Genomic DNA, 141380 nt, shown 5'->3' with positions numbered 1-141380 from the left:
TACTTATCATGTGACCTGTTAACCCGTTTGACCATTTTGCAAAAAAAGGCCTCATAACTGGACTTCAGCCGGTTAAATATGTTAGTTGTCAGCATTTTACTTAGCAAACAAAGAAAGCCAGCAATGTACTTTATTTACAGTAAGCAGCTCAGGTGGTGTTTCTTGTCTGAGTGTATCACTACTGCCTGAGTGAGCATAGAGTTGTTGTTTTTTTTCACGATTACCTTAAAAGACACAAAAAAGGGGAAACAAAATAAAAATGACCTTGCTTTGCCCTTGTGTGTGTTTTTATAAGATAATGCTGTGTTCAGTAAAGTTCAGCTTGCAAAATATTATATAACCAGGAAGTGAAACTAGTGATCGAGAACCTCTTTTGCGAGAGCATCCTGGGCCCACATAAGCACCGTTAACCTGGTACGGTTTTCTGAGGTAGGAGAAACCAGAGCAGCTGGGGAAAAACCCACAGAATCACGGGCAGAACATGAAAACTTCCCACGGGTTTAAACACATGACTCTGTACTCAGAGTGTAAACCACTGTGCCTCCCAGCTGCCAAATTAGGGGATCAGTTGACTGTTAATCAGTGAGCTTTTATCAGTTTTGACCAGCGAGTTTATTTTACAGTAAAGAGTAACAAGTGGAATGGCTGATAAAATTATTAAAATATTAATAATTAATAACAGTAAAAGCCTGCAAGACACACATATAATTATTTTATATTATTATTTCTTTTTTATTGTTAGTATTATTTTAAGCTCTGAGTAATATTTCATCAAACAGTTTCACTAAGCAGTGATTAAAAGTATTAATACTGTTTTATTTCTGCCTTAGCCTAATTTACATTGTAGTCATGACGACGGTTTCACCCTTTTCGTTCTGTCCCACCATTAATTTGGCTTTTCACTCAAACAACTTTTTTTTTCCAGATTAGCTCCCCCCATCACCCCACTCCAAATCTTCTTCTGTTAACTATTTTGTCCACCTCTTCTTTTTCTGTATGTTTAACTTCCTATTTTAAGTCAGTGACACTACACAGATAAATACTACGTCTAACATGGCAATCAATGGGCAGGCCTACGCCTACACTTTTCCTCGCCCCCTCCTTTTCAGTGTCTGTCCCACAGTTTCTCATTGGAAGATTAGCAAAGACACCTGATGCTTGTGCCATCTGCTCTCAGCGAAGTCAAAAAGGCACCAGGAGAAAAAGGACATGGGAGCCAACCTAGTTGCTTAAGCCTCACAGCCTTGTGTTAGTAAATGGGGAACAATGGGCTAATATTACCAGACAGTATGTTAGGACAGTGCGTACATTAGCAGCTAAAAGAGTACCAGTTTTATTCGAACGATATATCGATTATATTGTGTTACTGTAATCCCAGCTGCATTGATCTGTGGCAGTAGTGACTGCATTAAGTGCATCAGTTATCAGCTGCGACATAACCAGCCCGCACCAAGTGCAGTTTATCTATCAGTGTGGTCGTTTCTCACATTCCAAATCCCTTCGGTCAAAGCTTTTTTTAAGTTTGTTTTGTTCCAGTCTAGCTTTAAATTTAACTGCTTATAATAGTGACAGATCCTTTTTTTTTCTTTTGGAAGATGCATTGATTTAATGGATAGAATTGGAATCTGGAGAGAGTTTAATATCTCTCCAGAGATATTTTTAAATGCTTTGAATTGTATCAGTCATTCCCTTTTTTGTAGAGAGTTGAATGAACTTCCATTTTTAAATATAGTCTGAATGTGTGAGAACAAGTCAGAGCTGCTTGTTCCTCCCCTTTGCCTCATGTTTTTCCTGCGCTCTTTCTCTCTTTTTTTCTAGTAATGGCGTGAACGTGGAAGGTGCAACTCATAAGCAGGTGGTGGACCTGATCCGTGCTGGGGAGAAGGAGCTGGTTCTGGCTGTGCTGTCTGTTCCACCTCAGGAGGCTGACGGTTTGGAAGGAGGAGAGGAAGTCCAGCCCAACTACGACTACAGTGACAAGCAGGCCGTGCCCATTTCTATTCCCACATACAAGCACGTAGAACAGCACTCCGAGAGGTTTGTGGTAAGTGCTGATTTGACAGTTGACATGTTTCCGCCTGGGACTGGGCTTCTCTGGAAGGGTGGAGAGGGCGGCCATGAGTGTGTGTTTGCCTGATTTTTAAAATACTTTTGGACCTGTCCGTCTTCAGTTTTAAGTGGAATAACATGTTTGAGCTTAAGCGTTCGATCTAAAGACAGTTCTTAAAGATCTTTCAACCCATCTCACCTCAGGTGGTGGTCCGTCCTCCCGAGGCAGCTGTAGAGGCAACACTGTTACCTTAAATTCTTTCTTGAAAAAAAAAACATGTTTTTTTTAATGCTGTGGTAGAAAGAAAACTTTTAACCCTCTGATGCAATCATTCCCTTCTCTCGGTTTTCTCTAAAGTTGCTTCATGTTTGTTTTTATGCATCTAGGTATACAATGTGTATATGTCAGGGAGGCAGCTGTGTTCAAAACGCTATCGTGAGTTTGCCATCCTGCACCAGAACCTGAAAAGGGAATTCTCCAACTTCAACTTCCCAAAGCTTCCTGGTAAATGGCCCTTCTCCCTATCGGAACAGCAGCTGGATGCACGACGTAGAGGCTTGGAGGAATATCTCGAGCGAGGTAAGATGATTTAGACAGATCACTAGCTCTTCTGTCCCAGAAGAATTAAATGTATTTAAATATTGAATATGTAGTTAGGATGGAAAATACACCATGCACCCACTGTTATTAGTTTTCTAAATTACACAGTAAATCTAAACACTGGATTCATAGTGTTATTTAGCTGCCCTTTGTTTATTTCATTTACCTTGATTTAATATATTGCTCACCATTTTTCTTTTCCCTTCCTATTCGTCTCTAGTGTGCTCTGTGCGGGTGATTGGGGAGAGTGACATCATGCAGGAGTTTCTCTCGGAATCAGATGAGGTATGCATCTCATGCATTATTGTTGTAGCAATGCGACTTTTTATTCTGGGTGTTGAAATATTGCGACTTGAACTTTCTTTTCCTACCAAACTGTTACAACTTTTCTCCATGTGCACAACTTGTGACTTTCTGAATTGGCGCAGTGCTCAACAGTCCGTTTTTTTTTGTTTATTATATTATATTATCAGATATGATATCTTAGTTAGAGATTTAATTTCCGAAGATGTTATTGTTTGTATTCCATAATTATAGGAATTCAAACTCAAAAATGTGGGGGGGTGTCAGCATTAGATCTGACTCCAAGTCTCTTAAGCTGTATTTAAACTGTTCTGGCCCATTTTGAGAATCATTTAGTATCATTTAGCTTTCACTGGTTAAAGGGAGCTTAGTTGAGAGCTGTGTTGGCCGGTGACGCAGGCTGGAAATTGGTTACCTTGCTGGTGTTTTAAGGAAGTGCAGCAGCAAAACAAATACCAATGCACTGATGTAATCCCACATTTAAAGAACCGCAATTTGGGGGATTAAGACTTCTTGCAGATTGTAAGTCTTGTTTGGTTATGGCTTGTTGGTTTTTTGTTTGTGTTTTTTAATCCTCAAGTACTTGGTGGTAACTTAGAACAAACAAAGGCTTGCATATTCAAACAAGCACTTACAAACCCTCATTAATCCACTGGGGTAAACACAGCTCTACAGCTGTTCTCATTCTGTTTGGCTTCACTGTACAGAACTACAACGGCGTGTCAGATGTAGAACTGCGGATAGCCCTACCAGACAAGACCACCATCTCCGTCAGAGTCCGTAAGAACAGTACCACAGACCAGGTGTATCAGGTAAGATCACTCCCAGTTGTACAGCTATATTGTACAATATTTCCAGTGTTTTTTTTTCCCACAACTAACTGATGTTGTTTTGATCTTCTCTAGGCATTAGTGATGAAGGTTGGGATGGACAGTATTATGGCGAGCTACTTTGCTCTGTTTGAAGTTATCAACCACTCCTTTGGTAAGAGCTGCACGTGTGTTTGTTGCACTTCACATGGAAAGATGTCTGACCTTTTTTCACATTCTCTCCTGTTTAATTTGCACATCCTGTTTTGGGGGTTTATGACATGACCACTAAAAATAAATAAAACCCTCTGAATTTAAATCACTGGGCCTCTGGGTATATGAGTAATCATGGGCAGCAAGGGCAGGTATTTTGGTATAGGTTACTAGTATGTTTTGGGTTTTTTTTTTTTAAAGTGACAAACCAAGTTCATCACCCTTCTCCTTCTACCTGGTTTTTGTTGCAGTGCGGAAGCTAGCGCCTAACGAGTTTCCCCACAAGCTATATGTGCAGAACTACACGTCGGCCGTCCCGGGGACCTGCTTAGCACTCCGCAAATGGTTGTTCAGCTTCCAGGAGGAGGAGTTGCTCAGAGACAATCCGCTGGCTCTGCACTACTGCTTTCACCAGGTAATAACAGTAATTGAATTCCTCTTGCCGTGGATTTCGGGGAGCTGAACACAGTGATTTGATTCAGAGTTTATTCTTCTGAGCTGAAAATGCTTAAACATATTGAGGGAAAGTTGGTCAATTACACTGCTGATTTACACTAAACTGATCATTTACACATTGGCCTAACAAGCAAAAGATCCCTGGATCGGTCCTGACATGCAGGAAATTCTCTGGGCCAGACTTGAGCCTGGATTCCTGCTGCAGCCTTTATCATAAAGGTCACTTGCTCAACCAGGTGAGCTACTGTGGCACCTGCTAGCTGCTTTCTCACTTTGTGATGACTGAATTATTTCTAGCTTAGGAGTATTTTCTGATATAATTCTGGACACAGACTATAACAGAAACCTTTACCTATAACGTCACCCTAAGAAAAGAGCGCTCGGAGATATCATACTACTTCCGAGGCTGAAAAATTCCCTTCACAATATGTGTGAATAGAGTCTCTGTCTTTTTTCCTTTTCCCGAGGACATCAAGATGATCCCCAGGTTCTTCTTCTTTCAGCTCAATATGCGTTTATGGAGATACGATGTGAAATGTCCATTTTTTCTCTGTCTCACAATGTTATTAAAATGTCTGGATCCAGATCTGGGTCGACACCCAAAGTTAATAATTTCTCAGCTGGTCAAAGCCCCACCTCGGGTCAGTTTTCATGCAAATACATCCACAAAAATCTCCACAGTTTTTCAAGTAGAAGAGGTGAACTTGAGAAAAATACTCCTCATTTAAATTCACTAAAATTAGCTTCAGTACCCACCTACAGGCTGTCCACTGACCAGTAAAGGTCACTAGCTGAAGCATGATAAGCATGCAAAGTTCAGCAGTGACCCATTAAAGCGTGCCTCATGAAAAAGAATCACACCAGTGTGTGCGAACCTGCAATAACTCCATGACTTTTGTGGGGTTTGTCCAAGGGGGCAAAGTTGGGAACACAATGGTAACATATCACCCACTAAGCTGGTAAAGATTGTTATATCAGTGAAAAGCAGTTTTTTATACACACAGTTATGAAGTACACTTTCATTTATTTGTACTTGGCAAATATAACTCTAATATTCTCACGCTCTCAGAAGACAGCTGAGAGAGAGGCTGAACAGTTGGTGCACAGCTGCCTGCTGCAGCCAGAAATGACACTGTGAGACGAGAGTGAACCAAAGCATTAAAGTTATGGGCTAGAAGGCTGAAAGTCATTCAATAAAAAAAATATATAAATGCATCATGACTGCCTAAAAATGCACATACGTAATTTTTACGGTCATTGTTTGAATTTTCTCACACGAGGGAGAATGCCTTCATGATGAATGACTTTAATGGTATACATGTGTTTATATTTTATGACCTTAAATGATAAATGTTGTCTCCCCATCCCCTCTCCCTGTTCGTGTAGGCACTGGATGATGTGAAGAAGGGATTCATAAAAACAGAGGACAAATCCTACCAGCTGCAGAAACTGGCAGAGCAGCGCAAGATGGCCACGGTCAGTACCACAGACCAGTCTTTGTTCAGGAAGGGGATTGGAATAAGTACACTTTGTGCCTGCTGACCAGCGCTATCACCAAAACACTACCAAATAAAAATGGACAGTCTCAGAAGCCTTTCACACGTCAGAATTCTGCCCTCTGTGGTGTAAAGAGAGATAAAGGAATTGGGTTTATTTGAATATTTGTTGAACATTAACTGAAAGTGGCATGTGTGTAAATTTGGATGACATTCGCAGCTATGTTACTGCTTTCACGCAGCATTTCTGAGGCTTTGAATGTCAGCTTTAGAAGGAAAAAGGTTCATTTATTTGTTCATTCACGTGTCGACAAGCAATCTAATAGCTCCAAATGTTAGGAAGTATTCAGCATGGTTTTCTAAACTTAAAACGAAATAAAAAGCAAAAAAATTACATATACTTTACTTGGATCTACAGCCATGTTTGTATGACAGAGACACGGGGACGTGAGTGCAGTGTTATAGTGCATCCACATTGTGAGTCAGTCTTCACAGCTCAAACTGTAAGCTCTTCTGAGACCGTCAGCTCAAATGTGTTAACAATAAAAAAAACAGCATTGTCACATCAGTAACAAGATTTCTCATAAGTTAACTTCTTTCCTTAGTGTGTACTGTGGAGGAAAATAAAGTTGACTGTTACTTTTCCTCTATAATACCGTAGTACCTGAGTCTATTGCGGACATGCGAGGGCTACAACGAGGTGGTCTTCCCCACTGCTCTTGTGACTCCAGAAGGAAGGGCCACGTCATCACAGCGATCAGCATCAACCACTTCAAGTTGCATGCTTGCACTGAGGACGGCACGCTGGAGGTGAGCGTTTAAATAGATAATGTTTTATATTTTTAAGCTAAACGTCAATACAGTGCTCCCTCGCTTTTACGCGGTTCACCTTTTGCGGCCTCGATGTTTCGCAGATTTTTTTGGTGCAATTTTGCATGTTTTGTTTTTTTGTTTGTTTGGTTTTTTTTACAGCGCATTGTGTTCTGCGTCCTGATTGGCTCTAGAGCATTGTCAGTCAGTCTCGTGCTGTATCTCCTGCACAGTACAGAATGCGTTCAGCTTGTCAAATTTACATACATCTTCGATCGCTAGCAGTGTGACTCTGAAGTGCTGTACTGTATGTTTGTAAGTTTTCTCCCCAACAAACGCAACACTGTCGACGAAATGTTGTCACCTGCGAGTGCCTTTGGTTTCATTCTATAATACTGGACTTATTTTTCTACAAGGTTTGAACTTTGAAAGTGTTTAAACAAGAGATAGAAATGTGAACGTGTTCATGCCTGTCTGAGAAAAGTGTATAAAGTGTGTAGTGGGTTTTTTTTACAGCCTTAAAACATCTATAATTATTGTAAAAAATAAAGTTGGCTACTTCGCAGATTTCACTTATTGTGGGTTATTTTTAGAACGCAACTCCCACGATAAACGAGGGACAACTGTATCTTGTTTCTCTCTCTCAGAACCAGGTAATAGCTTTTGAGTGGGGGGAGATGCAGCGCTGGGACACGGACGAGGAGGGGATGGCTTTCTGCTTTGAGTATGCCAGAGGAGAAAAGAAACCTCGCTGGGTCAAGATCTTCACTCCGTATGTAAGTGTACACTCAAGTGTGCCATTCTCTGTTTTTTTTGTTGTGTTAGCAGCTTTTAGAGTGACACACCTTGATGGGAACAAACGCTTAATAAATAGGAAAATCCCAGATTTATTAATCAACCCACTTTCCTTCACGTGTAATAAAATCTTTAGTAATGAGAAGTAGGAAAAGTAAACGGAAACATGACTTTTACACAGTGACTCTCCTAATTGTGGTGTATTAGAAGCCTGGATAACAATAACGTCTACTTTTTCCTCCCAGTTCAACTACATGCACGAGTGCTTTGAGCGGATCTTTTGTGAGCTGAAGTGGAGGAAACAGGTAAGAACCACTCCTTTCCTCTTTCATTCTGGGAAGCATGCAACTCTATGCCAGCTTCGGTTTTCTAAACATAGCCTGTTCTTGTATTCTATTTAAATCCAGGAGCCTTTCTTTAGTCTTTTCTTTAGAATGATTAGTCTTATATTTCTGGTGTATTGATTTCTTTGCTCTCAGGTTGAGGAAGAAGCGTCCGATAAAGACAACAAAAACTGCAGCAACAACGGTAAGAGGCAAGCGTTTGTTTGTGCTCCTTTTTGCCCTCAATTTAAAGAGATAAACAGCATCACTGAAAGATTAGAGCCTCCAATTTGATCAGAGGCAAATCATAAAGAAATTTGCATTCAGATCTGGTACAGAGTTATGTTTTGATTGATGGCACACATCAGGCGGCATGAATTATGCAAAAAAACAAAGAAATCCAATATGACAGAAGTTAAAATGTCAAGGGCAGGGATAAGATTTAATGCATGCTTTTATTTTTGTGCATTATGGTAAAAGTTTACATGAAATGTAATGAAATATGGACAAGAGACCACAAAGGCAGGAGGATAACAGACAGCTGAGGCCTGAGAAAGCTGAGGACATTCAGATAAGAGGCGAGGCCTTCAGGATGCTGCACGGGGACTGTGCAGTAATTAATTCACAGCGTCTTCAAACTTCCTCCTATTCTGAATCGTCTTATCTATTTTGCAGAGTTTCTGCCTCCTCTGGAGACGCAGCAGAAGGGATGGCGCCACCTAGGGGGAGAGATTGCAACTTCCTAAAGCCAACACTTGTCATCACTTGAACTAAAACTGGTCCACTAGCATCATCACAGCCACCCCAGAGAGAGCCCATCGACAAACACAGTACTGAGTGACAGACTCGAGGCGAACCCTGCCCCAAAAACAAACTGGAAGTGACCGACTTGGGAAATTGGATTATTAACACTTGCCGAACCCAGGGACACACACACACACATATAGACACACACATGCAAACAGTAGGAAGAGCATCGAAAGAAGATAAACAAGAGCCAACTTTCATGTCACTTATTAGATCCTCCATAGTGTAACTGTTGTTTTCCTCCATGCGTCTGCCCCGTGATGTGAGGCAAGACATGAGAGAATTCTCACCACAGCGTGTGATTGGTCAGGGTCACCACAGCGCGAAGGGAGCGCCGCAGTGAAACGCCGCTTGTCGAGAGAGCTGACAGTCCAGAATTGAGGTTGCGACGTTCAGTTTTTCCAACAGGACCCATCCAGATCCCGCGGCGGTGACCTTGTCTGCTGAACTGAGCTGAGATGAAAATAATAATGGAGGGAAACAGGAAAAAAAAAGGAGTTCGGTGGTTCTTTCACGGTTGTGATAAAGGACGAAAGTAAAATCATCCTTTACGCCGATGCTGGACATTAACACAGAAGTTGTGTTTTTTGTCTGTGGAGTCCTCTGTTTCATCAAAAATCATAAACGGCACAAATGTAACTACATGAAACGGATGTTGAGAGAATGTGTTTGTAATTATTTGTATGTTTAACAATCTTACTTCTGATAAAATATAGATTAATATAAGAGCTGTAATAACTGGTTTCTTGAGATAACACAGTGGAACGCTAACTGAATTTCATTCGAGATGCTATAACTAATTTCCATTTTTCACCTTGACTACAGAGCAACATCTGTTGGCAGTCAGCCCGTTAATGTTAGTATGGCTATCCCCCCTCCAGAGTGTGTTTTGTTGTGGTGAATTTTGCAGGGCTTGGAAGCTGAGGAGAGGAGGCGTTCTCATTTTTAGCTCTGTGCAGGAGTAATTTCTAGAACAAAAGGTTGACGGGCCAAAGCATTTGTTTGTTTGTTTGTTTTAAATTTCACACCTTATATGTGGGCTGTCTTGTCGACAGATTGTGAAGGCGAACAGGGAGTTTTGATTGGAATGCCTGCAGTTACCTGAGCAGGCAGCAGGGAGCAGCAGAGCATACGTATGAGGAGTCTTCTCAGACTTTCCTAAAGACTGATGCCTCTGGCTCTGTAACTCACCCAAAAGTATCACTCCACTGCAATTTGTCCATTAACCAAGAGTCAGGAGGATAGATGGGGCGTGTGCATGTGTGCTGCAGAAAGTAGATGGTGCATAAGGTTGTGTGAGCCATCAGCATACATAGCAGTGCAGTCATCTGTCCCCCTCCTGCTGCACCTAAATGAATACAGTATTAGTTGTGTATGTGTTAATGTAATATAATATAATTTCGTGATTATTTTACAGTTCGGGTTTACTTGTGTTTCTCTTTATCTCTGTAAAAGTCAGATTTTACTCTTCTCTCACCTGAAATATGTAGAAAGCAGATTTACATGCTGACAAGAAAGAAAAACCACAGATTTTTTCCATGCATGTATTGATTTAAGTTTTGTTTAATCTTACCAAGGGCTACTAGTTCATCTTGGCATTGGGTGGGGAAAAAAGCCAAAAAAAATCCCTGAAACTGACACTAATTTTTAGAGCGCGGGTCCAAGTTTTCCTTTACGCTGAAGTTGAAATTAGTTGAAACAGTTCAAATTAGGTTTCGGCTATATAAATGTTCATTTTATGCCTAGGTTTTAGCCATATATTTGTTCTCAGTCGGTTACCTTGGGGCATGTTTGTGTGCTGTGCCAGAGTGTGTCCTCTGTGTTTATCATTGACATTGCTGATAAGCTTTTAGTCTCTGATTGGCCGCGTCTGATGAGCTGCCGGTGTCAGAGCCAGCAAATGAAGATGGGGGTTTTGTATCTGTACGACAGCAGAGACGCCAGACAGATGGAGACAAATGGGGAAGCGTCTCCTATTGTCTAGCAAACATTCCTTGCCGCTCACATGCTTTTTCAGCGGAGCGCACATACACGCACCCCCCCACCCCTAATGCCACCAATCCAGCTCCCTGCTACTCTAGCAAAACTGTTGCAGCCGCACAAAATATTTTAATTGCGGCCCAATTGTTGCTTCTGAGCACAGGCCTCAGTTATACAGGAGTTTATAGAAATACATACCTCAGTGTAGTATCATGTTTGTTTGTTCTTTGCAACACATCACAAGTAGCTGGAATAAGAGGGGGGAAAACTGCAATGCAGGATGGGCATTTTGACAGGCAGAGTAATAGGCAATTTAGAGATGGATGACATAAGAATCAAAGCTATTCAACCATGATGGGGTTTTTTTTATTTATTTGGGGGTGGGGGTATAAGCTAGATTGTGTTCTTGCGTGCAGGTTTGTCTGTCCTCTGCTTGTACTCTCTCCAGGTTGGTCTCCCGTCAGCGCAGGAGATGCGGTTGCCGTGGCAGCACCACGTTGTCTCCACACGCTCAGTGCAGCCTCTGTTCCTTTTATTCCTGTCAGCCAACTGACTCGGTCCTCCCAATAATGTATTCAAAGCGGTGTGTTTTTTACTGTTTGATGTTTGTTCTCTGTCCCCGTGGCTCGTGCTGCTGTGAATAGGCTTTTAGAAAGCTGCTGTTTTCCCTGTGGTTCTTTTTGTGTTTTTTGTTCAGTTGTTTTTTTTTTCCTTTTCTTTTCTCGCTGGTTCGGTTTGTCTTGTCTGCACCAGATGCCATCTTAAGCTCAGTCACAGGCAGGTGTGTGTACCCTGTGAGCTGATGTCCGTTTGAGACGTTTCTTCTGCGAGCTAAATGTCATAGAAAGCAGCGCGTAGGTGACAGCTAAGAGATGAAGGGAATGTTAAGAAGCGTGTCTTTGTACAGTCGATCTGTGTTACTTTCTGTTTGTCAGCGTATTTGCGGTGCCGGGGCCCACCTGGGCTTCAAAGTCAGTGATTTAATTATGAAGATGAGATAAAAAAAAATTCACACAGTACTTAAGCTTTTAACATCCAGCAGATCACCGGGGACCTGGTTGCGATTTATCTGCATGTTAAACGAGCACATTTCCAGAACCATTAACATTCAGATTAATCCTCATACGTCCATTTTTGTCCTCACGGTTCTCCCAATCTGCTTTTTTTCCCCCCATTTGGCTATGCTGTTGTCCCTGTTGTCCTAGCACTAGGTCACCAGCAACCGGGGTGGATTGTAAGAGGTTAACAGATGACGTGAATGCAAACGTGGTGATGGCAGAATAAAAAATGTCCATGCGTGGACTGCACACGAGGGCTCAGAAAGTTTGTCTTCGTCACTAACCAGCACTGAAACGCTCATCTACATGATACTGTTGCTATAGTAACACATCAGTTTTCTGAGTCTTGTGTGCCAAATCAGTGCTGATTTTCATAACATCTTTCAGTGGCAGATAATATATGAAGGCCTGTTTGTTTGAACACTGCAGCGTTTCGATTAATCTGTTTGAAATTTTGATTTATTTTTTGTTTTTTTGACACTGGGACTTTGTCTAGAGGTTATGTTGGTGTCGTCAGCAGCATTTTTCTGTAAACTTGATGTCTTTGGACCTCTGGAATGCACATCTGGGTCAGAGCACATTAGCTGTAGGCTTGTCTGTTTTTAGCTGATGTGTCCTCCCTATGACTAATCTGAAGGGTGGATGTAATTGGTGTTCAAAAAGTGCTCGCCTCCATGTGATTATTTCTATTCATTGCTTACAGAGACGGGGGCTTTCCCATTGCAAGCTGACACCGACGTTGATTACAAATCTAAGCCTTGTTGCTATCTCCAGCATAACCTGTAAATAGCTGTTTTAAAAAGTAAAAGAATATTCTTCTGACAAAAACAATAATAATGCACTCTTGTTTCTCCAACTCAGAACTTTTATTTATTTAAAAAAAAAGAAACTATAAAGATTGGGGAAATTATAGTGTACAATGTTAGAGCCACCAGTGATCTTTTTTTTTTTGTGCGTGTGTTTGTGTGTGTGCGCGTGTGTGAGTGTGTGTCGAGGAGGGGAACGTTTGTGAAACACACAGAGAAAAGGTGTAAGAGAAGCGGTGTCTCATTTACTAAATGTATAAAGACATCATTAACACCTGAGGCTTAAAAAAAAAAAAAAAAAAAAAGGAACAATGGAGAGTTTTATATCTAAAATTATCCAGGAAGGTTTACTAACCAGTGTAAGAAAAAGAGACAAGTTTTGAAAATGTTGTGTAGAGTAATAAATTGTAACAATATTTTAAATAAAGTTATATATTGGGAAAATATCCTATTGATCTGCTTTCTTTTACTCACCTCAAAACTTTTTTCATGGCACAGTTTCAGTAAAGCGCTGAAAACATTCCTGACATGATAGCATCACACAGTTGCTTCAGATTTGCAGTAGCCTGAGCTATTGCAAATCAAGATGCATCCATGCTTTAATGTGTGTACCTAATTCTGATCCTACCATCTAAATGTCACAGAAGAAATCAAGGTTCAGCACACCAGACAACATTTTTCTAATCTTCTATTAGCCATCTGCTTCATAGATGCTCTTCTGCGTACCTTGTTTGTATCAAGTGGTTATTAGAGTTCCCGTTGCTGTTCTACTAACTTGAAGCAGTCTGGACGATCTTCTGTGACGAGTGGCCTCAACAAGGCATTTTCACCCAGAGAACTGCCGCCGCTTACTGGATATTTTCTGTTTTTCTGATCATTCTCTGTAAATCCTGGAGATGTTGTGTGGGAAATCCCAGCAGACCAGCATTTTCTGAGGTACTGAGATCAGACTGTCTGGCACCAACAACCATGCCACATTCAGAGGCCTTTTATCACCTTTCTTACCCATTCTGATGATCCGTTTGGACTTCAGTAGATTGTCTTCACCATGTCTATATGCCTACATGCACATAGTGGATGCCACAAGACTGGCTGATGGGATTTATCATAAAGAGTAGTTGAACAGGTATGCCTAATAAAGTGGCTGGTGAGAGGATAAATTAGCTTCATGGAGTATTTTCACTTGCTGTTAAATGAAATGGCTCTCAGACCGTTTTAGCAGTGTACAGACTCTTCCTGTCTGGTAAGACCTCGCTAATGTGAAGACTGTCCACCTATAAAGACACCGCAGTGCTCATCTCAGACCGATTAACTTGTTGAGGAAAAATATGAGACCACTTGAGAGGCTTTAAATGTCTTCATATTTAGATTAGTCATAATATTATTCAGGACCACATCTATAAGCGTTTCTTTCCTGAGCTGCCCAGCATGCTGCTGTTTCAGGTACGTTTCATTCATGCCTTTTATTCATCTCTCAGGCTTACATTAACTGCCCCATTTGGAGGAATAAAACCTGTAATTTTTTTGGCGTGTGTGGGTGACATTTATGCAAATTTAGTTCAAACTGAGCCGCTGATTGTAAGTGGTAAGTTCAGAGCAAAACAGTTTGGCACAGAATGGCTGAGTTAAGGGGCTGAAGCTGATCTGACAGCAATTTTTGTCTTTATATGCTGCAGTGGTTACAAAGTGAAGGCAGGCTGTTCACGACGAGGAACAAATGTGACAGTTTGCTGGCAGGAAACATTTCAACAGCTAAGAAGGTCTCGGATGAATAGGAAGTGTAATGTCACAACTTTTTGGATTTATTTATAACTGTTGTGTGTTTGTCCTCATCTTAAAAACAACAACAAAAAAAAAAAAGCCACATTTGCCTCCAAATTAGCCTCAGGTTTGTAGGAACAGGAGAGGCCCTGTGCAGCATGTTACAAGTCCCAAGGCAGCCACTAACAAGTCCACAGGCACATTACTCTGGCAGAGAAACGAGCACAGTGACATTTTGATGGTCACATGCTGCTCAGATCTTAATGTTGTTCACTGTGCTCAACAGGAGCTGTCGAGGTCCGTTGGGAGGCAGGGGGAGACTTGAGGTGAGGCATTATTCAGACCAAAAAATACAAGGTCTCTTAATGCACCCCGTGGAACGGAGCCCATAAAATGTTGTGTGTATTGGCACTGCTGAGGTGAAAATACTCATCTCATTAGAGCCATCTCACGGGGGCGCTACGTGCTGACTGCAGGCTGCCACCCCTACTTTACCACCTGCCCTCACAACTTCATTTTTCTTATGTCCACCTCCCCAGTTGGTAATGCTCGTTATCTATCACATTTTAATGCTGGCCTGCCATTAATCCTAATTAAGAATATATGAACTGCTACTGGCAGTTTACACAGAATATTTAATACTTAAAAAGATGATTATCTGTAGCCAAAGTTACCAACTGTGCTTGTCATTTAGCTCCGTAGCCTCCGATTTCCTTCTTCTAATCTGAATAATTGTCTTTATTATAGGCTTCATCTGATAATTAATTAAGTGTTGGAACTGACTACTAGCAAGCAGTATTATGAGGTTTTTGAAGGTCAAAGTTTATTGAGAGTAATATGCGGTACCTGAAGTTAATGATGGTGAAGAAACTAGAATTCTCTAGTTTGACACTCAAAGGTAAAAACATGTGCTCAAAGACTGTATAAAAGTACAGCGTTCTCTGTTGATATTATTTCTGTTTTATGACTCTTTATATTGCTATGTTGTAGCACAAAGACATATACAGATAGTTATTTAGAATATTAAGAATTTTAAATGGAATAGAATTCAACTTTATTGTCATTGCACATGTCACAGGTACAAGGCAACGAAATGCAGTTTGCATGTTATAATGTACACGGTATGAAGGTATGTTATGAATATGCTATAACTATCAGTATGTACAGGCTGTAGTGAGTACAAGCTATGTACAAAATATAAATATGAAAAACTATACAGAAATATGAGATATACAGCTATACAGAAATGTGAACTATGCAAGTTATAAACAGTTGTAGAATTAAAAATTATCGTATTGTACAGAATGATTATTTATACAGAATTTTACAGTAGTGCAGTTAAGATAAGTGAGATATGTGGATGATTTCTACAGAGGCTATATAAAGTGCTAGTGGTTGTGAGTGGTGGTTCAGACCTTGTTATTATTGTGTGTATGAGGGTACAGTTGTCCATTGTGTGTAGGTGGCTGTGGGTGTTTGTATGTCCAGTCCATGTGTTTAATGTGAGTCAGATGTCAGGAGTCTGACAGCTGTGGCGAAGAAGCTGTTCCGGTACCTGGTGGTCTTAGTCCGGAGGCTCCTGTAGCGCCTCCCAGAGGGCAGGAGGGTGAGGAGTCCATGCAATGTGTGACTGGGGTCTTTGATGATTTTCCCAGTCCTTTTCAGACACTGCTTCCTGTAGATGTCCTTTATGGCAGGAAGTGGTGCTCTGGCGATGCGCTGGGCAGTTTTCACAACCCTCTGCAACGCCTTCCGGTCCGAGGCAGAGCAGTTCCTATACCAAACTGTTATACAGTTGGTCAGGATGCTCTCGATGGTGCAGCGAGTTCACCAGGATGTCTGAGGACAGGTGGTTCTTCCTCAGAGTCCTCAAGAAGAAGAGGCGCTGGTGAGCCTTCTTGACCAGCTTGGAGCAGTTGGTCGTCCAGATGAGATCCTCGGAGATGTGGACTCCCAGGAACTTAAAGCTGCTCACACGCTCCACAGCCGTCCCCTTAATGGAGATGGGTGGATGTGGGTCAGCATTCCTCCTGTAGTCCACGATGAGCTCCTTCGTCTTCTCAGTGTTAAGCAGCAGATTGTTTGTGTCGCACCACTCAGCCAGACAATCCACCTCCTCCCTGTAGGCGGCCTCATCGTTGTCATTGATGAGGCCAATCACCGTGGTGTCATCTGCAAACTTAATGATGGTGTTAGAACCATCAGCAGGTCTGCAGTCATAGGTGAAGAGGGAGTAGAGGAAAGGGCTCATCACACAGCCTTGTGGTACACCGGTGTTCATTGTGATTGTAGATGAGCAGCGGTTATCCAGCCGGACATGTTGGGGGCGGTTGGTCAGGAAGTCCAGTAACCATTTGCACACGAGGGAACTGATGCCCAGGTCTGTCAGTTTCCTGATGAGTTGTGAGGGGTGGATTGTGTTGAATGCTGAACGGAAGTCTATAAACAGCATTCTGGCGTATGTGTTGTTGTTGTCCAGGTGTGAGAGGACAGAGTGCAGTGCGATGGAGACTGCATCCTCTGTGCTCCTGTTCTGACAGTATGCAAATTGGTGGGGGTCCAGGGTGTTGAGCTCATTGAGGAAGGAGACATCAGAGGATGCGGGGTAGAGTTTGGTGGTCAGGGGACCACATGCATCAGGGGTTGGAGTTGGAGAAGTGTTCTTCTACCTTCTTTTTGTAATGGTGTTTGGCTTTTTTGATACCCTTCTTTAGATTAGCCCTGGCTGTACTGTAGGCGTGTGCATCTCCTAACCTAAAGGCAGTGTTGCGGGCCTTCAGGAGGAGACAAACATCCCGGTTCGTCCAAGGCTTCTGGTTGGGGTACATGGTGATCTGTTTCTGGGTGGTGACACTGTCTGTAGTTTTGGAGATGTAATCCAGTACAGATGAGGCGTACTGGTCCAGGTCTGTGTGGGTGAACGTATTCCAGTCTGTGTTTTTGAATCTGTCCTGGAGCACTGCGTCTGTCCCCTCTGGCCACACTCTAATTGTCCTCACAGCAGGTTTCACACGTTGGATGAGTGGTGAATACCAAGGTGTGAGGAACAGGGAGAGATGGTCCGATTGTCCAATGTAGGGGAGGGGTGTTGCTTTGTAGGCTCCAGCCAGGTTGGAATAAACATGGTCTAAAGTCTTGTCCCCTCTGGTGTGGCAGGAGACATATTGGTGGAATCTGGGGAGGACTGTCTTTAAGTTTGTGTGGTTGAAGTCGCCAGCAACAATAGAGATTGACAGACCACGTGACTTTCGCGCATATAATAATATATTGATATAAACAAATGCACGGCTGTATGTACTGGTCTTTAGCTTAACACAAACTCAAAAGAGTCTAGAACAATTTTGATATTTTTCACTATATATTTTACTCTGCCAGAGATGCTTTGCTTTATTCATGGTACATCTTTTGTGGACCTTCATTTCATCTACTGTGTGAAATAAGCAGTTTAGCTCCTCTCCGATTAAGCCAAGTTTCTTCTGATTGGCTGCCTGTCAAAAACAGAAGGTTTAAACTGCTGCTGGGTTTGGCATCTGTGTTTATAGCTATAAATGTTGTATGGTATAATTGTGTACAGTTGCTACTGTTTGTAGTGACGATAGGTTAACAAATGAGTCTCTGTGGAGTTTGCAGATGATGTTGTGATCTGTAGTGAGCAGGTGGAAATGAGCATGGAGAGGTGGAGGTATGCCCTGAAGACAAGAGTAAAAGTCAGGAGAAGCAAGACAGAATACATGATGCGTGAAGATGGAGACAGGTAAAGATGCGAGGGGTAGAGCTAGTGAAGGCCGATGAGGTCAAACGTAAGGCAACAGACTCGTGAGAGAGGAAGAGAGCGCAGGCAGGGTGGAGACGAGCATCAGCAAGAGTGAAAGTAAAGTTTTAAAAAATGGTAGTGAGACCTGTTACGATGTATGATTTGGAGACAGTGGCACTAACAAAACAAAAAACAAAAAACAAGGAGGCTGAGCTGGAGGTGGCAGAGTTGAAGATGCTAAGATTTTCATTGGTAGTGACCAGAATGGACAAGATTAGAAATGAGTACATCAGAAGGACAGCACAGGATGGAGACAAAATTGGAGAATCCAGGCTGAGATAGTTTGGACATGTGCAGGGGAGGGATAGTGGATATACTGGGAATATTGTGTTGAAAATGGAGCTGCAAGGCAGCAGGAAAAGACCACAGAGAAGATTAATGGATGTAGAGGGCTGGTTTCACACAAGACAAGAGGATGGAGCCAGATTGATCCACTGTGGGGACTCCTTAAGTGAGCAAGGGAGTCTCCTTTAAGTATATTTAATAAAAGGCTAGCAGTTGACCTTTAATAGTGCAGTATTTTTACACTGACCATTGATCCTCAAGTACAATATTACTGTATTGCTTCCACCACTGTTTACTGAAATTCACCAGTCAATAAGTAGTATAAACAGTCCAGAGTCAGACCAGAGTTGAGGGCTAAGATGGAGCTACAGCAACTGTTTGATCGATCAGATGTGGTGGTGGTGAGGAGGAGGAGGAGGAACAAGAAGGCCTGTCTGCCGAACAGTCGAGCCACTTTATCTGTCAGGTTGGAATAATGTCCTCAGACCCACAGAGTGGCTGCTTATCTTGTGGTCACACCTGAGGGAAAATGTGTTGAGTCCACTTAATGTCCACTTGTGTCGAAGTCGCAGTGAAACAGTGTGGGAGTCTTTTCAACGTGCCATTCTCAGTTTAACACAGAGCCATCTGAGAGGATCTTTATTCCTTGATTGATTCTTTCTGTGTCCTTTCTGGTGTATTTTTTTTTCAATGTGCGAAGCAAATAGCTTTTTTAATTTAAGTGTTCTCTTCTTATTTTGTAGTTTGACATTGTAAATAGTGTTATATAATAACGAAATGCATAATTAAAAGTAATTGGAGTATCAGGTCACTACACACTGCTTTGGGTTTGCAGTGAATTGCAGATTTTCCGGAGAGCAACAACTAAACATAAGACAAATCACACCATTATTACACTCACTCACATGTTTAGTTTACATGTCACAAAAAAAGGGCAATGCTTACAGTGGTCTTCTGAAGATTTAACTCAAAACTTAAATGCAGGATATTTTTAAACAGGAATCATGCATTGCAGGGGGGGTTTTCCCAAATGAGATTAAAAAGCCAGGAGCTGTTAAATAGGTGGGAAATCTAATCATATAACTTTAGGTAAGAATATTTCTGCTTCTGCTGCTTTAAGTTTAATTTCTTTTCTGTATTGGTTTCCAAACTTTATCAAAGTGAAATGTCACATCAAGGGAGAGCACACTAAAAAGGGTAACTGAAGAGATTAGTCTCAGTCCATTATTTCTGTTTAAAAGTGGAGTAAAAACTTCTAAGGATTCATGTCTTTGCCAGTGCTCTATGATCACTCAGTATATATTTGTTGGAAGGATTTGTATCTCCCGCTAGCCAATGAGCTTAGAATATAGCAGGCAACTAGCCAGTAATGTAAAGCGCAGTCAGCCACCCCTGCCTTATTTGTTAGGGGGTCCGTGTTCCTCGTACAGACACCTCGTGTCCACTTAACCTTGTGACCGCAGCAGCCCAGGCTGGTTAAACGGCAGTCTGTAAAGTGAGTGGATGTGGCTTGGCAGGATTAATCAAGTCTAACGACACATCTGTAGGTAGGCTCACTGGGAAGAGTGAGCATCAATCAAAGTCTGGAGCATCTCTCTCTCTCTCTCTGCTGCATCGACCAGTGCTTTGGGCCCTTGGTAATTAAAAGGCATTGATTGGCTTCAGCCGCAAGATGCTGGGATGCAGTCAAGCAGCACAGCGCAGTGGGATGCGCAGAAAGAACAGGTGTGGATGCTCATATGTGGGTGCATTTGCATGTGTTTACACATGTAATTAATGTGTTATAGCCACACAAATGTCAGTAGTTTTGTTGTAGTTTGCTTTTAGCTCACGCAATAGATGTCCTTATGCTTTAAGTCCTTTTTTTCTAGCTTAACTTGTTTTCTTTCTGTTTGATTTATAAACATTGCAGTAATTGCATCTTTTTAGCTTACATAAAGCTGGCTGCATGAGGCCGAATGTGCCTCTAGTGAGGTTTAGTTGACTCATCCATTTGATAAAATCTGAAGCCTGAGAGAAACCTTTAGGTCTGTGCGCCCTTATTAAATGAGAATCAGGAGAGAAAAAAACAAAAAGGGGGGGAAAAAAACACGATTGATTCTGTGCATATACCCGAACCCTGAGGCTCATCTTCCCCATGGACACACACAGTCCTCGCACACTCGCTCTTCTTTTATTCCATCTGAGTGAACACAGTAAATCTAAGTGCTGCCAGATTGCTAGCGCTGCACATTTTTCGACCCTCAAGTTGGCTCATCAAGCAGGGAGCCTTGCCTGGGCTGAATAAGGACCAGAATACTACTATAAATACACTCCCTGACTCTTTACTCCGTCTGACACACTGACTGAGTGACAGTGAAGGCCACACATAAACACACACTCAGAGTCCCCTTTGATGGGTTTATCGATGTGTTAAAATACATAGTGGTTTTTGTTTTTGTTTTTTGGTGCACTATCCTTTGAATTACTAGGATTTCTGCAAAATAATCCTTCAGATCCTCTCTTCTGAATTCAGTTTGATATTACATCCACTCCAGTTTGCTGCCTATAGAGGTTTCCCACATAATTACTAGAGAACAAACATATTTACAAGAGTCTAATATTGATGCACTAATAAGCCAAAAAAAAAAAAAAAGCTGGATTTAGCAGGCGTTAAAGGGTTTAGCAAAGAAGAAGTAAAAGCTGTTCAGCCTGTTCCTTCATTTGTCGTGTGGAGGGGGAGCACCGGCTGTTTAAACGATGCCTGTCTCACTCCATCGTTTGACCACAGCTTGACAATGATGATAATCCCGCCCATGGCGCCGAGTCTTAGTCTTCCTGCTGTGCTCATAGGACCGATTAACGCTTTGATCGAAAAGCCTCTGTTTAATGTCAGGATGGCAGATGAATCATTAACCTAGTGGAGTGGACTGATTCGAGGTCTAAATCCAGGCAGAAATTCAGTAACTTGTGATCTTATTTAGCAGATATTCCCTGTAGCTGTCCTGTAGCTGCTAATGAGACGTCTGAGGAGATGAGGGGGGATATTGGATCATTCCTCCCAAAAAAACAGTCTGATTTCATCAATATTTTGAGCATGTATTGACTGAACAGCAGTCTTCAGTTCAGGCCACAGCATCTCAATTGGGGTAAAGTAAAGAATTTGGCTTGCCTTTTCCAAAACATGAATTTGTGTATTTTGCAAACATTATGTTGTTGATTTATTTGTGTTCTCTCTGTGATTTTCTTTTTATTCCTAAGATGCTTCAATCCAGGACACATCCGGGTCAGGGGTGTCAAGCATAAGAACCAGAACCCAGAGGACATAAATTTGAGACTTTTAACTGTATTTTGATGTCATTTCAGAGTCGTGCTGGCAGATTTCATTCATTTTCTTCACATTCTGTTGAAATTGCACTTTTTTTCTGTATTAAGATATCTCAAGGATTACATGTCTAGTTAAACTTCTTAACACTGAGAGAAAGATGGTTTTCACTGCTCCAGCCCACAAGATCAAAGTGGGCTGATATCTGGCCCACAATCTAAAATGAGTTTGACATCTGTGATCTAGGTGGTCTTTCACAAACTTAACACAAGCAGCTTTTTCCTTTGGTATTCCTCAAAGTGGACACATGCACACAGGATTTAGCTGGGTTTCAGGACTTCTGCAGGTGCTTTGCTGTTATTCCTGGCTAAGAGGAGTGCACATGGTCCTGGCGTGATCTCTGCAGGATGCCCACTCTGAGCGACAACAGCAGCAGCTCACACTTTCCTCTGTTTGTTTTTAGAAATGCTTTTCGTAGCATTTTCCTGCTTTGTTCATCTGTACAATACCAAGGTCCTGTGAAAGTTGCTGTGATAGAGCATTGATTCACACGAACAGTCTTCCAGGAGTAGAGCAGACTTTGAAGGTAAAGTCAGTCCTTTTATTTTTTGCTTTGAGGTTATTTGACAGAAAACAGAATATTGTGCTCATAAATATACACTGATTAGCATGTAATTATGTTTTCCATGACCTGATGTGCTCTCTCAGATTTATAACTATTCTAGTAAACATAAAAAAGAGCAGGTTCTGTTTATGTGGAGCTGCCATGTTTTCCTGCCATCATGAATACGGTGGCCAAGGTGAACATCATAACATCTGCCTAACTGTGTTTTATGTATGTTGCTTGGGACCAGCCACATATGTAGTACACCAAAGGCAGAGGTGTGAAGGTCCTCCAGTCTACTGGTTTCCTTGCATATCTCTCACTCTCTCGCTCTCTGTCTGTTGTCACTAAACATACCTTGCTTTGTGGAGGTGTGTCTTCCACTGGTCCCAGCCTATCTGCACCTGGGCTAAATACCACACCTGCCAGGGATTTGGTCTTCAGCCAGTTTCCACTTAAAGCAGAGGAAGATATTCATTAACTGCCAGATTGTTGACTAAGCTACAGTCCCGGGAGGTTTTACAGCCTCGGCGTGTACACCAGCTGAGGTAAACAGCAGATTGACAGCCTACAGAGTTGTTTGTCCTATAGCGACCACCGTCGCTAGGAGGAGGGGTAAGAAAACAGGAATCAGTTGACTGTAATCTACTGACATCTAGTGGTGAGATTTTAAACACTGTGCCTTTAAAGATTGACAGCTTTGAAACACTTTTACTGGAATTCCTGACTGGAGATCTGGAGAGGTCGTTTGTAAAGAATTCAACTTTCAATTCCACACTGACAACGATTAGTGTCGATAAAGATATTATTATATTCCCTGTAAAGCACTTTGTAATAGATTCCTGTCTTAAAAAGTGCTATATAAATAGATTTTAGTGAGAAAGTGTTTGTCTTTAGTTATGAACCGTGTGTTGTTGATTTAAAACATCCCGGTAATTCCAAAGGGTTTACAAATCTTCTTTTTAAATATGTATATATTTTCCCTTGCGGTGTGATATAGTGCATGGCCTTTCACTAATGTCTGTGACTGAGCTATACTTGTCTGCGAGCCTATTTCCTCTGCCGCTGTCCTTCATAAATCCAATGAATTACCCAGTATCCCCCCTCTTTCCTCCATTAACCCTCCCCTACTGCCCACCTCCCTCTTCTCTCCCTCCTGAACGAGTGATCAATTAAGGCCCTGTCCAGCGCTCAGTGCACGTCAGCACTTTCTCTCCTCCTCTTATCCCCTCCCTGTCATTTTTCTCTTCTTTTTGGGTGTTGGGCCAGCCACCACCAACACGAAAGGATAGGGAGCAGAACAGACCAAAGGCAGTAGGAAAAACAAAAAGAGAGAATCTTTTATTTTCAGGATGAGAAATGCTCTGTACAGAGATGTGAGTGTTCAGGTGTCAGTATGTGCTCGAAGGAAAACATCCTTTCGTAAACCCTCTGGCAGGAAGTTTACCTTCTGCCTTGCTAGAGGACTTTGCTTTAAAGAGGAAGAGAGAGAAGACAAAAGATGAAGGCAAGTAGAGAGCAGTTATAAAGGACTTGTACAGCTGTCTCTACACTCTATCAGTTCACAGTGAGAAAATACATGTGCACAGACAGTGCTGGTCAGGAATGTAATGCAGTAAACATATTTTGTCCTAGAGGAGTAAAGTAGGAGATTTTTGTTTATTATCATCAAGTCCCATTAAAGCTAAAACAAATCTGCTGAAATTACTGCCTGTGTGGTCAAAGCTTCCTTTCCTTTGTGTCATAAAATTTTAAGGAACGCATTAATGAGCCACACTTCACACTGAGTGTCATGCTCCTCTGTTATGATGAACACGGGCTCTGTTGTATTTTATCAGGGTAAATCCCTCAGCCATTGTTCTGTTGCTGCAAAAACAGCATCAAATGTGCATCTGACGGTGTAAAACGCTTGCTAGAAAGTGCACTGCTTAGCTGTTTTTTCAAATTAAAAGAAGAAAAATAGCGTCAACCTTGGGATTTGTTGAAAAATACAGAGAAACTCTGCTTTTATCCTTCAGTGGGTTGTTTAGTATCTGAGGATATTCTCCCACACAGCAGTCAGGTAAACTGAATGAAAGTGATTTATGTCTGCTTACAGTTTAAAGGTATGGTTCAATAGTGAGCTTAGTGAGATCCAACACCTGCCACACAGTTGCAGGAAAACACAAGTTATCCACAGTTTAATGTTAAAACAGAGCTCTGTTGTCTGTTTAAGGCTCCGTATTTGGAAAGCCGCGCATATTTTGTACTTCTGCACGCCGGCAAAGTGGATTTTAAAGCAAACACTGAATATGTGATTAAAGTGCAGTTTTAATTCAAGTGTTGCTTGAATTTACTGTTTAGTAATTACAGCCTTTTTCATTTTCAGAGGCTCAAAATTAATTGGACTTACTAACATATTATTAAATATATATGGACTTATTTTTAAGCACTTGTATGAAAGTTTTTTGTAGTTACTGCCTGAAGTCTAGAACCCATGGATATCACCAAATGCTGGGCTTCCTCTCTTGAAATGAGTCTCACTTTCTTCAGTTTTGTATTTAATAAGTGAAAAGCATGCTTTTTTGGGCTGAGATCAGGTCACTGACTTGCTTTTGCAGTTTGCTTTGGGTCATTATCCATTTGCACTGTGAAGCGCTCGACTGAGTTTGGCAGAAAATGTGGTAGGCTTCAAATTATGAGCTGTTTTTCTCCTTCTTCCCATCATTCTGGTACAAATTCATCTTAGTGTTATCTGTTCAAAGATGGGGTTTTTTCTCTAGGATGTTGCAGACTCACATCCAGTCTAAAGATGTGGGAATATATATAAAAGTGGTTGTCACATTGTGATTGTTTGATTTTAAATCCTCTGTAGTGGTGTATAGATGCAAAACTATAACAGTTGTGTCTCGACCATCAAATGATGGACTTTGCTGTATTTGCATTACATCCTAATAGACAACCACTCATATTATCTCTTTCAAAAGCAACACACAGACTAGTTTGAACAATTTCCATTCATCCCTCCATCTTTTTTAACCACTTATCCAATTCTGATTTGTGTGGGAGTTTGAACATTTTTTAGTAGCTGTGCACTAGAATTGTACTCACATAGAAATTCACATTGAAATGCTCAGATAGTAGCATCAGTGAAACACTGGCAGACTCTGAGCTGTTGAAGGTGGGCTCTATCCTAGCTGTTTCAATGACTCATCCTTCCCTTATAATCTTTGTGCTCAAAATCCCCGCATCATTAAACTCCCATTATTTCAGTATAGCTTACTCCATAGTGAGGATCAAATTGAGATTTCAGACACTTATAAATTCTCCTTTCCCATCTCCGCTGTCACTGACTAAATGTAGGGTCACACGACTTTAGTATTTTTCACAATGTTACATTTCCATTCAGTTCTGGGACTTGTTAAGTGCACTCGTGTTGTGTTATATAACGTCAAGGGAACACTTTTAGATACATCCTGTACAAGTACAATGAAAGCACATTGGAAGCAAGTCTAACTTTGGCGAGACCGGAGAGGAGAAGCTACATTAATCTATAGATATTTGTAAACAGGAATAACTTTGCATTCTGCATACCTTCAAACTGTTTGCAGACACCCAAATATAAAGCATATATAAAAGGTAGATAAAGCTACAGAGTCTAAAAGGTGCAGTGTAAAAGAGTCTATGGGGAAAACAAATATCCTACTCACTTTATCTTTGATTTCAATAAACACTCTTGATAAGTTAATGATTGTGATTGCTACTTTCAATTCTTGGATAATACGATGTTTATTTAGTAAAATATGATCCCCTCACTGTCCTTAAAGGTAGATAAAGCAGGGTTTGTGTGCATTAGGGCGTGCCTGTCCTGTGACTGACAAGTTGCTACCCTACGAGCATGCAGTATCCCACAGTTTCTCAGTCGCATCCTCCCTCCTCATCGCTTCCAGTTTTAAATCATCAAGATGGCAAACAGCCAGCATGCTCAGCTCAGGCTCTGGACTGGGATGGGGACTTTGCTAACCATCGCTGACATCACGATTACTACATTAATCTTTTATATGCGTTCTGCAGAGACAATTCATTTGTTGTTTGACTGGACTTGCACTGTATGGACAAAAGCACTGGCACACTGCCTCTACAAGAGCTGCTCGGCCATGGAAACCCATGCTATGAAGCTCCCAGCGAACAGATATTGTGCTGATATTAACGTCAGGGGAGGTTTATCAGTCTCTGGAGAGGATTGGCAACTTTTACAGACTATGCACCTCAGCGTTCAACAACCCCGCTCTGTAACTTCATGTGTCAGAGTTGCTGTGTTTCCTTCCACTTCTACACTGCAATAATACAAATTACATCAGGAAGGGCATCCATATGGTGCTTATGAGGGTTCACATGCACTCCAACTTTAAAAAAAAAAAACAACCCACCAGCAAATAGGAAAAAGCACACGAAACCCAACAGAAGTGTGATGGAACAGCTGCGGATGTGACAGAAACCAAAATATGCGAACTGTACTGAGACACGTTTAAAGGAAGCAGAGGCTTCATCTGTGCTGTGATATACTAATGATATTCTCATCATTAGCTGTCAGGATGAGCTGTTTTTGGGGCTTTTTGTGAGCTTTTATTGCATTTTTTTTCTATTTCCGTTGTGTATTGGTCGCCTTTGCAGCATTTTACTATTTGCTGTTGTTGTTGTTTTTAATTTGCCTTGCAGTACATCCGGCAAACATGTAGAGCTACACGCTGCAGCGACCCTGTAGTGACAGGGTAGCAGCTGAAAGCAGCAATGCTACAGCTGATCTTTAAATATCAATATAAGCTTCACAAACTGAATATGAGTACCACGCTGTAATTCACTCGCTCACCCATTCACAAATGTTTTTGAATGCAGACGCACGGCTGAGTGCTTGCTGTCATACACCTGCAGCAATGGGACTAAAAGCATTTGGATTCAAAGATTAAGAGGTGTGCTCCATTACTTTTGTCCATATAAGTAGTTTGTGTGTTGGCATAAACCTTCAAAATGCCACTGCAGTGTATTTCCTGGAAAATATGATCCTATTAAATTCTCTTATCTCATTTTAGATCACTGAGGAGACTCTAAACCTTTCAATAGATCATACAGAAATTTGATGGGATGTTTTTTCACTGTAATACATATTTTTTATTTAGAATGCCCTCGCCCTATTTTTCTGCCTCTCGTGCCCTTTTAAAACCCTGACCTCCCCTCTGAGTTATTAAACCTTTTAATACGAAATCCAATGAGTTTCGCTGGACCTATTACGAGCTGCCAGATCCACTTAGATGACTGCCTCGTAAGTTATTATCAGTTCAGGTCTCCGCTGTGGTGCAGCTACCGGCCACTGCATCACTGATGACCAGTTAATTCAGTTTCCCAGTCATGATTAGCGCCGCACACTGTGCACACTGCTGGGGAGCTTTGATCTCTGCTGATTGTTGCAGATTGGCAATCGTCTCAAAGAGATAAGGCCTCCGAAATTTAAAGTGGCTCGCGAGCAGTGGAGGGACTTCATCTTTTAAAAGCTTATTAGTCTTGAAGATTATCCGAGGTCTTTCAATTTGACGGTCATTAGATGGGTGCGATTGAATAATAGATGAGATCCTCTTCTGTTCCTCTGTGCTTTCTTGCTCTTCGGTCCACTTTTGCGTATCCAGCAACAAGCCGCTTACTGCGCCTCACTGTGCCAGTGCCGTGGGAGAGGCAGTCTCGTTCCTTCACGACTGCTCTTTGTTGTCTGTCCTTGTAAAAGTCTCTGTCTCCTCTCCCCGCCCTCTCGTCCTCACATCACTCTAAATGATGCAGTATTTTCTCAACATGTGGGAGTCTGGGGCTGTCTTATCTCTTCAAGAAAATAAAACAGTAAAATGTCTGCCTCATTTATCTATCTGCCTCTCTCTTCTCCACCCTTATTCTTTCAATCTCTCTCTCTTGCTCTAAGAGCTTTCTTACTCCAGGTTGGATTACACTGATAATCCTCCCTTTCTTTATCCATTTCTGGCTCAGCGCTCACCCTAACTTTGGAGGAAAGTCTTTGAATTAACCAGAAGAATCCATTTCACCTTTTCAAGAATCTGATAAAGCACCCTGCTTGCCGTAATCTCATTTTACCTTCACTCTCCATCCCCTTCTTCATCTGTTTTCTTCTTTTATTTCAGTTCCAAAACAGAATGTACTGCAAAGAAAACCTTTTTTTTGTTTGTTTCCGATTGCTTTGCAATCACAAATCATAGAACCTACAGTCCACTGGAAATTGGGTTTCCTTGGATCGGGGCCCACTCCATCTTTTATCCCATATTTAGTTTCTTTCATCCTTTCCTTCACGCTTCTCCTCCTCTTTTTTTTTCTTTTTCTTTGTTTTCAGACAAAGTCTTTTGAAATAGCGTCCGCAAAGTTGGGAGCAGACATGAGGATTGAGATGGTGCATATGATGTTGAAAACACTAAATGCCACCAGACAGAGGCGGTCAATCACAGCGCCTGCAAATTTCCACTGCTCCGCCATGCTTTCGGTCTCATCTTGCTCCCGGAAGCGGTCCGCCATGTAACGCACCTCCTCCAGGATGGCCTGGAGCTGGGGGTCTCCCATCCCTACAGTGGAGCACCCTCCAAGACCTCCCGCCCCTCCTCCAAAGCCCCCACCACTGGAGACAGTGCTGGGACATCCTACAGTTTCCACATTAGGGGTAGGCGGTGGAGGGGAGCTGCAAAATTGTGACGGCAGGTGTGGAGGTGGGCTTCCCGCCACTCGCAGAGGCCCAGCTGAGATGTTGTTTCTCTGGATGCTCTCCGGGAGCACCGAGGGGTCGTCCATGCTCTGAAAACCCATATATAGAAGATTCCCGTTGTTGTTAGCACTCGTCTGAGCCTGGAGGTGGGGGTGCCCTGCATGAAGTGGCCCTGTTTGGAGGGGAGCCAGGTTCTGTGGGTGCAGCGGGTGGAGGGAGTCCGGAGGGTTAGGGATGCTTCCGCTCTGTGACCCCGAGGAGCAGCGGCGCAGGTGGGGGGCGCAAGGTGGCCGCTCTGGGTCGTCACTCTCACCCGGGCGCTTCATCCGCAGGAACCATGCGACCCACTGCAGCAAAACGAGCTGCACCTAGTAAGAGAGAGAGAGAGAGAGGGACACTGAGATATGTAGAGATGACAGCGGGGGCCTCGAGGGAGCACAGAGCATAAAGGCACTCAAAGAAGTAAAAGAAAACATAAGAAAGCAGCCACAAAGCACCAAAAGCAGCTACACATCCTGACCTGCACCTAACGCCAGTTAAGCTGGGCTAATAGGCAGTTATTTGTCTCTTTCAAACTGCAGCTGCACTTGTAGAAGTATAAGATCCTCACCAGGGTCGCCTGAGGAAAAGATTTTTTTTCTTTGACTGCCTTCCCCACAGAGAGGAAACTTAGAAAGGTAGGCATACATTCAAACTGTGGAAATATTGAGAGCAGTGCTCACATTGCTGTTTTATGACTCTAACAAGTTTGCTGTAATGTTTCATTGAACAGTGTTTAAATAAAGACCTTATTCAAATTTAAACCTTCGCTTCTGCTTTCCCAAAAAATACAAAAAAGACTCCAGGTCCCCTGAAAGTCATTCTGGCCCAGCAGAGTCCAGATGGGTGTCTGGCATCTAATGAGCAGCTAATGTCCAGATGACTGCTCAATTACACACGACAGAGTATGTTTACCAGCCAGGTAACCGTCTCTGTTGCTGCTAGCATTGACGAAGGTTTTTTTCAGAGGCTGTAATTATGAACTGTGCTGGTTCGATGCCCTCATCTGAACCACATCAATTAGCCTGTTAATTGGCCATTGGACTGTCTGAACGAGCCATTCATCAACAAAGCGTCCTTGAATTGTGTCGATACATCGAGCATCTGCGCTGTCATGCAGTAAAGCTGATGCACATGTATTGAAAACTGCAGGCCTGTCAGTTCATCTCTGCAGTCTACACATAAATCACCAGATAAATACATCTTAAGATGTTGGTTAATATTACATTACATGACATTTATTTTCATTTCACACCCTCTTTCAACATTTTTCACGTTTTAAAAAATTCACGTTATGACAAAACTTTTGTTAAAACAAAGCTTGATGAATTTTTTATTATTAAAAAGGCGAGGAAAATAAAAAAAAAAAGAAGAAGGAATGAGCCAAATCAAATCCTCCCACACATCCAGAGTGCTTTGAAATGCACTCCTGTTGAAGTCTGTGGTGAGGCATTTGATGAGCACACTCAGGCAGACTGACACTGCTGGATGAGTCACAGCCGAGGAAGTCGGAGAATAAAAAGCGAAAGAAAACTGGCAGAGGAGCACAGGTATAGAGCTAACAAATGGATGACATGTTATTGAAAATGCAGAGCAGAAGAATGATACCAAAGCTTGAACAGAGATTAACAAAATGATTAATTTGAATATATCTGCGTAAATTAGAAAGACCGATCTCTTATTAAAGCAGCGAAGCGTGTAAGTGATGATGTTTGTGGAGTTAGGCTCACCCATTTGGGCATTTTTCCTCCGGTCGGATCGTGATGATGATACTGCAGAACCACCACTGTGGCGATGACTGACATCCCAACGATGATCATTATGCTGGCAAAGTACTGACCTGGGAGGAGTGGGAGAGAGTAAAATATTTCATTTTTAAGTCGCACCGTAATTTCCTATACTGCCTCACTGAACTTCACAGTATCTGCTACAGCTTGTTATTTAGGAAACAGTCCGGCAATCGTTGTATAGAAGTAAAAGATCTACAAAATGATGGCTTAATGTCTGTTTTCAAGGACTCTAAGGTCAGCAAGATGAGGTATTTCACTGAAACACATTATGATGGGATTCTCAAGAAAAATGTGAATTTTTAAGGATGGTGTGTTCCTGTTTTTGTTAAGGTGGATGTCTTCATAACACAACTTCTGCCAAGTTTATACTCCTGGGGGAAAAATCATCAAACAGATTAAATCCACAGCAGATTCTCCTAATTAAAAAAACAAGCAGAAAGGAAAACACTAATGATTATGACTCTGCTTTTTTTTTCTTCTCTTACGTTTTTAATGACCAGGATTTGTGTCTTCAGGCAAAGATGGCCTTGCATCTGTGTCGGTTGCCGTCTAAGCTCGCTAAACATAATTTCCAGCAGCGTGCCCACAATCAATTTAGACTATTAAACTTTAAGGTGAGCAGGTGGCCACAGTAAATCCTGTGATTACAGTTTTTTTGGGGGGGAGCATTGTGCAGATTTTCTGGTCTCCTGTAGTGCAGTACTGTGCAAAAGTCCTGAGCAATCCCTCAATTCTCCATGTTTTGCAATGAAAATGGGAAATAGGTGCAAAAATTGATTAAAATGTGCAAAATGAAATCCATGGAAATAAAGTGTATAAGGCAATCTGTACAATTCAAACAGCTTGAAAGTCAGTGTTTGGTATGACCACCCTTATTCTTCTGTCTTAGGGAAGCTTTCTTGGTGTGTCTTTGAGTAGTCTTCATGAATAGTTCTCCAGGCTTCTTGAAGGACATTCAAAACTCCTCTTTGGATGTTGGCTGCCTTTTGTTCTGTTCTCTGTCAAAATGATCCCACACTGCTTCAATAATGTTGAGGTCCGGGCTCTGGATAGGTCAGTCCATGACTGATGGTGCTGCACTGTGAGTTTTTCTATCCAGGTGTGGTTTTACTGCTTTAGTGTGTTTAGGATCATTGTCATGCTGAAAGATGAAGTTGTTGTCAATCAGACACTTTCAAGATGGTATTGCATTATGGATCAAAACCTGACTGCACTTTTTGTGTATTCATAATTTTATCAATTTTGACAAGTTTTTGACAAGATCACTGTTGCCACTGATTTTCACTGCAGTTCCCCGTTTCCCTTCCCTAAGAATACCTTTTTTGACAGCCACTCTTCCACTCAGACTATTTCTGATGAGGGTCCAGCGAACAGTAGATGGATCAACCGAAGGGTCAGACACATTTCTCAGGTCCTCTTTCAGGTCTTTGCTGCATTTTTTCCTATTTCTTAAGGACACGGCTTTTGGATACTGTTCATCAGCTGTAGATACCTTTTTTAGGTCACTTCTTTTTTCCTCCACTTGTCAAGTTTCCTTAAATGTTTTAGAACACACTGCACATCATCCAGAGAAATGCCAAGTTTTCAGCTAACACCTCACTGAATATGACTTTTTGCAAAAATACTCTTTTATGTCTGCCAAACTGTGTTATCTTTGGCCCTGGTTTTAGATTGAAAGGTAATTAAATGGAAACAATGTATGTGTTTTTGCAACAGGCTGCTAATAAATTTTAAATGAAGTTTTCTGTTATGTATAAGAATAACACGGGTTTGTGTCTGGAGTTAGAAGCCTGTTACATGCTTGAATGAGACATAGGTTACTGTTAAATGGCTTAAAAAACACAAAGAATCCCATTCCTCTGAAAATTGTCAGGTAAAAGAGAGCCTGGCTCCTTGGAAGCAAATGTTAAATACATGAGAGGTGGATCGAGAAAAAAAAATCCTCTGTACATTGTAAAGTCATCTGTGAAAAACCTGGCTGTTGGACAGATGGTCCATTACTGTGGTTCAAATTTAAATATCTTCACTATGTGATGAATTGCCCTGAAATTTTGTGTGACATTTGCCAGATACGGTTAAGTGAGAACTACTGTCTCTGGTAGCTTTTCATGTAGTTTCAGGGTTCTGAGATTATCAGAACAGCAGCTGTTGGGAACATTTTGTGCAGCCTGCAATTGGGTAATGTTCCTTTCATCCATTCATAGTTCATGTTATACTCTTGCACTGCAGGAAGACCGTTGCAGACGACAGCATACTTCCTCCGTTTCAGCCTTGAAAGCAAAGTATAAAAGGCAGCATCACTCAGCTAATGAATTAAAACAACCTGTAAACCTGAAAGCATTACCAGTCCAGCATACAAAAACACCATCTGAATGGTCACAGGGACACTTGTGTATCCCCTCTGAATTGACACTAGGTCATTGAAACCTTGAGAAATCCTGATCTACAGTTAGGTCCCTAATTTGTTGGACACAGTATTTGTAATAACAGTTTTTTAAAAAGAAGGAATGCACTGGCCAACACCGAAATGTCTAACAGACCACAGAAGACAAGTTCACAACACCTAACAGTCACCAAGGCTTTCAGAGATGCTGATCTACAATCAGCAGAGCCTTCAAGATGAACTTGTCCTAAAAGATGGGAAGAGAAAAGTAAGGAGAAGGACAGACGCAGCTCATCAATCCAAATTTACCACATCAAACAAGGTAGAGGCAATCTTGTGGCATGGGCATGTACAGCTGCCAATTGAACTGGACTGCTAGTGCTTATTGACAATGTGACTCCTGATAGAAGCAGCAGGATGAATTGTGAAGTGTACAGGCCTGTACTCCCTGCTCAGAGTCAGCCTAAAGTGGATTGCACAGTGCAAATGGACAATGACTCAAACCAAACTACTAAAGCAACCCAAGAGTTTCTCAAGGAGAAGAAATGGGATTTTCTTCAAATGGTTGGTCACCTGATCTCAACCCAAGACAGCATGTTTAGGCCTGCAACTGAAGGTGGCTGCACTAAACGCCCAGCAGAGCATCTCATGGGAGGAATCACAACATCTGGTGATGTTCACAGGTTCTAGAGTTGAGTCTTGGATTTTACTCCAACAGTCCTGATATTTAAAACTATATTAGTCTGTCCGATTCCTCCTGAGCCTCTAAAAATGGGGAATTGTGTATAAAAATTACCGTAGTTCCTAAACAGTTCATTTAAATTTGTTGTAAAAACCCCAGAATCAAAGCCTCGAATTAAAGCCTGCACTTCAATCACATCTTAATTGTTTGGTTTAAAATCCACTGAGGTGACGCACAGAGGCGAAACTACAAAAAAAATGTGTCTTCGCCCAATGAATTATCAACCTAACTGTTTAATCAACATGTTCAGCATCCACAGGCTAACTATCAATTATAACAAACAAAAAACAAGCACAAAGTATCGATCGTGCCCATCAGATAGAAACTGCATGCAGTATCTCCAGTGAGTCAGACAGCCTGATTTAATGCTGTATGTTGTGATGGCAGCAGATTCTTTTTCCTATGAATATATCCATCTTTCACATACCTATGAGAGGGACGGAGTCAGATGTGGCTGGCATGATCTCTGCGACCAGCAACATGAAAACAGTGAGAGACAGCAGGATGGTGATACCTGCAGATAGAAAGAAAAATGATACATTTTGTTAGGCGATCGATCCAGCGGTTTGGTCTCCTCCCCTCAGTCGCTCTGTCTACTTCTGAGAAACTGCATTAGTCTGTTTGGTATTTTGATAAATAGTCACACTCAGGAAGAGATCGGGTTCGATTTATGTAAATGACCGGCTAACGCTCGTACAGTGAATCACTTTTTTGGCATTGTGCACCTCTAAAGCAAAAAAAAAAGCACTTCCGCATACACAGCACATAACCCTTTTTAAAGGTGTTCAAACACCACCGGTGTGCACGCGAACACACTCCTCACACCCTCCCGCAATTCCATCTTCATTTATCCACCGCCACGCAATCTGTCTCACGTCTCCAGCAGACGGAATTTAGGGAGTGCTTTGCTGGCATAACTGTCCCCATTCAGAGGCATTCAATTAAACTCCCAGGCCGAGAGATAAAATATGAATGCTCTTTAAGGATATTAGGTGAATTAAAAATGCGTCTTTTATGCCGCTTTTTCTCTTCACATATGACATTTATTCTTTTTAAAAGCATGCTCCTCTAACCCTAACGGCCCGGCCGCTCAGTGCACGCGTCTCCTCCATCAAGTGAAGTGACAGAGAATTTTTCTGGAAGCCAGTGTGTAAGCTCTCCCCCCAATCAATTCACTAGCTTTAATTACATCAATAGGTTAATTGTCCGTGTGTGTAAGGCTTGGCATCCCCCCCCCCACCTCCTCCTTTTATGGAGAAATGCTGCGTAATGCATCCTGCATCGGGGGTGAGGTTAGGCTTTGACAATGCTGTTGCCTCCCAAGCAGACATGAGTCAAAGAGCATTTAGATAGAAGGATTTATCCAATTATCAAGGTGAACTTAATGCAATATCAAGCTGCAATCTTCTATTTTCTTAAACAATTAGTCAAATAAATGGTGGAAAAAATTATGCAAAATTTCACAAAATTCAAAAGTGACACAAAAAAAATCTTGAACCAATCAAATTAGATTTAAACAAATGTAAAGCTGAGACTTTTTCTCTATTTTTACTTTATAAAACTTAATCGGTTTCCCAAACATACAGCCATAAATTTTCAACCACTTCCCTCTTCCATTAGTTGCCTAACAGCTTTAGCTCTATAAATGTCAGATAACGTGAAATCTGGACTATTTTAATGTCCTGAGGAGATGAACATTAGTCATCTCTAAACAGGTTGAAGCAGATATTAAAACATATTTGCAGCTGCTGCTTGATCACGGCAATGCTCTCTCTCTCTCTCTTCCAGCCCATTATTGTGCGATTTGGATGTCTCTCCCCTTCTCCTCCTCATCAGTCGTCCCTCTCTCTTTTGTGCTGTCCTCTCTCATCCTTTTCGAATTCTTCTCCTGTCGGTGTTATCTTTTTGCTTCCCTCCCACACCCATCGGTCTGTGTTCCTCCTCCTCGCATTTCTCATCTTTCTATTTTATCCTGTAATCCCTCTCCTCTCTCAGCTCCCCACCCCTCTCCCCTTTGTCTGTTTCATGGCTCCCCGTAGTCTCCAGTGCCACTCCTTCAATTCTTTTTTTTTTTCTTGAATTTATTCCGGGATGGCTTGCTTGTTGTGAGCTCAGTTTTTGGCAGCCTATAAACTACTTCAGTCAAACCCGGGAGCAAGTTGGAGATTTTTGCATATTTGACACGTTCTTTTTACAAAATATATACATTCGTTTCAAAAAGCCCGAACACTGTGTAAAACCTGCAAGTCGTTTCAATCATATAAGGGACATTTGGAAGTCTTACTGCATTTGCAGCAACATGCTTGGAGAAAGTTGAAAGCAGTGCAATGAAAAACTACAAAAAGTCATGGCCACATGTGCTGCTTTTGAGGCGCCATCTTTTTCATAGAAGACCCCTCGCTTCTTCCATGTATTACAGCAGCTTGGCTCTGTAGTGAGTTATGTGCTTGAAGTTTCTATTTTCCTTCAGGTCTTTACACCGTGTGCATCTTGCACTTGAAGCTTTCATTGTATGCATTCATGATTACCTGCTTTACAGTTCCCTGGAGGGGGGGGGGGGGAGGGGGGGGTTCATGTTTCTGTGAAGTCTTTTAAAACTAGTTTTTGATCCACTCACCCAATGAGATCTTCTCCCCGGAGTCAGCAGGCAGCACAAAAATGAGCAACGTCATAGAAGAGAGCAGCACACATGGGATGAGAAGGTTCAAGGCGTAGTAAAGCGTTCGCCGCCTTATTGTAATAACAAAAGTCACATCCGTGTAGGGCTCCTTACAGCAGTCATAGAAGACTTCATTCCGCTTTCCAGGAACTCCTGGAAGTAGGAGAGAAACTGGTTTAGTTGCTCATGCCTGAATAAAAGTGAATGCAATGCAAACATTTTTCCCTACTCACCTATTAGGTCCCATTCTCCGTTGGGCATGTAGCCTGAGATGTCAGCGTCGACCATCTGGAGGTCCAGCAGCCAGCCATCGTACGTCCAAGAGCCAAATTTCAGCTCACATTTCTGAATGTCAAAAGGAAACCAGCGAACATCCACATTGCATGTGCTCATAAAGATTCCTGAGAAAAGGACAAAAGCACAGGGGCTCCTCAATCAATTGACTAAATGACAACAATGAACCGCCGCTTCCTGAGGAGAGGTGACAAGGGAAAGATGTACAGCCGGACCATTTGTTTAGTGCAGGGAGTCTGTCCAGAATATCAAGTTCCTTGTTAGAGAATCATTCATTCACTTCAAGACCTCTTTTTTTTTTTAACTTTCTACAACTGTGTGAAAAATGTTACATCACAACCAAAGGTGCACACTGCAACAGCATTTTTATGAACACCCTGCAGGTCTACAGAGAGTTTTTAAATTTAGTTTGGAGGCTGAGGAAGTGAAAGCAAGGACTAGATTAGAAACAAGCTCCCGTCAAAGAGATGGCTATAAAAACAAAACTTGGCAGCTATATATATTGTCACTCACAGGTTTCAGATATTTTCTGCTGTGAACAAATGCTGCTTCTGCTCTCTGCCTGCACACACACACAGCTGTTAGCTAAGCCTCAGCTAGAGAAGAAAACATCAACGATGACACTGAAAAATGAGATTGTGCACAGTGCCATAATCAGATTCCCACTTCTATTATGCAGAAATAATAAATGCAACCGCTCCCATATGCACGGCATAAGTGACCAAGAAATCATAAAGACGCACTTCCACCCCCAAATGAAAAATTGCAATGATCCTCGCTGTGGTCGCTGGTGAGCTGCAGCTCTTAAAGTAATTACTGAAATAAAACGGTCTCACACACACACACACACAAGTGCAGAGAACCAAAATGCCAGTGAAGCCTTGCAGCTCTCAAAGACGTTCATTATGAGCCTGCCCACATGCAAATCAGCCTGTGGAAGTAAATGACAGCAGGGAAAGGGGGCTAACAGGTGGAAATCAGAGGTTCATCACCAAATGGAGTAGAAGGTATAGATTTTCTCTCTCCCTGCACTTCTTACTCACTAAAATCCAGCTCCTAACCTCAGGTTCCAACCTTTGCTTCTTGAGTGTGTCTTTTTAATTACTCCAGTTATGAGCTCCTAAGGCCCTAAAATCAAAACGTACACCGATCAAGTTAAAGCAGATCCACCTCTCTGTGCTTCAAAATAGATTTGAATAACAGAGAGGTGGATCTGCACACGCATATTTGCAGCCTGCCTCTCGAATATATCCAGTAACCTTGAAACAACACCTTCAAACAAGGCGCCAGAATCTTCTCTGCAGCTTGGAACAATCTGTCTCGCAGCGCGTACGGCTCCCAAAATAAAACTCCATCATTCTGAGCATTTCAAGGCCTAGAGACAAGATTACCTTGTTATAAATGTCATCCGGTCCAGATATGAGCTAAAGCCTGTTACACGACGTTTCCTGTTAGGCCATTAACACAACACAGCACCTTTACCTCTGCAGCAAGAGGAGTTATTCAGACGGCATGCAGCAGACATCTGGGATCCTCCACATCTGAATTATTTACTGTGTGTCAAGCTCCCCGCTCCATGCCTGACACCCACAAACTTGTTGCCTCTTATTTACTGACAATAACCAGCTGAACAACAGGAATTGTAGCCAGGCATGTGTCAGGGAGCTGATTTTTGTTTCTCATTCTTTTGATTTTTCTTACTTTTTCTCATTTACTAATAAAATACACACACCAAACCACTCCTTCACATATTTTTCCAAATCGTATCTTTGTATTCTTCCACTAATTGACCCTAGACAAAGAATTAAGCAGCTGTATTTACATTCAGCAGCAGCTCATGGGATGGCTTTTGGGGCTTGCAGTCTTCGACTTTTTATTCAAAAAGTCTTTTCAGGCCCTCCCAGTCGCTCTCTCCTCACCCCAAGAGATGGGATTCAGTCTCAGGCTTTGATAATCTGGTGTATAACGAAAAGACTGAGAAACTGCAAAGCAAAGGCCTGTGGAAACACGAGAGGGGAGTCTATACTTTTGTGGGCTTGCATTTGGGTTAAGGCAGGAAGCAGAGGAAGTGAGCGTCTCCTATTTATAGGTGTTACTCACGGAGCTGGGAATCCGTAACCAGTGACTAACTAGGGATGCTGTTTTACAGTGATAAAATATTAATGTCAAGTGTACAAACAGTAGGGAGACATGACTCGATTGTAGAATGAGATGCTGCCGTTGCACCTCGGGGAAATGTGGAGGGGATAAGGAGGGAGATGAGCGATGGGGAGAGCAGGAACGATGATTAAAATCTGAGAAATATGCGGAAAGCCTCACCTGGGGGAAGATACTTGGCAAAGCCGCTGGAGTTTACCAGAACATTGGTCTTAAAGGTGGAGTCAAAGTCATCATCTGCACTGAGGAAGGACAGGGGAAGAAGTGACACGACTTGTTGATGTGCGCGCGTACGAGGGGAGCGTTTAGGGGTTTATGCAGGGTTTACCTGTTGTAGAGGAGGATGTCTGGGGTCCAAATTTGATCTGTGGTAAAGCGAAGATTTTTCACTCCAGGATGTTCGCTCTGGTTCCACTGGAGATAGTGGTCGTACCAATTCTTCAACACACAAACACAGACATGCTGTCTGAGCCAACAACCTGCAGGCAAATCATTGCACACTAATATTGCACACAAATTGCCAAAAGTATTTGCTCATCTGCCTTTACGCACACGTGTATTTAAGTAACATCCAAATCTTAATCCATAGGGTTTAATATGATGTCAGCTTCAACTTTTCAGGAAAGGCTGTCGACAAGATTTAGGAGTGTGTTTGTGGGAATTCTTGACCATTCTTCCAGAAATGCATTTGTGATTCATCTCAAAGGTGTTCTGTCAGGTTGAGGTCAGGACTCAAGGCCAGTCAAGTTCTTCCACACCAAACTATCCATGTCTTCATGGAGTTTGCTTTGTGCACTGGTGCGCAGTGCTTTTGGAACAGGAAGCAGCTATTCCCAAACCCATTCCCTGAAGCTCTATGCACTGGTCTTGAGCTAATCTGAAGGCCACATGAAGTTCGGAGGTCTGTAGTGATTCACTTTTTGTAGAAGTACATTTTATACACCTCTGGCTGTGGAAGTGATTGGAACACCTGAATTCAGTGATTTGGATGGGTGATGAATACTTTTGGCAATGTTGTGTATTTCCAAAGCCCTCTACTGTTCATCAAAATAAAACAGAAGATAAAAGGAGGGCACTCTTCCATCTACTGTGTTATTCTGATAACAGTGTGCAGTTTCTTTTTAATTTCCTGCCGTTGAAATCGAAGGCGCTTGGAAAGAAGCCCGACTGGACCTCTTTAAGTTTCTTGAAGACGTTTTCACCTCTCATCCAAGATGCTTCTTCAGTTCTAAGACTGTCTTCAAGAAACTTAAAGAAGTCCAGTCGCTTTCCAAGCTCCTTGGATTGCCATGACCTGGATGACTGAGAACCAGCACAGATATTCCTGCTTTTGTCTTTTTTCTCCACCCTCATTAAATTCACTTCTGTTCAATCCTTTTTGCATTATAGTCTTCCCTCTCTCCTTTTTTGCTCATCTTATGTCTCTCTATGTTCATCAATCCTGTGTCTACATTTAGGTCCTCCACGCTGAAGTGATTACAATGATACATGGACTTCAGGGTGACCTTAATTTGCATGTTAAAGACTGAGAAAAATTGTTTTTGCCGCTGGAATACAATTAAAAAAAATTATCACCCCAAAATATTCAGAGTCTCTCAGGGGTCCTTACCATCTGCAGCCACATATTAGAGGTTAACACCTGGTTCTTCTCATCCTGCAAAACATTTACACCACTTAAATCATCATTTGCCATATAAACCACAAGGCAAGAGGTGTGAGCGCTGCTCTTAAACCATAAATCCACAAACAAATATCAAATATTTGAAAAAAAAATGGCGCATTATTAATACCACAGTTTCAGGCATAAACAAACTACATGCTCAATGCTTGTTTTTTTCAGTCTAATTTCCATTTTAATTGCAAACAAGCAAATGCTCAGTGTTCTCCATGAAAAACAAAATCTTAATCCAAGGATCTCAATTCATCCTTTTTAAAATGTTTTGTCTGATGTCAGAAATCAACAGCCCCCAAATGAGTCGGCGATGCCTACCACATCCATGATCTGTATCAAACTGAGGCTGAAGGAGACATTGAGAGGTAGGGAGTCGTTGGCCACTGGTCGCTCCATGTGGTTGTAGTCCTTCAGGAGGTTTTTCAGCAGAGTCCTCTGATGAGGGCCCTGCAATGATACTGAAAGGCAGAAGAAAGGGCTCATGTTTGAATCTGATATAATGCTCATGTGTGGAAGCAAGCGAGATTTGATGATTCTAATGTCTCTATGTTCACTTTTAGTGGGTCTGTAACCAGATTATAAAGTGTGTTTCTAAAATTCTAGGAAAAACTCCATTGAAAAGCACACTGGGGGGACAAATGTAAAAAAAAAACAGGCTGCTGATCAAATGAGAAGATTTAACCTTGAGGATTTCAGCCTCCTTATCTATAAATACATCTGGAAGAACATGACTGAAATGATAAGAAGACAGGAGGAAATGCATGAGGAGCAGGTTTAATGATGAAATTAGCAGAAATAGAAGTGATCACTTATCTGGGCTTTAAATGTAACACTGAGGAAGGGTCCAGCTCCTCAGTCAGAATAAAATATTTCAAATTAATGCTGAAAACGCGGAAGAAAAATCAGCAAAGAGAAGAAAGCTTCAGAGCAAGCGTGGAGAACATTAAGTAAACAGGAACTAATTAGAAATGTAGGAAAACCTTATCAGGGCATAACTGGCACTAATTAATGTGTAATTACGTTTGTTTGAGAAGCTCAGAGGTAATGCACATTAAAATGTTGAATTAAGATGTTGATAGAAGAAGTGAGAAAATATCACCCTGACCACAAATGTGCCATTTATTTGTGTGCATGTAGCTGTTTGTTTGTTTCCTCTCAGTATACCCATCATAACACACCCAAGGTTTAGCCAAGAACTTGTATTCTAATTTACTGTTTATACAACGCTTACATCCATCCATTTCCTTGGCTGATTATTCAACTAAGCGCCCTCCCTTAGTTGCAGCTCAGTCTTAGGGTCAACACAGACAACAAAACCCTCTCACGTCCACATTTGCAGATAATTAACCTAACAAGCATGTTTGAGGCCCACGCTGGCACAAGAAGAACATGCAAACTCTACCAAGTAGATTTGAACCAGGCTTCTAGCTGTGAGGTGACAGTGAAATATACATACAGGAAATAATTATCAAATTTTTATCAATCATGTGTCAGATTTTCAGTGTGGGAATTTCTTTTTTAAACTACAACTCTGAAACTCGTAGATGAAATGTTAAAAGCTAAAAAGAGAAATGTGTGTACACTCGACTTTATTGGGTACACCTGTTAAAGCAAATCAGCGAATCGCTGGCAGAATGGATAAGCATTGTGATTTAGGTGTCTGAGTCTGAGTATCGGAGGAGCTGCTGATCTGCTGGAATTTACACCACGCAACCATCTCTAGAGGTTACAGAGACTGGTCCGAAAAAGAGAAAATATCCAGTGAGCAGCAGTTCCCTGGGTCATGTTGATGTCAGAGACTGCTTCAAGCTGATAGGAAGACAACAGTAACTCAATACAACCAAACACTACAGCATATATACACAGACAACATGCTGGACCTGGAAAACGATGGGCCATTCACCACATCTCAGTCCAATAGAGCATCTTTGGGATGTGGTGGAATGAGAGGTTCAAGTCATACACGTGAAGCCGACAAATCTGCAGCATCAGTGGGATGCTATCATGTCAATATGATCAAAATACTAAAAGCATGAAAAGATTTGAGAACCTGCAGAAAAATACGTGGAAGATTTGGATCTTGCAGAAAGTCTGTGCATTTCATACTGATAAAGTTTTATATTTTCGAGGTAAATTGGTAAATTTATTTGCCGGGATGCGGTATGCTGTGCGTGAAATGGAAGGAACTGTTTGTTTAGTGAAAATGTCACTCGGCGTGCTGATACCCAAATAAACTGCTGTGAAAAGCAGATGCAGCCTGTACTCTGAACAGTATGGAGGAATTCTTTTTTATATATTACACTCTTATATAAGTTCGCTGCTGGGAATATGACAGGATTAAACCCTAGAGGTGCAGAGTACAAATTTACATGCACTTGTGGTGGCGTTTCCTTTCAAAGCTTGCCAAGTAATGAAAATTCCCTGAATGTTTTTTTCTTTAAAAATCCGTGTGCCCAAATACTGTCAGAAACCTTCGCTTCCTCGGTTTTCTTGTCTTTCATGTTTCCCAGCTTTTAGTCTTTGAAACCAAACAAACTGAACACTTTTTCACTGCTGGTACTTCTCCCTGTTGGTAAAGTTTGCCCGCTCTCCTCTCAGGTCTCTCAATCAATTGTCAGCCTTTATGTTCAGCTTTTACTTGTGCTGCTCGGAGCGCCGTCGGCTCGGCTGCAGCAACATGTCCACAACACGGAGAGGCAAGATGGAGATGGAAGAGCCAATTTATACGTCAATTCATTTGATCTCTGACAGGTTTTCCATGTGAGAGCCCCACACAGATTTGTGCAGAAAGAGCCAAGGCAAAAACTGCTTCCATTTTTCTATCTGGCATATCGCTGTGCTGACTAGATGTCAATCTGCCCATTACAACATCTCACGCAGAGGCATCCAACCCCGTTTCTCAGCTAAACTAACATCCAGAAAACATGAGCACAGTTAAGACGTAAACAAACAAAGCAAACAGGTGAGCAAGAGTCTCACTTTTCTTCTCCCGGAGTCTCTTTCCTACTTCCTGCTATTCTTATTCCACTGCATACTTTGTAAATCAAGCATCAGCAACGTGGACTCCAGCGCCCAAATTCCTCTAAAATGCTGCTGCAAACCGAGTGAAAGACAGACAGAGAGAGACATGCAGGCAGGCTCACCGTGGATCAAAGCAGAGAATCCAGAGAGGAGCAGAGCCACTGAGTGCCACATCCTGGTGGTGTGGAAGGGGTAAAAGAGAGGAGGCAGAAGAAGAGAAGCTTCAGATGTTGGAAAAAAGAGGAGGAGGAGGGAAAGGGAAAAGGGGGGGATACAGAGAGGAAAGAAAGGGAGGAAAGGAGCAGAGACTCAGGAAGCTGCTGGAAATCCTCCGGTCTGCATCCAGTCAGCATCAGAGGGAAGAAGTGCAAGCGTGTGCTGGAAGAAGGGGAGTCGAGAGAGGGCGAGTAAAAGGAGGAGGAGGAGATGCTGGTTGTGCTCTCGCTCCTCTCTCTCTCTCTCTGTCTCTCTGGGAGGTGGGACTAAAATGGAGAGAAGAAGAGAGAAAATGTCAGTGATGGGGTGAAAGGTTTGACGATAAAACAGTGAAGTGTGGGGACGGATGGGAGGAAGGAGAGAGTTTAATTGCCCTATCACTGTGGGCTGACCTTTTTAAAGACAATAGAAACTGATGAGGCACACGATTTTAAGTGCTCTTAACACTAAGGAGAAGGAGTTTAAGTGGGGAAAAAGGGGCTGATTGATGCAGCAGGGTGAAAAATGTTTGACATAGGCTCAACGCGTGCATAAATTCACGTGGCAAGCACCAAGGTTAACACATAACTGCTTATACTTCTCTCAGTAAACTGATAAAATGCACATTATGGTGATTTTTTTCCACTCTGTGTCAGTTTTTTCTGCACAAATTGCTCATACAGCCCCACATATCGCTAGATTGAACTTCTCCCTCACACTATAAAAGCTGAATCCTTCATAAATCCCTGGAATGTCATACATCCTTCCCTTGACAGTGTTCCCACTGTGACTATGTTTGCTTTGTGCCTGCTATACGTGTGCACCTGTCAAAACTATATTGCCGTTTGCTGCATATATAATAACACGGGCTGGTTATGGCTGTGATCACGCACTGCTGGGCTGGAAACTGTGTCTGCTGTGTGTGAGCTTCCCACACTCGTCGCTCGGTGAGCTTTGAATCCTGCGGGGCAGACAGACTCCGGTTTAATTGAGAAAGTGCTGGGCTCTGCAGGAGGGCAGCGGGAATGTGCATAGTTAAACCCTACTTCTCATTTGTCCTCATGAAATGCTGATGCAAGGGCAGAGGCAGCGAGAAACTGAAAGACTGAGAAAGAGGAGGGCGGGGTGGGGGCAAGAAAAGAGTTGGACTGTATAATAGATTACCCTATTACTTCTACTGCCCTTCGGAATTACCCCTTTCCCAGGCAGCCTGACACACACATCCAGAGCGCCTCCCGAGCTGCAGATTCATGCTCGGCTGCACACAGAGGAAGGAGAGTGGCCCTCGGAGGGGAGAAGAAGGATGGCCAAGTCACCGGCTAAAGCACGGCAAACTGCACCAAGCGTGGAGCGAGGCTACATGGTGTGCCCCAGCAATGTATCACCAGAGGAGGAGGAGAAGCATCCTGTTGCTCCTTCTGCATCCCTGCAAATATTACTGCTTAAATATGTGCATTATGTATTTTTGCGTTAACCTGGTGAAGAAAACACACACAAACACACACTCACCAGCACCGAGTGTGACACGGTGCCAAGAACAAAATCCATTAGCTTTCATAAAAATACAGATTGGAGGCATTGAAGCGTGGGTGACATCTGGCGGTGTGTTTTCCTACTGCACGCTGGCTTGCAGCTCGGCAGCTCTGCCTCTGAGTGTGTGCTGGGTGGAGAGAGAGGTGGTGGTGGTAATTAACAAGGAAGAAACTGGGCTAAATGGCACGAGAAGATGATGAGAGTCGGGGCCATAAAGAGAAGGCTAATTAGGAAACAATGCCAGCGAGTGAATAGAAACACAGAGCAGGATGTGAATTAAAGCCATATTAATGATTATGGCGGCTGGAATGAAGAGAACCAGGGTTATGGCCATCATGGGGTGCTCTTGGTCTCTCTCACTCTCTGAATATTTGCCTTTTAACTGTGCAGCTCCTGATTGTAAATGTAATGACACAGCAGCAGTGGTGAGATGGCCATTTCTTTGACCTGGCATGACTACTGTTTATCCCCCCCTCTGTGCTACATGCTGAATGGTGCCTCTGACAATGCAGCCATCAGCCTTAGTGGCTGCTGTGCTGTGGTGTTTTTAATTACTCTGCTGATTGGATTAGGCCCTTTCTTGCGCTGACACGTCCCCTTCACTTAATAGTGTGTTATCGACAAGAGCAGCACATACATCTATTTTCCTGTGAGGTCTGATTTGTCAGAGTGGCTTTTTTCTGGAGTTCTTTTCTAATGGACAATTTGATCCTGTCCCGGTAAGCCCTGCAGCTGCTGGACTCTAATCCTATAAAATGTTATGAAGTGATGTCTAAGAGTACTTCTTTCGGCTTAGTATTTCTATTACCTTTTATTTCTCACAATGAACCACAATGAAGTATCACAGCTGATGCAGCAAAATCAAAAATGTGATTGTAGCTTCATTTATGACATCTAGACTGGTTTAGTGGTTAGTGTATTTGCTTTACACAATACAAAGGAAAAGCAAGCTCAGTTAAGGATAAGGAAAAACTGGGGAACAAGGACTCGACATATTGTGGAGGTAAGATAAAAAACTAAAGAAGGAAGGAGGAAAAACTAAACCAACTAAGAATCAAATATATTTAATGATAAACAGAAGTTAGGATTCTAAAAAATACAAAACACTGGGTCCAACACTAAAGATCCATGACAGGAGGAGACACAAACACAGCCTCAGGCGGTCACGAGCTAGTCCAGTGCCAATCCCAAGCCTGGCACTAGACTAGCTTGGAAGAGCATTCAATGTAAAAATCTGTTCCACATCTCTCTTTGGGAGTCAGGGAGCAGCCTTGATTGAATATTAAGATGGAAGTTGCCCCGGGTGAAAAAAGGCGATGTCACCGAGTGGCTTAAATCTGCATTCTTTCTACTGAGCAGCAGGGGGCGACTCGTCTGCTTTAAAAAGAAATCAGATGCACAGAAGTCTGCGAGAAAAGGAGCCAGCTGATCACTTGATTTATAGTCTCAGTGGGCACTTTCCTTATGAGTTTAGGATGTCAGTGTCTAGTTTTAATCCTTATTTAATATAGCCTGATGTTCATTTAGTAAATTACTGTCCCATTTATTGTAAAATAGACGTCTGAGACACGTATGATTTATCGTTTATGATCTGGCGTCTTAATTACATCTACCTATCACTTGTCAGGTTTGGTTTAAAATCAATAAATATTGTGACAGAGCCAGATGACTTGAGTTAAATTTGCATTTAACTGATTCAAGCTCTTTAATTTTATTTGAGTGCACATATTTTCCAGTGATTCCATTAAAAAAAAGGGGGGGGGGGGGTAGATTTCACTTCTCTCTGACCTTATTTTGAAGTTGGAGAGAATGTGTGGCATTATCGGTGAGGTCCTAGATGATGTCTAGCAGCAGGGAGCAGCCCCAAGGAAATGACACCACCACTCACCTGAAGGACCCCCAACACAACACGCTGTTGTACAGCAGTATATAAAGTAGAGCGGCTGAAGCATCAACAAGCATACATTTAACAATTACTTGATTTATTAGTATTGTTTATTTCAGTTATGTTATTTATAGGACAAAAAAATAAAATTAACATTTTTCCTATATATAATGTTAGTTTTTTATATTCTGCGTATAAGTATTTACTTACTTTAGGACCGTTTGAAAGCACACTGGACCTATCCTTTAGCTTTACTCTTATTTTAAGTATTGCCATCATCAAACATGCCATGCTAAAATATATTTTTGTTCTAAAGAACTATGTTAGCTTTTTAAATTTGAACTAACTACCTCATTATCTTTTACACAGTATTTGGGGTTTAATCTAATATCAATGACCAATGAGTAATTTTAGCCTCCCCCCTAAAAATCATAAAACATATTTCAGATGGAAAATTGTGAGGCATGCATACACACATGTGGGCCATTCAAACTACTGAGTTTTGTAAGGAGAGTGCATTCTGAAAAACATATTTCAGATGGAAAAATTATGTTTATTATATTATGACATAGCCCAGTTAGCTCAGATGGTAGAGCATGAGACTCTTAATCTCAGAGTTGTGGGTTCAAGCCAGACGTTGGGTGATCTCTGATTACAAGGGCAGGCTTTGTACTTTCTCACTCGACAAAAGGTAAAACCCCAATTGGACAATGAAGGTGTTTTAATAATCAAATGGTTATTCAAACATGTGCAGTGCTTTTTAATTAGAGATCATTTCTCTGAATTTCAGGAGCCAGACCCAACCTCATGCAGGCAGTTGCCAACTGAAATTCACAGACCTCTACAGTCCTCATGGAAAAACAATAAACTAGCACAACATACCATAGAATGCCAAAATGCACATTTCCACCACTGGCAACCTGTGTCAACAAACTTCAGTACAATTATTGATCAATCAATGATGTTTGACTTTTCCAGGGTTACCAGCTCAGTTCTTAACTCTGGACAAAATTTCAATAAGGAGTCAAGTAGCAGAGGGCTTCCATTTCTTTGGCTAGTGACGCTACTAAAAAAACAGTTTAATAGCAAAACCATAGCACAGTAATATCGAAGCACCTAAAGTAGTATATGACTGAGTGAGTTGATTGGCACTTTTCAGTAAAACTAGAGGAAATATAAAAAACAAAATGACAACTGTGTAAGTTCTATTAATTTTAAATATCACAGCTCTATCACTCAGAGGTTTTTGGCTTGATATTTACATCATACAACATCTATCCTTTGTCAAAAACATCTTTTAAATATCTCCTTATTTTCTGGGTCATTTTTTCTGTAGATTGTGCTTCTTTTTAAAACATTTTACCTTTTACTGATCTCAATGGGGTTAGTATTTTTCTACTGTTCAGTACTGTTATTCTCAAGTTTCTAAAATAAATAATTGCCATGTAATATAATACAGGTTTGCCCAATATTATATGTTGTCCATTTAAATATACACTAACTGGACACTTTATTAGGTGCACCTCTGTAGTACTGGATTGGGCGTCCTTTTGCCCTTAAAACTTCTTTAATTCGTAGCACAGTTGCTGCAGATTTGTTTGCTGCACATCCAACATTTTAATCTTTTGTTCCATCACATCCTGAAGATGCTCTATTGGACTAAGATCTTGTGACTGTGGAGGACATTTAGTACAGTGAACTCACTCTCACATTCAAGAAACAAATTTGAGATGATTTGAGCTTTGTGAGATGTGTGTTATCACGATACAAGCAGACCGACCCGTCTGGCACCAAAAACCTTGCAACAGGTGTACCTAATAAAGTAATAAACGATAAACATATTGTGTTTTTGTTTTTACTTACTGTTAAATGAAATGACTCTTGGGCTGTGTATGGACTCGCTTAAGATTGCACTACTGGAAAGACTGTCCACCTATAAAGACATAAAGACACAGCAATGCTCATCTCAGACTGACTAACTTGCTAAAGGAAAAAGATTAGATCACTTGAGAGGCTTTAAATGTCTTCATATTTGGATTAGTCAAAAGATTATTCAGGATATATTAACCACATCTATAAGCGTTTCCTTCCTGAGCCGCCCAGCATGCTGCTGTTTCAGGTACGTTTCATTCATGCCTTTTATTCATCTCTCAGGCCATTAACTGGAGGACTAAAACCTGTAATTTTTTTGCGTGTGTGGGTGACATTTATGCAAATTCAGTCCAAACTGCACTGCTGATTGTAAGTGGTAAGTTCAGAGCAAAACAGTTTGGCACAGAATGACTGAGTTAAGGGGCTGAAGCTGATCTGACAGCAATTTTTTGTCTTTATATGCTGCAGTGGTTACAAAGTAAAGGAGGGCTGTTCACAACAGGGAACAAATGTGCAAACATATTCCAGTGTTTGCTGGCAGGAAACATTTCAACAGCTAAGAATACTCGGCTGAATAGTGAGTGTGATGTAATGCAACTTTTTGGATTATGGCTATTTGAGTTTCTGTTGCCTTCCTAACAGGTCGAAGCAGTCTGCCCATTCTCCTCTGACCTGGTCTGCTGCTCATCAGATAGTTTCTCTTTTTTGATAATTTTCTGTAAACCCTAGAGATGATTGTGAGGGAAAATCCCAGCATATCAGCAGTTTCTGAAATACTCAGACCCTCCCGTCTGGTGCTAACAAAAAAAAAAACATATCACATGTACTTGAATCACCTTTCTTCCCATTCTCATACACAGATTTAACTTCTGCATTTTGATGATGTCTAGTTGCCTAAATGCATTGACTTGCTGCCGTTTGATTAGCTGATATTTATTTTAAGCAGCAGTTTAACAAGTGAACCTAATAAAGTGGCTAGTATTAAAGTAAATGTCAGACTCTATAACCATAAACAAGATGTTTAACCTTGAGAATAAAACTGTATGACCAATGTGTGCATCTTAGGTTAACTAATGTTTCCCAACAGATGAGACTTAAGTAATTAATATCCTGTCCAGAAGATAAACTCCCACTCACTAAAAGATTCAGGCCACGATGCAGATTTGCCATTTACCATCCAGAGCAATTAATGCACTCCAAATTCCCCAGCTTGGTTTCACTTTCTTAACAACCAAAGGATGATTTGCAGGAGAAGCGACTAATTGAAGATGTGCTGGCTACTGGCCACACAGGCAAGAAGAATTGACATACTTAGCTACCAGCTAGAGCGGACAGGATTTATAAGCACTTGGCAGCAAGCTTGAATTAATTTGAAGCCTTGCAGATGTGCATATATCCTTTCAGCAGCTTGTTATTAAAACGACAACATAATTTGAGAACTTTTGTATTGTCTCCCGAACCAGTTTTGCTCTGTCTAATCCAACCAAACAGTCATATTTGGAGTCTTTTCCCCTCCAAGTGCGTCAGGTGCAGGCTGTATTCACCACAAACCATCTGCAAAGGCAGTTTAGTGCTGACAGTCATGCACCGGGGCTCAAGCAACCGGGAACTCACTGCCTGCAGAAAATCAAAACAAAGAAATCCAGGCAGCAGCATCTGTCTAAGTCTCTGGCTAAGAGTTAAGCAGAGTAGTTTTAGCAGCATTAATCTATTTTACATCTGGGCGGATGTATAATAAAGAAGTACATTTTCAGAATGGATGATCAGACCAGTGCTATATTGTCACTCCCCCTCTGCACCAACAGCAACACCGTTCTTGTGTTTCAGGCCGTCTTCAAATACATGTTGTCTTCAGATTAGATAATGCCGTTCTTTATCCTGCCACTATCCGGATGCGCTCCGCCCACACTTTGCTCCTTGGGTCTTTCCATTTGGAGGGAGGTCTATTATCTGCAGACCCATCTGTCACAAGGATTTAGATGACGCCGAATGTCATTGTTATGACTTTAATACTTAATACTTCACTGTGCTCTGTGCATATTGTTCGATTCAGAAGTGACATATTTGATATTTCATAAGCTCATAAGCAGCAGATCTGTGTCTCGCTTGATTAATCTTCAAATCTAATCTTCTGTCTGATTTCAAATTGACTGTTATTCCATTTTGAAGATTAGATTTATTCTGAAAAAAAAAAAGATTGCATAACACACTCCTTCCTTCACTATAATGATACCAATTAATGAAGTCTCATTTCTTATCAGACTTTTAAATAATTTCAGGCTTATTTCTGACACCAGGCCACCTATATTTAAGCAGCCTTTCTCGCTCCCTCTTACACACACACACAGACACACACACAAATATAGGGAGGATAAAGTCTGCCAATCCCAGCTAAAAAAAAACAAAAAACTCTGATGACAGATGACTCTCTCTTTGCCTTCGCTCCACACAACATCTGCAACTTAGAGACTTTGCGGTCATTAAGCCGCTCCAGCTTTGAGGAAGATGCCCTGACAGCGGACATTAACGCAGTGGGAAATGCGGACGAACACAGGAATAAAAGCCTGAAAATGTAATGGATATCCGTGGGTATATGTCGTCATATGCAGGAGCTCATAAACTTCACTTAAATTTATGGGAGGAGCTCCGTGATGCTGAGGCTGCTGATGGATTTCTGGGAAGTTCGTAGACTGCGTGAAGAGTGCGGACGTTTGGAATATTCTGATCCGAACAAACCACGGCTCACTGGTGTTCCAGCCTGAAATTTTTAATGATCTGAATATTGGATATTTACTTTAGGATCTCTGTGATTTAAGCACATGTGACCTTCAGGACCTTGAGATGCAACTCTGAAATACCAGGAGGGAAATAAACAGATTAAACTCCGACTTAAGGCCTTTTCATCCTTGCAGTGGATTGGCTACAGACTGGGAACACTGACCCGAAAGGTAAGAACAAAATATGTGAAAGGAAAACATTTGGAGCTTACACAACTAGTACATTTTGATTACTTTATGTTTTAAAAAAAATATCGTTTTGTTGCTTTTTTAGTTATTCTCTAGGATGATAATGTGAATACAACAATGTAAAAACCATAATAAAATTTCTTCACTAAGCTTCCCGTGACTGAAGCTTCTTTTCAAACCGCATTCAGTGGTTTCCCATGTTGTCTAACATCGTCATCTGTCTCTCTAACCCTCTTTCAAAGACTGTTTAGCCTTCTCATCATGGAGCATCCCCCTTCCATGACCTCCTCAATGGTAGATGGAGATGAGGTGGATGTCCAGCGCCCCATCCTGCCACTGAGGATGGTTCCTCAGCCCCAGGCATGTGCCCCGCTATGTGGGATTCACCACACGGTCCAAACAGCAGCTGAGCACCCCGTGTGGCTGGACAGAACCCAGGCCATGGCCACCACACCTTTATACAACGGCCACCTTTATGTCACGCCATCTCCTCGCTGCAACAAAAGGGGAGACAAATCCAAAGGGAAAGAGAAGAAAGGTGAGAAAAGGTCAGGGGGGAGTAGGCCAGGTCAAAAAGACCGAAACCACCAGTGCAAAGGCAAACTCTCAGGATGCCACAGACTGCAGGAAAAAGTCACATCTTTCACTGATGTGCCGATTGCTCGCTGTGGGTTACCCTTTGAGGGCCCCTGCAGGTCACCCCGAGAAATCAGGGATGTCGACGGTCAAGGTCAGCGCAAGTCTGGTAATGTTTCTGTGGAGATGCAAGACCGCCAGAGTCTTCCAGAGATAATAATCACCAGCAAGGACGACAACCCCCAGCAACACAACAAGGAGACCGAACATCGTCAGGATCCGTGTGAGGCAAAAGGCCTGCTGCCAGGAGCTGAGTGCCCCAGCACGAGCCCCACTTGCAGCCCTAAGACCAGCCCAAAGCACAAAAACGATGGCGATGGCGATGGCAATGGCAATGGCGACGGCGACGACGACCGGTACCGGAGGTCCCACAACATCGGCTGGCGGCTGGTTCGCAGGAGGGCACTGTTTCTGAGGAGGCAACGCCTGAACGACTGCGCCCTGGCGGTGGGGATATTCGGTGTTGTGGTGATGGTGATGGAGACGGAGCTCTCCTGGAGCATCTACAGCAAGGTCAGAGAGGAAGGGAGTGTGGGGGTGGGCGGGAACTCTAGCCTGTAAAAGATTTGTAAAAGTGTTATAGAAAACATGCACAGGAAGATCAAGCAACATAAGATTATGACTGTTGATATCTTTTCATAGCCTGAACTTCATAATGAAGGTCATCAGCTGACAGAGATGTGTTATTTGTGTGTGTCACCCACAGAGCTCCATCTACTCCCTGGCACTCAAGTCAGTCATCAGTTTTTCTACACTCATCCTGATTGGCCTCCTCATAGCATATCACTGGTGTGAGGTGCAGGTAACTTGTTCTTTACATTTGGAAATTTGCCTTTGCAACCAATCAGCAGCCTTTATAGTTCGTGATGCCTAAAATAATAAAACCAAATGGTGATTTTGACTCTCAGATTATTCATCTTAAGTATTTTTAGAAGTCTGACTCAGAGAAAAGACAGTAAATCTAATTTTATAGTTCGTTCTGTGCTGTGATCCACAAACTGTGCACAGTTCTTCACAGAAATCGCTTGCACACTAATGCACTCTTCTGATCCCCCTGGCAGCTCTACGTTCATGATATTGGTGCAGAGGATTGGCGGATTGCCATGACAACGGACCGTTTGGCTCTGATAGTCCTGGAGCTGGCAGCGGTGGCCATTCATCCTTATCCAGTGGGTCTGCAGGCCTACTTCCTGCAGGTCAAGACCCGCATGACACTGTCAGAGACAGAGCTGGAGATCGTCCTGGCTCTGCCCATGTTCCTGAGGCTCTACCTGCTCGGTCGGGCAATGATGCTGCACAGCCGCCTCTTCACAGACACGGCCTCACGTAGTATTGGGGCGCTGAACAAGGTGGGAAGTCACCTTTGGGCTCCCCCTGCAGAATCTGGCTTTGGGCTTATCTGGCTTGGATAGTACTGTGATGAGATCATAACACATAAATCGAAGAAAGGAGAGAAATTCTAGGCTTTGGAGCAGGATTTGTGGGATTTTAAGTCTATATTTTGGATAATGATTTGGGTCTGGGCTTCCTTTTATAAACATTTCATGCACATCTCTTTATGTCTTATGTCTAGGTGGGCCGAGAGGTCTGTAGAGGTGTGACACTTGAGGTGTGATTATCACAGTTTCGCAACAACGAACCCCTGTGGTTTCACATGTTGGCTATGTCCCTCTCTAGCTCTCCTTTACTTGTCTGCTTTTCTTTTCCACAGTTGATAATACCCACCTGCCTAATCCCTTCCCTTACTAATGCTATTTAAGAGTGATGAAAACAACCTCTGTCCCCTGCTTCTGCAATACCAAACCTACTATCCATGTGTCAAGCCAGATTGAGAACAAGTTTTCTTATCCCTCATGTCCTCTGTATTATATAATCATAATCTGAAAGGTGCTATCCCAAATAGTTTGATTAAGTAGGCCCCTAATGTCAAATTATGATGTAACGTATCCCGTTTGTGATCTTCAGATACACTTCAACACCCGGTTTGTGGGGAAAACACTGATGACCACCTACCCCGGGACCGTGCTGATGATTTTCAGTGTTTCTCTGTGGATTGTGGCGGCATGGGGCTTACATGTCTGCGAGAGGTATGTCAGGATATTTGTAGACTGGCTCCGGCTCTCTGGGATATCTAATGTTTCATTTTCGCCCGACTTCTGGCAGATAAAGAGTAGTAGTAAAATCTTCCCACTGGCAGCAGCAAATCCAATTTTCTTCCGCTGTTATCTGTGCAGGCTGCATGATATTGACAAGATTAAATATCAGCTAATCTAGATATGATGCTGCTAATTTTGAATATGATAGTGATCTTGAAGACGTGAGGACATTTCGCCTCTCGTACAAGAGGTGTCTGCAGTTCTGAGGTGCAAACCTCTGTAAGACACGCCACCATCATGTGAGCTATCGAGGTCAACTGAGGCAAGATGTGAGTGCGGAGGCAGAAAAGCCTGGGGGAGGGGTCTCAAGACTGCATTGTAGGTGGCTGATAGCTGGTGTCATTCACAGTGGGCCTCCTTTACTCTTCCCTCAAACCATCTGTCCAAAACGATCAGATCTGCACCCCATTAGACCTCTGCCTCTTTCTACAGACAAAAGCATGAAAGTGCTTTTGTCTGGTGACACTGGGAAAGTGCTATTCCCAGTGTCACCATTACCTTTACATGGAGGAAGATCCGGGCTCTTTCAGAGGGACAACCACAAGCTACTCACTGGTTCCGATATGTGGTTGGCAGCTGGATCAAAATTGAAACTTAAGAAGAAGAGGCTTTCACCGAACGCATCAACTCAGTGAACAGAAACATTAACTTCACCTGGGAGGATACCAAGGATGATAAGTTACCATTCCTGGACTATGCTGTGCTTATGAAGGTGGTTGGAAACCTCAATACAGACCATGACCTGCTCTTTGACTGCAACCACCTACATGGGGTGAGCCTACAACCCCTCCGAGGCAGCGTGGACAAAAAGGGGATGTACACACATAATGAAAGCTCTTAAACATGTGGTTATCCTAACCAGGCCTTCGTTAAATTGATGAAGATGGCAAGGAAAAAACCTCAGAAACCAACGCAGGAGAAACAGGATGACAGATGGAACAACATCACTGCCCCAGTGTACTTCAGACCAGGTAGTACGCCGGTGTGCATCTCAGCACTCAAACACAAACTGAACAGCGCAGTGTTTGCTGTACAGTGCATTGACGATTCCTGGGACCTCTACCTCTAAAGGAGGCCATCTACTGTGAATAACTATTGTTGATCAAAGGTGGTGGCTTATGACACCAGGTATCAGCCACCTAAAATCTTGACATCCCTTCTTGGGCAGTTCAAGCACTACTCACACCTTCCCTCATGTGACCGTTAACCTGATACTGTGACGTTTTACACCTTAACCCTGGCCTTTTTTCACACCTTAGCTCATGTGACAACACCCATGATTGGCTCAACCACCATCAGGACAACCACCAATAGGACACCTCCTAGTAGGATTGAAATATCTGGGACTCTCTATCAGTTATTTAGCACTGAAATACCCTCCAACATGAGAGTCTAAATGTCTTCATGAACCAAGAAGTCCAGTTGCCTTCTTTTCAAGCACTTAAGAATACCATAACATGCAGGATTGTGAACCCACGCAGACATAAGCCTTATGAAAAGTAGTATTTTTTTGTAAAATGCAACATAAACTCAGAGAGGTTCAAAAAATATATATACTAGTAATGTAAATCTAGGATAAAAAACAGGGGATTGTGCACAGATATCAGAGTGAGTAGATTGTTTTATTTCTGCAGACACCACAACTACAGGGACCTGAGTAGCAACTACATGGAGGCCCTGTGGATGGTCTCCGTCACCTTCTTGTCTATCGGGTATGGAGATGTGGTCCCCCACACTTACTGTGGACGCAGCATTTGCCTCCTCACCGGGATAATGGTGAGCCAGCGGGTGGATAGTTGTCTCTGTAATGAGCGAGCGCTGACTCTGAATGCAAATCTCAATCTGAACATTTAAACGTTTGTGACTCCTGCAGGGAGCCGGCTGCACAGTGTTGGTGGTGGCAGTGGTTGCCAGGAAGCTGGAGCTAACCAGGGCAGAGAAACATGTTCACAATTTCATGATGGACTCACACATCTCCAAGAGGGTGAATACTAGTATCTCCTTTTTTTAAAAATTGTTATTGATGATTAAACATGTCCAAAAGTAAGAGATATTATTCAAAGGCTTCACTTCTTTCCTGTTTGTACACCGTACCATGCAGGATTTGATATCAGATACCACATATTGACTTATTTTACTCAAAATCCGGGACTTTTCAAATGCCAGAAAACAAATCTGACTTAAAATCTTCAAAACGAGTGGCATCATCTTCCAATAAAATCAGTTTGCTTTGATTGGCATTATTTTTTTCCTGTTCTGTATGGATACTAAATGAATAAAGTTTTTTTTTTCAAAAAGCATTTTGGAAAATGGAGGAATTGGCTCACTCGAGACAATTTTTTCCTCATTTTCGATTTTAAAAATTTGCCCATGGTGCACTGGGATTCGTTCCAGCTTTTGTCAGCGTTTTTCAGCGTTTTTCAGCATGTGCCGTAAATAACAGCGCTCTTAAGATTTTGTGCATAAACATACAATAACTCTCCCCATGATTTTTCTTCTTTTCACCAGATAAAAATTGCTGCAGCGAATGTGCTGAGAGAGACTTGGCTTATCTACAAGCACACTAAGCTGTTAAAAGACCACAGCAAAGTCCGCATGCACCAGCGGAAGCTGCTCCTGGCCATCCACCAGTAAGGCACTTAACCCACACATAATAATAATAACCTCTTTATCAATCACTGCCTGAAATGATTGAATGCCGCTCATTTTAAATTCATTTTAAATTATGTGCCATTAAAAACTGAATAGATCTACTTTCCTCCTCCAGCCTTTCTCATTCTCTCTAATACAGTATTAGGTCCATAATTCCATGAATGGTTGGACACAGTTTCAAATCATAGATGTGATTGAAGACTTTAAGCTTTCATACAAGAGGTTTTACAAAAGTATCAAAATCTGTTTAGGAATCACAGTTGTTTTTATGCACCGTTCACCGAGGCTCAAAAAGTAACTGGACAGTTGACTGATAAGAAGCTTTATGGCCAGATGAAGCCTGTTCCCTCATTGTTCAGTGAGAATTAAAGCAAACATAATACCTGAAGTTGATTCAAAGTGCTGAACTTTGCAGCTTTTCATTGTAATTTTAAACATGAAGCCCAAAGAGATGTCAGTGCAAGTGAGGGAGGTCATTATTAGGCAAAAGAAAAATTAATCTAAGCAAAGAGACAGCAAAGACTTTAATCAACGACGTGTTGCATTGTGAAAAAGAAGGAAAGTGCTGGTCAGCTCAGCAGCACCAAAGGGCCTAACTGACCACGGCACTTGGGTGCATGATCACAAATTAATTTCCTTACAACAACACCTAACCGAGTTAAGAACACTCTGGAGAAGGCAGTCGCATCACTCTCAAAGTCTACAATCAAGAGACTATTTTACAAATGTAAATACAGAGGGTTTAGAACAAGGCGCAAACCACAGTTTTCAACAGGAAAACCAGATTAGACTCAGAAAACATCTAAAAGCAGCTGCACAGCTCTGAAACAATTCTTAGGACAGATGAAACCAAGACGAATCCAAAGCATACAGCGTGATCTGTCTGACAGGCTGGAGGAAGAGTTACAGCATGGGCATGTATGGCTGCCAGTGTAACCGGGTCACTGGTTACACTGATAATGTACAGATGAAGTGTGCAGAGATGTACTCTCTGCTCAGACTCAGCTAAATGCTGCAAAGCTGATCAGTCAGTGCCTTGCAGTGCAAATCGATAATGACCCAGAGGAAGCTCCAAAAGCAATTTTGCAGTTTCTCAAAGCAACGAAATGGGATATTCTTCAATGACCAAGCCAGTCACCTGATCTCTACCCAACAGAGGATGCTTTTCAGTTATTGCACGCAAAATCAAAGGCAGAGAGACTCACAAGCGACTTCCACCCAAGTATTAAAAACAATGTCTTGATGCATGCTCAAACATCCAGGTAAGTAAATCCCACAAGGTTGATTCTGTTCATCTGGACGTAGCGTCGATCAATGGTCATGACAATTTGCATATTAATGATCAGGGAACCGGCCTCACAGCCCATTGTTCATTCAGTGGGCTGTGTTTGGTCATTGTGCAAATGTGCTGTTTATAAGATGAGACTGAAGAAGTCACTTGGATGAGTGACAAAAGGTTTTTCCCACTGAAAACGTCCAGATGAACAGAGTCAACAATGTTTGATAAGTATGAAAGGTATTAAAAACAATGTTTTTATTTAAAACTTATAGTTGACCAATAATTCTTGGACTGAAAACGGACGACTGTGTACAAAATAGTTTGATTTTAAGCTAAAAATCTGCACTTCAGTCACACTTTATTTGGTTTTAAATACACTGTGGTGATGTACAAAGGCAAAACTATAAAACTGTGTCATTATCAAAAAATCCCTAACTGTAAAACAGATTTAGGATTTCTAATGAACCGCCCAGTTTGAATCGAGTCGTTTAAAGTCACGTCTTCTCCTACATAGTCATCTGAAGCAAATGACAAATTTAAGGTATGAATTCAATGAACCGTCATTTAAATTAGATGCCCAGCCTGTGTAAAAGATGGAAACAACCAAAATGAAATGAAAACCAAGGAGTGGTGCCATTTGTGTCCATATACATTGTCTCTGAAAGGCAGTTCAGCTTTGTCACTCAGGGATTTTCTGCCACACCTTATAAGAAGATATTTCTTCTAGATAAAACCCACTTGATTACTGCTGCAATTACAGTACATTTTAGCCTGCTATTGTTCCTTCAAGCCACAAGTTATGCTGACTTTTATATCAACCATTCCTTGCTAAATTTGGAAGATTTTCATTTGGTCCCGTTGCATAATCCAGAGAGATGCCTTTAAATTGTTTAATGGAGCTACTCTCTACCAAAGTCCTCATAAAATCTGTTGACGTCGTGTCGTGTTTATGGCTTGTTTCTCCGGTCATGTGTCTGACTGGCCCTTTAAATTACTGCTCGTCTTAAAATGAAAACGTAGCAATGTCATAAAACCAAGCAATTTTATCTCCAGGCTGCGGCAAGTGAAGATGGAGAAGAGAATTCTTGCTGACCAGGGGAACACACTTGTAGACCTTAACAAGGTATGAGAGGAAGTGCAGGCAACACCTGTGTCCTGCTAACACCCCAAAAAAGAAATAAAAGAATCTAATTGCTGATGCAATTTTCTTTTCTTTCCCCTAACTGCACACCGATTTATACGAAGATGCAGAACCTGATGTATGACGTGCTGTCGGAGGTGCAGGGCTGCAGGGGGGATCTGGACACACACATCCACACTCTGGAGAAGAGTGTGGAGGAGCTGAGGGAGGGCTTCAGGAGCCTGATGCCGCTCCTCTCCAGCACACTGTCCACACAGAATTCCTCCATCCGCCACCTGCTCAGGGAGAGAGAGGGGAAGACGGAGATTGCAAGCGTGAGCGGAGAAGACAGGTAGAGGGATGGCAGACGAAGGCTTATAAGGACGCTTGAGAAGAAGTTATCTGCCTTTACTGCAGCTTAAACAGACTTGAAGAGAAAGGGAAAAGAGATGTATAATTGTATTAAAATATATTTTCTGTAGCAGAAATAACTTTAAAATGTAGAAGTTAGTACTGTGGCAGCAATAAAAAATGGAAATTAAACCGTCTTTGCCCAATAAACTTAATTTGAATTTATTGCAGGAAGATTTTACTTATCAGATGTGGACTTCTGAAATATTTCACCTTCTTAGGTTGTCCATGATCAAAATAACCAGGAGATACTTTTAGCTCTACTAAATGCATAAACTAAGCCAGCTTTTATTCTGTAAATGCTGCATCTTTCTGATTGTGTAATAAAATGTGTATAACTTCCAGCACAGTTATCTATTGTAATAAAAATCCAACCGTAACCTGAAGTACTTTATCATAAAGGTGACAACACAACCTTTATTTTCCAGCTTAAAAAAACAAAACAACAATAACAACACACAAACCATTCCTTTAGCCAAAACAACATTTTATTTAGAGAGACAGGGTTGGAGGGTGGAGTTACAGCAACAAACCATCTGTCAACATTGACAGAGGAAATCCATCTGCTGTCCCGTTAAGCCTCCAGATCTCGTTTCCGATCAGGCCGCAGGGTCCGCCGCCGCTGCCGTCTCGAAGGCGAAAGACGCTGATATCAACCGGTCCATCCCCTCCTCTCCCCTTCAGCTCCGGGGAGGACAGCTAGTGCTGCTTCCTCCTAAATGAGCACCCTGCCAACAGAGACAATGACAGTCAGGCTACAGGATTAATGCAGAGCATAGCATGCTGCCATTGTGCTGCACAGCACCAATACTAGAGTCATTGCTTTCAGTCATGTGACTGATTAGGTCAGCTTTAATTTTCCCCATTCCCTGTACACTAATTCAACAAGCCACCCTGAAATCTGCACTCTCACTAGCTTTAAGGCGGTAAATAATCTGTTCTCAGCCTTCGAAAGGGGGGAGCCAGTGGTCTAGCTCAACCCTTCTGCAAACTGAGGTTGATCTGGCACCGGAATGAGACTGCAAGACCACGACAGAGGAAGTCCAGTCACTTAGCAGTGCGGCCAAAACGTCATAGTGATTTAGAAACACACAAAATTGTATCGGCATTTCCAGATTAATGACACCCACCTCTGTCAGTAAGAAACAAGACAACAGCATGATTTTTCATAAAGAGCAAAATCAGCTCCTGGATGTTGATGTCCTGCACTTTCTGAATGCTATTTGATGACATCTATAGTTCTGTAGCCTATCTGCTATTACAGGCTTTAAATGTCTGAAATTATTCCAGTCATGACTTTATTCCAGTTCGGAATAACACATAGCAGCATCACTTTGACAACGAATTTGGTATTACCAGTAAAACAGAGTCTGGATGTGTGACTAACCTCAGTCACTAAAAGCGTATTAAAGTTCTGGCACAGGGGAAAAATGGGTGACAGGACGAACACACCAGCCTGAGGCTCACGTTTTGTGTAATTTGTCTAGTGGCATGCCCATTAAAAATGCAAAAATCAACCCCATTCTAGATATTTCTGCCTCTACCACAAATCCCCCCCCAAAAATTAAATAATGCATGATACAGTCGGAGTTTATATCAGCAGGCCACTGAATGCCATCCAAGGACACCCCTGCTGTGGATGAACACTGCACACAGATGAATACTGACCCTCTGTGAGACGTGCTTTGCCTCCGGTGGGCTGACACAGGACTGTAGAGCAGCCCACACACAGCACGACTGTCTGAGCATGGCTGAACACCGTCGTGATCTTGTAGCATCCTGCAAAACAACCACAATGGTTGATAATCCAAAACTCAAACCCCCGCAAACGCTCACAGGTAAAACTCAAACCCCAGGTGACCTGTGCGTGTGTACAAAATGCGTACCTGGACATTTTACATCCATGAAGTAAGAGTTGGGACTCTGAACAAGACGCTTCTTCTTGTGCCTCCTCTTCTCCTCCTCAGGGGATGGGTGCAACAAGTCTTTTGCGAGCTACAATATTTAAGCAAAAGAGGAAATAAAAGAGGGTAAGCATTATTCAATTCATAGAGAGCAATTAGAGAAAATTAAATAACACCAAGCTATCAAATTTAAAAGAAAAGACCCTTTATCAGGGACATTTAGCTTTATTATTTAGCTTAAAAACGCTTCAGTTGCCATGTTTTGCTCGTGCTACGTGCACGTTCAGGCTCCACGATCGGCCTACATTTCTTGGATTAGGTAACCCAACGTGCGCATTTACATCGATCACGAATTGTTCCCCAAATAGTCAAACATCCCCGGTAAAATACGTCGATGGCCACTCTAAAAGACACAAAGCAAAGCGAAAATATAGCTCTGAATATTAGGTTTTCGAGGCTGTATCATCGGTCGTTAAACTGGCTCCATGTTTGCGGTGTGTGCGCAGCCATCTTGTATCACAATGCGCTCGCAAATGCGCCCAAATGGGAACATTTAGTCCCGCCAAACTCAGTCCAAAACCCGCCTAAATGTCTCAAACCGGCACCGATCGAACCGCTGGTCTCTCATGTACACGTTGAGCCGTGCGGTGACTCTCTGAAGGCCCGTTAACTTATAGAAATATCATTTCGATACTGCCTGTCTATACTCACTGGCATGTTGGCGAGGAAATAGCCGCTGCCGAAAAGGAGGCATTACCGGAAGCAAGAGGTTCATATTGGTAGCTCCTTTGAGCACGAGCCGGACGTGACGAATTTATCAGGATATGGCAGCCATTTTGGAGAGGTCGAAAACCCGCCTTGTTTAGTCTTTTCAGGCCTTTATTTATTTAAGATAAATCTTCTTTAACTTTTTAAGGCAAACGCATATAATATGTAATAATAAATATAATAATAACAATAATAAAAATAATCACTATTGATCATATGTAAAAAAAAAAATAAAAAATTAGCTTTTAACATAGTGTACAATTTTGTTATGGATATTCCCAAATCAAATAAAATATATTATAGATTTTCCAGGTATTAGACTGATTGAGTGTAAATTACGAACCTTTGTCAGTTTATGTTTTAATTTTCCTCGAGAGCCCCCTGGTGGCACCTCGGGGAATGACACCACTGATGTGCTCTGTCTTCTTCAGCATCAGAAGAGGCATAAATGTGAAGAACCATCCAAGGCAACGGTTGTCAAACTGTGGGATGCAGACACCAGAAAAATGAAAGCAAACTAATATGACTATATATTTAAGATGATGGGGAAAATAAAAAATATAGGAACACCTGGAGCAGATGTGGAAGGTAAAGTACAAAAAAGCATTAGAGCTGTAACTCCAAAATTGGAATTTTTACATTTATTTATTTATTTTTAGGGAAAATAATGAATAGTTTGATGATGGGACCGAAATGGAATATTAATTAATTAAAAGCCCAGCACAACAGGATAATGGATTACACAGTTTGATTCCAGGAGATACAAATCATATAAATCCCTCTAAGGTTACGTCCGGAAGATCATCCAGTGTAAGAATCTGCCAAATCACACGCATGGAGTGGCTGCTGTGGTGAGCCCTTGTAAATGAGGGCTAAAAGTAGCTTTTATTCAAGTAAATACTGGCACAACAATGCTGCACTCAAGCAGTCAGATGATAAAAAGTGTTTAGGTAAAACAGATTTATTTAGTTTAAGGTAAAAACTTGGATCTTTGTCTCTTGAGTCAAATGTCCTCTATTCTGAAGCCATAATGGTTCAGATCCTGGAGAAAAAAACATCAAGATCCAGGAGACAAACAGTCTGTAGCAGAACCATCTGTATTACTCAAAGACACTAGCATTTCCCAATGTCCACCTATCCATAACCAATTTAGAACCACCAATAAACCTAATGTGCATGTCACCTGAGTGATGGCTGGTAACTGTAAGGTGACTTAACTAAAACAATTAATCTACGCAGTTCTGATTGGCTGCCCTGTTCACTCATATTATTCTCTTTAATTAATTCTGACAAATAATTAAACAGCTGAAATTACTATTATACAATTATACACATATTTGTGTTGCTATAAGACAAAGTGAAGGCGCGTTCTGTCAGCCTCTCTACTCTCCCAGTCCCTCCTCTTCAGAGTTATTTTTTTTCATTGGATCTAAGGCAGCCATCATTTCCTTTATCTTCACGTAAAGCTCATTTTCTGGTGGGAAAATGTTTCTCTGTGAGAGAGAGAGAGAGAGATCAGAAATTATAGCAAATAAATGATGTTCACATTAATCAGCACTTATTTTTAGGTAAAATTGAATGAAATGGGAACAACTTGAACAACAAGTTGATAAAAAAATTAATAAAAAGCCAGAATGTAATAAAGCAAAACAGACTTTAATAAATGCTGAAACATAATATAATATAAATAATGTGATGACAGCGGCTGTGAACGATTTTAAAGTCATTTTTTTTGTCTAAATGCGGTTCATGGGAATTGTGCACAGACGCCCACACACAGAGGCGGAGGATCTTGGAGCCATATCAATAAAATTGAAATGTGAAAGCCTTTTTGCTTTGCTTTGTTTTTTATTTTAACATTTAGGAATAATGTCAAAAAATAAGTCCAATTTTTTGTGGCGATCAAAGAGGAGGTGCTATTTTTGGCATTCTGAGCATGAAGCGAGCGAATCAGAGGTTACATTCACCTTCAAATGCCAACTTTATTCCTGACATTTAAAGTTTATTCACAAAACACAAAGAAAAACGTCATCTTCTGATTTATTTGCAAAATTCAACTTTTATATTAAAATGTCACGTTTAGTCTCAAAAATTCCAAAAAGCAAAAGAAAAGAAAAAAAAAACTTCTTCTTTTTTTTAAACTTCATGTGGCTCTAATACTTTTCGCACAGTGTCAACTTGAGTGCCCTGTGAGTGCTACGTACCTGCAGACAGAGACGCAGCAGACCTCCACCCTCGCCCTCGCCCTGCGCTTGAAGTGATGCCAAAAAGTGAGGCAGCGACTTCTCTGTGATTCTGTTTCCTACACAAACACACACCAAAAGACTTTATTTCAGTCCTGATAATGCATGTCCACACTTGCAAGAAGTCAAAGACAAGTCCTGCCATCAAATCTAACAGTAGTTGTTTTTATCTCTTTTGATTATTTTAAATGTACAGCACTTTGGTCAACAGTTGTGGTTTTAAATGTGCTATATAAATAAATTTGACTTTGATTTTGTGCTTTGACTTTCCTGAGAAGCACAGATAAATGCACCACAGCTGCTGACCTGCCAGGTTGAGGGAGACAAGAGTCGTGTTTCCGGGCATGAAGACCTGTCCGTCCCTGGGATCCACCGACGGGTGCAGCAGGGGATTCGCTGAATCCACCAACTCTGCCTGCTCACGGAGAACTGTCAGATCAGCGCCATCATTGAGAATTATATTTTTGCTTCACAAAATGTTGCATCAAACAAACCTTATTCATGCTAGTATTTGATGTATCCTGCAGGGGAAAAAAACAAAACAAAACAAAGCGAAACCAGTGAAATTTTATACTGTGTTGCGCATCCACATGATGCTCCGCAAACAGAAAACGTTACCTCTTCTGCATGTTGCTTCTCTTTGCCCTCTGCCTTTCCACCTCTAGCCTGAGATGCTCTTGTATCAGTGGCTAGAAAAGATGTCAGGGATAAACGATTAACACAGCTGTCATCTCTCAGAGAACAGAACAAGTGTTTCAGGTGCGACAGGAGCAATTACTTTTCTTGTTTGGCTTTTGGTTGTCTTTGTTGGCGTCCGGTTTCTCGTCTTTTCTGGTTGCTTCCTGTAATAAGAATCAATAGCACAAGATTTGCAGCCCACACTAGTTTAAGAATTTGCCAAAAGTCAGTTTTCGCATGAAACCTTTTTTTCAGGAGTGCCTGTGGTCTCTCCTGTGCTGCCAGCTAATGTCTGGAGAGGCTCATCCTTCACTAAAGCCTGAAAAAAACCCAGATCAAAAATAAACCTGAAAGCGGTTTAACTACATGTGCTGTGAAAGCAGTGCTATTCAGAGCACTTAGTTATTAAAGTCAGTTCAGTGAATGACACTGCCACTCTTACAGCTTGCACTCTTTTCAGAAGCAGCTTCCTCCTCTCCACTATTTCCTCATGAGTTAAGGCAAACTCACGAAGTACCTGAAAAGGGGAGTAGCAAGCACTGGAGGCTTATTAAATTACATTACATAATGCAATAAGATGAATATGATTTAAGACATTTTAACTGCTAATTCAAATGCATTATCTGTCAGTTAAACTCTGTGATGTAAATTGATACCGCAGCCAGCTGAGCAGCTCCTGCATCTCCAACCTGATTGTTGCACAGCGAGAGAAAGAGCAAAGAACGATTCAGCCGCAGGCCCTGAGGCAAAACAGGACGGAGACAGAGACATCAGCTCAGCGGTCACACAGGGGACATACACCAGGGAATATGCCGTCAGTTCTGGGTTATACCTGAGCAATAAGTGCAGCACCTGCATCACATATACGGTTGAACGCCAGGTTGAGTGACAGGAGGTTTTTGTTGGCAGACCTGGCTGTCGAAAGCGCTGAACCAATCAGGCGTGCGCCTTCAACTCCTATCCGGTTATTTCTCAGAGACAAGTGAGTGAGGCTGGATCAAAGAAACACATGACATTAACTGCTCTTGTGTGCAGAATGGTGTGTAAATACAGGAAGAGGGTTTTCCAACATTGCGGTCGCTATTTATTAATTTGTTGTTTAAGAATTATAATACAGTGGGGCAAAAAAGTATTTAGTCAGCCACCGATTGTGCAAGTTCCACCACTTAAAATGATGACAGAGGTCAGTAATTTGCACCAGAGGTACACTTCAACTGTGAGAGACAGAATGTGAAAAAAAAAAAATCCATGAATTCACATGGTAGGATTTGTAAAGAATTTATTCGTAAATCAGGGTGGAAAATAAGTATTTGGTCAATAACAAAAATACAACTCAATACTTTGTAACATAACCTTTGTTGGCAATAACAGAGGTCAAACGTTTACTATAGGTCTTTACCAGGTTTGCACACACAGTAGCTGGTATTTTGGCCCATTCCTCCATGCAGATCTTCTCAAGAGCAGTGATGTTTTGGGGCTGTCGCCGAGCAACACGGACTTTCAACTCCCGCCACAGATTTTCTATGGGGTTGAGGTCTGGAGACTGGCTAAGCCACTCCAGGACTTTCAAATGCTTCTTACGGAGCCACTCCTTTGTTGCCCGGGCGGTGTGTTTTGGATCATTGTCATGTTGGAAGACCCAGCCTCGTTTCATCTTCAAAGTTCTCACTGATGGAAGGAGGTTTTGGCTCAAAATCTCACGATACTTGGCCCCATTCATTCTGTCCTTAACACGGATCAGTCGTCCTGTCCCCTTGGCAGAAAAACAGCCCCATAGCATGATGTTTCCACCCCCATGCTTCACAGTAGGTATGGTGTTCTTGGGATGCAACTCAGTATTCTTCTTCCTCCAAACACGACGAGTTGAGTTTATACCAAAAAGTTCTACTTTGGTTTCATCTGACCACATGACATTCTCCCAATCCTCTGCTGTATCATCCATGTGCTCTCTGGCAAACTTCAGACGGGCCTGGACATGCACTGGCTTCAGCAGCGGAACACGTCTGGCACTGCGGGATTTGATTCCCTGCCGTTGTAGTGTGTTACTGATGGTGACCTTTGTTACTTTGGTCCCAGCTCTCTGCAGGTCATTCACCAGGTCCCCCCGTGTGGTTCTGGGATCTTTGCTCACCGTTCTCATGATCATTTTGACCCCATGGGATGAGATCTTGCGTGGAGCCCCAGATCGAGGGAGATTATCAGTGGTCTTGTATGTCTTCCATTTTCTGATGATTGCGACCACAGTTGATTTTTTCACACCAAGCTGCTTGCCTATTGTAGATTCACTCTTCCCAGTCTGGTGCAGGTCTACAATTCTTTTCCTGGTGTCCTTCGAAAGCTCTTTGGTCTTGGCCATGGCGGAGTTTGGAGTCTGACTGGTTGAGGCTGTGGACAGGTGTCTTTTATACAGATGATGAGGTCAAACAGGTGCCATTCATACAGGTAACGAGTGGGGGACAGAAAAGCTTCTTACAGAAGACGTTACAGGTCTGTGAGAGCCAGGGATTTTCCTTGTTTGAGGTTACCAAATACTTATTTTCCACCCTGATTTACGAATAAATTCTTTACAAATCCTACCATGTGAATTCATGGATTTTTTTTTCACATTCTGTCTCTCACAGTTGAAGTGTACCTCTGGTGCAAATTACTGACCTCTGTCATCATTTTAAGTGGTGGAACTTGCACAATCGGTGGCTGACTAAATACTTTTTTGCCCCACTGTATGTTGAAAGTTTCATTTTTGTAGATGTTTTTTGTTAGCTACTTTGCATTATTTTTGGCTTATTTTCTTACTCACTTGTCAAAATTGCTTTAAAAAGATTTTTCTTTATTTTATTTTTGGGGGGGACTTTGTTGTCAGTTACAGTGAAAAAATGAGGACTCTATGCAGTTCTGTGAAAAAATAACGACACGTCACAATTCACTAGCTTATAGAAACACCATAAATGGCAACTCCAGAATATTTTGGTACACAGAGGACTTCATGGTCTACTCAATGACTGAGATGCCCATGTCCTGTGGCTGCAAAACAAGCCCAAATCATCACCTCTCCACCACCATGCCTGGTTTCTGCCAAAACCGCTGTGCATTACGCTCATGACTTTAAACTAGAGAGTGACACCAGTGCTTATGGTGCAGGTACAGTAAATTAGAGTGAGGTTTACAGAAGTGTTCACCATCCAGGCTGCTGTTTTTCAAAGAAATTCAAGAAACCCCAAATGATTTAGAGCACAACTGAGAAAGAAACCTTAGCGTTACTTTTGGGTATGCAACATTCTGAGGTGTACTTTGGTTCCAGCACCACCTCCGCTGATGATCACAATGACCACAATCCTCTGCTTATATCTCAAATGCTCAGTAACAATGATGCAGGTCCTTATTGCTGCAAGATTTCAACACCGAGTACACCATCTGAAGGAGACTGATAACACTGTGGCAGATGTCTTATCTCATATAGATCAGGCATTTCTTGTGGAGGAGAGTGATATAAGGTGGAGTCAATATGACCCAGCTCATAATTTTATATCACTTGTATTGTTTTCTCTCCTCTCTGCTGTTCAGTTTTTTTTCTCTGTGTTTTCAATTATTGCAAAGGTTAGAAGCGCCGACTTTAAATTATGACCTGACAAAGGGATTTCTAATTCTCGTGATGGATAAAGCGAGGTTTTGTGAAACATTTGAAGCAGTTTTTGTCAGAACTGTCAAAAACAATCTGACACCCATCTCCACAGTGACACCTACTGGCGGCTTTTGCTATTGTCACATCTTAATGCTATTCTGTTGCACTATTGTAAACAAAGCTCTATACTTTGGGGCAGTGTTTCAAAACATTTCCACTTCATAAGCTTGAATCAATCTCAAAACTTTTGTATTGAGCATCCCAACCAGTCTAAGCTGTGTGTTTTTGTGGAGAGTAGTGTTATATGAACAAGTGTTTTCCACTCTGTAATAGATAAATCTGTTTGGACTGTGGTAATGTGGCTAGCATTGTTGCATAGCAAGAAAGTCCTGGGTTAGAATCCACCATCTGGCCAGGCCTTTCTGTGTGGATTTTGCATGTTCTCCCTATGTGTAGGTTCTCTCTGGGTACTCCAACTTCGTCCCAGGGTTAGGTTAGAAGTGTGAATGGTTGTCTGTCTCTCTGTGTTACCCTGCGACAGACTACCCTTACTTGGGAGCAGGGGAGTCACATATTGTGTTTCACACTTTGGTGTTCTGTCCAAAAGACTTTGTTCCAGAAGCCTCATGGCTTGTTCAGACATAACTTTGCAAACCTAAGCTGTATGAAAGCATGAACGTTAACATTTAACATGCTAACTGAGGCCTGTAGAGTTTGAGATGTAGCTTTTGCGCTTCTGCATTTTCTCCATGCACTGCACGACCTGAACTTGGGATGAATCACGGTGCATCAGTGGCATTTTGATTATGAACCTGATTTTTAACAAATGGCTACTACAAACATGTTTACATGTGTGACTGTTACGCTACTTACACACTGTCCTCAGAGAGAAGAAGGTGGTAGCCCTGCTGTGGAAGAACATTGCCTTCCAGTGCCACAACCCTAAGTGAACACAAATCAGAGGGGCTGTTTCAGTAACTCTCAGTGCTAAAGCGAAATTTGTCTGCTATTCTACATAATTTCCTGGCATGAAGTCAAAACACATTTGGACCTGTTGTGATGTGGTGCAAAATGCTTGGGGGACAGTGGGTATCTGCTCACCTGAGGCTGGAGCACAGCGGTATTGTGTTCATGAGGGCGACTACCATGCGATCTGTCAGTCCCGCCTGCCAAAACCTGCACAACCGTGGACAAGATTACACCAACAAACAAGAACAAAACAGTGACAGCTGTAACCTCGTTCGCTGTAACAGGAGTGTGCCTCCCTGCAGCACCTCATTACTCACCCAAGGCTCTGAAGCTGGTTCATGGAGGGGAGCATCTTCTGTAGCGCTCGGAAAATCTGCTCATTCACTCTCCATCCTGTTCATTCATGACATATCCAGTCATTTTCTCACCACATGCTTCAAACAATAATATGAGCTCACTTCTCAATTAACAAGATCCAATGATGTCTTTCAAACTCTGACATTACACACAACATAGAATGATATGACTGCAGGTAACCAGTGATAACTACAGACTCAGAAACTCAAATTCTTTAAATGTTGAATTAATGCCAAGTACAGTTATAAACCCTCGCCTTCTTTTCCTCTTACCAGAAACCTTCATGCTCCTGGCTCTGTCTTTACTCTCCAGCTCCAGTGTTAGGCAGGGTTTTGAGCAGAAAAAAGCATCACTCGTCTGTAACTGGTAATCTTTAGGAGGAAATTTATTATTAGTAAGAGAGTCTGAGATCATATAAATTATATTCACTGTTTATACTGTAGGAATGAGCATCAAGGAGTAATTCAAAATAATGCTGACCACAATAATACTGCAACGGTTGGTAAAATATTTTACAATATCTGTGTGACTGAAATCTAAGAAATACAGACGACCTGGTGACTCTGTAACAACAAATTCCAGTGAAGCAGTCATGGTCATGCTTACTTCCATGTCTCTTTGTGTTTGTAGATGTGTAATGTTTAACCTCCTGAGACCCTGCACCTTTTGTCCTGCTCAACCTGCTCCATCTCCTGCATGCCAAACAAGATCTTGGGTCTCAAGAGGTTTTATTACTTTGTACAGAAACATTCCAAATGTTTAGATTACTGATGCCAATACATTCCCACTAATTGACACATTTTTATCATCAATGTGGGCTTTAAGTCTCTGCCTCTCCAGTAGTATATTTTTTTACGCTAGGTCTGTTAGCCATAGTTCACCTCAAAAAGCTACATGTTGGTAATGTGTGGAAAATACATTCAAATCAAAGCATATAGTATTCAAAAACATGAACACATTTCCATGATCCTTCTTGCTCTAATGTCACAATTATCACAGATTTTATTTAATTTTTTTGTTTTATTTTCTGTTTCTCTGTCAGTGTGATATTACTCAAAGCAGAACCATCTCTTGTTTACTGGGGTCACCTTCAGTTTGACTGGCTGGGAACTTGGCAATAACAGCTGGGATATCCTTCACGTTCAGTAGAGCACACAGCACAGGGAAGTCAGTCTCTGCATTTCCTGTGCACTGATATTCATCTGTAGGGCAATGGGGATAAGTGCAAATCTCAGCAATCACCACAACCACACTAAGTAGAAGAGCTTCATATTTATGCTTACCGAAGGTCTGAACAGGAAGTGTTTCATTTGGAGTCGGTCCTGTAAACAGAAAGGCCTAGAGTCTTGACATAGCATGACAAAATCCCCAGCAACTCACAAAGCAAACATCAAAAACTTTCACTTTGATTGCATGAAAAGTTTTCACTGTCAATCATATCTCTATATAATGTGTGTTGTTAGATTACCACAGACAGCTACACTGCAATCAGTGCTACTTGAGAGACTGCAGACAGGAAAACTTATGTTACTAAAACCTCATGATGAACAAACATGTTATTGTGTACTTGTTATGATTGCTTTGATTATGTGCTGCAGCTGTTTCAAAATAAACCTTCTAAAATGAGATCACATAACTTGAAGTCTTACTTTATTTATTTTAAGAACTTTTTTTTAATCATGTGCTCTATTTTTCAGGGGGAAAAAATAATCCTGTATTTACTAATTTGCTTTTTTTCAAAAAAGGTTTGCCATAATGAAAATAGGCTGACATGAGAAAGTAGTATATAAAGTACAGTTTTGGTCAGATGTTCACATACGCTACTCATGGGCATGAATGTCATTTTAACTTTGGACCTTTTAATAATTTCTTTGAACTTTTCTTTTTCCAGGGTGAAATCATTGTACACCACACATCTTTAATAGCTTTTCAAAAACAAGCACCGGCTCCACAAGTTTGAATTCATTTTGGATTTTCTCTAATCAACACAGGGTCAAAATATATACATACGCTCCCTTAAATCTTTTCATAAGTGGAGCTGAAGGGTCTACAATGTCTTTTAAATTTGAATACGACCAAGGTGTATTAACTTCTCGTTAGTGATCATGAATAAGTACAACTGATTGTTTCTCTTTGCCAGCATAAAAAGGACTCGTTTGACAGCACTCATTAGATTGACTAATGCTCAGAACAATGCGAATAGGTCTATGGAACTCAGTGAAGATCTAAGAAACAGAACTGATGATTTTCACAAGGTGGAAAGATCTCTTGGGGCCATTTCTATACAGCTGCAGATTCCAACACAGTTGTATTTAAGTAAGAATGTGATGTGTCACCACTTTGCCAAGAATGTTCAGGAATAACCCACAAACCACCTAGGTTCAAGTCTGCCGTGAACTGGAAAATGCTGGAACACCAGTGTCACTGTACACATGGAAGCCAGTTTCACATTGCAATCCATTGAGAGGATGCCAACGAAGAAACAAGCCCCTACTCTAAAAGCTGGGTCTGTGGCAGTAAATCAACCAAATTAAATGAACTGTACCACATATCCCAAGAAAAGTGGTTAAATATCCAGCCAGAATTATTCCAGAAGTTTGCAGATGGCTTAAAAAAACAGTATCTGGAGTATAAACTTGCTAAGAGACATTTAACCACATATTAGGCGGAGGTGCATTTTAGTGAACCTGTAGGTAAATCTTGACTCTATGTGGAAAAGAGAAAATCCTAAATAAGTTCTATCTTGTGCAACTTGTTTTGTTAAAATCATTAAAGATGTATGTTGTACAATCATTCCACCCTGGAAAAATAATAGTTCAAATAAATAATTATTTGAAGCCCTAACTTGCCATGAGATTCAAGCGCATGATATACAAACCTCTGACCCCAACCGTAATTTGAATGAGTATATAAAACAGGTATTTTCAAATAACGTTACATATCGAAATAAAAGTTAAATTCTAAGTTGTATAAATGCTTAAAGTAACAACATATTTTTTCAGATAATGTGGCAAAAATTTAAATTACAGCTACGGTTAAGTAGCAGTCCAAGTAAAAAGGCGCTGCCATTCTTCGATAAAAAACAAAAAAACAGGCTAACCTGCGCTTTTCCAGGCCTCGTCTTGAGCGCTGGTTTTATCTTTCGGGTCTTTCTTTCTAGACATGGTTGCGCCTGAAACCACAATTACAGTCACACAGCTAAAAGCGTTAAAGACGATATCGTTTCAGAGAGTTTAATAACGCCGTTGTGAGCCCGTTAGGGCGTTTTGGCCGTTACTATGGATACTCAAGTTGTATCGCGAGATTTAAGTTCTTGGTTCTTCAACCTTTGGTTCTTAGTGTACTGGAAAAGTATAATTCATAAATATTTGAGTGAAAATATTATAGTATGTATGGCCCTAAAGTCGGTAACAGCGATAACGAAAACGTTAACTCGTCTATTGTCAACTACTGTACTATCGCGAGAGCTGAGAGAAGGACTCGTTTACTTCTTGACAAGTCTGTCGTACTTGATACATGAGTTTGTGAGTTTTTGAGGTCCAGAAAACATACTTAAATTACATAAATAATCTGTCTCACATATGTAATTTTTTTCTCTTTAAAGTGGATCAGGAGTGCTGAGAGCGCCTTATATTAACCCACCACAAGGAAGACTTTTTCTTAAATATATAGGTAAATCTTCACCATGTCCTAGCACTATAGTTTTACATATTTGGTTAAATTTCCATAAATTTTCAAGCGCCTTACAGGATTATATCTACATTTTTACTCACTGACCTCACTGTATTCTCTATTTTCTATTTAATTTAGCTACTTTTGGATAATTTTGAGCTTATTAGGCCTTTTGGTTTTATTCAAGCCATTTTGGTAGGGTTTGTATTTAATGTTTTGGCTGAACAATAGTATCTATATTGGGTATTTATAATTCTTTTTGTAAATGTGTGTTTGTGAAGTATATGAGGGGTTTTCAAAGGAGACCACCATAAAGTATATTCACAATAATGTAGTGCTTTTATTAAAAAAACAAACAAACAAAAAAACAAAAACAAATATAAAACAAAAAGTAAAAACCAACAGCATTTTTCATGACTTAAGAATCATAATTACAAACTTTAAACGAGTGGAAGAAGTTTTTTTTCTTTTTTTTTGACAAACTGTACACATCACAAAATGTCCGCCAGTCTGCCATTTACAATGCTTGCATCTTATTTTGTGATTGTCTAAAAATAACTAAACAAATCGCACAAAAAACACACAAATACAAGTACAAGCATCATACAATGACTGCTATCACAAAACGGAACCATTTTCCTATTTGAAAGAAAAAAAAACAAAGCAAAAAAAACCCAAAATAACATAATATTGGGCTGACAGCTTTTTTTATTTATTTTTTAAAACTTTTTCTTTCTGTCACCGTTTAAAAATATCTTAACATTTTTATGTTGGTTTGTTTTTTTAGTGTTCAACACTTTGCAGCAAAAAACAAGGAGCGCAGTTCTCCTTCAAAAGTAATATTAACAATGTTCAGCGACAAAGAGGTCGCTGCCAAGTCACTGTCATGTCCCAATGCCTTCTGTGTCCGTTTGACATTCTTCTCGCTCATGCAGTACATAGGTGAATTTCATTTATAGGCAACGAAACTTCAGCTTACTTTTTTTAATGTCGTCAGGACAGTTGGTGGTGAGATTTCTTGGACATTAAAAAGAAAAAACAATACAAAAACAAAAATCTTTTTCCTCCGAGCTTAAGTGTCTTCAGTATAGTCATACAAACGGAAGAAATTATAATATTATTATTATAATAATCATAATACATTTAGGGCTGAGTCCTGTACAGTACAATAATAAACAAATCCATTTTCAAGATATTGCTTTTGGAGACACTCCTCAATGTAAAGTGTGTATATTTACATAACTTGGCACTGTACAACTTCCTGATCCCTCTCCTCTCTCTGTCAGTGTCTCATTCTCGTCACATCTCTGTCAGTTTAACGCACCGGGACATTGCAGACTGTCCCTTTTAAACAGAGGCATTTGGGGGAAGAAAACAAAAAAGGAATCTCATCAAATATCACAATTTCTTTCGAAAACATTCTCCATGGCAACCAGGAAACATAGTTTAAAGACAAAAAAAAAAAAAAACCCTCCCCGGGTTCCCAATATACAGTATACACCTCCCCCCCAGTCTCACAGAATATAAGAAAATATGACCATCACGATACATTTCATGTTAAGTATTGTTTTTTCCATAGTTTTCTTAAAACTGTTAATTGCCATCGAGCCCTTGATTTTTTTTTGATTTTTTTAAAAAGGTATATTTTCATGAAATTCTGGCAGAGTGCACACACAAAATAAAACGCGTATCCACGCGCACACACTCGCACACGCAAGGCAGTCGGAGAGCACGGCTGTGTAAGGCGTTACAGTTGGAGCCAGTGTTCCCCCCTCTTCCCACCCCACCCCTGACCCACCCTCCCCGCCTGATTTAGTTAAGCTGGTGAATTATGTTTTACTTCACACACACAAAAAAAAATTTAAAAAAAGAGGGGCGAAGCGGACTGCCTCACGAGACGATTAAAAAAAAAAAAAAAAAAAAAAAAAAAAAAAAAAAGACTTTTACTGACAAAAGCGCGCACGCTCCATCTTCCCAAACCCCCTCCCTTTACTCTAATAAAACAAACACACCACAGGCCTCTTCTGTTCCTAAATGAGTTACTACAGTATAACAGGAAAAAGATAATAGACTTGCTTCTTTTTTTTTTCTTCCAGACTGCATCATCCAATACTGTGAGAGTGTTAGTGTGTTTTCATTATAGATACATTACAGAGAGCTTCACAATATCCATGGTACCAAAAGTGCAGTTCACCACCCTTGTTCTCTCTTTCTCATGAGCAGCATCTGAGCACACCGCTCAACTTTACATTTCTCCTATGCCATTCCTACCCCCACCCCACAGCCCCTGGGCAGTTCTTCTCTCATCCCTTACATTTGTTTCATTGCAGCTAGGTTCCACTAGGGGGAACAATTCTCCAGCACTCATACCCCCCCCCCCCCCCCCCCCCCACACACACACACAGACTGAATCATTAATCCATCCCTCCCCCCCTATCCATCCTTATTCAGTACCACTTATTTCATTACAGATGCTTGCTAGTGGAATTCATCTACCCATGGTTTCAATGTTCGATGCATTTAAGTGCATGGGTTACAACTCCTATGTTTGTTTTATTTTTTTAATTTTTTTAAAAAGAAAGTTTTTGCATCATACTACTTAAATAAGCAAGAAGCCTGGGTCAGCTCTCTCTTTGTGCTCCTTGAGAGCTCCTGAAGTCAGTGCTTCCAAACACCATCCACCCCTCTCAGAGCTGAGACGACAGTCTTGGAAGAGGTAAACTGGAAGAGGCCCCCAGGGATGCATTGTGGTCCTTAATGGCTGGAAAACCAACAATGCTCATTTCCCTTCTTGCTGTCTCTCCATTTTCTGCCCCTTGCTCATGACAGTGAAAGGCAGTGTGCTTGACAGGCACGTAGAAACATTATTTTCTGCCTACAAAATCGCTGAATCCGAGCGCCCGCCGCCGCAGGCGCCGCCCTGCGCCTTCCTCAAGGAGATAAGTGACATCAATGGCTGGAGAAAGTTGGAAGGAGAGAGAAAATTAGCAGCTTGGACACAAATAGATGACACAGGGCGATCACATTAAAGATAAAAAAATTAAAAAATTTTTTTTTTAAAGTAAATCAGCCGCATGGAGGCAAGTTACTTTAAAGCAAAAATGCTTCAAGTATAATCTGTTAAACAGTTAATAAGCAATAAAAATTAAGTCTGATGTTGTTGTACACAGAAAATAATAATTCCCAGGGTCGCTTAAGGCAGCTCATTCATTTACCACTGGTAATGGATTACTAGTCTGTATCCACCAAATATGGCTTTGGTACCTTGGCTTAGACATCGATGGGATAGATACTGGCTTTAACATGTTAATCATTTGTTTGTAGTAAGGTAATGTTCTTAACTCAGGTAAGACCTCATACCACAGTATCAGTATTTATTGTATTTAGAGTTCTATTTATTGTGGTGCTTAGTTAATCTGTTTCTATTTGAGCTCTTTCTTTTGTGGAGTTTTTAAACATACTGGGGTTTTTCTTTTTGGGGGGGGGGGGGGGGGGGGGGGGGGGGCAGTAAAAAAATGGCCTTGGGGTGGATCAAACGCTGGCCTCTGCATTAGCCTTGCAGCATATGGATCACTTGCTAAACCCGGTAGGCTAAACTAGCAACCACTACAGGGTGTGTTTAATGTTTTGGCTACTGTAACAGGAATTTCCCTTTTTTTGGATAAATACTGTTTGTGTTATCTTATCAGAAACAAATTACATCTACAAGCCAAATAGTTGGGTTTCACAAGCATTACATAAATTCTTGAGAAAAACAAAAAAAATGTGCCTTTTCATAGTTCATGTACAACCCACCTGCCTGAGCTTAGTCCAAGTGGGAGAGAGGACAAACATGGCAGAGCAGAATGTACATTACTTCAAATTTACTGTAAAGCAACACGAAACTGCAAGAGCACAGACATTTGTGCTGATATGGCTGCTTATCATTATACTGTTAACTGCAATTAGATTACAATGTTTCTTTGGTAATGATACAATGTATCAAGTAGCGTAATTAATGACTTTATAAAAGATGGACGTAGTCACTGTGACATCATCAATCAGTTTGTTAAGTGATGTTATGAGGCCTGAGTATTTTCATCATATATCCATGTTAGTGTTTTAAAGTATGATGTAACGAGCCTGGGGTGGTTCTGAATGTAAAACTGGGTGCTCACTGGCTAACAACTTGTGACTGACAAATCATTAGGAAATGAGCATATCCTGGGCAATTCCCCATTGCGACTTAAATAAAAGCTTCTTTCAGCTTCTACTTTATTTGCAAGGGGTTGTCACAGCAGACAGATCCGATATATGATGTGTAAGGTTTTTTACACCGCAACAACCCTCTCATGGTCTTGAAGTGGGGATCTTTCACGTTAGGCTAAGATTAGTAAGTGAGATGAAGTGTTAAAAGGGAACTCCGGTATATTGTAACTTATTTTAACCCATTAATGTGGCCTCAAGTGTCATGCCAACTTTGCAACTTGTCCTCTCTTGTAAAGACTGGAGGAAATGTGAACAGCATTTATCTGGGCAACTATAATCACTAGTTTTGTCTTTGAGTCCGACCGACAGTAAACACAAAACTTGGATGTATTTCTGTATCACGGGTTATCAAATGTATTGTAGTGGGTAACGTGTAATAATCCAGCGCATGAAATGACGTTTTACTTACTTGCCAAATGGGAAGCTGAGAGTTCAGTCCGGCCAGTCTTGGTCTTTTGTTGATGAAACACCATCTCGGGGATGGCAATGTTTTCAAAGCTTTCAATTCATGAATTGTAATTCCACAGCTCGACACATTCAAAGGCCCCCTTCTTTGCAGCAGTCGGCATTAGCAGAGCAGTGAGGACAGGAACACCACCGGTTTCCCGAGGTAGGTTGCCTCTGCCACCATCTTCAGAGTACTGTCTTTCCTTCTTTACGTTTAAGCTCCTCATCCATCTGCTTACTCTGGGTAAAATCAATACTGACAAGCGAGCTGATACAGCCTCTCGCCCTCAAAATGGTCCATGGGGTAAATCCGCCATTGCATTTAACTGCCGACTCTCCTCAGAAGACAGTATAAACACAGTGTAAGTCAGCTACACACGTGTGATGATGAGTATGCCAGTGATTTGGTCAGTCGGCAAGTATCCCAGAATGAAGATTCCTAATGCGGTTAGTACAATGCCCGTTCCAGGCAACATTCGGTCAGACTGAAAAATGATTAAAATTAATTGATGTAAAAAAAAAAAAAAAAAAAAAAATTATCTTTTGTGCTAAACTGTAGGCAGTTCATGCTTGTCGCCCACATAAATGCTGTTCAGATTAAAAACTTTTACAAAAAGGTGATGATCGCAAAGTGAGCATGACCCTTCAAGCCACTACAGCCATATTAATGGTAAATTTGCCAGGTTGAGGTAAATGGGAATTCTCCTTGAAGCGTTGGTCTAAATTTTGATATTTTTAGGTGACATAAAATAGAACACAAATATGATCTCCTCTTCATCCTATGCTTCTTATGGACAGATTCTTGCCCCAACTTCAAGCTTATTCTTTCAGAAATAGTAGTAGTTTTAAAAAAAATGATCCAACACGTTCAAATGACGTGTCACAGCAAAGTGACCTTAAACTTTAACCCTCATTTATCTGTTGACCTACCCCCTTCCTTTGTTCCCAGTCCCTCACCGTTCTTGCTGGGTGTTCTGTGCAGCAGATCCAGCAGGATCTTGTTCAGTCGTTCCCGCTGGGCCTCCCTCCTGCCCAGAGCTGGGTGGTGTAGTGGTGATGAAGTCGAGGATGACGGAACTTCAAGCAACTCTCCAATCCTCTCGGCTGAACGTTCCTCCAGCCCCTTGCGCTCATCGGCTTCCTGTCCATCCTCCTCGTCCTCCTCTTCTCCTGTCTCCCTTTCCCGTTCTGGTCTTCTAGGCTTGGCAAGTGCGGAATCTTCTGAAGCCATGTCCATGTCGTCTTCCACTCCTCTTCCATCTTCTCCCTCAGGTGGGAAATCTTCACCCCGGTCGCAGGAAGAGGCATCGTCCTCACAGCCTCCAGCTTCTTTGGGTCGTTCGCTTTTCCAGGCTGATCGGCCGCCGTTCCTCTTATAGTTGTCAGGAACATAATGAGGCTGCAAGGAAGCCAAAAATGAAATTTAACATAAAGCACGTACGTTTCAAGTAGATAGGGTTTTAAAATGTAGAGATAAAAAAATAAAATACAAAAAAAAAAACCCACTTAGGGAAAGTCCACCCTGACTAACATCCAAGTTACCCTCCACGAGTACAAAATAAGAAGTAATTAAAACCTTGAGGCCAAAAGGTAAGTGCTGACAAGGATATCCCTTTTTGTATTTTTTTTTTTTTAAAGAAAGAAAAAAAAAGAAAATACAAGTTCTGGATTCTGTTAACTTGGTCTCATTTTTCAACACAAGCAAACTTGGCTGGAAGAGGCTTTCGATGCATCTGTTGCATGAGACTGGGATGTCTATATGATTGTGTGTTGAAGTCTCTGTACTGTATCAAGTTCTAAAATCATACAAATCTGACAGCTGTCATCATAACAAAAGCTAACACTACAACAAATATAAACTATTAGTCTGGTGCATACAACACTACATTAACTCTGTGTGAATGTGTTTTTTTTTAAATAATTTCTTGTGTGACCCAATTTTATAAGCTTTGATTGCTAAAACACAGAGAAAGAAAAAAAAAAAAGACCCCAGCTGAAACATGACTTCCATTCTCAACAAATTTTCTAGTGTTTGTAAATCAGTAACAGATCCCGGCTCAGCAGTCCTGTCGCTCTCACCGAGAAGTCTCTTTTGGGCGTGAGCCGCTTGGGGAAGTGGTTGAAGGCATATGGCTTGGTGCAGACCGGAAAACGGTTGCGATGGATCTTGTAGAACAGATGGGCCGACTTGTCCAAGCGGTAATCACAGATGTACACATCCTGCTCTTTCACACCCTTTGGCCGTCCTTTAAGAAGAATGCACACTGAATTAGCAGGGACGTGATGTATTTGAGCAGGAATAAGATATTCAAGTGAGCACATGCCTATGCATTTTCCTGTAGCGTATGTTTATCAAAACTTAATGGGAATATTAACCAAATTCCAACATGGTTCTAGCAGTTCAGCTAACATATTTGGGTTCATTTGTGCATTTTTACCTTTGCAGTAAGTATAAAGGTCGAGAACACAGCAGGTTCCCACCACCGCCTCCAGGGGGATGATCTCATAGAGTGGCATGCGGAATAATTCGTTCTGGTAGAATCGCCGCGATGGAGAATGGTGTGTCTCATGAGGACGGAAGTAGTGGTGGCCAAAGGCAAATCGCTCACCCCTTTAGAGTGTGAGTGGACAGTTTCATTAGAACAATAATGAAACACACACACACACACACACACACACACACACACAGAGTTATTCTCCCTGCCTGTTTAGGTAATAAACTTACTTTTCGTTCTTCCACAGCTTCTCAATTCGGAAGATGTCGAGTTTGTCTCGGTTGATGTGAGACAAGAGACGGTAAGACTGTCTGACAGGCTGACCCTCAGGTGAGCGTCTGCTGTCTCTCATCAGATACACACAGTCACCTGCACACAAACAAACACAGAGATCAGTTACTTATCTACAATAATATGTCTCACAAGAATCTGACCACTTAAGTCACCTAGAATATCAGACTCTCTCTGCTGCAGATCTCTTGTATGTCTAATGTTTGCAGAGAAGTTAGAGAAACTTTTTTAAGCAATCTTCCATTGATAAGTTGCAATAATACATTATGGCATTTGCAATAAAATAATTGACAAAAACAAACCTTAAAGAACAACTCAGCCTTAAGCTGAAATGAATGTTTCTGATTCAAAGTTTCAAGCCGTTTCACTTCTGACCACTCCTAACCGTTGAGGGGGATGTGGTTGGGTGTGGTCAGACGTGCACACTTTTGCATGTATAACCACATCAATCACGTCAGGTTACCCTCGAGTAACACAGCATGCAAATCATTGCATCAAAATGATACATTTCTCTGTGAGTACGGGGAGTTTTCCAGGCATGTGTGAGCTTATGATTGCTTTATGATTTAGATACCTTGGTGTAGCAGCAGGTCATCTCTAAGGAGACAGATGTAGTAGACAGAGCCAGCCTGGGCGTAGCTGGGCTGGGGTATCATGGGGACTTCCTGTAGTGAGGATAAGACACATCTGAGACACTTCTAGCCAAACAACAACAACAAAAAAAAACCCCAGACTTTAAGGAGTTCATCATCCACTGTGGTTTCGAAACAACAGACGCACCCTATCTACAGGCCGGGGATCGCACTGTTCACACAGATAGTGCTCCACCTCAGTTTCCAGTCGCATACAGTCAAAGTGCTGCCACACCTATGATGGGGAAAAAAATTAAATCACATAAATGCATAAGACAAAAAAGAAAAAAGAAGACTTTTCAAATCAGTTACTGTAAGTAATATTGAGTTACAGTTCGAATGAAATGCTCAAATAAAAAAAAAAAAGCCTCTGCGTTAGTGATTCACCACCTCGACTGTTTCTGAACCTCTGAACTTAAGCTCCTTCAGTATTTGTTATCCTCCCCATTTTCTGTATCTAAAAATAACAGACAACACACACAAAAGACTGCCTGCATCCTCTGCATGGAAAATCTCCTTGACAAAGTACTTCTCGGATAGGTGAAGTCTTTAGAGAGACGCTAAAATAGTTCTACACCATCAGCAAGTGAGATAAAAGAAGAGAGGTCAAAGTAAAGACTGTTTCTGATATTTTTTTACTTACCATACACTTTTCACATTGAATCATCAGGCCTTCATCCTTGTACATTCCACAGATGCAACGGATGACATCGTCATCCTTGTCGTGAGACCCGGGCCCTCCTGTGTGGTGGTGATGACCATGGTCACGGTCCAGCGAGTCTGAGCTGTCTGCCTCGCTGGCGGTCTCGCCCACAATCTCATCAATCTGAACTGCAGCTTCATTACGAGCACTGTAGTAGGCTTTCCGCAGCCGACAGACATCTCTGCCTATCGATGACTTCTTCCCATAATATTTCTGGTGGGAAAACGAGACAGTTGCTGAATCAATCCATTACTGGCAGAGCAAAAGGACAACAGGACCTCACAGACACCATAAAGTGATGATATATAAAGCCGAGGAATGCCCATTTGACCCCAGAATTACACGCTCATCATTCACTCGCACGGTTAAGACTTTGAGTTGTTCATCCTTGAAAGGCTACGGGCAATTTTCTGCAGGACAAAGGTCTCCGACACAGAAAGATTCATTCAAAACTGTCTTTGCAGCTGCCAAAATTTCACCGGCAAGCCTACACCCACATTCAACAGTAATTCACATTCCTCTCACACTTTTTCAGTCCGCCAGAAAGGGCCTTGGGGCGAGAGGGTGATTCTAATTTATACGTCCACTTCAAACTTCTCTGACTGGAAGAGTAAGCTTCCCTGAGAGCTTTTCAAGTGGCACTTGTTTAAACTGCTTAGCTATACAGATGTAAATCAAACAGCCTTGCAACATGTGCACACAGGATCAGCAGTCGCGAAGTTATGTTCCATTTGGGAGGTTTTTGTGTGCAAGACAGGAGAAAGAAAAGCAATGACTGAGTGGGAGGAAGAAAGTGTTGAAGCTGCACAATAACAGCGTTAAGTATCAATTTGACGAGGCCCTTTGATAATTGAGCTCTAAGAGTCTGGGATTACACAAGAGTCCACGGCATGGCCGTGTCACTCAAAGATTAAGACCGGATGCTCCAACAGCTGAATGCCTTCGTGCCACCAGCATGTTTGAGTTTCTAATGACTGCTAACAAACGGACTAACAGATCTATGACACTGATTAAGCAAGTAGTTTGCAATCAAACCAAAAATTTCAGAAAACTATCATTTTCATGGATGAGTGTATCCCTCAGGACATGTTATTAGACTACTAGCAGCATAAACTTGTCAATTTTCACAAGTTGAAATAGGAACACAATTTATTTCCAGCTGCTTCATAGACTCTTACTCTCTACATCTTCAGTGATTTTCAAGCTGATGTGCAGCTGTTCCAGTCACACAATGAAGTATATATATCAATAATATTAATAATGGATGAATCAGGAATCTTATTGTCTAGCAATATAAAAATTAAAGTTAAAAGATCAATAAAGGAAGTACTCATTGAGAGAGCTAGCAAGTAATTAAGAGAGAGCAGAGATGATAGAACAAACTAATGTGTTGGTATTTACATTTCACTGAGTTTCTAAATAAAAATATTCAGAAGGTCATCTAGGCATGGTTACATTGAGTGGCTAGTGAGTGTACCTCAATTTCTACCCGCATTTTTTAAAATCCTCATTGGATTAATCTACCTCTTTTTTTATGGCTCTAAAAATGCAAACTAAGGAATGCATCACATGAGTTCCTCAGTTTAGCTGCTTTACTTGAACAGCTTCTGATCATTACTAATTAATAAAATCCTAATTTCTTCTACTACAAACATGTGAACTGGTCCTTTGCCTACCTCAGCATTGCGAAATACTTTGAGCATGTCTGTGTCAAATGCTTCAACCGTCTTATAATGGCCCGTGAGGATTTGCTTCTCAATGGTGCTCAGGTCCAGCGGGTCAGACACCTTCTCATAGTACTGGCTGTTCCTGATGGCGCACAAAGATAAAAGAATTAGGCTCCAAATTTGGTTTGTCAGTAGCAGAGGTGGGTGGGAGGACAAAAAAAGGAAAGAGAACATTCAGTTCAAAACTTATTAAATCAGATTCAACCAAAACTCAAATTTCTATGAGCATACAGGGCAACAAATCCCAGATTATAACAGCTTTTTTTTTTTTACCATGTAGCTGAAGAAAAATAATAAGCTGCTATTGTTTTGACACCAGCTGATTACTATCAATACTGAACAAGCATCAACACACAGGCTGTCACGATTGTGTGTGGCGAGAGATAAAACTGTTACACTACGTGGGTGCTGTACACAGATAGACCAGATAACATAAGTAGGCGCTGTTTGGTAAACATGAAACAGCTGGTCGATATGCAGGTTTACACTCTTACCTCTTTCGAGATGGGAGGTTCACCAGCGGGGCAGCAAGTGTCTGACCAGCGGAGTCTGAGATTAAAAGAAAATAATAACATTCCTGTCATCATTTTTCAATCACAGATTCTTATCATTCAGTAAACAGTGGACAGCAACACCGAGGCATTGAAAGATTCCTTCAAGAAGCCTGATCAGACCCCAGATCAGGCTAGAGGTCATACTAATGAGAATATCAATGTGACCGGGTTCACTCACCCTTGTAGCTGGTTATCATGTCACAAATCTCCTTGAAGATGTGAGCAAGGCGAGCGGTGCGTGTTACTTCTGTGTTTTCCTCGGCTGCAGCTAGCCTTCGTGTGCGTACCGACCGTGACGTCTGCAGGGCTGAGAACTGCGTCAGGAACACGTCTGGACACAAGATATGACCATTTAGCATTAACGTCTAAAACTTCTGCCTATTTACAGTCTCTGAAATTTGTCTACATTTCAAAAATAAATGTCCGTATCCCCTTTATCGTACACTATTCTTTACATAGCTTAAATTACTTGCAACTGAATTTCTTAAGCTTGTACCTGACTTGATGTTGCCATCATCACGGATGACTCCTCCCCAGCGCGTATACATGGACAGGCTGCTGGCATCCCTCTCTCTCTCGCCCTCTCTTTTCAGCAGCTCCTGTTTCTCCCTCATCTTCTCCCAGTTTCTCAAGAGAAACACTCGATGCTTCAACACAAAGTTTCTGGAAATCAAAGGAGACCGTTTAAATGTGTTACCATCAACTCACACCTCATGAGTTGAGAAGTTTTTACTTTTAAATGACATATATTAGGGCTGGGCGATATGACCCAAAATTCATATCTCGATATATTTTACCTGGACGGCGATATAAGATATATATCTCGATATTTTTTTTTAAGCCATAAAGTAAGAACAAAAAGAGAGTTCTTAGTCAAAGCTGTGTCCCAGATGTCACACAGGCACTTTTATTAACATAGAGCATAGATGTACATAAAATTTACTCAAAAATAAATTATGAGCATTTATTAAATAATAATGCTCCATAAATAAAAGAAAACAATGTTGTTTTTGTGCATAACAAAAAGCTCACAATTGTGCAGTCAAAATGTAAACTAAAAGATGCAGAGCATAGTAACAAAGACAGATTTCACAGCTGCTCTGTTCCCAACTTCTACTGTGTGACTGACAGCATTGAGTTTGAAATCCTCTTCATAACCACGTCTCTTAACAGGTGCCATTTATGGTCCTTATACACAGTAGGGTAATATTACGTTGAAGCACAGTACGTATCACTCCACGAGGCTCCTCGGTAGCCGTAATGCTCTGACAATCCATCAACCGGTGCAGAACCGTAGCTTACCAAAGTCGTACTAAAACATTTTTTGACAGATTGCTGAGCGCTGTGTACCACATAAAATCGCTTCGCGGCCATCAAGCACAACCAGAATTCATACATAAGGCGCGCTGTCAACTTTTGAGAAAATGAAAGGATTTTAGGCTGTGCAGCGCCTCTGGGCTGCATGGCGTTAGCGTGGTTAGCTAGCTAACACGTTGACGGCGTCCAGCCCCACGCACGGGGCGATGCGCAGTAACTCGTTAACGGAGATTTGCCGTGTCCATCTTGTCGCTTCCTGCAGGTGAAGCGATGGGGGAGGAGGGGGAGTTGTGTTCAGTGAAGGAGGGGCGAGGCCGAGTAATGTTGCGTAAAGACAAAAGTGGACGAAAGAGAGGCAAACTTGCGGCTCCACAAGTATAGTTATAACGTAACATAGACTATATCGATATAAAGGATATTGTCACATCTTATATCTCGTATAAAAATATATCGATATTTTTTAAAAACTCGATATATCGCCCAGCTCTAACATATATATGTCTTGTGTATTAATAAACCACTCTATTAGGATGGAGAAGCAAGCATTATGTGCAATGGAAAAAGAAATTTAATAAAAATGTGTCACTGGCTTCCCAGGTGCCTATGAATTGAGGGGTTCAAGCAGATTCCTGTGTACAAGTCTTAAAGGAATTGTGATTATGTCCGAAACCCTTTCTGATTCTGATCACCGGTGATGGCTTTTTAAAACGAAAAAAAAAAGTTTCTGCTATTTTATCCCTGCTTGATTCATGTGACTGAAACAGGAAATCACTTTGGAAACTGTGTGGGTGGTTGACTTGATGCATGCTCAATTATTCAGGTAAGGAAATCCCAGAAAGTTAATTCTGCACATCTAGTTGTTGCATTTTCAGTGGGAGAAACATTTTGTCTCCTGGATGGTTTATTGTGTCCAGACTGATCATCAACAAGCAGTGGAAAAAAGTGGCTTTACAGTGGGCTCAACTGCTTAAATTCTCATTGTTACCATTTTTTCAGCAAAAATGCAGAAATTTAAAAGGTCATTGCACTCACAGATAAAGAAACATATTTGATTGATACTAGTATTACCACCTCAAAATATAAAACCTCTCACAAGCCTACAGGTCAGATTTATACTTTTAAGGATGCGTGGGAACCCAAACACAATTTATCAGTTGGCCCACTAGAGTTATGCTTCCTCTTCTTATCTTGTGTGTCCGTTTATGTTTTTACCTCTCTCTGTTGGACATGGGCTTCATCAGATGAGGGTAAAACTTGCTGCTGTCACTTGACTCTTCCTCCTGAAGATAACAAAAGTCCCATTAAACAATTCCTGTCTTCTCATCTTAAACAGTTTCTCATTCACACACATCGGTGACAACACCATTCAAGGTGCTCTTCAGTCTTTAGGAGCCACAGAGGGATTAAATGAGGGTTGGGGATAGAACTGCCATTATGATTAATGAGGAACCCACTATAACTTGCAGGTTACTCCTGATTTCATGAAAGTTCAGAAAACATTTTAGGTCACTAATGCAAAACTATACCCTTTAAGGTACTCCGAGTTACTTTTTTTAGAAATCCCGTGGCCCACTAAGAGCACCTCTGAGACAAAGAAGGATTTGTGCCCTACATAGATACTGCACCTGAAATCTACCAGGACAGTTAGATTTCTATTCAGTTAAAATATTAGTTTTCCCTCATTAAAATTTTTTAACACAAGATATTAAGCTGCTAGGGAATCCTTTTCTGTGTAATAGGGAAAAAAAGCCATTATCCAGTCTTAATTACAAGTGACCTGATCCCACCGCAAACTCTCACCACTTCCATCTATATGCATCACTCACTCGTTTCTTGAGCTGGTGTTTGGACTTCCTCTTCTCCTTGAGTCGACCGAGCCGCCGAGTCCCTCCTGATTTCCCAGGCAACCCATTAATACGCTGGCTCTTCCCTCCGATGATGCCCCGGCAGCCCTCTGAGCCACACTTGCAAACTTGCTGCAGAGAAAAGTGCAGTACAGTATGTGAGAAATATGCACAGGTGCAACAGAACGTCTGAAAATAAGCGTTCTTCCAAAACTGTTTCTAGTGCTTCACCTGCTCTTCTGTATTGAAGGAACGGAAGTTGTAGTCGTAGGTGAGCTCAGTGCCGCTGCTGATGTCTCTGCGAGCAAAGAGACCTATTCTGTACACCCCGTTCACTGACCTGCAAAAAATGAGTATATTACAATGAGTGAAGCTTTTATGAGGTTTTTAATACTTAAGGAAGCAAAGAAGCATGGTAAGTTTTAACCTGCCCACAGGCTCTGGAACAGCTTTTATAAAATAGCAGTTCGGTGATTTCATTTCAAAATCTGAGCTTACTGTAGTAACAACTGTCCCAAAAGGGCCTGTACAACAACTATAAGGATACTACATGAACTTCTATTTGCAGTGTTTTTGTGGTTTCACTGACCAGCAGCGTACAGCCTCAGGACAGTTCCTCTCGTGGACTCTTGAGGCTGAATCCAAAAGCAAACCAATCTCCATACACTCCCATGCTATATTGCTAAATTTACAGCATGGTGCAGTTTTTGCTGCTGCCACTTTGTTTCAATGTATTCACACTTCAAATTAAGAAATGTAATCAGGGACAGTAGCTCTTTGGCTAAAATTATTTTACAATTTTACAAATGTCATGAGTCAAGCTTGCTAGTTTCAGCTTAAAGTTTAGCACGCCACCATCACCAGTTCTAGTCTGTTCTGGCTCAGAAGAAACAGAATGGAGGTATTCAAAACAGTCCATCTTTTATATACAGTTAATGATATTCATAGGTCACTCCATTCTTTGCAACATAAGTGCTTTAACACATACACCTGAGGGAAAATCACAGGGAAAGTCCAAGTGCAAACCACACTGTTGTTGCTGTGAGGAAACGGTACTAAGTACTAAACCACACTTCCCAAAAGGTTAGGTAACAGGTATATGATTTCAGTTCATTATATAATTATACCCAAATGTGTATTTTTCAGGTTAATAGTGAACATTTTGACTTGATCACATGAAAAGATTCACTTTTTCAAGGGGTATAGTTCTAGACTAGAGATAAAAAAAAATCACTAACTACATCCAAAACATATTATATCCCTTTTACACAAGGATGTACAAACACAAATTTCTCCCTGAAGCAAAGCTTTAATTTTAAGTTAAAATGTAATGTCAGTCAATTACATCAAACCCAGTTTTAAAATTGGGACAAAAAGGGAATAGTCAGTGTGACAAATGTTCAACAAGTAATCCCTTTCTTCCTCTCTCCAAATGAAGCAGCGCTCCAGCTTTTCACTATTCTTGTAAGAATAAAACACACCATTCTGCTTGCCAGCCGCTTGATAATTTATTCCTTCTATAGGGGTAAAAAGCTGATTCAGCGCATTGTCTTCAGCCACTACAGCTGTATCTAAGGCCCGGCTGCATGTAATCTCTCTTCTGTGACAAGACGGATGACTCGTCAGGCTTTGTGCTGAAAATCCTCCATCCTTGTAGAGTCTTTTATTTCAGGAGTGCACGCAGGCACCTGCAGACCTGTGTCCTAGATTGTGAACTGGTCTACGTTGGAGGGCAGAGGGTACAACGTGATAGTAAACTCTATGATGTCATTAGCTTTCAACAATCAAATCCTCTAACGGAGTTGGCAGGTTCACTAAAAGAACTAAAGATAAACTAAGCAGGTTTCACTTAGAAAAGCGAGGCAAAGGGAGGCCTGCTCAGCCAGGTCTCCATGAGCTGTGGATTTAAACATGCTGTGCGAACAAGCCCTCAGGAAAAAAAGAGAATTGTTTTGGCAGGTGTAAGGGCTTTAAGCCATTAAGGTCTCTGAACACTGGAAGAAAAGGAGTGAGGTGATCTCATCAGATTACCACAACCACATTAATAAGGTTGGGTTTCAAGGTAGAGCCTTCTCATTTACAGAGCGGTGCACCTGCAACATGTGTGTCTTTTAGAGCTATTATGTACGATACCAAAAGAGAGGCAACAAATACTGCCTAGCATTCACTGTGACTACTTATCAAGGTCTGTTCAACTGGTTTAACTGTACAGCTGCATGAATATAATAGGCTTTTCCCCAATTTCTGCGTTATTTATTACATACTGTTACTATGGTGCCTGCACATATTCAACATGGCACATTTTCAAATAATGAGTTCTGTGTTTGCGGAGGTAATAACAGGCTTCAGACAGCATTAAATGCTGAGTTACTGGTATTTTTGTGAGGATGGATATCCTGTTCTCCAAACCTGCTGCTCCAACCTTTTTTGTTTGCCAGTAGCAGCAAACAAATGGTCTTAAAGGTAGAGTGACTTTAATGAGAGAAGAGTTAAATAGCTCATTTCAGACAGAGGAGCTGCACCAAGGCGAGGCACACAATAAATAAACATTATTTTGAGCTGCAACATCATTATACTGCACTGTTACCTATTATAACCCCTGGTCTATGATACCATGAGTGAAAAGTCAAGAATGTGGCCAGACTTTATGTAGCTGGCCTTGTCTCCAGTTGTCTAAATTCCATGGTACCATCTTTTGGGCCATTCCTAGTGTGTTATAGCTAGAGTCGGTTGCAGAGAAGACCATTTTAATAACACACAGACAGCCTATTTAGGTAATAGGCTTAACATGCCCCGACTTTCAAGAAAGCCACCGAAATACTGAAGTATATCAAGCTAGAAAACTTTGCAATGAGCTCCTGTGACACTGCTGTCACATCGAGCAGCATCACTTGTTTAACACTGTGCCCTAATATCCCCTGTGACTAAATCGACCTGACAATATCTGCCTCACATGGTAACCTATACCGATTTGGACTATTATAGACACATAGTGAGTATAAAAGCAGTACTCTATATCTGTATACCAAATGTGGTTCACACCAGGCCTCTATCCCATCCCTAGCAACTTGTGGCAACTGCTCGTGCTCAGAGCCAAAAAGGCTTAGCCAAATCTGTTCTTTGGTAAGCACCCAAAAGCACCACAAGGGCATTAGCAGGGAAACAGTTCACGGCTGCTGTGACACTCACCACTTCTGCATCTCACAGTTGGGTTCACAGCTGTGGTTTATGAAACGCGCCTCATTGCCCATTCTGTAGCTATCAATCACCATGCCACTATCCAGGTTCAGGCAGTAGTGGCCACTGTGGGAGAAGTACTGTTCCATCATGCGACTCCTAAAACATGGAAGGTAGGAATGTGTTGAAGATAAGAGAAAGAAATATACATCATCTAACACTAGTTTCATGAAGATGTCCATCTCACCTGAACTCCTGTTCGCTAACAACTTCACCCAAATACTCAATGATGAACTGTCCTGAGCGGAGAGACTCCTTGGTGCGGATGCCCCACCCTTTGCCCTCAGTGCGGAAACGCTCCAGACACTGGACCCACTCGTGTCTCTGGATATGCTGGTTGTCACAATGATCTCCACATGGACAGGTGCTGGGAGAACACTCAGCAAAGCTCATCCTGTGAAAAATAATTTTTAAAAAAAATTATGAAATAAGGCTGCCATTATAGGAACCTGGAAAGAAAAGCAACTGGACTTATGTAAGTTTCTTGAAGATGTTATTACCCATCATCCGAGAAGCTTCTTGATTACCATGACAACCCCCCCCCCCCCCCCCCATCCCCAAAACTCCAGACCTCTGAATCAGTCCACTCATTCTCAACTGTAAAATGTCCTATCCAATCAGAACCATGGACGAAACTAACACCTTTGCCAAGCTGTTACAAAACGCTGTTAACTGCTGCAGTGCCACAGGGATATTTTCAACAGCCAGTGCTTGCTTGTTTTCAGCACCCCTGAGGCATGGTTTCTGTACAACATCTGAAGCACATTACTGTTTTTACTCTGCTCTGCTGCATGCTAAAAACTCAATAGGTTTGCAACACTTAAGATGTCAGATTGAAGAGGATATACTGGTTACAAACAATAAAAAAAAAATCCCTTTCCTATGGAGATAGGTTTGACTGGAGAGAAAGACAGCCTGAAGATGGAGATGGAGTGCAATGGCTGGCATTCCTCTCTGATATCAGGCTACTTTTCTTCTGTCTTGACAACATGTTTTGCCCTCTATTCAAAATCACTTAATTCCTAAAACAAAGCGATGTAAAATAACATTTCTAAACAAGCACATGACTTCATCTGAATACTGAAAAGTAACATTAGACTTGTTGAAAACAGCAAATTATGACGGTGTATCTTTACCTATTCAGGCATTCATCCATGCAGCCTTTTTCAGTTGAGTCTTCGGGAAGTCTACAGTTGCATGTAGTTGTTTCATAACCAGAGAGAGGCTTCACATCCACATAAACATCTGTAAAACATAAAACTGAGTATTACCATATCATTCTTACAGTGTTTGACACACAAAGTTGAACTGTAGACACACATCTTTAATTCCTGTTTTTGTAACCGGTGAAGTAAATATCCTTATCTTATATATTTATAGGGAAACACCTGAGTTTAACAAAGCTACAAATTATATTTAAAAAAATTGAAATAAAAAAAAAAATCATTTCACTCACTTGATCTTATTTTTTTATAAAGGGGGACATCAGGCCTCTTGTGTAGCTGAAAGGAAGAAATAGAGCGGTAAATGCAAAAGTGGTCGAAACAAAAATACATACTAAGAACCTCAGAAAGATTGATCACCTGATCATGTTTCCACAACCATAGGATGTCGTAAGGCAACTGGAAGTCAATGCGTTTCTGTCTCAGGTACTTTCCTGGGGGGGTGGGGTGGGGGGATTTGGGAAGAGAGAAAAATCAGTCCGTTGTGTTTATGCTTCATCTTATCATAGCTGAAAACACAGGCCTGTGATAAACAGAGGAGAGTCCTGTTCCAAGAAACAGGTTTATCTGGATAATTTACTAGAGCCGTTTGAATCTTGGACACGGACTGAAGTAAAATGAGGTTTTCTAGGTTTTACTTTCCCTCTCTTGGCAAGTCTAACTGAGAAATTCAAATTTGTGAAACCTGCCAACGACTGACTTCTACACCATCAAACTTTACAGTTTCATTTAATGCATTTAATATGTCTTTTTTACTTGAGAAAAAGAAGCATTGTTCTTACTCCTAACTCAAAATCCTTTAATATTTTGGTGACCCATACAAATGGTTTATTTTGACTGAAATATGACTTTCAAAAGAAATGCCAAAATAATATTATAACAATTCATACACTTAAGTGGATAGAAGTTGCTGGCACCTGTACAAGTCTGAATGAATCATTAGACACATTGTGTATGCATTTAGATTAAACCCTCTTTACTTCATGGTAGGGTTTTTTAAATAAGGACATTTAACATAAAATGTGTGCCAAATCAAACATGCAGATCCATCTGCTGTGGTGACCACAATAAGGAAATAAGGAAGCACCTGAAAGTATAACCTCCTACTCCTTTACTAGAGACAGTACTGAACTGACACACAGCAGACCGCATATCACCCTGTAATATAAGGTCAGAGTGCGATGATCAGGCTCTCTTGGCAAGTCTAACTGAGAAATTCAAATTTGTGAAACCTGCCAACGACTGACTTCTGTATAAAGAAATTTAAGAAATGTGCTCAAAACTTCAACTAAATAAATAATTAAATCTACTTTCAGCTGTTCCCATATTCCCCAATTTGTCTCTTTTCTATTGTTTACTTGTTAGGTAAATGATTAAATGACTACACTATAAATAAATAACTTGGTTTTTAGTGTTTAAAAACTCCTCAGTTGCTTCTTAAATTTTTTTTTTGATGCTCATAAAATAAATCAATAGCAAAAATGTCAACTAATTAATTTTAAAACTCACCAACATGTATTGGAGCAGGAAACAATCCATACTCATGTTCCCCGGGTATATACTCTAGCTTCTCTTTCTTCAGCTGCAGAAGCTGACTACGGGGGCTGTAGAAGAGGAAAAGAAAAATGTGAAGGCATTTCACTGGCTGTGCAGAAAAACTGTATGACACTATGAAGTGTTGCTGTCTGAATTAAGGATTAGTAGGGAGAGGATTTGGATCTCTGCGCCCCTAAGACTCACTCTTCAGTTTTGTACACATCAGAATATAACCCCGCTTTCTGGAACTTCTTCTTCGGAGGTCGTGCTGGTCTTTTCTCTCGCTGGGTGGCTATGGGCATAGGTGGAGCTTGTTCCCTGGAGACAGGGCCTGGGCCCTCTGATGAGCAGTGGCCATCTGGCTTGGTTTCCACTGAGCTAAAGATAGAAACATGACTTGGTTTCTAGTGACAACTGGACTTAATAAATGTTATACATACCACCACTGAATCCTAATATTAGTACTCACTGTCATAGAGAAGAGTCTCTCAAGTCCAGTCTTGTTGAATATGCAATAGTGTATTATAATTTGCTTACCCATGAAGGCTCTGTAGCTCATCTTGGGTAAGCCAACTCCTTCCTGTCCCAGGTCTGGACCTTGCCACAAGGCTCCCTAGGTTTTCCTCTCTTTCAGGCAAGTGTCCCTCCATGTCTTCAGCCTCCCTGTCCTCTTCCACATCCTCCTCCTCTTCCTCATCCCCTTCTCTCTCCCAGTGCTTTCGCTTCTGACCTTTTCTGCGTTGCCCCTGGACTACCGACTCAATAGCATCAGTCACAGTATCACCCTCCCACCCTCTTCCCTCTGCTAACCGTTCCACCCCTTTCTCCCGGTGCCGGACTTGATTCAACTCTACCACAGGTGGAGGGGACGGTGGTGGGGAGGGTAACGGGTGTTTCCTAGGACGTCCAGGCCCCCTCTTCTTTACCATGTTGTTTCCTGTACGGGCCTGTCTCTGCAGCTTCTTGGCACGCAGGATTTTGTTGACATGGTGCAGACTGTATTTGGAGGGCTGTACCCGATGGGAGTTGTGAGACAGTGAGACATCCAGGCAACACTCCTGAGAGGGAGAGAGGCAGGATGAGGAGGTTGAGCTGTGGGAGTGAAACAGAGAAGACTGATGATGGTGCTGTTGGCGGTGGTGCAGGGATCCTTCAGGTTCTTCTGAGGTTGGGAGTGCAACACCCCTTGTCTGGATACCTGATGACCCTGAGGAGAGAAACAGAAAATGAATGGTCTAAATGAATCTTAAAAATGCTAAGTAGCAACAGGACAGTTGACACGTCAGCACTCAGGAAACAGTGATACTATGCTTATGCATGTCTTCTCTTGTTCCTTTAGGTCCTTTTCTATTCGCATACATGCTTCTAATCACACTTCATTCCTTTTTGATTTTTGTTAATCCAAGAGTAGCAGAAACACTCTGCTAAAATGCAGAAAAACTGCTGAAATCAGTACAACTTTTGGTCTCTTTGGTCATATTTCTTCTATAAGAAAACAAAAACAAGTACATAAAAAAAAACCTGCAGCACCTCTAAAGTGCGTAAATCATCCCCTAGATGTATTCCAACACTTCCAACATTATTCTTTACACAGATGAAGAAAAAAAAAACTATGTTTAAAGGACACTGTGCACTAACAACAAAACTTCAACCAGCCTTGAAGCATGGGGGAGGAGGTATCATAGTCTGGGACTGCTTTGCAATCCTTTAAAGGACAATGAATTAAAAATGAGTGAATTTTACGAGACAATGTCAGGGAAGCAGCCCATGCCCTTGAACCTTAGAAGACACTCTGGGTGATGAAACAAGACAAATGACCCAAATCCCATAATTAATAGCAGAATGGCTGAAAAATAAGAAAATACGGGTTTTGGAATGGTATGGAAATAGAAAGTGAGAGGCTAAAGAAACTGTGCTGCTATTTTCCCCCTCATTAATCTTGATCTTCTGCATCTTCTTAGAATACTTCCTTCCCTGGTCTGACCTTCGGAAACTATATTTCTAAGTTGTTTTTATTTTTTTCATTTCAGACAGACCCTAATGTTTTAAAACAGTCTACACCATCAAACTTTACAGTTTCATTTAATGCATTTAATATGTCTTTTTTACTTAAGAAAAAGAAGCATTATTCTTACTCCTAACTCAAAATCCTTTAATATTTTGGTGACCCATACAAATGGTTTATTTTGACTGAAATATGACTTTCAAAAGAAATGCCAAAATAATATTATAACAATTCATACACTTAAGTGGATAGAAGTTGCTGGCACCTGTACAAGTCTGAATGAATCATTAGACACATTGTGTATGCATTTAGATTAAACCCTCTTTACTTCATGGTAGGGTTTTTTTAAATAAGGACATTTAACATAAAATGTGTGCCAAATCAAACATGCAGATCCATCTGCTGTGGTGACCACAATAAGGAAATAAGGAAGCACCTGAAAGTATAACCTCCTACTCCTTTACTAGAGACAGTACTGAACTGACACACAGCAGACTGCATATCACCCTGTAATATAAGGTCAGAGTGCGATGATCAGTTAATTAGCCAATCACTGAACCATATTTTTAACAGTCCAATGTGCTGTGACACTCTTTGAATCTGCCCATCTCAACGGAAACCTCTTTCACATCTATTCACACACGTCCTTTTCCAAAACATCCCTTACACTCTTTTTGCTACACGTCACTATCTCTACACCCACTACCCTGTCATTGTATATTTGTCAACTTCTGTCATTCCCCACTTGCGTTGTGTGGCAACCCAGTCCCCACCCTTGGCCTCCCCTACCTTCACAGTTCTGTCTGTGACCGCTGGGTGACCCCATCTCCTGAGCTCTAATCCAGGATTACCCTGGCTTGGTTTGAACTGCATCATGCTGCCTCAACAAGGACCTTTCGGCTTCCCATATTACTCATAGACACACGCATAAACATTAGGTAATACTCACATACAGTCAGCCTACCAGTGCTCATACACACGTTACAGCTCGTTAAGAGCCTCACAGATGAAGCGAGATATCTACCACGGCACTGTGTCTTACATCAGCAACATTAAACCAGCCCAGGTGCTGAGTGTACCGATGGATAGGACTAGGCCCCACATTCTGAGCTTTTGAGGGAAAAGACTACTAAGTATAGCACGTTAACAAAATACTCCACCCTTCTAGCAAGATGAGCCCTGGCAGAAATGCTATATCTATAACTGTGGCTAACCACACACACAAAGGAGCTAGTTTAAGCAATTATGTATGCTTTTTTTGCCATGCTGGTAACCACTACTAAGAGCTACCAAATGTTAGAGCGTATGCACACAAGATGTCATTGTGTCTTTAAAGTGGGCTTGTTCACTAAAATAAATGACCCATCCAGCTTAGTATTTTTTTTCTTCCTAACACTGGAGAATTGTTAATTTTACAGTGTTGCTGTGAGGTATGGATTTGAGACCCCACTTGCTGTGCCATATGGCAATAGCTGCCCACATAAAGGAGTTAGTGCCGGATCTAAATGATTGGACACTGTGCCAGTTTTGCCAGAGCTGTCCAAAACTATAAAGCCCATCAGACAGCAGCCAATCACATTTAGACACAGAATACAAATGCATCAGAACTATTTTAGGAAACACGATTTTGGTGGAAAATTAACTCCTGCAACCTTTAACAATGTCACATTTAATTTGGGTCAAATGATTTTCTGTACAGAAAAGTTATCAAAGACACAAGCTTGAAAAGCTACACAGATCATAAAGGATTTAATGGATGAAATATCCAAGAGGAGGTGAAGGCAAACTGCTCCCTGCTGCTTTAAAATATTACGTTTTTAATAACCTATGCTACAAACATGCCAAGATTATTCAAGCAAGGTATTAAGCAATTATGTTTTTCTGCCACTTTGCATTTACTTTTTTTTTTTTGAAGCTCTGCCATAAAATTAATTTTACTATGGGGTACACTAGGAGCACATTTAATTGGAATGCCGTCCAATACACCATCACCACCTATGATCTACATAAAGGGGAAAAAAAGCAAAATAAACAACCACCTGAAATTCTCCTTTACTATAAATGTCAACTAAAGCTGACATTTGTTTAGTTTTTTTTTAAATTATTCCTAACCCAAACAACAGAGATTCCAAAAGTGCCTTACCCATCTCTCTCCTCTCTGCTGATGTTGAGTGTTCCTTCCTCATTGGCCGGTCCATGTGAGAGAAGCTGGAGCTCTCTGTAACTACATCAGTCTTTCTGCTCCTGCCTCCTTTCAGTGAAGTGCGGGTGATTGCTGAAGCAAACAGATTTGTACGCTTTGGAGAATCGTGGGTTTCTACATCCTCTGTGGGAGTGAGAGGCTCCTCATCCTCACTGTCCGAGCAGCCCGCTGGGTCTTCTGCCCGTCCGTCTGAGAAGGAACCCTGGCCAGGAGCCAATTGACTCCGTGACAGCTTTGAGTAGTCTGCTTCAGAGTTGCCTATCCTGAACCAGGACTCCGCTGAGTGGCCCTTTGAGCTGTTGCCCAATGCAAGCCTTGAAGGTCCTAGACAGGACATGGAGCTCTCTTTGCGCTTGTACCTTTCAGCAGATGAGGATGAGGAAGAAGAGGGGGAGTTAGCAGAGGTAGTGGCAGCTTGCTTGCTGGCACTGGTGCTGGAGGTGTCTCGTCCAAAGCGGCATCGCTGTAAAGCCTCTGCCATTCCCAAACCACTAACTCGCTCTCCTTTCCCAGATGTTCCACTGTCAGAAATCCCTGCACTAGCTCGGCTCCCTGATCCACCTCTTGCTGCTTCCTCCCTGTCATCCTCAGCACAGCGTTCTCTGTGTTTGTGTCTGTGTTTATGTTTGTGGTGCCAGTTGAAGGAGAGCTCAGAGGACATGGGTGGGTATAGGACAGGAGGCCGTCCTGCTCCCAGGTACTCCTGCCTTAGCAGCTTGTGTTTTTTCTTGTGAAACTTTGAGTGGTTCAGCAGGAGATGTGAAGGGTGGTGGTGATGTAAGAAAGATGTGGGGGGAGGTGGGAAAGATGGTGAGTGGTGAGTGTGATGTGATGGGGCCGTATGGGGTGACTGGTGGTGTGGGTGGGGATACAGCGCACTTGCTGGAGGATAACCTCTGTAATAGCCCAACCCCAGAGGTCCTGATGAGTAAGGAACATAGGAGGGGTGGTAGAAGCCTCCACTTGAAAGGGGGAATCCAAGTCCTGGTACAAATGGAACCTCAGACATAGACTCCCTCAGTTTGGGAGGCCGTCCACGTTTCTTCTTCATATCCGGTTTACGAACATAGTGCAACGGGTCACAGGAGTATGGTGGATGAGAGTAGAAGCTGCCAAAGTTAACCCTGAAGATTGTAGGCAGGAGGTCTCTGTGAACATAATGATGCGGAGGAGGGCCACCTGTGCCTCCTATGGCGCCAGCAGCCCTGCCACCCACCCCTTGCACTCTACTTGATCCCGCTGCTATGCCTATTCCGCTTCCGAGCCGGTGCCCTGTGGTGCGGTGAGTTATGCGTATTTCACTTAGTCGCACAACAATCTCGTCCAGCTCAGCGAGGAAGTCTGGGTCGAGCCGTCGGGAGCGTAGCTGTAAGTACTTCTTCTTGCGTTTCCTCTTCTGCCTCTTTAGCTTGTCATAGCCGGGGCAGCCATGGCTTCGGCGTTTGCATTTGTGCTTATGTTTCTCCTTGTGTCCCACTAAGGTTGTGGCGGGAGCTGCTGGGTGAGGTCTTCGGGGATCAGGCGATGACCTTGTCCCATGGGGTGATGGAGACGGTGAAGGATGTTCCATAAGTACATTGCTGTGTCGACGCCTGCCCCTCGAGTTAATGCCCATCCCTGGACCCATAGCTGAACCCATGACCCCTGGCATTAATAATCCACCGCCCATCCCAGGTGGGATGCCAATTGCACCCAAGCCACCTGCTCCTCCAGCTTTCTCACCACGGTCAGAGGTGCTGTTATTGTCTGTCCCTATACCACTGTCACTGGGCACCGTCTCCTCGCTGTGTGACTCACTCACTGGTGATGGCGTGGCTTCTTTTAGCTCACTCAGAGGGGCAGGGGAGGTGGGATGGAGTGGCCTGGGAGGGGAAAGCTTATGATAATGGTAGTGCTGCCTATAATGGTGATGGTGGTGATGATATCCACGGCAAGATGACTTTTTCTGGGAGGCTACTGGGACACCAGACGATGACATCGAGCCCATGATTGGGTTGCGAGGATTAGGAGCTGAAAAGGTTGGAGGAGGAAGCGAAAACGTGTTATGGCTATGATGGGAGTTGGAATAGTGAGAGTGACCTGCGAAGTGCACTGAGCCTGGCTCCACAAAGCTACCATCGCTGATGGGACTGTGGCCTCCACTTAACTGTGAGAGGGAGGGTGAGGAAAACACCTCTGAGGAGAGCTGGTGCTGCTGATGGGACTGTGACTGATGGGGATGAAGAGGGGAAGTGGTGTTTGGAGATATAAAGGTTTCTGAAGGTGACATTGTAGCTGAGACATTAGTTGCTGCTTTTGGTTTACGGCCTCTCCTTTTACCCATGTATATTGTGCCCTTTTTACTGACATTAATTTGAGGCCCTAGTTTTCCTCCAAAAGAAGCAGCTAGGGATGACAATGACTGCGTTGCAGCTTCTGCTGTTGCAGCCATGCTACTAGTGGTGCCTTTAGGGGTGTCTTCTGACCTTGGGCCTAAAAGGATTTGACTGAGAATACGCTTCCGCTTAACGCTTTTCATCTTATTGATCTTGCCAATAATAGTTTTCATGATAAGCTGCCCGTTTCCTTTGTTGCGGAATCTTTCCCCTGCTTCTGGAGCCAACGTGGGAGGCTGACCCTCCTGGGGTAAAGTAGGAGGAAGGCGCTTGGGGCGCCCACGTTTCCTAGGCATAGGTTTAGGAGGGTTTAAGTCTACCTCTGGGTGAAGAACAGGTGGGTCCTGTTCTTCTTTGGACTTCAACAAAGATGAAAAGACCTTAGAGGGTTGTAGCTTGTTAGGGGGATTCCCACGGGCCGGTGCATCAAGCCTTGGCATTTTAGACTTTGGCCTTCCTCTTTTTTTAGGCTGGGGTGGGAAGAGCTGTGACACTGAATTTTGTGACACAGGATTTGGTTTGACCTTATTTGGATTCGGGGGCCTGCCTACAGGTCTTTTAACTGGTGGCGTTGGAGTTTCCAGGCTTGAAGATAAAGGCATGGTGGTTTTGTTCTCAGTGAAGAGACTGTCCGGGCTTCTCTGACTTTGGGCCTTTAGCATAACACGTGTCCAGCGGGGTTTTCTTCCCCTGCGCTTTTTAAGGGGTTTGCTGTCCTGCTCTGCTGGAGAGTCTAGGGATGAATCAGGAGAGTCATCTCTGAGAGGCGTCTGTGGGCTTTCTTCATCATCATCATCATCGTCATCATCATCATCATCATCGTCGTCATCATCTGGCTCCAGTGGGGAAGGTGTCCTTTGTCTAATAGACTCAGGAGGACTGCTAGTCCAACTGGGTCGGTTACTATCCTGGTTGGGACTACGTTTACTTGGACTAGAACTTTTTCCCCTCTCAACTCGTACTGACTGGTTGCTTCCCCCTTTCTCTTTCCCTTCTGGCCTTCCAGTTGCTGCTGAAGGGGGGCACTTGGATAAGTCTCTGGGGATGTCCCTGTCTTGCTCTCGCTCACCTGCACTGCTTTCCTCTGCGAGGGCAGGAGACTCTCGTGCATGGTGTCCTTGTGAGGGAACAGGGGAGCCCAGGTGACTCACTGCACTCACCGTCCTCTGCTCCACCGATGATGATGAAGATGATGAAATTGGACACAATGAAGGTGACGTGGTATGGGGTAAGGAGTGAGCAGGGTGTAACGGTTGCTTAGAAATGCTACTGTTGCTGCTGTCACTGTTGCTTTCATTTGACAGAACTGTCAGGCGGTTATTGCCATAGGTGAATGCTGGGCTGTTGCTGCGACTACTGCTGTTGGTGCTGCTCATGCTGATACTGTTGTTTCCGTTGCTGCTAGCAGCTTTCCCAGTCCCATCCAAGTCCTCGTTCCTCAGCGGCGTCAGGGTGGTTGAATTTTCTAAAATACTGTCTTTGCTTCTAGACCCATATGGCCGACCAGGTGGTCTTGACACAGGAGGTGGAGGAGAAAGGTGAACCATTCTTGAATATGTGTTCCTATTGGCCAAAGCTCTGTCTCGTTGCTTGGCTGTAGGGGCCATAAAGCCTGAGCTCGGAAGAGGAGGGCTGGGATCAATCTTTGCAGGTTTGGCTGGCTTAGGGGTCTTGGATGGTGGACAAGTTGCTATTAGCTGAGCTAATTTTTCAGTGACGGTTGGCGCTCCCCAACTCTGAAGACCTTTGTCCTTATCTCTTTGACTGTCTGTGCTGTAGGTACATTGAGGAGGCTTAACACCTTCAAGGCTGGGTTCTTTCGTTAAAGATAATGGAGGAGATGGTGAAGATGTCCGGGGGTTGGGTTGCGGAGCTGGCGCTTTCTTCCCAGAGGAATGCGTTTTGCTGTCTGGTGGAGGGCGGTGAAGGTTAAGTGGTCTCTCAGATGTGGTGGTAGCTGCTTTTGTGTCTGACTTTGAATCAGACTTGCAATCCATCTTTGGTGGACCCTGGAAGTGTGTTAGGGAGAAAAGGCAAGGGATTAATGAGAATAATAGAGATGAATAACTATTATGGTAAAGAAATAACAAACACACCACCCAAATTTCTAAATTATATATATATAATTTTGAATGTGGTAAACAAGCAGCAGGGGCGCAAACTAGGACTGCTTGATTTGCAATTTGAAGAAGGTAATGTACAATATTAAAGTTAAATATTATCTTTCAGATATATACAGCACCAGGTACATTATAATTAAGATATAAGCAATCTTGCACAACATTAAGCAATATTTTAAAATAAAGCGTAAAAGAGAAACTGACACACATCATGACAACACACATGGGAAGTATCAGCAGCAAGTGAATGTTACACATTCATTGGTAAGATCTTTACTCCAACGGTGCTTCACAGGCATGGCCAGAGGGGGAAGTTACCCTCAGCTCAATAACACTTATTAGGGTCAGACTGAGGACAGAGAGGGAGAGTGAGAGAAAGGGGTCATGCGGGGATGGGGGTGGAGAGTACACAGCCAGGCAGAGGACAGACGACACAGACGGAGGGTGATTGAAGGGGCCAGTGAGTGATGAATAGAGGCAAGCCAACTGAGAACACAATGAAAACTAAAGTAAAATTTATGCTCTGCTCTTTACTAGCGTAATAACACTGTGATTACTAGAGTAGCTTTGCTGTAGACCAGTGGCTGACTAATAACATTTTAAGGAAGTAAGGTGAATGAAAATAATTATACTAGTTGTCATCACTGAATGTTTAATTTTGTTCAAAGTGGAAAATCACTGCTGAACCAAAATAAATAAAATCCACAGCATCTAGCCTCCATACCTTTTTTGCCGGAGCGTTCCCATTCATTTGGGAGGGTGTCAGGGTGGAAGTGCTAGCAGGAGGAGGAGCTAGAGGAGGTGGTGTGGGAGCTTTAGCAGTTGGGGCTGTTGAAGATGATGAGATGGGTGGTCTGTTTACACTGGGACTCTTTTCCCTCTCTTTTTCTCTGCCCTGTGAAGGACTCTGGCTCTGACTGCCCGCCCCGTCACCCGTGGCGCCTGCACGGTTTCCACGGGCATTACCTCCTCCACGACCCGTATGCCTCACAGTGGCTCTGAAAGCCGGTCGGCACACATAGTTCTCCAAGATCTTAGGAGGCTTCTTCATGCGTTTCGCCTGGAGGCCAATCTTCAGTTTGACATTGCCCTCGGACAGGCTGCTCTCTTTGATGGAGAAATGGGACTGGTCACCACCGGCACCACCGGCACCTCCTGGCCCACCTGTGCCTCCTGCACCAGCAGATGCGGTGGGGGTTCCCTCCTTCTCTCTGTCCCTTTTTTTTTCCTCCTCTTCTTCTTTCTTCCCACCCGCTCCCTCCTTCTCTCGCTCCCCTGTGGGAGCACCGGACAGGAGAGGGGGTGGAGTTGCAGTCCTCCCTTGAATCTTCTGATCCATTAGATTGTTTGGGGGGGTACAAGTTTATGGAGTTTAAGGAGTGGTTAATGTGGATACCAGGTAGAGTTTTTGTCTAGGGATGGGATAAGGGTGAAGGGGGGAAAGGGGGAGGGGGATAACGGTGAGGGTGAAGCTCTCCTTGCTTTGGGGGCTTCTCTCCCTTCCTCGGCTGTCCAGCCCTATTTCTCCGTCCTTCAACTGCAGGACCAGGGACAGGTAGAGGGGAGAGAAAGAAGAAAAGGGAGGGTAGAGAAGATAAAAATAAATTCCACATTAGTCACTGAAATAGAAAAACAGAAACACTGACAGTTTTAAACAGTCTTAAAATGAACGCTGGTGAAAGGCAGACAGAGAGCAACAATTTTATTATCTGTTTGGTTAGAGTGTCCTTCATCTCATCTCTGACACTTTTTATGGTGCGCTCATCCTCATAGATTATAACAATCTGTGACCTATTTACACAGCAAAGTCCCCTCTACCTCACCTCAGAAATGTAACCTTAGGAACAAGGACTTTGAATTGTCCACCTGCGATTTCCAAAGCAGATTTACTTTAGAGCAGTGGCTTCCAAACTGGGTGCCTAGAGACAGGTCCAGGTGTGGTTAGGGATTTTTTTTGTAAAGAAAAAAATTATTATTGCAGGATCATAGAAAGTGGTGAACGACAATTTTCAGTTTACTATGCCAGCGCACATCAAAAGGCCTTGACTGATGCTAAAGACAACAGCATTTGTCAGAAATGCCTGTGAAAGCCACCCGTCATACAGCTTTAACTAGACCAGGGATAGCAACAAGTCAACATAATGCCAAGCAAGCTCTAACCCAGAGATGGCAAGAACGCATCTATGACTGCATGCAAGTGTCTGTCACGGGCATGGATATAAATTAGAAGCCAGTAGAGTTTAGTCCAAAAGTAATAACATTGTAAAAATCAGGCCCAATAGTTCATTTGTCTGACAATACAATGAAAATAGTCACTCGTGCCATTCCAGATGGCATTAGAGGCTATTTTCTCCCTTGAAATTTTGTTTGGCTTGCTCTTTGGTGTTCCTTGGAGTCAGTAGTTGATCCCACAGCACTGCCACATCCTTCCGAGTGTTACGGAGTAAGATGCAGAATGAGCAATCCCTTAAGTGTTCTCATTAGCTGCAGTGAAAACGGGTGCTTGTGATAGTGGCAGCTCACAGCTCACACGCTAGCAGCAGAGAGCAGCATGCTTCTTAATTGTCCTCTTTGGGAGGACAGCCCAATTCAATGAAGTTGTCTACAGCTCCCCGCGGCCTCTGAGTGATTTAATGCGGATTTGCCCCCAAGCAGGTGCTTTCTCTGGGTGAAGTCATTTGGAGGCAATTCAGAACTGTGACCTCAGCACACTAGGTCTCTGGGACTAGACGAGAGGATCCAGCCGCCTTTTCCAGCCTGAGTGATCAAGCGTCAACATGCCGGCGGTTTTTCTGCATCCTACATTAGTGGAGAGCACTAAAGGAGGTACTTAATGGAGCCTCAGGAAAGTCATACAAGTCATCACATCAGTAAGGCATCACGGTAAGATGAGGGGGGGAAAGGAAAACGAAATCTTCCTTGCAATAGTCTTACACCATGTTTGTTTTGGATTATGACAGTGGAAAACAGTAGTAGAGATTTTTTTTAAACCACACAGTAAACACTGCAGAATTTTTGGATTCTTGCCTGCGGTTCCCCACATGGTCCTTTTAGTGTTTACTTCAATTACTCACTCCATTTTGCCTCAAAACTGCACACTCCCCCTCGCTACACATACCACACTGAAAATCACACCTCCCACTTTTCTTTAACACTCCATCAATCTTTGTGTTCTTTCCCCCGGTTTTCTTTAAGCTTTTCCATCCTCTTCCTCCTCAATTTCGCAAACTTGGAAAGCACTGAGAACAGCACACAAACTAAAGTCACTGTGTTCCCACTTTAATCAAAAACACATTTCACCCATCACCCACCCCACCAACTCCTTTTCCCTGTGTCCTTTTTACACACAGTGACAAATGTTCTCCTCTTTCTTTTATGCTCACGGTGATGGGAGCTGCTTCCGTCGCATAACAGCAGCAATGCTAAAAATAAGCCACTTTAGTACCCAACTCTGTGGACAGCTAGTGACACAAGTCGGCAGAAAAGCCTCCCAGAGAGTCAAAACATTCCCCTCACCTCTAACAAGCTAAGTCAGGTCATTTACTGGCATTCGCTCCCCTGCTGATAATCTGACACCAGGCCACATCGCTTTCTAATTTCTCATTGATCAGCCTTAACACTCAAGTGTATCATTTTCATGGCTAGCGCTGAGGTACTTTTTGTATATGTGAAGCAGTTAAACTGCACTACAGTCATTTCATTGCCATAGTCATACTGCAAAACAACTAAACAGCAACACTTGTGGTTTTGAAGGCTGATATTAGTCACGCCTGTCTGTCCTTTGCTTTTGTTTTCTGAGAAGACCAGTATGCAATGCTATGAACGCAAACAAATGCCAAAAGAAAAACGACAAGATTCAACAATCAATTTCACTCCAACAACCTAAGAAATAGCAGAGCAGGGAGGAACGTAGTAAACAACTCCCGCTCCCCCTCTCTCATTTCTTCCCCCCCTTTACTCCCTCCCTCCTTTCACTCCCTCCTCACTTTTGCACACGTTGTTCATAACTGCTTATTTCCCTTTGGCCATAGCAATAGTATCCCACCCACCCACCAACCAACCCACCCCCCTGCATCATTCACATGAGGGCTGGCGTCTGCCCTGAGAGCTCCCTGTCATTTTCAGAGCTCCACTGGTATTACTACAGGGCCGTGCTCAGAGGAGGGGGTGGAAGCAGGCAAATTCCTCTACTACTACAACCACCAGCACCACCACTGCCGCCGCTGCTTTGTATCATCCAGCAGCGGAAGTGCTATAGAATTGTAACAGACCGTTGCTTTAAAAAAAAGAAAGAAACGGGGACAATGATTAAACTCCCTGTTAACTCGCTGCGACAAAGCGGAACAGAGAGGCAGGTGTCAGTCACACCTGCACCGTGCAAACATCTCCCCCAGCAGCCCAGGGAAGTTCAACCAGAGGACTTCCAGTACAGCGCAAAAACATACGTGCACTTTAATTTAGAACAAGAAAAAACATGGCTTACCAGAGCATGAGTGAGCAAACCAAATAACGTTATCTGCTTTCGGTTTCCTGTGCAGTCAACACAGCCCCTCAAGGGACCAACTCATGAGTCTGCGAACCGATCAGCCCTAATTTCCCCCGCAACTGCCCTTATCTAGTCATACTCGTAATTACTGTCTTAATACCAAAGAAACCGAGTATCTACATGCGGTTCTGCAAGCATGCTTTTGGGGTGGGAAGACGTCTACTCCTGCGTAAACAACACCTATCAATGTGCATCATTTCCACTCACCTCTGAAATAGTCCAGAAACGGTGTTCACATTATTTGGCTGTGTCCTGTCTTCTTGTGTATCAACGTGGTGGCCACATTTCCCCCCCTTTTATTAAAATAATCTTCCAACAGCTGAAAAGCCAAAATGAAAATAAAAAAAACATGATCAGAACAATTTAAAAAGGGCTACATTATATATATATATATATATATATATATATATATATATATATATATATATATATATATATATATATCAACGCTGTTGTAGGAGTATTACAAACAACCTCAAACGGAAACCACTGCACACAGCTCCTGACCACTCACTAAAATTGATCGTTAACCTTGCCAAGCTCCAAGACACAAAGTTGCTGAGTGCCAACATGCAAAGCACCCCCACTCGCTCCCCCTTAACAATTTTATTTCCACAACACTTAGCACTAACAGCCGGAGCGGTAAAGTAATAGATCGCCACTTGGAGCTTAATATAACCCCATGCATCACGAAAGTGTTGTTTATTTTGTAAAGAGCCAGCCCGTAAAATCAGTCCAATAATAGACACGGGGCTACAGTCTGTATCAATGGCATTGGCAGCAGCTAACTAGCCATCTATCAGCAGCCTCTTTGAGAGCTATTTAAGCAAATTTCACTTAACTTAGACGCCGTGTAGGCAGCAAATGAATAACAAACGCCCACAGCTTTCATACAATTTGTGTAAACCGAGTGAAAGTGACACAACCCGGGACAAGTGATGTACATAATCTTGCATCTCCGTCACATTCTCGCAGGCACTCGTGTTACTACATCTCAGCTACGACGGCTAGCGATGCACTAGCAAGTGAGCTAAACCAGAAAAAAAATTCCCAACGTTACCTCAAAGACAAACGCGCAATTAAATCTGCTTAAAAACGCGAGTAAAACAAAAACAAGGACTTATATTCCGGCGGTATAAAATAACAGATGCAGGGCTGTGTGGGTTATTTAAAAAAAAAAAAACACTAACTGTCAACAAAATGGCGGCTGCGTTGAATCAACAGAGACCCGAAATGGATCTCCCTCTTATTTCTTCTTCCTCGGTGCCTAAATCCTTTTTTCGTCACGGCGACTGGTATCCGTAATATCTCCCGAGATGCTCCGAAATCCACTCCGACACACCGTTAGCTGGGCCTGGATGTGTCAGCGCGGGCCTCTCTCGTCAATCGGGCCTCCATGTCTGCTCAGCCCGTATCGCTACTGTGTCAGTACAACACGGGCATTCTCGGTCGCTGAGAGGAGGGAGGGAGGGAAGGAGGACGGACCGAGGAGGGCGGAGGGGAGAGGAGCGGAGAGGAGGTGAGGAGAGCAAATGTCGGTTGTACGCGGTTCCTGCGGTCCCCAGTCATTGACAAAAATGACTGTGTTTCATTATTTCGCTATTTTCGGTTGCACTAGGGCGAGGGTGTGTTTGGCGGCGCGCAACAGTCAACTGTCAAATCCCGGTTTCGTGCCTCCTTTCAAGGGGTCAAGCCTATAAATAAACCATCCTGCCCTCTGTTGTCGTGTTCGACTCTGATGGATTGGGCGACTAATCGATCACCCTCTGGCGTTTTTTTTTTTTATCCTTTCCTTTTTTATTGTTTGTTTGCTTTTTTCTGGATGATAATAAAAAAGCTGATTAAGTGATTTAAAACTGTCAAGAAAAATTCTTCTTTTATTTGCTTCTGTCTCACCTGATCTCTAGCATCTGCTTCTGTCACACTTCTCTGAGGTTTTCCTCTTTTCTTCCTGCCTGGCAGCTCCGCATCCCTCCTCTACACACGTCCAAACTATAACTAATATCCTCATTTATAATTTTGTCCATCCTGGCAGCTCCCAATAAAAATATAGCATATTCAGCTCTGCCACTTCCTGACTTTTTGTCAGTGCAACTGTCTCCAAAGCATACATCTTACTAGGTCTTGTAAACCTTACCCTTCACTCTTGCCACAAATCATCCCTGACGCCTGTCTCCACCCAGTCATCCCTGCCTGCCCTCTCTTCTTCCCCTCTCTCCAGCGCTGTCCTTTGTTTTGAATGATTAACCTCAGTCATTTATTGGCATCCACCCTAACTACTACCCCTGCTCCTTGCAGCTTCACTGTTACACCTCCCTCCCTCTTATTCACACACATATTCTGTTTTACTTCTACTTTCTTTCATTCGCTCTCTCTCCAGAACATACCTCCACCTCTCCAGGCTCTCTTCCACCTGCTCCCTACGGATCACAGTGTAGATATTTATGGACAGCAGCTGTACTGGTTAGGGATTAATAAATTTAATGTTGCATCTCTTATGAATACACAACTAAGCACTGTTTGTGCTGTGCTTTTAAAACCACTGCAGCTGGGCTCCCACTTGTAAGGACAGTAGCCACTGTACTAAATCATACTTATTTATATGCTTACTGACCACTTTATAAGGTGCATCTGTCCACCTGCTCATTAACCAAAAAGGTCAGCCAATAACACAGCTCAGTGCATAGGCATGTGGACTTGATCAGGATGGCCTGCAAGAGTTCAAACCAAGTATTGGAATGTGGGAGAAAGGTGATTTAAGTGGCTTTGATTATGGTGTGGTTGTTAGTTCATGACAGGATAGTCTGAATGTTTCAGAAACTGCTGATCTACTGGGATTTTCACACACTAACGTCTCTAGAGTTTACAGAGAATTGTCTGAAGAGGAGAAAATATCAAGTGAGCATAAATGTCTAGTTGATCTCAGAGGAAAATGGACAGACTGGTTTAAGGAGATAGAAAAACAACAGAAGACTCAAATTACCACTCGTTACATCAGAGGTATGCAGAAGAGCATCTCTGAACATGTTGAGCCTTGAACGGAGTACAGCAGCAGAAGACCACGCCTGTCAGCTAAGAACAGGATGCTAATACGATTCACATCAAAGGCTCAGCAAACCTGGACAACAGAAGACTGGAAAAATGTTGCCTGGTCTGAGGACTCCAATTTCCAACATTAGAGATACTACGGCCTCTCTGCGTGAAATTTCATGTTCTCCTCGTGCCTACATGGGTTACCTGGGAATTCCAGCTTGCTCCCATAGTCCAAACACATGCATGTTCAGTTAAGTGATCGCTGCTGAACGATATAAAGCAGGGAAAAAGCATCTTAGATAACATTTGGGGTCTGAAACAAGTGAATGCTCATAATTTTTGCTTAATAAATGAGTCATATTAATTCATAAAAGGTGTGACAATTCCTCTGCTGTCATACACTAATAGATTGATATCTTAGACGAGCAGTTTGACTATATAATGTGACTATTTTCTGAAGATGAGCTATGTGGGGTTTTTTTGTTTGTTTGTGGTATGAATTCCTGTTAAAGCATACAGAGGTTTCAAATGGACAAAAAATGTCATCGAGCAGTTACTGACCACAAAATGCAAAAGAGACAAATAGAACTGGCAGATATGCACATAATTATATCTTAATCCAGTGGTTTTTGAGCTGTGGGGCAGGCCCCAGTGTTGCTGTGCACATAACCAGTTGAAAATGTGAACTGAAACCAAGATAAATTAATCTTCTTCTTTGTTAAGGGAAAATAAAGAAAGCGTATCTCGCTGATGCCATTACACTGCCCTTAAATAAAATTGAACATGGACCTTTTTTATTATTACGTTTTTATAAAAACTGTGGGCTCTGTAGAATGAACAGTTTTTGGCTTAGAAAGTTTGGGAAGCACTATGTTTTTCTAAGTGACTGGTTAATATCTGCTTCTAAATCTGAGATATGTTAGAGAGAAAAGACAGAGGACGGTAAAGATCACTGGGCTGGGCTTTAATAATGCTGTACACAGGTAAAAGGTCAACAATATACTGCATTAAGAAACTCTCTTACCAAGAAAATAATGCATAATTCTGTGAGTTCCTCTTTGACAGCCACAGATAGCTCAGTGGGGATTAGTTCATGACATCAAAATCAGTCATTCGGAAAACCACCTAAGAGTGCGTAACAAGGAGGACACATCACCTCTGAATTTTGTCAGCAAACTCTCAGATGTAGCATAAAATGGTAACTATGCTGGAGTAGAAGTTCCTTAAGCAGAGATGCGTGAACCAAGTGAGAGTTAAAGCTGCAAAGACTCTGACACATCTGTTTTATTTAAAAGCAGCTGATGTGGGGAGCAAAATTTCCGACGTGGGAGGTGTGACTCCTAAAAACAGTAAAATGAAGTAGAGTTGTCATCCCGTTTCTCAGATCGCCTGCCTCTCCTGTTGCTCTGTCCTGAGGGAGCGTTCTTCTGCGGGTTCCGATGTGGGCGGGAGGCTGTTGTCGACACCATCGAGGCTTTTGCGGCACACGGGGCAAGTGTCGTGCTTTGAGAGTAGAAAAACTCTTGTTAATCAGCAGAAACTATGTGACACAACACTCTTTATAGCATGCTACAACCTGGGAAATCTTTTATTTTTATTACCAGACCTTTAAACCCCTCAAACCCACTGACTGCAGCCTTACCAGCTCCAGCCACGGCACTATACATTCACTGTGGAAGTAATGAAGGCAGGGAAGCTTCCTTACAGTTTCCCCTAATGAATATTCTTCCCTGCAAACCGGACACTCCAGTCTGCAATCTAACAAGGAAGAAATGGAAGGAAAAAGCATGAACGATTATGTGGAAGAAGACAAAACCAAAAACATCCAGTTATTAGACAGGTCTGTAGACTATTGCAGTGTAACAAGGTATACAGACTATATTAAGTGGTCTCTTTTTACAACAAAGATGAAAAAAGGAAAGATTAGTGGAAAGGATAATGGGCAGTATAAAGAAGATAAAAGTAGGGAGAGGAACGTAAGAGGTAGGAAAGAAATATGATGAGGGAAGGAAAGATGGAAGGAGATAAATAATACAGGAGAAGGAAAGTAAAGCTACAAGGACATAAATAAGAAAAAGTAAAATAATTGCAATGGACAGGGAGGAAGCACAGTGAGAGGAGAAAAGAAAACATAGACGACAGAATGAAAACGAGGAAATAAGAAGGAAGAGGAGCTAGATATAAATTACAGAAACACGGCAGGCGTAAAGGGAACATAGCTAAAGGAAAGGAAAGATAAAAGAGGGAGGAAAATATAGGAGAGGGAAAATACATATAGGATGATGGTGATAAGAGGAAAGGAAATGTAGGAATAGTGAAAGAATAAATAAATGCTACGAGGAGGCAAGGAACGTGAGAAAAACAAAAATAAGAGGAAAAGACAGCATGAGGAAACCTATGAAAGGTAAAATAATTACTGATAGGAGTATTACAAGAAAGACACAACAAAGAAATTTAAGTCTTCATCTTCCAGCTGCTCTCATTAGGGGTCACCACAGAGGATCATCTGCCTCCATTTCACCCTATCCTTAGCTCCCTCTTCTGTTACACCAACCCTCTGCATGTCCTTCACTGTATCCATGAATCTTCTCTGCAGTCTTTTTCTTTTCCTCCTGCATAGCAGCTCCATCTTAAGCATCCTTTGTCCAATTATATCCACTATCCTAACCTGAGCTGTCCCTCTGATGTACTCATTTCTAATCTGGCCCATGCTGGTCACTCCTAACAAAAATCTAAGCATCGTCAAATCTGAGACATCCAGCTCTGCCTCCTGTATTTTTATCACTGTCTCCAAACCATATATCACAGCAGGTCTCACAACCTTACCCTTTCACTCTTACTGCTATTGTTCTGTAAATAAATCCCTGACACTTGTCCCACTTGCTTCCTTCTACTGACTTTCATTCATCTTCTCTCCAGATCATACCTCCACCTGCTCCCTGCCCTCTCTACTCTCACATTGTCGTCTGTGAGCATCGTAGTCCATAGAGACTCCTTCCTGGCCTCATCAGCCAGCCTGTTCATCACCACTGTAAACAAGAAGGGGCTCAGTGGTGCTCCCTGATGTAATCCCACCCAATCTTGAATCCATCTGTCACTTCTACTGCATACCTCACTACTGTCTTATTGTCCTCATAAAAGTCCTGCATCACCCTTATGTACTTCTCTGCCACTCCTGACTTCCTCATGCAGTACCACATTTCCTCTATTGGTATCTTATCTACATCCATGTAGACCTTCTCTGTATTTCACCCTCAAAGCAAATATCACATGTGCAGTGCCCTTCCTCAGCATGAACCCATACTGCTGCTCACTGATCAACAGCTTTCTTCTTGCCCTAACTTCAACAACCCTTTCCTGTATCTTCATAGTATGTTTCTTCAGCTTTATCCCTCTGTAGTTACTACATCACCATCCCATGACTTTTTCTTTAAAAATCACTTAGCAGTACACTTCTCCACTCCTCCGGCATTCTCTCACTTTCCAAAACTGTGTTAAACAATCTGGTTAAAAAGTCTACTGCCCTCTCTCCTAGACGTCTCCATACCTTCACAGGTATGTAATCTGGACAAACCACCATTTTAATCTTCTCATTTTCTTCATTCATCAGCTCTTCAAAGTCTTATTTTCATCCTTGACTATAATCATTAGCCATTACCATTTCTATTCTTGATCACCCTAACCTGCTGCACATCCTTTCCATCTTGAGGAAAGCATGTCCTTCTCTCCTTCCTTAGTGTCCAGCTTTATATACATCTCACTGTAAGCTTTTTCCCTTTCCGTTTTCCACTTCTATTTGTAGTTGTATTCAATTTTATTCTATTGTATATAGTATTTTATTTTATTCTATTCTATTGTGTACAGTATCATATTCGTATCTCATTCAAGTGTTTTTCTAATTTTTGCTATGTAACTTTGTACTGTCCACTTTCTGCTGTAACAAAACAAATTTCCCATGTGTGGGACTAATAAAGGTTATCTTATCTTATCTTATCTTATCTTATCTTATCTTATCTTACCTTATCTTATCTTATCTTATCTTATCTTATCTTATCTTATCTTATCCTCTCGTTGCCGTACGCCGAGCCTCCAAACTTTCATAATCTCCCTGACTATCCCACTTTTTCTTCAAATACTGCACTTTACTTCTTCATTCATTCTACCACCAAGTCTTCTAGTCTTCTTTCCTCTGTCTAGAGCAGGGATATTAAACGCCATGGGCCACATACAGCCCAGTTTGAGTTTAAGTTAACCGGACCAGTGAAACTAAATGATAAAAAAGTTCTGGTAGTTTAAAGTATAAAGTTTTGGTTAATTTAGAGAAAAAAAGTCAGACACTTCTATAGAAGATTTAAAAAAAACCCGCTTTCTGTTTTTCCACTGTGATTTAACTGTTTATCTATTACTTAATTACTTTGGTGTAGTGTGGGGAGGTCTTTATTATTAGAAAAGGTGTAAAACTTATGAAAATACAGTTAAACATTCAAAATCACTTCTGCACGCCTTCACATTTTCCAGAGTTGTCCAGCGGGCTGGATCTCTATGGCACATTTATCTTGACCGGGCTGATTCTGGTCTCCGGGCTTCATGTTTGACACACCTGGTCTAGAGGACACACTTTCTCGGCGGGTTCCCTCACCACTTCAGCTGTACTTTCCCAGTCATCTGGTAACTCTTCCCTACCACCCAGGGCCTGTCTCAACTCAGCTCTGTGCAACATTCTTCCTTTCTTCAACTTAAACCATTTAATCCTCAGAACAAGGAAAGTAAAGAAGTAATTACGGAGTGAGGAAAGAGGAGGAAGGGCAGAAAATATCAAAAGTAAAAGAAATGCAGAAGTACTGTATGTGTATCTTGTGCAAACTCCAATGTCATATGTCAAAATTTTTAAAAAGCTACTGAGCTGTACTGGAGAGATCATGTGATCCAGTGTACATGTGCCATACTGGAATTCCCACCTGTCTGTTCTTGAGAGATGCAAACGGTTGGCAGGGATGAGATCATCTCCTTTTCTGCTGGGGGTGGACCTGTGTTCTCCAACTGTCCTAATAACTGTGTGAGTAGGAAGAGAAATGAGTGGTACGACTACAAATAGGTGAACAGATGAATGGAGAATTGTGTGCAAATGATTTTATGCGAGTGTTTCAATAAAAGAAAACAATGAAGTAACGATGCTAGCACAGCGCTTCATAGACACTAGCTCTGGTGTCACTGACCTCCGTGATGACAGAGTCAAGACCGCTCTGACCCCACGCATAATCTCCAGGGTTTGAGTACAACTGAAGCATGCTGGATCTGAGAAACGAACCAAAAGGGAGAGCAGAACAAAACAAGAGGGCGCGTGAGAGAGGGGGCGGTTGTCACACAACGTTAGATTAATTCAAGAGCAAGTGATGTGAAATCTAAAATTAAAACCGTTTACAGTGCAGCTGGTGCAGCGCCGGGGTTTCCGTTGTTGGCAAACAGGCCAGCCAAGAACTGCTGCACCATCCTTAAATGAGCAGAAACTGACAGCTTTAGAGTGCTTAAACCAGGCTTTACTGTATTTTCACAGTATTTAAACATCAACTGATGTATAAAGCTGTTCTCTATAGTACGTATCATCCAATATACACTTAGTCTGATACTGAACTGTTTTGACTGCATGCATGTGTAAAGGGGAGGATAATGATTAACAGCATAGACTGTATATAAAGGATGAATGTTTCCAGCTGTAAAAAGTTTTCAGAAAGTACTTTTCTGATGAGTTTATGATCTCATTTGCTATTTTCATGTCTTACTGAATACAAAGTGATGTTTTTTATCAACCCAATATGACACAAAATTGAGGACAAAAAGCAAGGTATGCTTTAGGGCAGGGTGTCGAACTCCAGGCCTCGAGGGCCGGTGTCCCTGCAGGTTTTAGATCTCACCCTGGGTCAACACACCTGAATCAAGTGATCAGTTCATTACCAGGCCTCTGGAGAACTTCAGGACATGTTGAGGAGGTAATTTAGCCATTTAAATCAGCTGTGTTGGATCAAGGAAACATCTAAAACCTGCAGGACACCGGCCCTCGAGGCCTGGAGTTCGACACCTGTGTTTTAGGGTGTGTCTTCTGTGCGATTGGTAAGTCACTACTCAGTGAGTGGGGAGTGTCCCGTGGGTTCTCAGTAAGATCCACCCTTTGCTCATGCTGTCCAAGGGGCTGAACAATGAAGTCAGTGTGAAAACACCAAAAACTGCAATTCCTCTAATGGCCACTTGACTCCAAAATCAAGTCAGTCCCCACAGACTCCCATATTTTAATTTCAAACTTTACAACACTGAAAAGAATGCTTACAGCCTGATAGAGAAACTGGTTTTGGCTTCTGTGGATAGTGTTGCCCTTCAAAATAGTATTTTATTAGTATGCAGCACTGAAAGCGACTAAGCTGCTGCTTTTTCACAAGAGCTCACCACAGTGGTTAGCTCTGGACGTTTGAGAGATTTGTATCTCCAGCTGTAATTGAACCAGCAACCTTTCACTTTCCAAGAAAAAGTGTAAACCATTACACTATGCAGTAATTAGTGGACTATATCTGCAGCGTAGGTCGATGAGCACTTCACTCTCTCACCTAAACACGGTCACTTCTGGCTGCACAAAACTGGGATTGGATTCAAAATGCAGAGACCAAAATCACAGCGGTTATATCTGTTTCATTTGGGAGTCTGTGTTTATCACTGGAAATATCAAATCATTACTGAGGTATCCTTACATGTGAAAACTTCACAAATATGAGAAATTAAAATATTACCTGTGACTTGGAAGGTAAAGGTCAGTATATTTTCACAAATTTGAACCTGTAATGAGGTTGTTCACCGATTTAAACAAACGTAGTTTTAAACTGGTAGTGTATGCATGATATTAAAGTTTTGGTGTTGTTATTGATCTTGGTTTTCATTTCTCTTTGGCTGTTGTTTCTGTATCGATAACACAGCACCCTTGTGGTCATGTTTCTGTATACCATGTTCACACACCCTTCAACTGCAGGCCTTTGTTCGAAGGTCCTAGACGGTGTCTCTTGCTCCGGGTTGGAAGGAGACTCTGGTTCTGTGGCCTCAGCAGGGCCCGGTGATGCTGGAAGACGGCTCTGACCAGCAGATCCCTGCTCACCGTCATCAGGGTCGGACTCGGAGGAGGGCGGATGCGACAGCAGAGCAGAGCGCTCCATAAACAGCAGCTGCCATAACTTGGCGAGAGACCAGAGAAGCAATGTGTCAAACAAAGCTTTAGAGAAAGAGGAGTGTTCCTATTAAAATGCCATTTGTTAGGACGTACTTCTGAGAGCAGTGAGTTTGAATCTTCACTGGGAACAGATGCTCTGCTGGTCTGCAGGAGACTAGACAGTAAAGAAAATCTGTCAGTGGTGTTAAATGGAAAATTCATACATGCTTCACTCATTATCATTCTTTAATGAGGTATATTTAAAATGCTTTCACGTGTTCCTTTTCTCTTTTTTTTAAATCAGAGAAAGCCATACCTGGAGTCTTCTGTTACTTCCTCAATGAAGCCAGAGTCACATCTGGGGCATACGAAATCCTCAAAGACAGAAAAGCTTTTTTATAATAAGCTCGTTTACTGTCACTGCCATTTCATTTCATAAGTACAGGCATTAATCTGCTAATCCTCAGGCAAGCCTGTCCGCAAAATTTTAGAGGCTGGCTGTAGGGATTGGGCTGGAGTTTAACACAAATTTTTGGCACACAGCCGGCGTCCTGGTTTTTATTCTGGAGGTGATCTGCGCAGGCCAGTCAAGTTTCCTCTGTCTTCACTGTAGTGTAGACAGTGTCAGTCTCAATACAGCCACGAAGATGGGCTTCAATATGCTTTACCATCCAGGATCAGACATAGTGTGGTCATATGTTGTGCATACTCACTGTCTCTATTGTTTAAGATACCACAGCTGCAGCATTGTGATTGACTTTTCATTGTTTATAACTGAAAACACAACTTTAAAAGCACAATGCCAAGCAGCCACTATAAGAAAGCCGCATGCTGTTTGGCAGGGTTGACCTGGGAGGAACTTTGTAGTCCAATACTGAATTAGATAGTCTGTTTGAAGTATTTTCAGACTATGTTTAAAAAATATACCCTCTTCCTGAGTGTCAGGAGGTAGATCAGGTTGTCTACTATTCTGAAAGTTGTTGGTTTGATTTACCTTAGTCTGAATGCCAAAGTATCCTTGGGCAAGATATTGAACCCGGATGCATTCATTGGAGTGCAAGTGTGTATGTGAATATTAGGCGTGTGAATGCGTCAGCCTAGTTTGTAGTAAGAGCTCAAAATGAGCACAACAGGTTATATAAGTACAGCCCTTTATATTGATTTTAACAGATATATACAATAAAAGAAAGGATTCAGTATTTACTTTAGAATTTTGTTTGCTGGTATTGTGAACATCCAATCATTTAGACGTTGAGATAATAAATTAAGTATTACTTTAGGGACACCCTCAAACCAAAAGGAATAACAACAGAAAGTATTCCTAAAATCCTGTTAACGTGCGTTTTCGTTCTGCGTCACATTACAGTGCGTAATTACGCTGCGCAACAAATGCGCTCCACTGTGCGCTCTCCGTTTTACCTCCAAGAGAAACTGACCCAAAGTAAACGAAGTTCAACCTTTCAGTCCGCCACATCAAGCTGAATGTGTGTCATTAAACAGCAATAGAGAACTATTTTTTAAAATCCTGGTGGTAAATGTGGCGACACCTACACGCCCCTCTGACGTCTCTTACACACAGCTGACGGGAGACAACTAGACACAAAGTGGCCAACAGTGGCGCTTCTAAATATGGCAACGTGAATCGCCACATTTTACTCCCTCGCCCGCTCTAATAAGACTTCAGTACACGCTGTGTGCACACGAAAAGCCAAAGACTGGCCGCCATAGCCCCATGTGTGCTTTAAGGGCTCCAATTATTATAGGTTTTGGAGATAATAGTTACTAATCAATCAGTTAAATCGGTTTGAAGAATCGGTTAATATTAATTCCACACCCTCCGGGGAGGAGAAATCGTGGGTGATGCTCAGGCCAGCACGTGTGGAGCAAAAACACTCTCCAAAGCAACTCACCGGGAGTTTGGGGTTTGTTTCACATTTACAGCAGTGACAGAAAAACCGGACTTGTGGCGTATCCCCAGCCTCCGCCATCTTCACGGTGAAGCGCAGTCCCTGACGTAGCTGTGGCAGCCCATAAAAGTCTCAGACGACTGTCAGACGGATCAGAGCGGTCCAGGAGGGTGTTGAGGTGTCCCAAAACCAAACTAAGACCTTTTTGAGAGGACACAATCTTCACACTGACGTTTTGATAAGCAAAACGCATGAAGGGTTTCTCTAGACTGGTTATGCCAATAATAAACGTGTTTAGAAAAATATGTAACCGGCGGACTCGATCTTCCTCTGGTGGCAGCCGCAAAGATCAAGTTGCAGCCACCCGAGCTTAACTTTAAGCAACAAGTTGTAAGCATGACACTAAGGATGTAGTTTCCTTTCAGCTTGTTGGGTGTCGCCAGAGACGCTTCTCTCTTAAGAAAAAAAAAAACAAATTTTTGGCGTAAAACAAAAGTGTCGCACTCCTTTTAATTCGTGGATCACAGAGTCTGAAATTCGAAAGAGAGAAATATTTCTTGTTGTGTCTTGAGCATGGACGTGAAGCAAATCTTTGAGGAATGTTTTCAGCACCTTGTTGAATTGACTTTATGGGCTCAACTGCTAGTTTAAGATGATACTGAATAGAAGCTGCTTGTGGGTTTACACCTCGGTGACCGAGAGGTTTAAAAGTGTCAGCTAGAGGCTTCAGAACAGGACTTCACTAACCAGTGGGTGACATCACATTGCCTATGTCCATCCTTTATATTATGTATATGATTAAAATTCAGTTTCTCTTTCTTTATGTTAATAACAGCTTGTCTAGATTAAATATTTTCACTTTGTAATCCAATCCAGTGGGCCAGACTGAACCCTCTGCCAGGTCGTTTCTGGCCCACAGGCTACATGTTTGAGGCCTTATTAGGGATAAATCTAATAAGGTTTGAAGGTTAATGGTTGTATGAAAGGTCAGTTACTGACAGTGAAACCCGGAACCTGCTTAAGGTTGGATTTTCCACTATTAAAATGCAGGTGATCATCATTATCATTATCGTTCCAACAGGATGAGGGAATAACGGCAGCAGTAGACTGTGAAAGCATGACAATATATTTTAATAAAACCAGGACAGTGACACAGTCATGATATTCACAAGCAATACTGAAAGAACAGTGACAGATACCAGAACCAAACCAACACATGTTCATCATCATTACAGTATGAAAGGTTTTGGCAATACAGTAAACGGGCATTCTCGTTTGGCATAATAACAAAACAAACTGGTTAGTTTGCACTTAAGCTACAAAAAAGTAGTGCTGGCTAAAGTTGAGCAAATCAGTTACGGATCAAATGTGGCAATGGCAACATTTCTGTGTTCAGCCCCAGTCTTACACTTTGCATTTTAACTGTAAATGTGGAAAATGTCAAGGCTAGCAGAATCCAACTTGGCACACAGCTGTCATTTCAAAGTAAAAGCATCGTCCCTCTATTCACTGAAGCATCACTTTTCATATAAATTCATACAGCATCTTCTTGTTTTATTATATTTTCCATCTTTCTTTTTCTTGAATCAACACTTACAATGTGTCAATTCCTGTTTTGGTTTAATATAGGTAACTTTTCCAGTACGTCATAGGAAATTGGATAACCCCACATCTGTCTCATGCACGTGCTCTGAAATTAAGTAGGGGGTAATTATATAGACTCCACTTCCCTCCATCAAATTCTAATCACCCGTGGGGAAATGAATACCAAACTGAACCACCATCAAGCTCAAAGCTCCCCTCCTCCTCCTCGTCTTATCCAACCGTCCCTGTTCGTTCTCTCTATCGAGGAGCGGTGAAGACCCCCTGGGCAGCGTTGGCAGCGGCGTTGGCAGTAGCCTGGCGTACTGCCTGATTGGACATGACTCCAGTGGCGAACTCAGCCTGGGCCTTCTGAAAGCTGGCATCAGTTTGCCTGTACAGACTGTGGATCTGGAGCGAGAAAGACAAGAGTACGCTGACACCTGATCCTTGCAGCAATTCATCATCTTATTCTGCACGCTGTAAGGGTGAAAACGATACCCACAACCTGATATTGTGGCTATTCTTCAGGCTCTTTATCTACTGAATGCTTCACGGTAGATGGACCACCTGGACTACGTGGTGAGAGGACTGTGTTTACTTAAAGCTTGGACAATTTTGTTCTTGCTCTACACCTTTGACTTTCCTACTCAAATTCAACCCACTTAATTTTTAGCTTTACAAGCATAAAGCATACAATTTATTTTGTTTGAATGGATATTCATGTGACATTTTCAACATTTCAAATAGTGAAGTTGTAAGACTTTCATATTTTCCCAAGAAAGATGCACAGACACTGGCTCAGGTGAAGTGTGCTGTCCACTGACTGTTTAAAAGGCTGATTGTTGACCTGTTGTGCATCTCCTTATTTTCTGTCCTATATACTGTTACAGTGGAAGATTCTCATAGTAAACATATCCAAAGTTTTCACATCGTGGTGTATGTGCAATTAATCCCCGTGAGCTAAAAGCTCAGACTTTAGCATGTTTGTGATGTCACAGGGAAGGGATATCCCTAAAACGGTGATCTCAGCTATTCTGGTCTAGTTGCTGCACAGAAGCCCAGCCTAGTATATGACAAATAAGGGTTATTTTGAACTGGGAGTCATGTTAAGCTTTTCTATTAAGAGTTCAAAAATAAAAGTAATGAGCTGTAAATGTCAGCTTTAAGCAACACTGAAACTCTCAGTTGTTTTCTTATGCACTACAACACAGTTTCTGCTTTCAGAAACCAAGATGCTGTGGCATTAAAACACTTTATCCTGATATAATCACATATGAAAAGATATAAATAACTCACTGCTATGCTAATACCCGGACGCTTTTGTTCCAACGACAAATCTGAACATCTGCTGATAAAAATAAGAGTCTTGATTTGAAGTTCTTTATGAGACATGAAAATATGAACAAATGTACCCTTTTCAGCATGATGACCCCCATAACGGTTTCTGCAGTAAAGAGAGCGGCATTGATCATCATGATCACACCGACACCGACGTGGGGGCTCAGAGCTGAAAGGCTCACAATCCAACCACTGAAGGACAGAGAGAGACACACAAAGATCAAATATACAAGGACGCATACTGTGAAAATAGGAGGTTTAAAACAGTATCCTCATGTGCCCCTAAAATTGAATAGTTATTGATAAAATAATATGCAAAGCAGGTATTAAATATATACTTATTATCTCTGTGTGCATTAACAAAACAAGCACTTCCACAACCAAATTAAACACTTTTGAACAAAATAAGCCGTTTTTCAGCTCATTCAATTCATTTTTATGGCTTACAACTATAAATACATGATACAGAGAACAAGCACTGCACCCAGAATGAACAAAGTGCATGGATGAAGAACAACAAATGTAGGAATCACATTGCTCAAAGGATTTAGAAACAAATTTGTAGTTCTCTGGTTCTAGTAACAAAATCAGTTATCAGCAAATGTGATTGGACTCTCTTTCTATAAAGTTAAAAACAAGATCCAACTCTTAACGCGTCTAAATGAGCAGGATATCTTGTATTGGTTATATATAATACTTCTTAAACTTTTGGGTTTTAATGCAATAGTTGCTTTTCTATCAGTGAAGGACACAAAGCCCCCCGGCAACTGTTAAATAACTGTGATCTTGTTGTTGATAATCAAGCAGAGACATGCAGCTGTCTAAGGCCCCAGTCACACAAACTGGAGACCAGTTGGCAACCAGCCAATTGTTTGGGAAAAGTCAGTAGCCCTCAATGTAAAAATAACACCTTTTTGAAATGAGTTGGTTTTTGGGATATGACATAACTCTTACTTTTCTTATTGTTTATGGTTTGTAGTGAATTGCGTTTTCCAAATCTGGTTTGTAGACACATCTTCTTGGCATCTTTTTCCACAAACTATGCGTGATTGCAACAGTCTGCTAGCAGTGGTGCAGCAGCCTCTTTGTGACCAGTTTCACCTACTGACTGCCAGCAACCACTCGCCAACTAGTCAGGAAATATAAATATTTCACAAGTAACTGGTGGTTGCCAGGAGGTTTTCGACTGGGCTAACACAGAGATATTTGTTTAGGAACTTTACCTGAACCCCCATCCAGGGATGCCGATGGTCATGATGATAAAGACGATCACTTGGGCAAAGAAAACGAAGAAGAAGGCAAAGAAGTTGAAAGAGCTGTCACTCCTAGAAGAGGGAACAATATAATTACTAAGGTGACTGCACAGTAACTAACAACTCTGTGTAATTTTTGCGACTGTAGTGAGCAAAAACCCAAAAGGAAAACGACTCGAAACTTCTTCACCAAGACGGAGGTACACACCTGAAGGCTTTGTACATGGGTCGATACCAGCAGACAAAGGAGCAGGGAGTGAAAAGTAGGACCCACAGGATGGCGAGGCCGAGACCAACGCCAACACCACCGGACTGGTTGACGCAGAACAGGGCCAGGGAAGAGATCAGGTTGAAGACCAGTGTGCCTGTGCAGACTAGACATAGATAGGCTATGACTAAAAAGGAAAAGAACTGCAGCCTGACCGTAGGGATCAAAACCAAACCCATCCTTCTCCCTTTTGGCTCTGGCTGATGCAATATGATGCCATTTTCACTAAATCTGTTGTTGTCTGCTGCCTGGTCAAGATTTCAGAGTGTGACAGACCGTTTTTAAAATAGCTCTACACTGTTCTTTGCATGTTCACACAGGAACTGCATAATGTAATCTTAATAACACCTTCACAGTTTTACAGATCAGGCGTCCTCAAAATCTGATAATTCTGCAAAAATCTAAATGATAATTTTTAATGCTACCAGCAGTTACAAGCTGTTTTTACAGGATATACACCCTGTAACAGCTCAGTGACCCTGAACTGCATCCGCTCCTAAGAAATAGATGGCTGTATGGAGAGATGGCAGGAGAGTGTGAAGTAGATCCTGCAGGTTTCAGGGCAAGCACTTTGGTACCTTCCAGCCAAAGTCGCATGCACATAAATGCCACAATGCAAGGACTCTTAGCAGCGGTTTTAATGCTGCGGCTGATTAACGTACATGCTACATTTGACTTTGATCATACCCACTTTGATTTCAAGCGGGCCAAACCAAATCAGGTCAGTTCAGTTTAATTATTCTGTCAGTGTAAAGATGTTTAACTACACATTTAATCCCTGAGATATCTTAAAATGAGAAAAAGAAGAAGAATTTCAACCGTACATCTTGGTTTTTCCAGATGGCAAAGACATGCGGCTGTAGTACATTATAGAAATCTGTCAGCACAACTCAGTTGTCCAAATTCCAATCTTTGCCAGGCCAATTCTGGCCCCCAGGCCTTATGTCTGATAGCTCTGCTTTAGCCATAAAAAAAACTGTAGAAGTACAAAAATAGAACTTGTTTCTGTTTGTTTCCCTTCTTCTATTCAGCAACATTCACTTTCTCTCTCACTTTAAAAATCAGTGTCAGGTTTAACTTTCATTCATGCCCTAAAGACTTGTGGACATGCAAACAACCCTAAAAACATTAAAGCCTCCTCTTACATTTTTTCCTGGTCTAATCTAAGTGACAAGGTGTGGAGAAATTCTACAGTTTCTCTGTGAAGAAATCAACGAGAACTTGTGCAAGTTTAACCAGCTGGATTGGTTGTTGTGCAGACGCTCCGTGTAAGTGTCCCAGAGTCTTCGATCTAACAGTGAAGTGCGAGTCTTTGTACAAATATTCAAGCTCTACTGCCAGACAGTGCAGGAGGAGGCACGCATGCACGAGCTAGCGTTTACTGCCTCTAACTAGGAAGTCTTAAGTGTTAAAACAAGATTCCCTTCACGCTACAAAAACTTCATTATGATGTTAAATTCTAACACTGATGCCTCAAATTAATAGTAAACTGTCAAAAGTTGCAGGAACTCACACAACCAGAAGTAGTACATGATGGTGACCGTGCGCTGGAACCGCTGACTGATCTCCACATTGATGTCCTGATAGAAGCAGGGACCCACAGGGCAGAAGGAAGGCAGCGGGGGCCAGTTATTCTGCCGGGCTGAAGAAGAAAAAAGTCAAAAACGCTTTGGTGTTACTGGGATGTCATCAGTTTATTTTCTGTTTGTTTTAACAGGTATGAGAATGTATAAACACATCACTCCAGTTTTAGCAAATTCATTATTCGATTGATTTTAAGATTCTTTTACTTTCTTTCAAAGTTTGAAATGATATGGCGCCCGGTTATTTAAGCAAACTCCTCAGCATAACTGAGATAGTCTAGCCAGATCCTCTCAGTACAACCAAGGTCTCAACTGAAGCATAAAAGAAGATCGGGCCTTCGCAGTTGCAGCGCCTAGACTTTGGAATTGGGGCTGTGCGATATGACCAAAATCTCATATCCCGATATAAGAATTCTATCGTCCCGATAACGATATAAATCACAAAAATTTAACATTTTCTGTAAATTCTGTGAATCTTGACTTGCGGGAAGCGTTTCCAGCTGCGCATCATGTAGCTGGAGTCAAGTGTTTTAACCGATGTATGAAACTATACATTTTTAGACATAAGTTGTAACAGCCGCCGTTTTCTTTGTGAGTATTTATTACACGGCGTGCTGTGGGGAAAAGCCTGCTCTAACGTTTGAGTCTAAGGTTTATTTTTTAGCACCTGGTGGCTCTTTTTTACTTCTCATCCATAAACAATCTGCTCTTTCACGTGATTCAGTTTATTTTGAAAAGTCTCAACAGGATCTTGAGCTTTATTGTGAAAGGTTTATGTGGAACATAAACAAGCGGACACGCGATGGTGTTACTGTCGTTGTTGCTAACGACAACGCATAAAACAGGCGCTTGTCCGTCCGTAGTGTGGTTATATTAAATATAAGAGAAAGAGAGAACTTTAAGAAATTAATATAGCCACTCCAGTGACCATCAAAACAATGAAAAAATATTGCCGTAAACAGTTTATTTTGCGACACCACGAAACAAACGATAGCGTAAAATGAAACGATAGACGTTTTTATATCGTCATCCGATATATATCGTTATATCGAATAGCCCTATTTGGAATAACTTGCCAGACAGATATTCATACTTCAGTCTATTCTTTTAAATCGCATCTTTAATCTCACTTTTTTATATTGGTTTTTATTCACTTTGAATACCATCAGGCTTGTTTTATGGTTGCTACATTTGTTTTGTTTTTATGTTAATACTTTCTCATTGCCTCATCTTATTGAGCTGTATTTGTTTTTAAATTGTTTTCTCTTGTTCTTAACTAATTGTGAAGCATTTTTGTCAACTTTGTTGCTTTTAAATGTGCGATAGAAATACATTTGATTTGATTTGATTCATTTAAGTCCATTAAACCTTATCATATTTATATTACAGGAGGTTTGTACTTGTTTTTGTGCAAATTCTAAAATAGTGCTCTGACAATTTTGGTCATATCGTGACAAAATTCAATCACCACCTCTCACTGGACCTCCTGTGGATCAGCAGACTAATTAGCAAAGTAACTTTTCTATATTTTTTATAGCAGTGCAAAACCTTAGGTCCCCCTTTCATCCACAGCCACTTTAAGGCTTTCTCTGTGGCCTCAGTGATCTTGCGAATGGCTCGTCTCCTCTTCTCTCCTATGATGCCATCCACAGTGCAGGCCCTGCAGAACGACTGCCCCATGAAACCTCTGCACCCAAGCTCAACAGGGAAACACTTTTCCCTCCCACCCTGCTTCTGGCCATTCTTGTCCAGGCCATCAATCCTCTCCCTTTTTCTTGAAAAGAGTACTGTAAGCTCCAACATTGCAATGTCCTTTGTTGCTCCTGACACCAGCACAATGTCGTGCCTCAGGGCAGTTCTTTTTTTTTTTATGTGCAGAGGGAACTTCAGCTACTATCAGCTGCCTTAGGTGTTCTGTGGGATTTTTCTCCCACTTTTATGAAGCAGATTGTGGTTAGCTAGTGTTGTCACCAGATACTTTATATAGAGTAACCAGTTCATCATTCCATAATGAATCCAGCATCCTGTACTCTGCTCCATTGCACATACAAGCCTGGAAATGTGTTATACTCATGTTGTTATTATCCGTTTATCTACTCTGTTGAGTTCCACAAAGCAATGAAAAAAACTGGAGCCTAATTCCTTGTATCTGTGCACATACTTGATCAATAAAGCTGATTCTGAAAAAAATTAATGTGGCTGGCTTCTTTGATTTGTGAAGCTGTGGGTGCAAAAAAAAATTGCAGAAAAAAATTGTGATTAAAAATCTGCCAAATCTAAACCCAGCCCTGTAAACTCCAGGGTACTGTAACTTGGAAAATCAAATGAGGAACTTAAAATGTTGAAATGTAACATATTTTTCAATACTCCCGTACACAGTAAGAAATATAAGATAAAATTGGACGAGGATCTTTAAGATCTAAAGGTTTAAAGGTCTCTCACTTGTCTACATTAACTCCCCATCCCATCATCCCCTCTATGTCTTACAGGCTCCTGGTCCAACGCTGTGTGCCGCAAGCTCCCGCTCTCTCCTCTCCAGCTCCTGGGCTTTCTTCTCCAGCTCCTCCTGCTTCTTCATCAGCTCTGCTGTGGCAGCATTCACAACAGGCTAGCACAGAAAGAATGAGGCATCAGAACTCTATGTCTATGTAAGTTATTCTGCATAATTATGTACATAGGTCCCAAAGTTGCTCCAATGGTTGTGCTTAGGTATATTACTGGTTCAAGTGAGTCATTCAGACTGGTCTTCCTAAAACTGTGGTGAGATCCACAAAGCTGGTGGAATTAAGAAATCATGCAAATTAAGCTGATTATTTCTGTGGTTTCTTTTTAAGCATTCAGCACTCAGATATACACAGCAGGAATTAGTGCAACACTTCATTTTAATAGCCATAAAAACACTTACATGGCACTAAAGGACGTCTAACAAAACTTTTAGTACAATCCTGTTTTATACATCCAGCAGCCCCTGAACGTTCTGATGGTAAGCTGATACAAAATCACAGTAAAGAGGGTCTTTACTGTAGGGTGTATACCTGGGAGTTGTAGGAGCCATAGTTGCGAGGCTCGGTAGGTGTTGTCCTGCTAGGCGGGGTCTGCACAGGCGCAGATGGAGCAGGTGCAGATGGAGGAGTGGCTTCATATGGTGGAGGAGGCTGCAGCATGGTTAAAAAACAAAAACTGACATCATACATCAGTCTGACGAAAAAATGTGGTCACAAAAACATGATTCCAAGTGAACGAAAGAACTAAGAATTAGAGTATTAATTGTTAAGTAATTAAAAGTATTAATGTATAAAGTATACAGATCATACACATTTTAAAACTATACAAAAAAGTAAAATAAGACATTTCTCTCCACAACTAATATCTTACAATCCCTTCACAACACATGATTATTAAACAATCATTAACAGCTATGCACTTTTGAGACAAAGTTCACAAGCTTGAACATTTCTAAAAATTAAAGGAAATCAGTCCACTTTTTGTGAACTGATCGTTCTAGATAATTCTGAGCACAAAGCTTCAGATAACAGCATTTAGACCTCTTCATTCTAATAGCGAAAAGCCTTTTATCCCATATCACACACACAGCTAGAGCAGACCAAAAATATTTATCGTGATATACATTTGAAAATTTGCCATAACGATATAACTGAAGATATAATTGACACTAGACAAAATGCTTTACAACTCCACAACTTTATTAGTGCAAAAAAAAAAAATCAATGTATTTTCACTTAAACAAGCAGCTGTTTTTTCTGTGCATTAAGGTTACATAAAAATTTAACAGTCCAAATGCAAATTCCTTGCTGACAGTTTAAGCAAAAGGCATTTCCAGTGGAAATTGGCCGACATATCCTCAGCATAACCATGTATAATATCCACAAAACTTAAAGACGTTATACACACAATACGGTAATATTATGTTGACGCGTAGTACGTATCACTCCGCGAGGCTCCTGCCTACGGTAGCCGTAATGCTCCGACAATCCATCAAGCTGTGCGGTTTGTAGCTTAGCAAAGTCGTACTAAAACATTTGACAGATTTTCGAGCGCCGTGTACCACATAAAATCGTTTCGAGGTCAGTAAACACAACCAGAATTCATACATAAGGCACACGGGATTATAAGGGGCACTGTCGATTTTCAGAAAAAAAGGATTAAGTGTGCCGTATTTTCCAAAAAAAACGGTAATAACGACGGCCCGCTAGCATGCGCTAACAAAAATAGTGCTTTGTAGTGTATCTGGTAGACGAAAGCTAAACCAGTTCCACACCACTGAAGTTGCAGCATTTTTACAAACTAATTCTGGTTCATTCAACGATCCGCTTTCGCCCTTCTCATTCTCCATCGCTGGCACGTTTTTTCCGCCATGTGCGTATGAAAACAAAGGCACTGCGCATGCGCGTTTCACCCATATTCTATCGCGATATTTCATTTTCTTATGGCCCAGCCCATTGGCCCAGCCCTACACACAGCAATATCATGGGGATTTCTGGTTTAAGTCATTTCTTTGAATTGCTTTTCTGGACAATAAAGTTAAGATTCCAAACAGGTATTTTATTTAGAAGTTTCCACATGGGGAATTCCATCCACCCTCTGATTTCTAGCACTTCATCATGAAACAGTCAACAGTGCAAACAATGACAATATCAGAAATTTCACTGTCTTTAACTAAATAAAAGAGAAGTAAAATGGATTCAGAGGAAGAGGAGACTTAAAAAAACAAATCCTAGAAATATTCCTACCGTGGCTGCTGTTATAATGGGGTGTCTGTGAAGGAACTACATGCACAATTTGTCATGCTGCAGGTACTGTTCCTAATCGAGAAAAGCAGCCACACTTCTGTGTAAAAAGATCAACATTTGCCTCACCACCATTCATAAGTTAGAGCCTGTCATCTAAGATGCTGCAGAACATGTTAAAGAGCAGAGTTATTTTTTACATATTTATGAACTCTCAAACGTGAAAGTGCACAGCTAATCTCAGTAAATCTAAGCTTCCTCATTCCCTGCATGGAGATTTGCAGATCAAGGTAAAAATTGGACCAAAAGTAGAAAAGTCCATCATCAAAGCAGACATTTTTTCTCAGAAATCTACTGTATAGGAATTTATTTAATTTATTTTTAAATAACAGCATTTTTGATCCATCCATCAATTTTCTTCTGCTTATTCAGTTCAGAGTTGCAGGGAGGCTGGAGCCTATCCCAGCTGCCAAAATATATAGGACGGTGTGTTGGACCCCTGTGACATCCCACTCCTGCTTTTTTCCACACAAATCAAACCATATCTGATGAAAATAACTTAAAATATTTGCTCACTTTGGTTCACAATAGAGTTTTTAAATGGACTCAAAAAGACCCCAGCGGTGTACTCACATGTGTGGGTTTGTAACATTAAGCAGGAAGTGGCCCATCTGTGTGGCAAATGTGACCCAAATGTCATGGACGCTTATGGGAGGTTATTTCCCATCATTTAACAATATAGACTTTATTGTAATGTAATTTATTTGTAAATGTTCCATAATTAGGAATCTTATTTTGACATTCTTCAGTTATTTCGGTCTAAAAATTGATTGAGTATACATCTGTGAAGGTTCTCAGTCATCCAGGTCATCGTAGTCAAAGGAGCTTGCAAAGAAAAGCGTCTGGACTTCTTTAAGTTACTTGAAGACGTTTCACCTCTCATCCGAGAAGCTTCTTCAGTTCTAAGGTCAAATGGTGGGGAGTCCCAGATATAAACCTAGTGGGAGTGTCCCCCCACAGAGGGACAAAAGGACCCCCTGATGATCCTCTAATCGCCTGAGCCAAGGTGTGGAACTGGGTGTGGGTCCCAATCAGCCAGAGTTTCGGGTGAGTTTATTGTGAAACCTGGCCCCACCTTATCATGCGAATTCCTGAGGTCAGATGGCCCAGGGTGTGAGTGGGCGTTAAGGCGTCTGGGAAGGGATCTCAAAACTGGATTATAGATGGCAGAGAGTTGGTGTCGTAAACCAACGCCTCTGTTCAAAGATGGTCGCTCACAGTGGACATAGATGGCTTCTTTCACTCCTCTTTCAAACCATCTGTCCTCTCTGTCCAAAATGTGAACATTGGCATCCTCGAAAGAGTGTCCTTTATCCTTAAGATGCAGATGAACTGCTGAGTCTTGTCCTGTGGAGGTGGCTCTTCTGTGTTGTGCCATGCGCTTGTGAAGTGGCTGTTTGGTCTCTCCAATGTAGAGGTCTGGGCATTCCTCGCTGCACTGTACGGCATACACCACATTGTTAAGTCTGTGTTTTGGCGTTTTGTCTTTCGGGTGAACCAGTTTTTGTCTGAGCGTGTTGCTAGGTCTGAAATGCACCGGAATGTCATGCTTGGAGAAAACCCTCCTGAGTTTTTCTGATACACCGGCTACATAGGGGATGACAATGTTGTTGCGTCAGGCGATTAGAGGATCATCAGGGGGTCCTTTTGTCCCTCTGTGGGGGGACACTCCCACTAGGTTTATATCTGGGACTCCCCACCATTTGACCTTAGAACTGAAGAAGCTTCTCGGATGAGAGGTGAAACGTCTTCAAGTAACTTAAAGAAGTCCAGACGCTTTTCTTTGCAAGCTCCTTTGACGATTGAGTATACAGTTAAAAAATGATTATTATTGATGTAAGTGTTACAGAATCACCGGTTTATCTATATTTTAATGTTATAATTATGCTGTTATACTCTATGATATATAACCGACTCATAAATGACCAGAGTCTGATATTTGAATTGCTAGAACAACTTGGTTGCTTCAGGGTTAGAAGCCTTTTTACCCTGTGAAGTTCCACTTGTACCACATCTTTACTGTTGCAAAAATCCCCCACAGATTTCAAATCAGGATTCTCTGATTTCCATGCCTCTCTATCAGAAATGCTTCTGCTCTGCATTTCAGGAAAATCAGGGTTACACGAGGGTGCAATCCACATACAACTGTAAATATTATTGTGAGAAAGTATGCAGCTTGTGAGCTCTGCTACAAGTGCTACATAAACAAGTCCAAGTTTAGTTCCTGTTGCTGCAGAGTTTGCTAGTATCAAAGACAGACAGGAAGTACACATGAACTCAAGGTGTTTCCTAGCAACAAAAACCTAGTGATATAGCAAGGACCTCAGCTGTTTCCCAGCAACAAAAAGCCCTGAACTCCAAAACCTGCAGCTGAGAAGTGTATCACACATACTGTTAAACACTAATGTTAAGTCAAATCAGAGAACTCGCTTTAAGGCCCAGCATCTCACATGGCAAAAAGTGTGTTTGACAGACATCAGTCTAAACATATAAAGCAGAAACGGAGATGCTAGGTGTAACACAGAAACCGTTTCATCTTAACCGTTTCTCTTTGCTCCCCACAAGCGGTCACAATAAATGGGTGCCCCTCCCTGGGCCTGGTTCTGCTGGTGGTCTCTTCCGATTCAAGGAGTTCCCTCCCCCCCACAGTTACCATATGCTTACTCATAGAGAATCAGCTGATCACTTGGGTTCTCTCTAATATTTTTGGGTTCTTAGTTTACTGTAAAAAGTCCTTTGAGATGACTGCTGTATACAGTTGTCCTCAGACGTACACAGTCATCCTGGGCATTAATCTCATGAAATTTTAAGTCTTTTAATGTTTTTTTAACTGTTCTTTTTCCAGGGTGGAATGACTGTACAGCATACACATTTAATGACTTTAAAAAAACAAGAGTTGGGTGCGCTAGTTTGAATTATTTTAGATTTTCTCTCATCCATACAGGCTCAAATATACTTAAATCTTTTAATGTGATCCTGAAGATCCAACAGTTTCTTTTAGCTTGTCAGGGCCAACACCTATTAACCTATTAACTTCTCATTAGAGATCATGATTGACTAAGCTAGTAGATTCTTTTTGCCAGCTACCTTTAAGCCTAGTCTTAAGACTAATCTTAAAGGTAGCTCCACTAATATTTCACCAAATATTAGTAGAGCTGTATGTACATATTTGAGCCTGTGGATTAGAGAAAATCCAAAACAAATTCAAACTTATGTACCCAAGTCTTGTTTTTTTAAGTCATTAGGGTGTGTGCTGTATAATCATTCTACCCTGGAAAAAGAGCAACTCAAAGAAATCATTAAAAGCCCCCAAATGATCATGTCCAAGACGAGTGTGTGTAAACGTCTTCATTTAGAGCTGAGCGGACTCAAGCTGTGTCCTCTAACACACTGTCTGCACTGTATATGAAGAATATCAGCTGATACACAGTCTTCAGACTTGTGTAATATTATAATATTGTTAATAAAATGTATAATGAATAGTGTGTAATAAAACAGTTAACATGTGAGTAGTTTCGCAACATAATCCTGAGGTCTCCTTCTGCTTTCAGACCTCTGAATCACCACAAATCCAGGCCCAGTGATTCAAACCGAATAAAAAGAGTGAAGTGAAACAGAACGGCCTCACTATGAGGACATCAAAGTGACTCTGCAGCGACTTACAAAAAGGAATAAAATTAACCATTATTCACAAGAACAACTGTGCTTTCCTAAGGATAATATCTCAGAGCTCGGGGTTATCTGTGCCAGCATGCTTTCTTAAATATTTTATACCAACTCAGGCTGGTCAACCTGCTGCAAACCAGAAGCCAGATGCTTCAAAATACACAGGAAGCAGGAGAGACAGTGGATCTCTGTCTTCTTTGAAACAAAAGCACAAAATAAATGGTTAAATATAATAATGCTCACCGCAGTTGTATTATCAAATGGGTTGTAAAGGTCCAGTGTGGCATATCCTGTGTTGCTGCTGTGTTGAGTCACTGCAGGGTCCTAACAGACAGGACAAAGACAGAGTAATTCAGCATAAATAAATCCTCATTTTTTCATGTGCTCGCTGTTAATAAGAGCTACAAGTGGGCGAACACTGAGGAGGATCTGGCAGGCCCTGAAATAAGTCACATGAGCAATGAGCAACAACACGCCTGCTATTACACGGAGCCAACACCGGCCACTTTCATCCACCCACCCATACACCCATCCATTACCCTGACGTTAGCTTCATGCCTAACATCTCTCACCTGGAAAGGGTTTTGGTCCTCCATCGGTTCTGGGAAGCTCGTGTATTTTGACATCTGATGTCAGCGCTGGAGCAAAAAAAAAAAAAAGAAGAGAAGACAGGGCGTTTGTTTCCGTTTCAAAAACGAAAGAACAGGCAGGGTGTGCTCGTTTTTAATCGAGGTAAACTATCTCCCCGCCCCTCTGGCTCTCATCTCAACTGTCACGGCTCTGGGTTTCACACGGGTCGATCGGTGTATTCACCGGAGCTTTCTCTAATCCGGGGCCGGCTGTCAGTGTCTGGTTTGCGGCTGTGGGCCGAGCGAAGCCGTTAGTTTTTCTGGGAGGAAAAGGATCCGCGGTACAGGAAGTAAACAGCCGAAAGCTGGCCATGTGACTGCTGCTGCAGCGGAAACACGTGGGTTCTGTCGCGGCTGAGATAATCAGGTATACACTGGATAGCATATTATATTATATTATATTTGTTTATATTTAAGTGTACTGCTGTGTTTGAATAATAAGCGGTCAAAGCCAAGGTGTGGAACTTTTTGGCTCAGGCGATTAGAGGATCATCAGGGGGTCCTTTTGTCCCTCTGTGGGGGGACACTCCCACTAGGTTTATATCTGGGACTCCCCACCATTTGACCTTAGAACTGAAGAAGCTTCTCGGATGAGAGGTGAAACGTCTTCAAGTAACTTAAAGAAGTCCAGGCGCTTTTCTTTGCAAGCTCCTTTGACTACGATGACCTGGATGACTGAGAACCTTCACAGACAATAATAAGCGGTGAAACTCCGGCACAAAGAGTTGATCTTCAGTGGGCCAGACAAACTAAAGCTGTTTCCTAATGACCTACCCTTTTCGTTAATATAAAAGTGGTAATGTGTGGGGTAAGAGAGGCGGATGGGTTCAAAGTGGGGGTGGGATCGACTCTGAGCCACTTCTTGTTTGTAGTGGTGATGGACAGGTTGGCTGATGAAGTCAGGCAGGAGTCTTTGTGGAGTATGATGTTTGCAGATGACAATGCGATTTGCAGGCAGAGTAGGAAGCGGGTGGAAGAGAGGCTGGAAAAGGTGGAGGACAGAATACATTTTTTCTGGCCCACATTGTTTTTTGGGTTTTTCTTTAAAGCTATAGTGAAAATAAACACTTGCCTTTTGTTCACTGATTCAGAGGAGGCAGATGTGTTATTCCACAACAAAAGAGATCTGTCCAGGAACCGTGACACTTTGTTCCTGATTTTCTGTTTGCTTTGAACCGTTTGTATTTTGTGTGTGCACGCTGGCCAATAAAGGCTCTCTTTTTGTTCACCTTGCTTGCCTGTGTATCTTACACTTTGCTCTTCTCCTCAGTGTTCATCACAGTGAGACCATTTGGAATGAGCTTAATTGAAATTTTGCGTTTAACAGCTAAAACTTCCAGACCATCAAAGGTAGAAGCACAGTTTTTATGCAGACTGGTCAAAGACATTTTGAAAAATGCCCGGTGATGGCCTCTGAACCTCCTTTAAAATTATTAACCAAAATACTTCATCGGTGAATCTTTCTGTGCTGTTATGAAATTTCAGATGCATGCTAAAAAATGTGCAAAATAAACCCTTACATCAATGGCTTATCTCAGTCTCTGATTCTACTTTTGCTAACCTGAACTTCTCCTTTGATGATAAAAAGGTAATTACTTGTTCCTCCATTAGATGTCACTCTTGCACACAGCTGATCTCAGCTGAATGTGATTCACAAGGCAGATTTAACCTCAGTTACCCTTTTTAAAGAGCTGGGACAAAGAAAAACTTCTTACACATTTTTTTTAATTAAACCCCCTTTAAAGGTTATAATTTTTACTCCAAACATGCTTTCTTCAGAGTTTCTTACAGGTCATACTCTGGCACAGACTGACACTTGTGCTTCTCCTTTGATCCCAGCTCGTGTGCAGGATGCTTTAAAGCAAAACTTTAAAGTTTTTGGCTTTTTTTTTAAACTTCTCACATATTACCCTGTTGTCAGGAGCAGAGAGGACCCTTAGCTCCACCAGTTTATCCACATTTCACGGCCTAATGAGTTCGGACAATCCAGCCTCGTCTCTTTTCATTATCTGCTCCTGCAAATCACGTTGGGGGTCACATGGGAGAGGACAGTCATGGGGTTTCTTTACAGACACAGGCTGTCTCACACACTCTGATATAGTTACTGTACATTAGTGATTTTTTATGAATATTTGTCTACATGCATGAATAGGCATGCATTAATTACGACTAAATATTTAGCATATGTAAACTGAGCTATGTTAAGGAGGGCTCGGTGCATTTGGACCCTTCTTGCTCACACATGAACATGAACTATGTTTTTTTCGGGTTTTTTTCTTCTTTGTTTGGGGGGGGGGGGGGGGGGGGTCATCGGCTATGCATCCATCATTTTGGGAATATTTCCATTAAGAAAGGGCCAGAAATTCCCCTTATGAAATGGTCGACTTTAAGGATGTGCTGCTTTTCTTCATTTTACATTCTTGTAGACTGAAAAATTTGGGGTTTGGGGGGAATCACTGAAAAGAAATCCTCATTGACAGCCTTAATAATGTCTATAACACATATATTATTAATATTGACTGGAACAGTTAATATTAATAATATATAATATATAATATAATATATAATTCAGTGCCATATTTACACTCTTCACAGGTTGCAGAATTATTAGCAGCAACTTCTGTAGCTTAACTGCTGCTCCTAAACCTACTCACAGGCTCTGCTTCATTTGTCTTTATGGTCACAGCTAGCAGCATCTGTGTTTGTCAGCTGACTTCTGTGACTCATCATTTCCTCTAATGGGTCTCGTCATGATTGGTCCAAATGGCCCCAAATGAAAAGCTGGATTCGGGTGCCTCCCAGTCCAAAACCACAGAATTCCTCAGCCAATCGAGCAATGCGAGACTCCATGACATCACTGCCTGAGGAATGAACTGGCATAAGAATTGTTTGGAAAGTGACCCAGCTAAGGAGGGACCAGTTTGGACTGCTCCTATGAGGCTTGCAACCATCAGTCAAAGGGGTCATTTAGGCAGACTTCTGGGCATGTTATGTGTGCGTGTGTTTGCGCAATGCCAGTTTTCTTGTTGAGCAAATAGCAGGGAACATTCCAGCCTCTCCTGAGTGCAGTTAAAGTGCTGCGGTTTTGTTGAGCACTTACACAATACCGCGGGTTTCATTGAGGCCATTCAAAAGACACATTATGGTTGTGAGACATAAAAGCACGTACATCATGGCTGAGGTTGTGTAAGCCATAAATACTTGGTCACATATAATACTTTCAGTGTTTTCAGTGTTTTTCAAGTACACATTTTTAGGTACTTTGCTTAAATACATCAAATTTATCTCCGCTATGCTATTGTACACTTGTAATCTTCTGCATTTCAGGCATTTTTACTGGACTATCTTAACATGATAGCTATTATTATGCCACAGGTTTGCCTTAAAAAACAAAACAAAACTGACTTTTATATTTAGGCTTATTTAAGGCTTATGCCTTCAGAACTGCCTTAATTCTTTGTGGCAAAGATTCTGCAGAGATTTTGGTCTAAACTGATATTTGCTGGCTGCACATCCATTATGTGAATCTCCTGTTCCACCGATTCTCAAAGGTGATCTGTCAGGACCTTCTTGCTGTGGTGCAACAGTGCTAACCACTGTGCCACCGTGCTGGCCTGCATCTAAACCAGGGGTGGGCAACTCCAGACCTCAAGGCCGGTGTCCTGCAGGTTTTAGATATTACCCTGGATCAACATACCCAAATCAAATGATTAATTCATTAGCAGGCCTCTGGAGAACTTCAAGACATGTTAAGGAGGTAATTTAGCCATTTAAATCAGCTGTGTTGGATCAAGGATACATCTAAAACCTGCAGGGACACGGGCCCTTGAGGCCCACCCCTGATCTAAATCAAGCTAAAGTGCTACTAAGAGGACCAAAGTGTGCCAAGAAAATATCCCCTGCACCATTATGCCACCAGCAGCCTGAAGTGTTCATATAAGGCTGGATGGATCAACGCACTGGTGTTGTTTACACCAAATTCTGACCCTACTAGTAGAAATCAAGATTCATCAGACCAACCAACAAATTTCTAATATTCTGTTATACAGTTTTGATGAGCCCATGTGAACTGTAGGCTTGGTTTCCTGTTTTTACTTGACAGGAGCAGCACCTGGTGTGGTCTTCTGCTGCTGCAGTCAATCTGAATGTTGACTTGATTGTAACAAGTGCTTATTTGAGTTACTGTTGCCTTCCTAACACTCAAAGGAGTTTGGAAATCAACTAAATATTTTCTCCCCGAGAACTGGCGCTTACTGGACATTTTCTCTTTTTGCACCATTCTCTGTAAGCCCAAGTGATGGAAAATCCCAGTAGATCACCAGTTTCTGAAAAATTAAAACCAGCTTTTCTAGCACCAACAACCACGTCACGTTCAAAGTCACTTAAATTAGCTTTGTTCATCCATTCTGATGCTCAGTTTGAACTTCAGCAGGTCATCCTAACCATATCTGCATCCCTACTACATGCCTATGCACTGAATTGCTGTCGTTTGATTGGCTGACATTTGTGTTAACAAACAGTGAGTATACACACTATATTGTCAAAAGTATTCAAATCCATATGAACTCGAGTGACATCCCATTCTTAATTCATATGCTTCAGTGGTTTCGGTGCACCGTTTGCAGCTTCAGTCAACCATCCAAATCTGATAAGCAGATGTTGAGGCACATAGTGCGCAGATGTCACCAACTTTCTCCAGACTCAATCGCTACAGTCCTCCAAACTTCATGTGGTCTTTGGATCAGCTCAAGAAGAGAGAGCTTCATGGAATGGGTTTCCAAGGAGCTGCATCCAAGTCTTACATCATCAAGTGCAATGCAGTGGTGTAAAGCACACCTACACTGGACTCTAGAGCAGTGGAGACGTGTTCTCTGGAGCGACGAATTACGCTTTCCCTTCAGTCAATCTGTTGGACAAGTCTGGGTTTAGTGATTGCCAGGAGAACAGTACTTGTCTGACTGCTTTGTGCCCAGTGTAAAGTTTGGTAGAGGGGCGATTATAGTGCAGGGATGTTATTTTTTAGAAGTGGGGCTCGCCCCCTTAACTCCAGTGAAAGGAATTGGCCTGTACTGAGTGCTGACTCAGTCAACTCAAGAGAACACCTTTGGGATGAATTAGAGCCAAACCTTCTCATGAATGATCAGGATTGATCGAAAAGTCAAAAAAATCTTATGCACACTCAGTCATTTTGTTTTCAAAGCAGACTTGAAATATGACAGAAACCCCTCAGTTCAGAAAAGAGACAAGGGTAGTCCTAGTAGAGATAAAATATAAGGTGCATGGCTGTACTTGAGTAAAAGGTTCGATACTTTCTCCTCCAAATACACACACGTTTCCACTGAGGTTATTAATGACAGTCATCCTAAAGGAGGCCAAGTCCACCTGCTGCTTGCTCAGCAATGTGTATATAAACTGGGAAGCACTTCAGAGGGGTTCTTGTCTGCACACTGTTTGCAAACCTGGAAAAACCATCACTGCCTGTGAACCATAGCTGTTCTCTTCTCAGGAAGCGCCTGAGACCCCGGAGGTCCATTTTTCACAGCAAGGTGAGGCTCAGACTAAACCACGCTGCTGAGTTTTAGGTGAGCAAAGGGTAGACTTTTGTTGTTAACTACTGGCTCTCGTTTTGTTCGCACCCCAATATGGTGACAAATTATATTTTAGAGAGGAAATAGCTGGAAGTGTCCCAGCACAACATAACAGGAAGTCGGTCAACACTTTGTAACTGGGCACAGAACCAGAGAGAAGAAAGCCAGGGAGTTTTTAATGAGCATGCTCTACATGTAGGCACAGCTGGAAAGCGGAGCATAGAGTGTATGAACTGTCCTGATGCTAACTAATGTTCTCATGGCCACCCTCTCCCTTTCCCCTCACTCATTTCATTTTCCTCTCCACTCCCTCTTTCCCCCTCATCTTTGCCAAGTGTCTCTCAAAGCAGAGTTTATG

At 41.8% G+C, this 141380-nt stretch overlaps 9 protein-coding genes and 1 non-coding gene across 16 annotated transcripts in view; 2 read left to right on the top strand and 8 right to left on the bottom strand.

The window, feature by feature from the left end:
* The window catches only part of snx27a (sorting nexin 27a), a 14540-nt gene extending 1590 nt beyond the window's left edge, over window positions 1-12950 (top strand). The window contains 13 exon segments of the mRNA XM_085149549.1: window positions 1819-2044; window positions 2437-2629; window positions 2871-2935; window positions 3661-3765; window positions 3859-3937; window positions 4227-4390; window positions 5818-5907; window positions 6589-6631; window positions 6634-6737; window positions 7385-7513; window positions 7778-7837; window positions 8012-8060; window positions 8531-12950. Of these exon segments, the coding sequence (XP_085005675.1) occupies window positions 1819-2044; window positions 2437-2629; window positions 2871-2935; window positions 3661-3765; window positions 3859-3937; window positions 4227-4390; window positions 5818-5907; window positions 6589-6631; window positions 6634-6737; window positions 7385-7513; window positions 7778-7837; window positions 8012-8060; window positions 8531-8601 (1378 nt within the window). The 3' untranslated portion in view covers window positions 8602-12950.
* Window positions 12951-23592: 10642 nt separating this feature from the next.
* Window positions 23593-45055, bottom strand: chrna11 (cholinergic receptor, nicotinic, alpha 11). The gene is made up of 10 exons (XM_085149548.1): window positions 43884-45055; window positions 41059-41198; window positions 40678-40722; window positions 39397-39506; window positions 39231-39310; window positions 36851-37018; window positions 36576-36770; window positions 34386-34472; window positions 30774-30883; window positions 23593-29372 (listed from the first exon to the last, which is right to left on the bottom strand). The coding sequence occupies exons 1-10, from the start codon at window positions 43933-43935 to the stop codon at window positions 28638-28640; spliced, it is 1722 nt and encodes a 573-aa protein (XP_085005674.1). The 5' UTR covers window positions 43936-45055; the 3' UTR covers window positions 23593-28637.
* Window positions 45056-51509: 6454 nt separating this feature from the next.
* LOC146493106 (small conductance calcium-activated potassium channel protein 2-like) lies at window positions 51510-60616 on the top strand. Of its 3 annotated transcripts, none has more exons than XM_085149546.1 (11): window positions 51510-52194; window positions 52455-53361; window positions 53555-53650; window positions 53910-54197; window positions 54422-54457; window positions 54814-54935; window positions 56639-56780; window positions 56878-56988; window positions 57513-57634; window positions 59989-60058; window positions 60187-60616. In XM_085149546.1, the coding sequence occupies exons 2-11, from the start codon at window positions 52474-52476 to the stop codon at window positions 60409-60411; spliced, it is 2100 nt and encodes a 699-aa protein (XP_085005672.1). In that variant the 5' UTR covers window positions 51510-52194; window positions 52455-52473; the 3' UTR covers window positions 60412-60616. The 3 variants fall into 3 exon arrangements, with proteins under 3 accessions (XP_085005672.1, XP_085005671.1, XP_085005673.1); XM_085149545.1 differs by having other exon boundaries at window positions 51511-52194; window positions 60181-60616; XM_085149547.1 differs by lacking the exon at window positions 54422-54457 and having other exon boundaries at window positions 51512-52194; window positions 60181-60616.
* A 316-nt stretch (window positions 60617-60932) lies between these two features.
* rps27.1 (ribosomal protein S27, isoform 1) lies at window positions 60933-63213 on the bottom strand. Its single transcript, XM_085149558.1, has 4 exons — window positions 63082-63213; window positions 62353-62461; window positions 62135-62245; window positions 60933-61194 (listed from the first exon to the last, which is right to left on the bottom strand). The coding sequence occupies exons 1-4, from the start codon at window positions 63085-63087 to the stop codon at window positions 61166-61168; spliced, it is 255 nt and encodes an 84-aa protein (XP_085005684.1). The 5' UTR covers window positions 63088-63213; the 3' UTR covers window positions 60933-61165.
* Window positions 61400-61529, bottom strand: LOC146493105 (small nucleolar RNA SNORA35). Its single transcript, XR_014872166.1, has one exon. It is a non-coding gene; the product is annotated as a small nucleolar RNA SNORA35 (small nucleolar RNA).
* A 551-nt stretch (window positions 63214-63764) lies between the features above and the next one.
* Window positions 63765-77093, bottom strand: lrrc71 (leucine rich repeat containing 71). Of its 2 annotated transcripts, XM_085149551.1 has the most exons (17): window positions 74105-77093; window positions 72288-72326; window positions 72093-72206; window positions 71277-71375; window positions 70965-71040; window positions 70780-70854; window positions 70552-70620; window positions 66892-67051; window positions 66716-66799; window positions 66502-66576; window positions 66304-66378; window positions 66160-66223; window positions 66000-66070; window positions 65876-65902; window positions 65688-65796; window positions 65343-65440; window positions 63765-64631 (listed from the first exon to the last, which is right to left on the bottom strand). In XM_085149551.1, exons 1-17 carry the CDS (start codon window positions 74166-74168, stop codon window positions 64521-64523), a joined length of 1410 nt encoding a protein of 469 aa, XP_085005677.1. In that variant the 5' UTR covers window positions 74169-77093; the 3' UTR covers window positions 63765-64520. The 2 variants fall into 2 exon arrangements, with proteins under 2 accessions (XP_085005677.1, XP_085005678.1); XM_085149552.1 differs by lacking the exon at window positions 65876-65902 and having other exon boundaries at window positions 65688-65810.
* Window positions 77094-77219: 126 nt separating this feature from the next.
* Window positions 77220-104972, bottom strand: ash1l (ash1 (absent, small, or homeotic)-like (Drosophila)). 3 transcript variants are annotated; one of them, XR_014872094.1, is made up of 25 exons: window positions 104358-104972; window positions 99079-103522; window positions 95468-96137; window positions 95135-95308; window positions 94904-94998; window positions 93755-93828; window positions 93628-93673; window positions 93308-93416; window positions 92359-92565; window positions 92124-92270; window positions 89166-89274; window positions 88917-89066; window positions 88303-88370; window positions 86270-86436; window positions 85952-86104; window positions 85714-85768; window positions 85169-85301; window positions 83433-83705; window positions 82938-83024; window positions 82732-82822; window positions 82097-82235; window positions 81810-81982; window positions 81451-81617; window positions 79334-80770; window positions 77220-77632 (listed from the first exon to the last, which is right to left on the bottom strand). XR_014872094.1 is itself a non-coding variant. In XM_085149542.1 (25 exons), the coding sequence occupies exons 1-25, from the start codon at window positions 104970-104972 to the stop codon at window positions 77541-77543; spliced, it is 8907 nt and encodes a 2968-aa protein (XP_085005668.1). In that variant the 3' UTR covers window positions 77220-77540. The 3 variants fall into 3 exon arrangements, 2 of the variants coding, with proteins under 2 accessions (XP_085005668.1, XP_085005667.1); XM_085149542.1 differs by having other exon boundaries at window positions 80302-80770; XM_085149541.1 differs by having other exon boundaries at window positions 80329-80770.
* Window positions 104973-105016: 44 nt separating this feature from the next.
* rnf115b (ring finger protein 115b) lies at window positions 105017-121301 on the bottom strand. Of its 2 annotated transcripts, XR_014872095.1 has the most exons (11): window positions 120309-121301; window positions 118715-118773; window positions 118513-118573; window positions 118212-118423; window positions 116635-116703; window positions 116429-116507; window positions 116171-116264; window positions 112855-112970; window positions 109370-112715; window positions 108387-108498; window positions 105017-105170 (listed from the first exon to the last, which is right to left on the bottom strand). XR_014872095.1 is itself a non-coding variant. In XM_085149554.1 (9 exons), exons 1-9 carry the CDS (start codon window positions 120384-120386, stop codon window positions 112593-112595), a joined length of 891 nt encoding a protein of 296 aa, XP_085005680.1. In that variant the 5' UTR covers window positions 120387-121301; the 3' UTR covers window positions 109352-112592. The 2 variants fall into 2 exon arrangements, 1 of the variants encoding a protein (XP_085005680.1); XM_085149554.1 differs by lacking the exons at window positions 105017-105170; window positions 108387-108498 and having other exon boundaries at window positions 109352-112715.
* A 116-nt stretch (window positions 121302-121417) lies between these two features.
* scamp3 (secretory carrier membrane protein 3) lies at window positions 121418-135746 on the bottom strand. Its single transcript, XM_085149553.1, has 9 exons — window positions 135378-135746; window positions 135049-135129; window positions 129367-129486; window positions 128819-128939; window positions 126262-126390; window positions 124689-124854; window positions 124451-124552; window positions 123302-123419; window positions 121418-122297 (listed from the first exon to the last, which is right to left on the bottom strand). The coding sequence occupies exons 1-9, from the start codon at window positions 135429-135431 to the stop codon at window positions 122148-122150; spliced, it is 1041 nt and encodes a 346-aa protein (XP_085005679.1). The 5' UTR covers window positions 135432-135746; the 3' UTR covers window positions 121418-122147.
* A 4713-nt stretch (window positions 135747-140459) lies between these two features.
* The window catches only part of crabp2b (cellular retinoic acid binding protein 2, b), a 6706-nt gene continuing 5785 nt past the window's right edge, over window positions 140460-141380 (bottom strand). The window contains exon 4 of the mRNA XM_085149339.1: window positions 140460-141380. This exon is cut by the window's right edge and continues 548 nt beyond it. The gene's annotated coding sequence lies outside the window, so the exon portion shown is untranslated.

This window comes from Neolamprologus multifasciatus, chromosome 22 (genome assembly GCF_963576455.1).
Source record: "Neolamprologus multifasciatus chromosome 22, fNeoMul1.2, whole genome shotgun sequence".
NCBI lineage: Eukaryota > Metazoa > Chordata > Actinopteri > Cichliformes > Cichlidae > Neolamprologus > Neolamprologus multifasciatus.
This window is presented reverse-complemented; position numbering and strand designations above follow the sequence as displayed.

Excerpts from the sequence above, each read along its gene's own strand:
- LOC146493106 (XM_085149545.1), top strand. The coding sequence starts at position 52,474 with ATGGAGCATCCCCCTTCCATGACCTCCTCAATGGTAGATGGAGATGAG. Across the intron at positions 53,362-53,554 it reads CCTGGAGCATCTACAGCAAG|AGCTCCATCTACTCCCTGGC; the intron begins GTCAGAGAGGAA and ends TGTCACCCACAG. Across the intron at positions 54,198-54,421 it reads GTATTGGGGCGCTGAACAAG|GTGGGCCGAGAGGTCTGTAG; the intron begins GTGGGAAGTCAC and ends TCTTATGTCTAG.
- rnf115b (XM_085149554.1), bottom strand. The coding sequence starts at position 120,386 with ATGGCGGAGGCTGGGGATACGCCACAAGTCCGGTTTTTCTGTCACTGC. Across the intron at positions 118,424-118,512 it reads CAAACTCACTGCTCTCAGAA|TTATGGCAGCTGCTGTTTAT; the intron begins GTACGTCCTAAC and ends TCTCTCGCCAAG. Across the intron at positions 112,971-116,170 it reads CATCTCTCAAGAACAGACAG|ATTGCAGACTGGAGTGTCCG; the intron begins GTGGGAATTCCA and ends CTTCCTTGTTAG.
- chrna11 (XM_085149548.1), bottom strand. The coding sequence starts at position 43,935 with ATGTGGCACTCAGTGGCTCTGCTCCTCTCTGGATTCTCTGCTTTGATC. Across the intron at positions 40,723-41,058 it reads TGATACAGATCATGGATGTG|GATGAGAAGAACCAGGTGTT; the intron begins GTAGGCATCGCC and ends AATGTTTTGCAG. Across the intron at positions 36,771-36,850 it reads CGGAGAATGGGACCTAATAG|GAGTTCCTGGAAAGCGGAAT; the intron begins GTGAGTAGGGAA and ends TCCTACTTCCAG.
- rps27.1 (XM_085149558.1), bottom strand. Across the intron at positions 62,246-62,352 it reads CATGGATGTAAAATGTCCAG|GATGCTACAAGATCACGACG; the intron begins GTACGCATTTTG and ends GTTGTTTTGCAG. Across the intron at positions 61,195-62,134 it reads CAAAGCACGTCTCACAGAGG|GGTGCTCATTTAGGAGGAAG; the intron begins GTCAGTATTCAT and ends CTCTGTTGGCAG.
- lrrc71 (XM_085149551.1), bottom strand. The coding sequence starts at position 74,168 with ATGTCTAGAAAGAAAGACCCGAAAGATAAAACCAGCGCTCAAGACGAG. Across the intron at positions 70,621-70,779 it reads CCGCTGTGCTCCAGCCTCAG|GGTTGTGGCACTGGAAGGCA; the intron begins GTGAGCAGATAC and ends GTGTTCACTTAG. Across the intron at positions 65,441-65,687 it reads TGTCTCCCTCAACCTGGCAG|GAAACAGAATCACAGAGAAG; the intron begins GTCAGCAGCTGT and ends GTGTTTGTGTAG.
- ash1l (XM_085149542.1), bottom strand. The coding sequence starts at position 104,972 with ATGGATCAGAAGATTCAAGGGAGGACTGCAACTCCACCCCCTCTCCTG. Across the intron at positions 85,302-85,713 it reads AACCTCCCATCTCGAAAGAG|GAACAGCCAGTACTATGAGA; the intron begins GTAAGAGTGTAA and ends GTGCGCCATCAG. Across the intron at positions 82,823-82,937 it reads ATCCCCGGCCTGTAGATAGG|GAAGTCCCCATGATACCCCA; the intron begins GTGCGTCTGTTG and ends TCCTCACTACAG.
- scamp3 (XM_085149553.1), bottom strand. The coding sequence starts at position 135,431 with ATGTCAAAATACACGAGCTTCCCAGAACCGATGGAGGACCAAAACCCT. Across the intron at positions 135,130-135,377 it reads AGGACCAAAACCCTTTCCAG|GACCCTGCAGTGACTCAACA; the intron begins GTGAGAGATGTT and ends CCTGTCTGTTAG. Across the intron at positions 123,420-124,450 it reads ATCCCTGGATGGGGGTTCAG|TGGTTGGATTGTGAGCCTTT; the intron begins GTAAAGTTCCTA and ends TCTGTCCTTCAG.